This window comes from Balaenoptera borealis (genome assembly GCF_965194805.1).
Source record: "Balaenoptera borealis genome assembly, chromosome: 18".
In the NCBI taxonomy this organism is placed as follows: domain Eukaryota; kingdom Metazoa; phylum Chordata; class Mammalia; order Artiodactyla; family Balaenopteridae; genus Balaenoptera; species Balaenoptera borealis.
The window spans coordinates 59,358,711-59,502,889 of NC_138877.1; positions in this window are offsets into that span (position 1 = coordinate 59,358,711).

Here is a 144,179-nt window from a genome sequence, read left to right on the forward strand (position 1 = left end):
AACACGCCAAGACACATAGTATTCAAATTGAAAAAATTAAAGACAATGAAAAATTATTAAAAGCAAGAAGGGCAAAAGTGACAAAAAACATACAAGGGAGCTCCCATAAGGTTGAGAGCTGATTTCTCAGCAGAAACTCTACAAGCTAGAAGGCAGTGGCACGATACATTTAAAGTAATGAAAGGGAAGAATCTACAACCAAGAATACTCTACCCAGCAAGGATCTCATTCAGATTTGACGGAGAAATAAAAAGCTTTATAAACAAGCAAAAGCTAAGAGAATTCAGCACTACCAAACCAGCTCTCCCACAAATGCTAAAGGAACTTCTGTAAGTGGGAAACACAAGAGAAGAAAAGGACCTACAAAAACAAGCACAAAACAGTTAAGAAAATGTTAATAGGAACATACATATCGATAATTACCTTAAGTGTGAATGGATTAAATGCTCCAATGAAAAGACTCAGGCTCGCTGAAAGGATACAAAAAGAAGACCCATATATATGCTGTCCACAGGAGAGCCACTTCAGACCTAGGGACACATACAGAAAGAAAGTGAGGGGATGGAAAAAGATATTCCATGCAAATGGAAATCAAAAGAAAGCCGGAGTAGCAATACTCATATCAGTAAAATAGACTTTAAATTAAAGAATGTTATAAGAGATAAGGAAGGAAACTACATAATGATCAAGGGATCAATCCAAGAAGATATAACAATTACATATGCACCCAACATAGGAGCACCTCAATACATAAGACAAATGCAAACAGCTATAAAAGAGGAAATTGACATTAATACACTAATAGTGGGGGACTTTAACACCTCATTTACACCACGGGATTGATTATCCAGACAGAAAATAAGGAAACACAAGGTTTAGATGACACAATAGACCAAATAGATTTAACTGATATTTATAGTACATTCCATCTGAAAACAGTAGATTACACTTTCTTCTCAACTGCACCCGGAACATTCTCTAGGATAGATCACATCTTGGGTCACAAATCAAGCCTCGGTAAATTTAAGAAAATGGAAATTATATCAAGCATTTTTTCCGACCACAGCACTATGAGATTATAAAGCAATTACAGGGGAAAAAAACATGAAAAACACAAACACATGGAGGGTAAACAATACATTACTAAGTAACCAAGACATCACTGAAGGAATCAAAGAGGAAATCAAAAAATACCTAGTGACAAATTAAAACAAAAACACGACGATTCAAAACCTAATGGATGCGGCAAAAGCAGTTCTAAGAGGGAAGTTTATAGCAATACAATCCTACCTCAAGAAACAAGAAAAATCTCAAACAATCTAACCTTAGGCCTAAAGGAACGAGAGAAGAACAAACAAACACCAAAGTTAGTAGACGGAAAGAAATAATAAAGATCAGAGCAGAAATAAATGAAATAGAAACAAAGAAAACAATAGCAAAGATCAATAAAACTAAAAGCTCGTTCTTTGAGAAGATAAACAAAATTGATAAACCTTTAGCCAGACTCATCAAGAAAAAGAGGGAGAGGAGTCAAATCAATAAAATTAGAAATGAAAAAGGAGAAGTTACATTGGACACCACAGAAATACAAAGCATCCTAAGAGACTACTACAAGCAACTCTATGCCAATAAAATGGACAACCTGGAAAAAATGGACAAATTCTTAGAAAGGTATAACCTTCCAAGACTGAACCAGGAAAAAATAGAAAATATGAACAGACCAATCACAAGCAATGAAATTGAAACTGTGATTAAAAATCTTCCAACAAACAAATGTCCAGGGCCAGATGACTTCACAGGTGAATTCTGTCAAACATTTAGAGAAGAACTAACACCCATCCTTATCAAACTCTTCCAAAAAATTGCAGAGGAAGGAGCACTTCCAAACTCATTCTACAAGGCCACCATCATGCTCATAGCAAAAGCAGACAGAGATACTACACAAAAAGAAAATTACAGATCAATATCACTGATGAATATAGGTGCAAAAATCCTCAACAAAATACTAGCAAACAGAATACAACAGCACATTAAAAGGATCATACACCATGATCAAGTGGGATTTATCCCAGCGGTGCAGGGATTCTTCAGTATATGCAAATCAATCAATGTGATACACCATATTAACAAATTGAAGAATAAAAACCATATGATCATCTGAATAGATGCGGAAAAAGATATTGACAAATTTCAACACCCATTTATGATAAAAACTCTCCAGAACGTGGGCACAGAGGGAACCTACCTCACCATAATAAAGGCCACGTATGACAAACCCACAACAAACATCATTCTCAATGGTGAAAAACAGGAAGCGTTTCTTCTAACATCAGGAATAAGACAAGGATGTCCACTCTCGCCACTCTTACTCAACATAGTTTTGGAAGTTCTAATCACCCCAATCAGAGAAGAAAAAGAAATAATACAAATTGGAGAAGAAATACAAATAATACAAATAATACAAAAACTGTTTGCAGATGACATGATCCTATACATAGAGAATCCTAAAGATGCCACCAGAAAACTACTAGAGCTAATCAATGAATTTGGTGAAGTTGCAGGATACAAAAGTAATGCACAGAAATCTCTTGCATTCCTATACACTAACAATGAAAGATCAGAAAGAGAAATTAAGGAAACAATCCCATTCAGCATTGCACAAAAAGAATAAAATACCTAGGAATAAACCTACCTAAGGAGGTAAAAGACCTGTACTCAGAAAACTATAAGACACTGATGAAAGAAATCAAAGATGACACAAACAGATGGAGAGATATACCATGTTTTTGGATTAGAAGAGTCAATATTGTGAAAATGACTGTACTACCCAAAGCAATCTACAGATTCAGCACAATCCCTATCAAATTTCCAATGACATTTTTTTACAGAACTAGAACAAAAAATCTTAAAATTTGTGTGGAGACACAAAAGACCCCAAATAGCCAAAGCAAAATTGGGGGAAAAAACGGAACGAGGGGAATCAAGACTCCCTGGCTTCAGACTATACTACAAAGCTACAGTAATCAAGGCAATATGGTACTGGCACAAAAACAGAAATATAGATCAATGGAACAGGATAGAAAGCCCAGATTTAAACCCACGCACCTGTGGTCAACTAATCTATGACAGAGGAGGCAAGGATGTACAATGGAGAAAAGACAGTCTCTTCAATAAGTGGTGCTGGGAAAACTGGGCAGCTACATGTAAAAGAATGAAGTTAGAACACTCCCTAACACCATACACAGAAGTAAACTCAAAATGGATTAAAGACCTAAGTGTAACACCAGCCACTATAAAACTCTTAGAAGAAAACATAGGAAGAACACTCTGACATAAATCACAGCAAGATTTTTTTTACCCACCTCCTAGAGAAATGGAAATAAAAACAAAAGTAAACAAATGGGACCTAATGAAACTTAAAAGCTTTCGCACAGCAAAGGAAACTATAAACAAGACGAAAAGACAACCCTCAAAATGGGAGAAAATATTTGCAAATGAATCAACAGACAAAGGATTAATCTTCAAAATATATAAATGGCTCATGAAGCTCAGTATTACAAAACCAATCAACCCAATGAAAAAATGAGCAGAAGACCTAAATAGACATCTCTCCAAAGAAGCCATACAGATGGCCAAGAAGCACATGAAAAGCTGCTCAACATCACTAATTATTGGAGAAATGCAAATCAAAACTACAGTGAGGTATCACCTCACACCAGTTAGAATGGGCATCATCAGAAAATCTTCAAACAACAAATGCTGGAGATGGTGTGGAGAAAGGGTACCCTCTTGCACTGTTGGTGGGAATGTCAGGTGATACAGCCATTATGGAGAACAGTATGGAGGTTCCTTAAACTAAAAATAGAACTACCATATGACACAGCAATCCCAGTACTGGTCATATACCCTGAGAAAACCATAATTGAAAAAGACTTATGCACCCCGATGTTCATTTCAGCAGTATTTACCATAGCCAGGTCATGGAAGCAACCTAAATGCCCGTCGAGAGACATATGGATAAAGAAGTTGTGGTACATGTATACAATGGAATATTACTCAGCCATAAAAAGGAACAGAACTGGGTCATTAGTAGAGACGTGGATCGACCTAGGGACTGTCATACAGAGTGTCGTAAGTCAGAAAGAGAAAACCAAATATATATTATCACATATATGTGGAATCTAGAAAAATGATACAGATGAACTGGTTTGCAAGGCAGAAATAGAGATATAGATGTAGAGAACAAACATATGGACACTAAGGGGGAAAAGTGGTGGGGGGGGGGTAATGGTGGTGGGATGAATTGGGAGATTGGGATTGACTTGTATACACTATTATGTAAAATAGAGAACTAATAAGAACCTGCTTTATAAAAAATAAATAAAATAAAGAAAAATAATCAATGGGCCCATTAATAAGAATCGAGTTGTATGTTTTGCTTGTGTGTTTGTTTATTGAAGCTGTGGAGGTGCAGGTCTTTGTCCTGGTTTATTATCCTAGTGACATTGGTGGGAAATTCTTTCTCTAGATAGTCTTCACTGCCCTTGCAGACATCTGTGCATCCTTACAACCGGCAGTTCTCTCCAAATGCGTTCTCCCTCCTCCCATAGATATGTGGGAATTAGCTACACTCATATGAGGACATTTCTACCCTTTCAACTCTGGTGCTTTTGCTGTTTGCGTCATAATGAGTGCACAGCCATGCTGTTTCTCCAGGATGTTCCCAGGAGTGCAAGCGGCACTGTCATATTTCAATATACATATTCCCCCAGATTTCTCATTTTGTTCTGGCCTGATACATGTTTTTCCCAGTCTCCTCTCTGCATCCCATAGGCTGGGAGGGATGAAGGGAAGAAGTTTCCACTCTCTTCATTAGGAACATACACCAGTTTCTCACCAGGACATTCCTCTGATTTTCTTCCAGCCTGTGATATACTCCCTGTTTAAGTATGGCATATAAATTATTTACTTGTAGTTCAGTATGTTGGTTTTGATACTGGGAAACCTTTTTTTAAACCAAGCTTCTCTATCATTAAAAAAGTTAAGAATGAGCCCTTTTGTATTCTATCATGTTACGCATTCACTGATGTGTTGAGAGAGAAAAAATACATGCTAACTGAATATGGAAGACGAAAGGAAAAGGACATTCAAAGGAAAATAATCAGTTAATATGGCAAATATTATCCTGCTGAAAATTAGTGCTATGTTATCAGCCAGTGAAGTAATCTGAAAATAATACAGATTAATTTTTTGTGTTGGAATTGTGGTAAGAGTGAAATACAGACTTATATCAAGCTAAATGATTATTTTTAAAATTTTCTAGAGGATGAATTTCAAATCCAAGTTGAATCAAGCTCATCTTTGATAGAAAGTGTCATTTCAAATTGGGAGAATAATGTTTGTGTGCAGTTAGATATGGTTTTTGGCCTGTGTTTTTAACTTGATGTCTCACATTTGGAAATGTGCAATTGAGACTTTTTTTTTTTTAACCTCTTTACAAACTTACTGTGGAAACAAACAGATGTGCCTGGCTTTATATGAAGAATCTTCCTGGAGACAGGGTAGGGGTGTGTAGCATAAAGCCAGAGTAGGAAGAAAATGTGTGATGGGACAGAGAAAGATTTGAGATTTGCATCAGTGTGTGAAATCATAGGAAAGGGAGAACATAGTTGTGTCATTCCAAATGGCACTTCCACTTCACCTCAATTGTGAGAATATTTTTAAATGCTGATTTCATAGATTTCAAGATTATGGTAATTTTATATTTCACTACTTAAAAATGATAATTTGCATTTTTTCAGTGGTTTCTGTTTTGGGCTAATATTATTATATCTAAGTTTGTGACTATGGTGTTGTTACCTACAATGGAAAGCCTAGAGAAGAATATGCAAAAATCTGACATAAATGTCACATATGCACCTGCCACCAGTGATTCTTTCTGCCATATATGCAGTTATTTTCATACATCCATGTCTGTTCATTTATTCTAAACCAGTCTGTCTTTTAGTGTTTGCAAACAGAAAATAGTTTTTAGTCTTCCATCAAATAGTTTAAACCTACTTGATAGTAAAACTTATAATTTTTTTTTAACAATTCACTGGTTTTTTTAAAAAATTTATTTATTTATTTTTGGCTGCATTGGGTGTAGCCCCTGCTCACTGCAATTAGAGAAAGCCTGCACGCAGCAACGAAGACCCAATGCAGCCAAAACTTATAATTGAATGCCATACAAATGTTATTTGTGAGCTTTTTTCTGATAAAAAAACATTTAATGAATTGAATAAATTCAAAAGGATGTCATTTTTTAAGTTAACATAAAAGTATAAAATCATGAGAAAAATATAAAAAGTAAAAGTGTTCTTTATGTTGTATCTGTGTCCATATTCATTTTAACTACCCCTAATATGTTTCCTAATACAATATTTAAATCATTTATCTCTATAAAATGTATTAGACCCTAGAAAGTATTTATAAGAAGATCGCTTATACGTTGGATCTTAGTAAACCATCAGTCTTCTTAAGAATATAACCTCATGTGTGGTCCCCCTCTTGTTTGATTCTAGAATCTCTAAGTGTGGCTTAGAGACTTTCTGCTCACATTATTACTTCTCTGACAGAGTTAGGTGAAGGATTCAGAATAAAGTTAATTGAAGGAATTGGGAAATTATTAATTGCTTAATGTTTTCACAATCTATAGAATTTCTTTAACACCTGTTTTTCTACCTAAGTGTATTTTAATATTTTATAAATTAAAAGAATAAAATCCAAGTCTAACAAAGCTCTTTCTCATACATGTAAAACATCTAATATGTTAGTGTTCTTGTTAACATATCTGAAAAAGAACTTACAACAAAAATTATTGTACATTTGGAATGCTTCTTAACTTCATTTCTTTAAAAAAAATAGTCCTAGAAAAACATGGATTAACTGGGACCAAATTACCATACTGAATATTAAATTATGTGTGTTAGCTTTTGTTGTTATTGTTTTCACTCTTGATTTTTTACTGGGGGTGAGAGATCATGTTTTAAAAAAGTTTAAATTCAGAAATTATACAAAGATAAATTAGAAACTGTCCTTGCCTACAAGTTTTGAAAATAAATGACATAAACACAGCATTTTAGACTTCTGTGCAAATAAGGACAATTGAACACATTCATACACATAATATCTCTATGTATTCATATCTATACTTATTTCTACATCTATCTACCTATGTTTACATACCTACCTATCATTGTTTGTTACCTATGTTTACATACCTACCTATCATTGTTTGTTCTAGGATGGTATTGGAATATCAGTAATGGAATAAAATTATAATGTAATTATAAGGTAAGAGAAGTAGGAGTTGTCAACAAAATATTGGAAAATGAGAAAGCTGAGGTTATCCTTGGTTCTCCATAAAGCAGAGTCTGAGACAAAGGCTTGCATGCAGGTATTATTAGAAAATGTGATCTCAGGAAGTTGATATAAAGGGTAGGTGAGTGAAACATGGAAGGAGGAAAAGCCAAAAGAAAGATGTATTTTGGATTTAGCCACTGCTTACACGTGACTGATACTTGATCCCACCAGAAAAGCCTAAGGAGCATTTTGAAATGCATGTCAAAACTCTCAGCCTGAAGGAGTAAGAGAGCAGAACTTATACATCACAAACTCCATGGTTGGTAACACTTCTGCACCCTGGAGTTGAGCATGCATAGGTGTAGAGTAGTTTCCTGCTGACGTCATACTTTGCAATGATAGAAAATCACCTGAGAAGAAAGCATGAGGTACACAGCAATGATATCAGACGAATATGGCTGGGGTTACCCTCACATGAAGCCTGTGCAACCCTGCATAATATGATGGCTAAGCTGGAGGAAGAGGAGGAACCAAGAGGATTTTAAATCGTTACGTAAGAGGCGTCTACTCACTGAACCACAGAAATCAGCTTTTGCCTGCCATTAAGCTAAATGCTTCATAGAGCCCTTTGTAGATAATTCTCAATAGCAGTTTCTCCAAGGACCTAATAAAAAAGCCCTAAACTACATGCCGCAGTTCCTATTACTGTAGTTGATCCTAGGACTGTAATCCATATCCATTCTCTTCCTTCTTAAATGAACATTTTGATTTTCTTCAACAATATGGCATTTCTAGGTTCTTGCTTCATGGGGTCACTTGGTTCTTTATTCACAGAGTATCTGAGCTCTTAATTACTTCACTTGTGATGCTCCCTAATCACTGATATTGGTCATTCATCATTATCACAGACCTGGAGGACCTTAGAGGCACCCCCATGAATTTCCTGGCTTCCAAACTTACTGCTCCCTTGCTTGCTACAGTTGTGTAAAACTATCCTTCATCCTTCATGGTTATCAGGATCTCTGTGGGCTTAGCAGAGTGCCCTTGTTGTTTGTCCCCCAACCCCACCCCGCTAATCCTCTTCTATGAGAGTCCAGATGACAAGATGTTACTCATAACTTTGTAAGTCTATTGTAATCCTTACAATTCCATTTTCCATTTAATAGTATGTACTCACCACCCCTAATTCAAAACACAGCATATCAGATTGGCAGAGCCAAAAGTTGTGGGGATCAGAAGCACAGATTTCACAGGTGAATCACAGGGAGTGAGCATGAGAGGAGGCCAATATCACTGCCACCCTTATTTCCTGCACTAATGTATTTTAGCTATTTGAAAGACAACACTATATATCAGCTTATATTCAACATCCTGGAGAAGGATAGCCCAATTCACAGGGTGTTTTCCCAAGCTGGAAAATTAACTCAGTCTTGGCAAGGACATACTACTGTTAGGTTGGCAGATTTTGAATGGTGAGAGATATATATATATACATAATATTATTGTATTATACATACAATAATTTATATATAATTTATATATATATATATATATATATATATATATATATAAATCCTAAGTCCCAAGAACTTGTATCCATGTTCATACCTCCTCTGCCCTCTGCCAGGGGCTGAAATCATCTAAATCTTTTTTCCACTGATGTCTGGTGGTTGTTACTGGTTTTTAACTGGGCTCTCAGTTTCTCTCCGCTTGGGTTTCTCCATGTTTCTCCCCCTGTAACTAATCTGGGCTTCCTAATGGCACATGGTTGGGTTCCAAGAGTATGTGTCGTAAGACCAAGTAAGCCAAGCAGAAACTGTAATATTTTTAGGACCTTGCTTTGGACACTGTTACTTCTGTTGCAGTTTATGCATTAGAAATGAGAAAATAAGACTGGACTCTATATTTGAGGACAGGAATTTTACTGAAATATTTGTGGGAGAATTGATACCAAATGTGAGGACTTGTTTTAAAGTCATCAGTCTCTGACCTCTAGCTACACAATAGTTACCTTATTTCCATATGAAAAAATATATTCACCATTTCCGAAGACCCATGATCAAAGAATTATCTGTAAAACAGTAAATACTTTTAGCGCTGTATGACATATGGTCTCCGTTCAGACTACTCACCTCTGCCATTATAGCTTGAAGCGCTCACAGACAACATAAATAAACATCTATGGCTGTGTTCTAATAATGCTTTTTTTACAAAAACATATGGTCCAGAATTGCCCTGCTGCCCATAGTTTGCTGATGTTTGATCTACTGCATCAAACTCATGTTTGAGGTCCAGGATCTGCCCATCTAAGTCAGGTCCTCAGAAGTGGTTCCTTTTGTGAAACTCTGCACATTTAGTTTTTCTCAATCTTAAGACTCAAGACCTAAAAAGACAAGTTCTAATCCTCACAATTCAAATACAGTGGTGGAACAGGAATAGAATAATTGCTACAGCCCCTCCCGTTCAAAAAGGGAAATGGGAGGCACCACCGAGGCACACAGATTGAGAGCCATTCTGAATCCCAGCTGGGCAGGGATTGCCAGCTTAGTTTTGTGAGCCTGTTCCTGTCCTTTACACTGTCTCTGTTCCTTTTCGTCTAAGCTGAAATAACTATAAAAATTTTGTGGATTTCTTATGTATCTATTGGTTATCTGCTCTGTTAGACAAAAGCCATCATTTTTTTTTTCCCCAAAGTAAGAACTTATCTGCCATGGGCTTCCTGCAAGGGTGCTGAAGAACAGCTTTCTTAAGATTTTCAGAAGCCCTAAAATTGGATGAACAGTATGAGGCACATCTTAAGGTCACCTGTCTAATTGAACACTTTACTGAGGCAACTCTTCAGATATTTCTCAGGTCTTTACCAGTGATCTTATATTTACATGTTGAGTTCAGTTTTTGTTCTGAAGCCCTTTTTTATTTGAAAACCTTGAGTAGGCGGGAATGAGAAATAATTTAAATTTCAAACCAGAAATCCCTTTCTATTTTGACTTTGGTTTGAATACTGAAAAGGTCTTTTTTAAACTCCTGTCTCTCCTCCTCAGTTTTACTACGGGCAGCTTGATGAAGCAAGATGGCATCTCCACTGCTCTTCCTGGATGTATGTGAAACACCCAGCACATTATTAACACCTTAACATTAGTATAGTGCATTTGTTACAATCCGTGAACCAATATTGATATGTTATTAATTCAAAGTTATACTGACTTACAACCTAATTTTGGTAGTATAAGGTTCTTCTAGTATATGTTTATGAGATGTTTATATATGTAAGGCAAAACTTTTTAGGTGGTGCATACCTGAACATGCCTGTATTTTACCATCATATTTGTAGTTTTCCTACGTACAGAATTTTAGGTTGGTAATCATTTTTCCTCAGAATTTTGAAAACATTTGCACATTATCTTTTAGATTGTGCATAAGCTTGTTGCCAGTCAGGTCCTTAAACCTTTTAAGTGACCTGTTAGATCCCTAATCTTTTGTAAGTGACCCATATTTTCTTTTCAAATCTTCCTTTTATGGCGAGTTTTCTAAATTTTTTGGAACAGTGTGCCTTGATTTAGAACTCCGTGTGTGTGGGTGCATGCATGTGTGTGGCTTTGCTAGACCTCCAATTATTTCTTTCACTTAGCTTTAAGTAAGTAAGCTTTCTAAGGACACAGGGCAGGAGACAGCATCCCTAGTATCAACATAATTATTACTGTTAAAGCATAAAAGGAAGATTTGAAAGAAATAAGACATTTTTTAAAAGATACAATTCAGATTACACTTTGGCCATCATGTGCCATTGAAGGTTTTGTAAAGTGATATATGTGTTAAGATGTCACTGCTTATATAATCTCTCATATAAATAACATGGAAAAGTCTAGTATTAGATAGATATTATCATAATTTTTAGAAGATATTTTATTGTCTCAAAAAGGTACTCTTTCTTCCTCAATAATGAAAAAATGATTCTTAGGTGCATAGGCATGAAGAACAGGCAGTTTTGACCAGATGATTAAATTCTTTTTGGTGACGTGACAAATAAATCTGATAAGTTTTCTTAAAGGGAAGGGACCTATATCTCTTTTCTCTTACTCCTTCTTGCTGTTTGAAAGGCAAGCATAAAGGCTGAATCTTCAACTCTTATCCTATACCATGGGGTGACCTTGGGAGTAGAAACCAGGGAAAGTGAAGGACCATAAGAGTAAGTAATTTATCCATCTCAACATTGAGTAGATTAGAAGCCTGGATTCACTCCTTCTGTACCTCTTGACCATAAGTAACAAATATCCTTCTGTCATCTTTACAACAGTATTATAGTGAGTGTTTCTATAATTCACACCCGAACTAAGACTTACTAGTGCATAATTTTTTAAATGAGTGTAACCAGAGAAATTATGAGTTTAATAAGTGACTACACACTTGCACCAGTACAGTATAGCTGCCTCCTTCATTTCTGTGTTAAAATCAAAGTTGTAATTTTTTCTTTAATAATTATTCCATACTGTATTTCTTATTTCTAGTGTCTCCTTTACTCCTCTACACTTATTACACACTAAATTTATATACATTGTGTAAATATATATATATTTAATTTTATATATACATTTTCTAATTTCTTGATGCTTTTAAATCATGACATGGGAAATAAAAGTCAAATTTATAATTTGAAAATCTATCTTACTTTTTCAGTGATGAAATATTATTTATTATTTCAGGACTCTCCAGTGTAATATATATTTTCTTTACCATTTAAAAAATAACAGTGAAGTAATAGTGAACCTATTGTCCATTTTCTCTAGGGAGTAATTTTCTGCATTTCGGGAATAGGAGACTTTTAAAAATATACACTTCATAATACTCTCCAGGCTCCAACAAATAAATACCTTATCTAACCTCTGTGCTTGTATGACTGCTGACTTTGACAGTTGTCAACATGACTTTTTATGCATCATCTCTTGCCTTTAGCAGATTCCCTTCCTGTCCAGGAGATCTAAGAAATGTGAGAGTGAGGTAATCACACATACACAGATGCTCTGCTTCATCAAGATGGAAAATGATATTAACAGGACAGCCACTTTCTCCCTTACTGCCCTATGTAAATTTACCAGCATATGTTTAATGGCTTACTATTGAATTCCTTGGTTATAAACCTGAGAGGATAAAAATATAATACAAAAATATATTTTTATAGCTTTGTAATAATGCTTATTGTCTTCTGTCTACTGTGTGTTGAAGAGAAACTCATTTTTTTTTTTTTCCTACAATTCCTATTCACTTATATGCTTAAAAATACCAGAAACCACATTCAGGTTACCAGATAATTTCCATTCCTATTCCCATTACAAGCATTATATGTTAAATTTCCTAAATTATTTTTTCATTATATATTTATTTTGATGTTTAAAATGCTTGACATTTTCTCTCCTGTACTACATTCTTCTGTCTGTTTACAGTTTCATCTAGCTTTCTCTCAAAGCATTTTCCATGTTGAAGATATGTCATTTTCCAAGTGAATAAGATTCCCTCCTTTTATTCTCCCAACATAGGTTGATACATTATGCTTTTGTGATAAGCTTATCTCTTCTCTATTTTAGGGTGTAATCACTCAGTGATTCTAAGAATATTGGTAGCATTTTAGACCCAATTAAATAATCAGTTTGTTTCAAATAGAAGATAAGATAGGGAAATGATAAATGTCTTAGGCTTTATGGTTTTCCAGTAATGGATAATGAGGATTGACCCAAAGTAACATAATTAGATCAGAGACATTTGTTTTTGATGTGATCATGATTTCAGCTTCACCTCCCAACTCCTCTTGAAAGCCTTTGGGCCTCTCAATATGTATAACAGAATCCAGTGCTATTTACCTCACTGTTCACATTCTGCTCATATACTGCTTTTAGCTAATGTAACTAGAAAGATGAGATTAAAGAATAAGTTATAGTGGCCAATACCCATTGCATCCAAGCTTTATCCTTACCAATCATTTATATTTTGACAGGAAAAATGACCAAAGTAAATGAAGTTGCAATTACGTAATACAATACTGTTATCGGAACCATGTTTCAATATCATTTTTCTACAGTGTAGGGTTATGTTCATTAGAGTTAGAAATAAATTTTCTTTGACTATAATTGTTTCAACATGGTAAGTAAAGGTTTTGTATACCACGTGAGAAGTTTTGAAAGCTGCATTTTAGAATAACTTTAAATTTATTAATGTAGCTTTTGGAATCATTATTAAAACCATCAGTATTACAGGATCAGTCACACTGTACACATACTACCAGTAATGTGCATTCTAAACCAAGTAGTCAATCACTTCATTTATATACCATGTGTAAAGTGCTAAATTATGTCCCATAGATTACATTTCTCATTCTGAACAGACTAAAGAATTAAATAAGGCCTATATATAATACAAGGAGACATTTACTTATTCCAAGAAAATAGCAAAAAAAAATTCAGGTATAAGAGAAAAATGTCAACTAATATTTATTAAATGTTTTCTATGTGTCAGGAACAGACGTAAGCAATTTTACATGTTTTAGCTCACTTAGTCTTCTCTACAATCTTAGTGTATATATATATATATATATACACAGACACACACATAAGTATAAAATCTTCTGTACAATTTTAGTATATATATAGTAGTATATATAATATATACTATATATAATAGTATAATACTTATACTATATTAATGTATATAGTATAAGTATATAAAATACATATAGGGTATAAAGTATATATAGAATATATACACATATAGTATATAGTATATATATAATATATAATATATGAATATAATATATATTATATAGTATATATATATATATACGCTAAGATTGTGCATTTACACACACACACACTCTGATTGTTGTCTTTTGAGACGTGATGATATTGAGGCAGAGAGAAGTTAAGTAGCTTCCCCAAAGTTACACAAGTAAAAAGTATTAGTTTATTCTGCCAATCTGGCAGAAAACCAAGTGTGCAAAGGAAAATATAGGGGGATGGGTCTAATGTGGTATGTTGACACAGTATCATAAAATACTTTAAGTGGAAATTTAAATTGTTTTGAATAAGGTAAATAAAAAATAGAGAGTTGTTATAGGTGATACTCTTAACGAATTGCAGTATCCTGGATTGTTGGTCATGGATTAATATTTACGTTATAAAGCTTGACTTTTCAATTACCAGTGGGTCATTCTTTCTCTAACTGTCCTCTTTGGTAAGCCTGAAGTCTCTTCCATAACTATACTATTTTCCTTAACTCTGAAAACCTCCTAATGATAGTCTTATCTGCTTTCTACCAGCTTTTACAAGTGATCATCCACTACCCTGTTAAAAAGAAGATTAATAAGTCCTATGAGATAGGTAAAGCAGTAGAGGGTGATATGATAAGAAAAAAAGATATATCCAGGAAAGATGAGGTATAAAAATGAAAGTTCAGAATTTCAGTGTTGTATGTGATAATGTACACCTAACCAGTTCTGTATGTGCGTATATACCCAGAAATACACATATATATTTATTATTCAAAAGTGTTCTTACTATATAATATACGACATTAAGTGATATAGATTTATACCTTTGAAAATGTTCCATTCCTTTTGTAATTTGATACTTTATATTCTGATTTTAGTTAGATCTTACAAACTTTGTTGCTTCAATACTCTGTTTACCTTTATAAAGTCAGGCTTTTCACCATAATTTGGCATGGAAATTTCAAACTGTTGTTTAATTTCTTCAGTATTTTTACGGTCTTTTCAAATTTAGGTAGAATTTTTCTCACTTCAGTTTAGTCCAAGTGATTTGACCTATTCTGATTAGAACTAGAACTTCCTGCAATTTATTTTTCACAATGCAGGAAGAATGATCTTTTCTATATCCCTTTCTACAAACCTTATCATATCCTTGTCTTAAAATCTTTACTACTGGGCTTCCCTGGTGGCGCAGTGGTTGAGAATCTGCCTGCCAATGCAGGGAACATGGGTTCGAGCCCTGGTCTGGGAAGATCCCACATGCCGCGGAGCAACTAGGCCTGTGAGCCACAATTACTGAGCCTGTGTGTCTGGAGCCTGTGCTCCGCAACAAGAGAGGCCACGATAATTAGAGGCCCACGCACTGCGATGAAGAGTGGCCCCCACTTGCCACAACTAGAGAAAGCCCTCGCACAGAAACGAAGACCCAACTCAGCCATAAATAAATAAATAAATAAATAAACAAACCCAAAGTTTAAAAAAAATCTTTACTACCTTCTTATCACTTTCACTGCTTTCTTAAAATTATCTTTAAATTTAATATGTAATGGTACGACACCTGAGATCTAGAATAGAGTTATGTCTCACTCTAATCTTTATTCAATTGATCCTGAAAAACTTTTATTCTAAGAATGCATTATGCTCTCTTTGCCTCTGGTCTTCGAACAAAGATACTCAGTAACTCTGACAGGATGTAATGTAACATAATAGTTAAACATATTGGGCACCAAAGCAATTTTCTGAACTTACCTAGCCTTCAGTATCCTATTTATAATGACAATATACCTGACATTTTGTGTGGACTAAACTGAAGAAGGTACTCTGTTTGTTATAAAGTAAACAATAAATGCTAGTTTCCATTATTACCAGCTCTTTTTTATTTGCATCCCCCTCCCATCTGATAAGGTTGGGTAGTTGCCAAAATTCTGTATTTCATATATCCTTTTCTCATTGCCTATGAACATAAGAGATTGAGTTTTTTAGTATTTAGCCATTGGCTTATTTCATTAGAGTTTAAGAACTTGAAGGTAGCAACTCTTGTCTTGCCTGTACTTTTATCTATTATGCCTGATATATAAGTACACTAGTAAATATTTGTTAAATTAACAGGTGAACAAATGAACAATTATTAAATAACCTTTTATATTTAGGAGGAAAATACAGAGATACAGAATATTTCCTCTTTTTAATTTTTATTTTATATTGGAGCATAGTTGATTAACAATGTTGTGTTAGTTTCAGGTGTACAGCAAAGTGATTCAGTTATACATATACACGTATCTCTTCTTTTTCAAATTCTTTTCCCACTTAGGTTATTACAGAGTATTGAGCTGCGTTCCCTGTGCTATGCAGTGGGTCCTTGTTGGTTATCTGTTTTAAGCCCAGCAGTGTGTACACGTCAATCCGAAACTCCCAATCTGTCCCCCCTCCAATATTTCCTAAAACTGTGAACCCAGTAAAAGACCTATTTGGAAGTGTTCTAATTAAATACCAAGTCTGGGCAAGATGTAAACCTTCAAAACATAATCTACATGTTTAAATAAGACATATGTGTAATATATTTATTACATTATACCGAAGGACGAAATAGATTGACCACGTAAGGATTTTAGATCAAAAGATTATGACATTGTTTTGGTGGATGAAGTAGGGTTGTTGATGTGACCTAGCATGACATTGCTGTAGCTTTGAGTACACTCTGAAAAATCATGCTTCATTGGTGTTCTGCTATACTTGAAAAGAAGACAATAGTAACCTGACCTAAGATAATGCATTGTTTTCATGAAACCTAAGAATCATATAAAATCTGTGCATATTAATGGCTAAAACCTGTAAAAACAATTTTTCAATTTTATCTAAACTAGCATTGGCCACAACCAATATTTTCATGTGCACAGTTAATAAATTGTCTTAATTTTATGTTTGCTACAACATTATACCATATATGTGTATAATGTACAAATATAGGGAGGGGGATACATTATAAGGAGAAATATTTTGAAAAAGCTTACAATTGTACTTTAGTCCCTTAATTTGTATCATTTCTTTTCAGCTTTTGATCTGTTGTAACATCACCAATAATTACAACATAATTTGTGTTTACTAGATTTAGTGAAGTTTGGGTATCTTCAAATATTTAACATAGTTTAGCAGCACATACACTGAATTACACAAATTCTACATCATGAATAAGAAAAGTGGGACAATTTAAGACAAATATAACGCACAGTATCATTTAACATGCAAGTTAATAGAGGTTAGAGAATTTGTGACCAAATCAACTAATAAGCTCCAGATTTTTGTGGGGAGGTGGAAACAGGAAAAAATATATATATGTATATATTCTGGGATTCCCATCAGAAAATAAGATTATGAAGAAGATTATGACTGAGAAAGAAACACATGACTGATAAAGTGTTATTTCAGCGTGAGTGTTAGAAAATTAGGGGAATGCAGTGTGAAGGCTTTAAGTGGAACACTTTAATTACCATGGAAAACATTGGTATTAGGATATTTAGTACATAAAATTAGAAAGGTAGTTTGGAAACTGGAAAAATGTAGAAAGGGAATTATTCTTACTCTTTGAGACAGTAAATTTTGACATAGTGTTTTGGCCAATATTATGATGTGATGAAAGTGATATTTTGAAAGATTATATAGCAGCAGTTAAAATGATTGATTTTGGTAGGGAATAAACTGGAAGCAAAGGGGTTGATAATAGGATTATTGCATTTGCCTTATGCTGCTAATACTACTGCTACGTGCTTAGAGGCTGCTTAACATCAATTTCAGAATGGAAATTTACTTGTCATAGCATATGCCAGAAGAGTATTGAATAAAGTGAACATGTATATCCCAGTCCCAATTTAGGGTGTCTGTCTTTGAAATAAACAGCCTGAGATGAATTTCTTGAGTTTTTACATGAAATGGATTGAGTACTAACAGACTCTTCAGTGGAATTGCTAACTACTGCAAAACTGAACATAGCAGAGCAGACAAGGGTGTCAACCTTACCTCTATTACATTCTGCACTGCAAAGGGCAGGTGAAGAAAGTATAGACACAGATGCACTTTGAAGGAACAGAATAGTGTTTGTTTATAGGGAAGGTGAAAGAGAAATTTGAGCATAACTAACAATATTGAAGTGAGATTCAAAATAGGTATAAAATTTACTATTGTATACCAGTAGATGTTTAGATGTCAGTAATAGATTGAAAGATTTACAAGAGATTTGTGAAATTTCAGAACACTTGGAATAAATGATTTAGGTAAAGATATTTGATTAATTTATTTTAGGATTTCCATTAAATTTTAGGTCAAAAATATCACATGAAAAGTTATATCATCAATCAAAGCTTAAGAAGCAGTTTTTTTAAATTGACCTCTTTAACAGTTTTATAGGATTAAAAATCTACATGGATAAGAAACTGTCCTCTAAACCTAATTCAGACCATTAGTTATCTCTTGGTAGTTTTAAAATGAGATATGCAAACCGATTAAATTAGACACACAAACCAGTCAGATTATGGACTTTTTACCAGAGGAAGCAACTATAAAATGAGCACAGAAATATGGTTTTTGTGAGAATTCAGAGAATCCTCGTTAAATTATCAGCTCAGTGGCTAGTCTTTGGTTAGTGTTTAAAATAACTGTTAACTCTATTGATATTATTTATTTTGTATACATACATACATACATCATATTTATTTACATAGCAACAGGTATAGAAATAATCACCTTTTGAATTAGTTTGGAATGAGTTTCTCTTTTAAAAGCAATCCTGCCTAGAATATATGTTAATGCTCTTGAATGGATTTACTAGCAGCAAATTCTTACTGACTGTAGAGTTCAGACATGGTGCCTGATAATGAGGATTCTTTCACTTTAGCGTGAGAATGTGGTAGACCATAACATTCCAAAGTATCACAGCCGATGTGACTATTGCTTGTAGTACTTCCATAATTAGTTCACATGCCCACTAAGGCATGGCTTTGGAAGACTTGTAGCCAAATATATGTATATCGGAAGATGGTCACTAGATTTAAAGAAAGTTAAATAAAAGTGGAAATATCAGTTCTAACTAACCTGCCTGGAGAGAGACACGGACAAGCATAGTGATTACATTCCTCAGATGTGAACATCCTGTCTTTTTGTTACTTAGTTCTCTAAGATTTCTAAGACCCAGGCTGAGACTAAAACATGCATGTTGCCAAAAATCAGCCACTGATTTTTCAGCATTTCCTGTGGTTTCACAAGTAAGTCAATGGCCTTTTCAAATACCAGAATGCTAACATCTAAAATGGAGTGTTCATTGACTTGGGAATCTAATTATAAATAGATGTGAATTCTGGAAAAGGGTTGGTTAACAGGCACTTGAAAAGACAGAAAAATTGAGGATAAAGACTTCTTACTCATTAGTCATATCAAGTTTTGGTTTTCCCTTAGCGTCTGTGTGCTGGTTTAGAGAAGATGAGTGAAGAGTCTAGGATATTTGGAAGGCTCACAGTCCTCCAAGGCCAGCGGAAATAAGAGTCAGACGACCTAGTAAATCCATTAATGAAAGGGTTAGTGGAATGGGTATGAATCTGTGTGTTGAGAGCCAAAACAAAATTGGAAATAAGCCCCTGTAATTCTTCTGGAAATTTTATTGCTAAAAAAGCAAGTTTTGTTGAGTATTAAACAGATCATGCTTGACTCTAATCAGAAGGTCAGGAAGGAATCTTGCTTCTTCAGCAAGCTTCAGACCTGAGTTAAAAAAAGTATATTGACACCTGCTTAATATCCACAAGCCCAGTCTGTCTTCAGGTAGGTGGATTTCATGAAACAAAAGAATTGAAATATTCTCCAGACCAAAGAAAAAGTAATTTTATTTAGAGAAAATAGAAGAAAAGGAAAACTATTATAGACTAAGATTGACAAGGAGAATTCATAAAATCCAAAAGGAATTAACTTGACCGATTTAGAATTAATATTTGGTTCAAATAGCTAACATATCAATATTATTAATATATATATATACCAATACTCATTAAGCTTCTTTATTACTAAAACTTACAAAGATGAAAATCCCCTTTATAATAATAACTATATATAGTATATATTGGCTGTTCTTCTAAACAATGAGTTACATTGAATATGCAGTGTGTTGTTAAACCAGTATCCAGCTCAGCATCTCTAGGGAAGTTATGCTTTCATCCAGTGTCTCATATGTGGAGGGTGCTCAGAAAATATTTGTCGTAAGAATGACTTAATTAATCAATGAGCCCCAAACTTGTAAGCCTGTTTCCTACTTAATATATTCTTATTGTATTGGGTTACTTAATATTTTTAAAGAGTAATTCTAACCTGATTTGATGATCCAGAGTCTCCCATCCAGAAAAAGACAATAGGCAATCACTTTACTATTATACAGTTACATTTATTAATTATGAATTGACAAAATTGAACACCCATTTATGATAAAAACCCTCCAGAAAGTAGGCATAGAGGGAAGTTACCTCAACGTAATGAAGGCCATATATGACAAACCCACAGCCAACATCGTTCTCAATGGTGAAAAACTGAAACCATTTCCACTAAGATCAGGAACAGGACAAGGTTGCCCACTTTCAGCACTATTATTCAACATAGTTTTGGAAGTTTTAGCCACAGCAATCAGAGACAAAAAAGAAATAAAAGGAATCCAAATTGTAAAAGAAGAAGTAAAACTGTCACTATTTACAGATGACATGATACTATACATAGAGAATCCTAAAGATGCTACCAGAAAACTACTAGAGCTAATCAATGAATTTGGTAAATTAGCAGGATACAAAATTAATGCACAGAAATCTCTTGCATTTCTATACACTAATGATGAAAAATCTGAAAGATAAATTAAGGAAACATTCCCATTTACCACTGCAACAAAAAGAATAAAATACCTAGGAATAAACCTACCTAAGGAGACAAAAGACCTGTATGCAGAAAACTATAAGACACCGATGAAAGAAATGAAAGATGATACAAACAGATGGACAGATATACCATGTTCTTGGGTTGGAAATATCAACATTGTGAAAATGACTATAGTACCCAAAGCAATCTACAGATTCAGTGCAATCCCTATCAAACTACCAATTGCATTTTTCACAGAACTAGAACAGAAAATTTCACAATTTGTATGGAAACACAAAAGACCCCGAATAGCCAAAGGAATCTTGAGAAAGAAAAACAGAGCTGTAGGAATCAGGCTCCCGGACTTCAGACTATACTACAAAGCTACAGTAATCAAGACAGTATGGTACTGGCACAAAAACAGAAATATAGATCAATGGAACAGGATAGAAAGCCCAGAGATAAACCCACGCACATATGGTCACCTTATCTTTGATACAGGAGGCAAGAATATACAATGGAGAAAAGACAGCCTCTTCAATAAGTGGTGCTGGGAAAACTGGACAGCCACATGTAAAAGAATGAAATTAGAACACTCCCTAACACCATACACAAAAGTAAACTCAAAATGGATTAAAGACCTAAATGTGAGGCCAGACACTATAAAACTCTTAGAGGAAAACATAGGCAGAACACTCTATGACATAAATCACACTAAGATCTTTTTTGACCCACCTCCTAGAGAAATGGAGACTGTTTTCCTTTGTTTCTGCATTTTCTCACTTCTCTGGTTAAACTTATTCTTCGGCTACAGTTTTTCCACAGACGAAAGGCAGGCTGAGGACATGGGGTGGGGGTGGGGGTCAAGGACCACGGGGTCCTACTCCGTTTCATGGCGAGCCATTGAAATTGGTTTTTAACCCCAAACCTATTTTTGGTTCAGCTTTTTCAGACACAGAGTTCCAAAATCCAGAATATTTGATCCTCATACCCTTTACACCAAGTATCTAAAGCCATCACCAAGTTTTGTTGTATTCACTTCATGGTTAAAGTCTATCACCTTTTTTTTACATCTTATATCATCTCTCTCTTGGACTCTTTCTCAGATGGGCTCTTGAGCAATATCTAAGATCCTATTGGCCTCATGTTTGATTCATGTCACAGAGAAAGAGTTCTACACAAGCTTTGACCCACTTCGCACTGAAAAGGTCTCACCTTAGCAGGCGCCACGTTTCTCTGGCTCCTGCCTGGAACTGGAACTTCTCTGATGGTGCAGCTTGGGATGTTACAGGAGCCTTTTTTGACTCATACATGTGTATCCCCAAGTTCAGCAGAGCCTGTGGCCCAGCAAAGCCTTTACCCAGTCAGAATAGAAACAGAATGGTTAAGGCATCTCCATTCCCTCCCTAATGGACCTATTTATAGGATTCCTCAGAAGTTTCTAGAGGATTAGATTAATATTCCCCCACAGAGGTTGCCAACTGAAAACTGTATCTTTGTATTGGCCTTTTCTCCTTCCTTGTTTCACTCTACTCTCACTCCTTCTCTCTGGAGTCACATTCAAGTCAAATAGCCTGTAAGTAAGACCTTAACTCAAACTGAGCCTTTGGAAGGAAACACAGACTAAGAATGTGGTGATAAGAACAGCCCCACTCTGCATAACATAACATTCTGGAAGTGGACCACTTTACCTATCTGATGACAAAAGGACCACATTGTGGTGAAGTGGCGACTAGACCAGGCATACAAAATGATCAAACTTTTCTAGGCTGTCATGAGTGGAGAACTGTGATGAGGCACATGTAAAAGTTGAAGTGTTGGATAACTGGGTAACTAAGTTCCTTAAGTCATGCTGGGCAAGCTAGAAGCTTCCATGGCTGAGTTAAAGAGATTCATGTTTCTTGGAACAGTAAGGATACTGTGGAGAAAACCAAGTCCTGGATTTAATTATAAGAGTGGCAGAGCTCAAAAAATATTGAACTCATAGTTTTTAAAGACACTTTATGCCGAGTCCTCAGGCCCTCTAAGGAAAATAGTATAAGTCAGAGGTCTGTGATTGGGTCATTTAAATAGATGACTGTGAGAATCTTGAACCTCCAGATTCTCATTAATCCCCTGGACTGGGTGGAGGACTTAGCCCCTCTCACTTGTTGGAAGAGAGCGATGCAAGATAAGGCTTGTCTTTGTCAAGCTCCACGTCTGCTTTTGCTTATTGCCTCTTGGACCAATAATTGGAGTCACTTCTCAGCACATACCAACAGGGCAATAGAATTTCTGCTGTAAGGAAAGGCCTTACTTGTAGAATAATTGGAGTTCCTAGTTAATACAAACCAGAAGGAAAACAGAGGAACACATGAGGGAGTAGGTCTTGTTGATATTGGACTTGTGGGCAGAATGAAAGACTTGGCAGGGCGGAATTTATTGGCATGAGAATACATCTTCATGAATTGTGTTTAACTTTCTTACCCAGGACACATGGAACTAGTCATAACACTCTGCTGGGATGATTCTTAAATTGTAAACATAATGATGGCCAACTGTAAATGTGATAATGTGCTGTGATTATCACAGTAGAGTACTGAAAAAGGACTCAGAAGGCTACAGAAATGATGGGATTATAAGAATGGATTTATTGCGTAAGGGTGAAGAATGCCTCCTACTTTGGTGTGACGTACCCTTCACTAAAGCTTTAAGAGATATACCAGTGATGGGGCCTTGGAATTTTTGATTGAGTCAATGTTTGATATAATATGTAGGCTTGGATAGATTTTAGAAGATGCTTCCATCTAGCTAGATTTCCTGCAATTCATGGAAATTATATTCTTTTAAAATGCCAGAGGCCATATTATGACACTTCAGGATTCTATTACTATTGATATAATGAACAGGAGATCTGGAGTGGCAAAAAAGTTACCTTAATCTTTGGGTTTCCCATGGGCAAAATAGTGTGATAGATTCAAGACTGACCCAGGTTGACACTCCTCCTAATGAGAGGTAGCATCTAAACCTCCTCCCTTGTATCTGGGTGGCCTGTCTCTCTCTTTGACCAACAGAATATGGTAGATGTGTCACTGCTCAAGTTTCCTGGTCTAGGTCTTAAGAGACTGGCAGCTTCAACCGTCCTACTTCTTGAAAAATTTGCTATAGAAATATGTGTTTGAGGGGAGGTGGTGGTGGTGGTGCCTTAGCTGTCATATAAGAAACCTGATATGAGAAGTTCAGACCATGTAGAAAAGGCAGGAAATGAAATGCCATGTGGGGAGAGAGAGAGAGACAGAGAGACAGAGACAGAAACGACAGTGAGCCATATTGACTAGAAATGTGAATAAAAACCATCTTGGCTGCCAACTTTTCAAGCCCAGATGGCACATGGATCAGACACAATCAGCCAGCTGAGCTTTTCCTGAATTTCTGACCCACAATATTGTGAGCAAAATTAAACATTTGTTTTAAGCCAGTAAGTTTTGGACTAATTTGTTAAACAGAAATAGATAATTAGAACATATGAGTGGACACAAATACAGTTTAACTTTGTACTTTTAGTTGTATTTTACTGTAAATGTGTTTACTTTCCTGAAAATATCAAGAGGTGGCAAGCAAAAGTACAAGATGTCAGATGCTACAACGGAAAATTCTCATCTCTCACCAGTTTCTAGGTCTAAGCCAGTTCACAGACTGAAGAGGATGCTCTGTCCTCTTGAAAAACGTCTCTACAGTATCACCTCAATAATATGAAATTAATATTTCTCCAGTCTTTTTCTAAGCAACCCATAGGCATTTACCAGGGAACTGTGCATTGAAGGAAGAGAAATTATAAAGCCACGTGAAGGCTTTTAAATATAGGATCTGAAATGTCAGGGGATCCAAATGACATCATGGTTCTTCCATAAGGGAGAGGGCTTATTTGGCAAGGTGAAAATTTGTCTATCTGTCTACCTATCTACATATCTCTCTGCGTGTCTGTCTGTCCGTCCGTCCATCCATCCATCCATCCTGTGAAGTCCTAAAAGAAGTTTACCTTGCCTGAGGCCTGTGGATTTGTGGACCCACACTACTGTTATTTCTTTAGTTCTAGAGTACATAATTGGGATAGATATGCATGATATCTAATGGAACTCCCATATTTGTTTCCTGACTGGAGTTAAGACCCATCATGTTAGGAAGGGCTAATAGGTAATCCCTTAACCTGATCCCCAAACCACCCAAGAAGTAAATCAGAAGTTATAAGCCATATCCCAGGGAAAATTCAGAAATTAGAAAGGACCTCCATGAAAAACTTAAAGAGTTCAGGGGTGTCGGTGCCTGCCATTTCCCCATTCAACTCTCCTGTGTGTCCCTGAAAGAAATCAGCAACACATGGATTGTGGTGAATCACACTAGGTAAGTACATTTTATACCACGAAATCATAACCCTACTCATAGGTGCTAGGGTAGATGTGGTATTTTTGTTGGTAATAATGGAAAACATGTTATGGGCTGCTGCTCTGGCAATTGTCTTTTCAGTTCCCTCCACAAGAAGGATCAAATGCAGTTCACATTTACTCTCCATGTTTCAGTAGGCATATGGACTACAGGAAACTAAGTTATCTGAACTTGGTAGTCTTTACTATATTGATGACATTTTGCTAATTGGACTGGGCAAACATTCATGATGCCCTTTCAGTTAGATTCTTATACCCAAGAATATGTGATTCTACACCACACCTCCAGAATCTTGAGGACTTAGACCATGGAGTGAATATAGTATTGGCTCCTCTTGCACCTTTTCACAGATTACCCACTCATGGAGTGTGTGTTCCTTGTTCCTACTCAAGTAGGCCCTGCCCAGCCTCAGTCCCTGGTTCCTAAAGGAGGTACACCACTGGCCAGTGTGGGCTCTTCTTGCCAGTGGGTGAGAGGTAAATAGAAGATTTATTGATTCTGATATCCTTGGAAAGCTGGAAGTAAGTCATGAACTCAAAGAGATTCTCTAGAATGTCTTTTGATGTTTTGTGCCTGGTGATAATTGTGAATAGAGTATTGCAGTAACCCTAGCCCAATAAAGGTAAGCCCACAAAGGGCTCATACCTTATAGAGATAAAAATCTCTGGAACTGTAGCAGGCAAGAATCCCAGTCCAGTGTAAGTACAGGCTGAGGGTGAAGAAAATCTAGAATTAAAGATGTAGGAGGGAGCTGATAAATAGTAGTTATGACAAACTTTTGTTTTCTATCAAAGGAACACCTGCACACTCTAAATAATGGCTCTTATTTTCCATGGATTAATAATCCATCCTGTTTTCCCTGTTTACATGGTGTGATGGAAACTAAGCACAGACTGTAATTGTTTCATCTATCCTGGAGCATCCCCCAAAACCTGGAAAATTAATTTAATTGAAATTCTGAGTTATATTCATTTTTGCTAATATTATATAGAAGTTACATACAACACCAGAAAGCAAAGAATATAATTTCTATTTAATTTTAGCATAGTGTATTCAGAGGGATAAAGTTTAGTATATGCTAGTAATTATCACTAAATTCTTGTACTAAAACAGACTTGGGTAATTTGTACTTTGTTTCTCAATTAATTATTGAATATTCACTTGTGTTATTTTTCCTCTGTCATTTGCATTTTGCATGAAATAACATTTCTTTGGTGTTTTGTGATTAACGGCATTTTATGCTACAATATTCATGTTTTAAAGATGTATAGTCTCTTTATTTAATATATGTAATTTAAAATTTATTTTATCATTCACTATTCTATTAAAAACTACCACTATCTTTCAATCTTTTTGAACTATTGAATGTTTAATATTTTTCACATGTATGCTCTCATCTTACTTTAGATTTTACTAGAACAAGTTGCTCATAAAAAGCTTGTCTAGGAAATAATTGAATGTACAATGAGCTTTCTGATTTTCCAGTTCACTGACTTAATCCTTACTCCCTCCTTCGGTGGTAAAAACATTAAAATCTTACATTAGAAATACAAAGATACAGTGTCATAAATTATTATAAAAATAAATCACTGCAGTTTTGTGAGTAAATTCTAATTGCTTACTGGCAGACCCTTGAAAAGTCTTTGGGTATACATTGTTCTTTTGCTTCTCGAGGAGCATATGATTATTTTGTGAAAGAATTCTGTACATGATTTTTTTTAAATACACCAGGAGTCTAGTTGAAATTAAGCATATCCCTGACCTTAGGCAAGTCATCAAACACACTGTAATAAGAGTATGCTTTATACACTCTGTCAGAAATGTGTTGGAGAGTCAAGGTAATAATGTAGAAAAACATTTTCATCATTATGTAAGAATGTATTTGAAACAATAAATAGCAAAGCTCTGCAAAATTTAGCAAACTTAGCTGCTTCAGTGTGAATAGGGAAAATTTTTCTACATGGGAAAGTCCTGGGCTTGGAGTGGGAAGAGCCTCAGTTCACTTGAATGACCCTGGGAGATAGATGTCTTTAAGTCTTTGAACCATAATTTCTTACTCAGAAGCAAAATGCAGAGGCAAAATACACATTTAGAAGAGCAGTAGTTGAGAAACTATATGTAAAAATCTATATAAACAATGAATTTCTACATTACTGTAGCCATCAGTAGATTCAGGTTTTGTGAGCCTTGAAGCTTATACAATATAAAATAAAGGATACATATTATGAATAATATTGGATAGACAAATTAATATTTATTTAGAATGAGGAGAAATCATCATAAATTACAAAGCTAATAAAACTGGAAATTGCCTCAAATACTGCAAAATCCAGAAAAAAAGACCATTATGCTCTTTATAATTTACTTTTTGACATCTCTATAATATTTTCCCTATATATTATTTAGGTGAGTACTCCTTAATCACCTCTTTTTATAAAAATAATTTAAAATATTTTCTATGGAGATAATAGTTTTGGATAGATCTTCTTTGCATCTACATATTTCATTGCTTCCTGCTGTAAACAACATTCAAAGAGTGAACACATCCTCTGTGCCTAGGCTTACATCATGATGCCAGGAAGGGTGTCACAGTAACCCTAGAATGAGAACAAAAAGAAAGGTTCATAAACGTATAGCAGAGTGAGCACAGGTACTGTTAGAAGGGAATGAAGTCAGAACCATCAGTGTGGGGTTATGTCTCTTTCGTTCATCATTATATTTCTAGTTCCTAGCGTAGTTCCTCACCCATGAAAGGTGCTCAGTAAGTAATTGTTGAATAAATTTAGAAGTTCATGAATAAATATATCTGGAATGATTCCATTTTGATTCGTAGAACTCATTTCCACACTGAGGGTTCTAGCAGTATCTTAACTATAAGTAGACGGGACTGTCGCCATTTGAACATCTCACAAGACTCCCTACTCCCCTTGACCATATCTTTATTCCAAAAATACCTGCATCCACACTTACGCTGTAGACTCTAGACTAAGTCTGATGGAGGCGGAGGGGCAAAGTAATAACAAACACCATCTTAACTTTGAAATTTTACACAGGCACTATAAAAAGCAAAGTGAACACATTGCTAAAGCCCTTTGAAGGAACCTATTGAATGAGGAGCTGTGAATCTTTAGCTTCATGGTCAACTCATCTCTGAATGTATGCTCTTATGAAAAAGGCGATTCTTCTCAAGTAGAATGCCAGAAATCTTTTATGAAAGTAAACAAGCAATGGTATTTGGGGAAACCCTTACTTTCTTCGTTCACTTTTAGTAGATAGTACCCCCCCACCAAACCGCACCCCCCCACCCTCCCTCACCCTCCCCCACCCCCGGCAATGTGTGGGCATGACTGATGGCTTCCAGAATTAGTAACATTATATTAATTTAATAGACTCGGCACTGTGTTTGCCCTGGTGAAAATTCTTCACGAAATCTACATAGTCACAACCAGCTCCAGACTGCCTTTCTTTGTTAGACTTTCTGGAACTAGATACATTTTTTTTTTTTTTTATTGTTTTACATATTGAACTTTTCCCAATGTTTGATGACCTCCATTCACTGCAGAGATTGTGTCAATTCATTTTTATATCCTCAATTCCTAGCATATTCTTTGACCAAGTATAATCTTTTTGTTTTTAAATTAATTACTTTATTTATTTTTGGCTGCGTGGGGTCTTTGTTGCTGCTCGCAGGCTTTCTCTAGTTGGCAGTGAGCAGGGGCTACTCTTTGTTGCGGTGCGTGGGCTTCTCATTGCAGTGGCTTTTCTTGTTGCCGAGCATGGGCTCTATGTGTGCAGGCTTTAGTAGTTGTGTCACGTGGGCTCAGTAGTTGTGGCTCGTGGGCTCTAGAGTGCAGGCTCAGTAGTTGTGGCCCATGAGCTTAGTTGTTCCGTGGCATGTGGGATCTTCCTGGACCAGGGCTTGAACCCGTGTCCCCTACATTGGCAGGCGGATTCTTAACCACTGTGCCACCAGGGAAGCCCACCAAGTATAATCTTAATAAACATTTGTAGAATTAATTAATAATAAAAACAAACCAAAAAAAACCCCCCAAAACATATAAATTTGAGTGTTTTAAAGTAACTTTAAAATTAATTTTATTTTGCACCACTTTTCTGTTGTCTTGAAAATGTTGATATTTAACTCACATGCACTGAGTACTACTGTTGGCTACTCAAAATACTGTGTTTTCTATGTAATTCAACAGAGATTTATTAGGCTAGTTACTTAAGTTTATAAATATGAATAATTGTCGTCAAATTCCCTGCCCTCAAAGATCTTATAATCACCATGAAGAGCCAGATGTATTAAAATCTCATCTACGGAGCTTGGGTTAGACTCCAAAAGAACAACATATAATGTAGTCATTTGTGTTTTTGGTGAAGCGTAATTGGTGTTTGATGGTTTTATCAGGGGAAATTTACTAAGGGCATGAAAGCTGAGGTCTCTTACAGGATTAGAATAACTAGATTACCAATAACTAGAGATAAGAACACCTCCACTCCCCCCCCCACACACACAGATATGTCAGAGAATGAGGAACATGAAGACTAATTAGTGTAAGTGGAAAGAAACTGGTGTCAGAAATGGTGTCTATTTTAAAAAGCAAGGAATTTAGTATTTTCTAAGCAAAACATAAAAGTTAGGGAGTAGCTAGGTCCAGCTCATGGATTTTTTTTGTATACTGATACCAAAAAATTTGAGTTCAAGCCATGAGGGAAGTAGTCACTCTTGGGATATGAAGGAGGAGTGTAGTATAATCACATTTACACTTACTCTTACACTTATTCTTACTCTAGAATAGACTGTTCTAGTAGCATTAAGAAGATCTACAATACATAAATCTCAAAGAAAAGTTCTAGTTAGGAAAGTATATATAAAGGGTACAGGAACATAAAAGAGGCTGGCAATCTAAACATTTTCATTAATTCTCACAATACCCTCTTGAAACTTAAAAAAAAAAAGTGTCCTCATTTTGCATATGAACATATTTAGGTTCAAAAAGATTTCATTGTTTTACTTGATTCACTTATCCCAGGCATACATGCATAATTGTCAATTCAACTGTCTTTTTCCAGGAAGTTATAATAACATGTCTCCAGCAGTGAATATGAGTCTTCAACCAGGGTTGATTCCAGATTTTCTGCTAGGTTAGATGCTAGCTTCCTATAGCTAAGAATTTCTAAGCTGCTGTGAGAAGGGCGTGCAGCCTTATGTGCTTCAGATGACTCAACTCATAGGTTTCAAATGGGGCAGTATAAATTGTGAGAGATTCCCCAATTCAAGAAATGTCAGTACCTGACATCTTGATAAGTTTTTACTGTATATTGAATAAGTGATAGAATGCTTATTGTCCTTTCCTCATTAGCTTACTCCCTTTTAAATGATTGTTTGCAAGGACACTTTGTTCCTAATCATGAAAATGTTCTTAACTTCATGCAAGTGCAAACCACTAAGTCACAATTTTAAGAAGCAACAAGAGAAAAAAATAAATTTAACTTTGAAGCTTTCCTGAGTAAAATGTTCTAGTTTTCCTGTTCTCCCATCAAACCTCTTCTGCCTTCATCACAAACTGGTTAAACCACTACAGTATTTTGATCACACCAACAGGATCTCTGGTTGCATATGTCAATGTCCTCTTTCTCTGATTATCCAGTGGAGAGTTTAGGAACTGTTTCAGAGGTGAAAGTTTAAAGACCATATTACAGTTTAGTCTCCCTTTTTTAGGAGAGAAAAATCAATTATTCTATACATTTAGCTACTTTGAACAGAAAAGACATTAAAAACTCAGAAGGGCATAATAATATTTAAGTGCATCTCTTCAAATGCGGATGACCCATGGAAAAATGTATAAATAAAATTCTAATTGTATATACTAAATTGTGGCCGTTGCTTGTTTATATGTTGTAATTTATTTGTTTTAGGCTATGATTAGATTTGGAAGCTCCCCTGTTCAACTGTTAAATAAATAAGTCACATGATGAATTCATTTTAAATCACTTTCAGGGAGAGTGATGATTAAATCTATGCTAAGAGGCAGAAAGGATTTAGAAGCTCTGTGAAGATTAGAAATTAGAAATAGAACATATAGATCCTGCTTGGAACATTAACTTTATCTAATTATACTTCTCTTAGAATGTGGTCCAATTTCAACCTTCACTTTTTTCCCACTCCAGACAAATCAATTCATGATTTCTTATTCTCATTTGGGTCCTCTGCTTAAAATCGCACAAGGTCAGAATCACAGTATTGGCAGAACTGTGTTCCTTTTTGGAGGCAGTGGGGGTGAATCTGCTGCCAGCCTCATTTAGTTGGCTGGCCAAATTTGGTTCCTTGCAGATGTAGGAGTGAGGTCTCCACTTCCTTGCAGGCTATTAGCCAAGGCCCTCTCTGCTCCTCAAGGCCACCTGCATCCCTTCTTGTGTGTGCTTTGTGTGGTTGCCTCCCTCAGATTTTGAATCTCCTCCTGCCACATCTTATTTAAATACAGTTGAAAAACCTTCTCTGCTTTTAAGAGTTCATGTAAATTAGATTTGGCCCATTGAGATAATACAGGATAATTTCCCTGTTTTGAAATCCTTAACCTCAATTATATCTGCAAAGCCCTTTTTATCATGTAACGTAACATATTTATAGGTTCCAGGGATTAGGGTGTGGGTGTCTTTGGGAATCATTCTGCCTTCCATAATTAGTGATAGGATGAATAGCAGTGTATCTGTTAACCAGTTTATGAAACAGATCATTTCTCTTAACTTTAAAGTATCATCTATCTCATTTATCTCCAGCTTCAGAAGTAACCATTATTCTTAATTTTGTGTTTACCATTCTTAACAATAATGGAATTTCTATTTATTGAAGAATGCATATTTTCAGCTTTAGTGGATGACGGGAAATGGAAGATGTTTCCAAAGTGATTGTATAAATGTACACAACAACAAAAAACACTGTATGTGCATTTCCACTGTGCCACATCCTCATCAAAAATCAGTACTTAAACATTTTTAAACATATGTAGAGATCTTAGGACATGTGTAATGTAAATATTGTGAAGATTGAGCCCCTTTTTATTTGAGTATTGGATATTCAAATTTTTTCTTCAGATAAATGCCGATTTTTCTACCAGTTTACTGACTTTTTCTTATTTATTTCTAAAAATCCTTTATGTGGTCCGGTCACATATATTTTAGATGCTCTGTCTCAGTTTATGATATGCTTTAAACTTCCTTTAATGTTCATGAAGAACAAAAAAGTAGGAATGACAGGTGTGATGGGAATAGAGTAAAAGGGATGCACAGAGGGAGATTCTCTGAGACTATCTTGTATATTGATATGATTTTAGAATCATCTTAACATGTCACAGTCAAAAAATATTTTAATGAAATGAAAAGGATGAGGAAAAACAAAAATGGATTAAAAAAATAATTACTTCTTTCATCCCACTTCCACAAAGATATTCTTTATATATTCTTCTAACTATATAATTTTGCCTTAAATATTTAGAAGTTTAATCTTTCTAGATTCCATCTTTTTGTTATAGGAGGTATCTAGTTGTATGTCTCTTCATGAAGGGAGCCAGTTGTCTAAGTTCACCTCCTAAAGAAATGCTTCTCCCCTATTGACTTGCTTTATTTGAGGCTATTCCAAAGCTGTCTCTCCTCTCCAGTGCTATTTGTGTGTTCTTGTGACAATAACGTGCAGTTTTGTTACTTTGCCTTTGAAGTGCAGGCAGTCCTCACGTTGCCTGGTTCTGATTTGCATGAATTTTAGTTGCCATGGTTTAGTTAAATAATACCAGTCCTCCAACAACACAGTTCAAAACTTAGTTGCCAGAATAAGTTAACTGTGAGTAATTGCATAAAGCACAAATTTCACTGTGAGCTTTTCATTTCACTTAGCACTGTGTAAATAAGAGGTGCACATCATGATCAGAGACCAATTCTATCACTTCTTTCAAAGTCTGTTGGTGATTGGTCAGTGTGCCTCCGTTATTCAGAAGGAATTGTCCCACAAAAATTAGAGTGCAGAAAAGAAATGAAAAGTGATAATGCTGGATGTGAACCAAATGTAAGTGGAATTATAGAAGAAATAATGATCATGATAATGTTGACACTGTTGCTGTTGGAGAGACTCTAGATATAAAACCAGAGGGACTTGGTGACTGTGAATTTTTTGGCATAAATGAAAAAAGTGGTTTTGATGAATAGGATGAAGATGTTCCAGAGGAAGTGATGCCAGCTAAAATGTTCACATTAAAGGAATTCACAGAGGTATTTCAAGACCTTGGAAGCACAAAGGATAAAATGTTGGAAGTGATCAGTGCTTAGAAAGGAAGCATAGAAAAGATGCTCACTCCATATGATAATTTATGTGATGGAAGAAGATAGGCAAACGTTCAAACTACTCTTGATAAAATTTTTACAAATAAATAGAATATAATTCTCAGTCTCTAATATTTTACTTTACAGTGCACTGAGCCTTCATTTTACTAGTCTTTTTCCTTTCCCTATGCATTTATAACTAACACTAGGAGAATTTAATATTTTGAGAAAAGATATTTTTAAAGATCATCCTGCAACAATAGTAATTTTTCTAACTGATCGTTTAGACTGTTTTGCACGATTTTGGCCTGCAGTGTCCTTTATTTGTGTGTGTGTGGTGGGGTGTCATGTGAGTGCGTGAGGACTGCCTGCCTCTCTTAATATTTGGTAGAGAAGATTCCTCACTTCTGTTTTCTTTTTTATGAGTATGACTAGTTTTCATAATCTTTAATTTCTCCATTTGAATTTTAATTAGAGTTCTTCAACTTTTTGAAAAACCTCATTGGATTAGAATTAGGATTGCATTAACTCTGTAGCTTAATTTATGAAGAATAGACATCTTTATAATATTAACTCATCTTATTCAAATCATCTTCTATATCCTTTGTCATTATTCATTGAATATAAGATGCTATTGATTGGAAGATACAGCATTATTGTATGGACAATTAAGAAAAAAGAAAAATAATACTGTTAATTAAATTACACTGTAATGTTTCCATACCTCATTATTATAAGACATTCCAAATTTGAAGATGTTATAAACTGGGGAAATTTAGAACAGATAGAATAACTTCAGAGTTTTATAGCTTTCTCCTTAAGAGATGTTATAAATTCTTAATTATATTTATTCTGTGATAGCATAGGCTCTTGTGAATGATATTTTTAGTAAGTTTTCTAGTTATTGTTGGTTTGAAAAATACTACTAATTTTTGTGTCTGATTTTAAATTTGGCAAATATGTGAAAGTCTCTTATTCTAATAGTTTATATTTTGATTATATAGTGATTTTTTAGATAGATTATATAATCCGTAAATAATGACATTTATGCAATTCTTACCTTCATATTTCTTCATTTTTCTCCCCTTTATAGTGTTGACCAGAAGTCAACTACTATTTTATATATAGTAGTTTGTATCTGCTAATCCCAACCTCCTAATTTATCCCTCCCCCCTATTTTTCCCCTTTGGTAACCGTAAGTTTGTTTTCTAAGTCTGTGAGTCTGTTTCGTAAATAAGTTCATCTGTACCATTTTTTAGATTCCACATATAAATGATATTATATGATATTTGTCTTTCTCTGACTTACTTCACTTAGTATGATAATCTCTAGGTCCATCCAGGTTGCTACAAATAGCATTATTTCACTAATATTTATAATACTAAAAATATGGGCAAAAGTCTCCTGAGTATCCACAACATTTGTAAGAAGTTAAGTATATCACAATATATCTGCTTAACAATGAAACTATTAAGAGCTATGATTACATAAATTTAATAACATGGAAAATGGTGGTGAAAAATAGAGAATATCAAGACATATATACTCTGATCTCAGCTATATAAAAATATAAGTTAAAAATGAAATTGATGAGACTTCCCTGGTGGCACAGTGGCTAGGAATCCACCTGCCAATGCAGGGGACACAAGTTCGATCCCTGGTCCGGGAAGATCACACATGCCACAGAGCAACTAAGCCCGTGCGCCAAAACTACTGAGCCTGAGCTCTAGAGCCCACGAGCCACAACTACTGAGCCCACGTACTGCAACTACTGAAGCCCGCGTGCCTAGAGCCCGTGCTCCACAACAAGAGGAGCCACCGCAATGAGAAGCTTGTGCACTGCAGCAAAGAGTAGCCCCTGCTCGCCACAGCTAGAGAAAGCCTGCGTGCAGCAACGAAAACCCAACACAGCCAACCAAGAATCTGTTATAGCTTCTTTATGAGTATCAAGATATCTTTTTCAATCTAGATAAATGATCTATGCAGACAACTTTGATCTCCACAGGAGCCTATCTTGTGATTTTTACTTGGAGCATAACCAAGGTTTGAAACAAGAGTGAGCAAGCAAAGAAATCTTAATTCTTGATCATAGTGCCCTGTTTTTATTTAGATATTTATATATGTATAATTATAATTTGATTAAATGACTACTATAATTGTTATACATAGCCCCAGATATTATTAATTACATCTGTTAACATGTCTACATATGTTAATTATGTTATATTTCATAACATGAAGTGGCATTAAAACAGGCTAGTTTCTTTAATCACCTAGACTTTCTAAAATGAGGACCTCCAAGAGTAGTTTAAAAATGAAATTCACTGAATTTCAACAACAGTAACATGCTGTTTAGTACAACATATTAATGCATGAAACTAAAGGAGCAAAACATAAATAACATCCCGTATTCTTTTGCCTTAAACACATATTTCTGTTTTTGCTGTCTGAATCACAGAACTCCACTGAAATCCATTTATTGTTGAATGCCTTCTAAACATAAATTCCCATTCGAGCATACTTATCATATCACTGTTTGCTTTTAGACAAATTAAACAATGGAATTTTTATAAAGCTTTTATAAAGGTACTAGTGCCAATTATTGATACATAGGCTGTCTTTTTATTGTATGCTTTGCTATTTTTATGAAGATGCAGCTGAATGAGGAAATTACAGTTCCATAACTTATTAGCAGTGGGGTTATATTGCTTAAAATCTGTCAAATTTGCATTCTCCACAATATCTATTAAATAATCATTGCCTAGACTATTGTTAACAATTATAGTCAGTTAAAAAAAAAATGAAGTGCTACTCAATTGCAAGAACAGTTATCAACCTTAAGATTTATTAGTTGAATATCTTGAATACTGTAAATCATGTTCAAATATCCTTAACAATTAAATATTTTGACTTACTAAGTTTAAACAGAGAAAATATAGCCAATACCATCAAGTTAAAAGTGAATGTTTTTGAAGGCTAAGTTAGGGCATAACATAAATTATCTGTGCATATATTGAATAACTTCCAAAAATGATTTCACATCACTGCTAGCTTAATTGAGGAGGTTTCTATTAGCCTAAGAAACACTGAGTACTATAATAAAGTCTTCATCTCATTCCATTCAGAATGATGAATATGCCTAAAAACATAAAAAATAATACACTAATGAAAGTCACAGGGTTTGTGATATTTTTAGATGGTTGAGTCATTTACATATTCACCAAAGTTATATGCCCTTCCAAGTATGGGTACACTGATCATATGTTTTTTTATTCACCAGCATTTAATTATCTTCTCACAGACCTCTCAAAATCTGGAACTTGATGGATGACGTTATTGTCACTTTGAATTACATGTTATCTTCTTATTTGCTATAAACCTTTTCCATCTTTAGTGATTAAACAAGCAAATCATTGATTGAAACTACCAAATAGTGTCAAAGCCTTTGAATAATGTTCTACTTTATGATAGATATGGTGGATGGATAGATAGATAGGCAGATATACAGTTTGACTAAAGCCTCAAAAAATGGCAATATTAGAAAACACTATAAATATTATATATTATATATTAACTTGGAATAGGGAAGTCTAATGAAAATGGGTTAAAATTTAATGCTGATTAATTTTTCTCCATTAAAATATTTAAAACATTGAAAAACAAAACACACGATTAAGCTAAAAGCTATGCACTGGTCTAGGAAAAAGTGTTTTTAACATGTATACATTAGGATTAAGTAAACTTGAGAGTGACAGAATATAAAACTAATAGATGTATAAACAAAATAGAAACTTATTTCTCCTTCATATACTTAAAGTCCAGAGGAAATCAGTCCATAATTGGTTTGGCTGCTCAGAGCTTTATTTGGGACCTAGCTACTTCTACATTCATTGTTGCTCTGATTTCCCCTTACTTCAGAACATGTATCATGGTACAGCAATCATGCCAATATTTCAGCCAGCAGGAAAGAGGATGTGACACAGGACACACCTCTTCCCTTTGAGCACTGTTTCAGATGTCCCACCCTACACTTCCCCTTATAAATCACTGGACAGAATTTAGTATGACCATACCTAGCTGACTAAGAAATGCCAAAGTTATATCTACAGCTGGAAAGAGTTATATTAAAACAAGGGCAGAAAACGACATCAAAATTACTAGTAAAATTCAGTTTTTTAACATATTGACAATAGTTTTATTTTCTTTCACACTATATGTATCATTTGCATGTGCAATATATTTTTCAAGAGATTTTTTTATTAAGAAGAAAATCAGGTGGCTCTATAAGAACTATATTTAAGCTCCTTTAAAAAAATGTTTTCTACCTATTTCTCTTTTCCTTTCTAGAAGATATTTACTCCCAATATAAGTTCATTCTACTCCATAGAAATAATATAAGTAATAAAAATTTATTTGATTCTAATATTTGACAACTTTATTTACATTAGCTGTACTAATAGTCACTGTTAAGGAATTAGTATTTTGGCCAAGAAAAAATGAATATATTGCAACCCAAAAAAAAGTAAGCAGTCATTATAAAGTGAGTAGTTATATTTGGAGGATTATACAGATATTTGACAAACCTGTCCCTTAATAGATTTAAGAAATAAAACATATTTTGCTTTTACTGGAAGCAAATAAGGCATTAACATGTAGAGGATATTAAACTGAAGGTAATCTTCTTCTTTTCTTAAATGGCGTAATTCAATTAACCAAATTATTAAGAGCTTATTTGGCTCTGCTTGCTTAATGCCCCAATCACTTCAGTTTATGTTTTCACCTCCCTGGACTTACTGGAAGACCTCTATTTCCCTCTATTTCTTTATAGAAATAGCTTGACATGTAAAATGGGTTAAATTTTATATTAAAGGTTTTATATTTTGTATCATAAATTTTAAAATCTTTACATTTATTTCCACATTTTCCTATATATAGGTATATTATTCCTTTAAATATATATAAATACTTGACTATATATTATTGTGTTTAGTGTAATGCAGTATGTATTTTATTATAAAATGATAGGCATTAGGTAGTATAGGGAATTTCTATAAGTCAAATTCTATATATTCTGTATTATAGTTCTCTTAATATACATTTTTTAAAGATGTGAAAGTCTTTTTATAACATGTGGAGTCAAGATGATCAAATACTTATGTTAACAGAAAACAAGATTACCTTTGCAAGCTTGGATGTGAAGAATTGCCACAGAGGGTAATAGTATTAATCAAAAAGTATCAAGAGGCAGATTATTGTGCAGCTAGTGAAGTTTAAGCATTAGATTTGCTCACACACAGTTTCCTTCCAAGGTCCTAGTAAGGGCCCTAGGACTATGTTCAATGGATGTTGTCAGTGCAAAGGTTATTCAAGATTTGTACTGCTCCAGAATACTTGAAATGTCCTCAAATGTTAATTCTCCTCTATGAAAATAAAAAACCAAATAACTTGAAAATAATTTATCCTAACTTGAAAAGAAGCCTATAGACTTACATGGAACATTAGCAAAATTAATTAAAAAGTTCAAATATATTTTTTAACCATCAACAATAAAAAACAATTGATCAAACTTGCTAGAGAAGAAACTAAATTACCATTCAATTACCTCTATAGAAAATGCAAGGAGAGTGAGTTCCAAAGATTTAAGAAAAATGATAGTAGTATGAGGGACAGTTAATTCATAAGCATATCTTCCCCTACATTTTACAGATTTTGTGTATTTTCCATTTTCAAAATGTACAGAGTATTAGAAGTTTTCCCTTATAGTAATCTAAGTAAATATTACACTGATGTTTTTTTATCTTTCTTATTTTAATATATTCCTTTCTTAAAATCATGCCAAATTTGTTTAGCCTTCGAGTCCCTCAAAACTTGGGTCCACCTTCAGTGTGCTCAAATTCGATGAATGCAATTTGAAGTAACCTTGATCCAAAATTTTCTTTCCCCCTTCCTTGAACTAAAAAACTTACATTTAGAAAGAATATCAATCATCCATTAGAATTCCAGGCTGGATATAACACCTAGGTATTCATGGGATCAATTTGGCTTCTCCTATAATAAGCTAATTTATGAATTCTCCCACTCCATCTTATGCCTTCTCTTTCTAGTTTAACCTAGAAACTAGAATGACTGGCAACCTCGACAGCTTGGCAGTGCTGTTTTCCAGATCCCACTGACCGTAGCTGAAGCATGAAAAGTTATAGTAAACTCATTTGGAGAGCATCCAAGGAGAGCACTGATGGGGAAACTAATAGCTATGTATGCACATGTTTGGATGGATCCATTACACTTAAAATTACTTTTGCAGTGTATCATATCTTTGAAGACATGGTCTGTGGATATTCATTTTAGTATTTGCAGCAAATCTGCTCAGAACATAGTACAAAAAAATAAGTAATAAATGCTTGTGTCTTGATGAATAGATGAAGAATGAAGGAAAAGATGGGTGGTGGACAGGGAAATTTTTAAATTTGTATGTGTTCAGGATTTGTTTTGGAAATACCTTTTATAGAAATTAAACTAGAACTTCTTTATACAGATATAATATAAACATTCTCTTGCCTTCAGATATATTTCATATATTTCATTCTACCATAGTTAAATCTCAGTTTGTATTTTTTCTTTAGATTAACATCTATTCTTGTCACGTACCTACATTTTTTTAATATGAGAGTTGCACTGTGATTATGACAAAATATTCTCCGTGGCAGAAGAGAACCTGGAGGAGTATATTCTTTATTTTCCTTAACATATTTCCTTTTTATGATCGATACTTTCTACCTTCTCTATGTTATATTTTATCTTTTTAGTGTTTCCTAGGGAATGGGAAGATACGTGGAATATCCTGGCAGTGCTTGAACTCTTTTATGTAGCTTTTCTAGAGAAGCTCAGGATTTATTACTCAGCATGAATATGTAGTTATTAATTCAGTCATGTTAACAAAACTTTATTAAATGCCTACTCTGTGACGGTCAAGGTGTAGCTGCCACACACATTGTGAAACCAAACAGAAGCAGTCATGTAGAGATAAGCAGTTTAAAAGAAAACATAAAAATGAATTTATCCTTATAAGTTTGACAACCCTACAAAGGAAAGAGGCAGGGTAATGTAAGGGGAATAATAATGGTGACTTACCTTAGAATGTATGAATAGGAGAGTCACACAATATTTTTTTATTTTTAAAAATAAAATTTTGGGGACTTCCCTGGTGGTCCAGTGGTTAAGACTTCGCCTTCCAATGCAGGGGTTGTGGGTTTGATCCCTGGTCGGGGAGCTAAGATCCCACATGCCTCGTGGCCAAAAAAACCTAAACATAAAACAGAAGCAATATTGTAGCAAATTCAATAAAGACTTTAAAAATGGCCCACATCAAAAAAAAAATCTTAAAAAAAAAGATACTTCTAAATAAAAAAATAATAAAATAAAATTCTTTTTTTAGATAATTTATTGCACAGTGTAAGAAAAATAGAAATATGAATCAGGAGAAAAAGAAGAGAATAGTAACCCTGGAAACATTCATCATTAAAAGGAAGGTAGAGATGAAGGTGCCTTTAAATACGGAAATTAAATCAGCCTAAAGTCTTGCCTAAAACTACATTTCCACCACTCATATCTCATCATTCCCAATGCTCCAGCTGAGCCACTGCTTCAACCATAGTATATATATTAGTTATCTATTACTCTGTAACAAATGACCCCAACAATTAGAAACTTAAAAAAAATTTTAGTATCTCACATTTTCTATGAGTCAGAGATTTGGATATGGCTTAGCTGGGTAACTCTGGCTTAGCTTCTCCCACCAGGTTGCAGTCAAGGTGTTGTCCAAGGCTATGGTCTCAACTGAAGTATTGACTGAGGGAGGTTCCACTCCAAGCTTAATCATGGATGGTTGGAAGGCTTTAATTCCTTGATGGCTGTTGACCAGGGGCCTTACTTTGTTGGTCACTCAGTAGGGCTGCTCACAATATGGTGTCTGACTTCCCTCAGAGTGAGAGTAAAAAAGGCAAATAAGAAGAAAACCAGGGATTTTTTTGTAGTCTAATCTCAGAGCTAACATCTTACAACTTTTACTGTCTTTTATATTTAGAAGCAAATTACTAGGTTCAGCCCACACTCGAGAGTCAGGGTTATACAAGGGTATGAATAACAGGGGATGGGACTCATTGGGGGCCGTATTTAGCAGCTGCTCTACAACACCGTGATACAGCTTTTTTTTTTTTTTTTTTAATATTAGGGTGAACGGTTTTCTCAGTTTGACTGTGACTGCCCCAGTTTTGGCAATAAAATCCCAATCCTGGGAAATTTCTAAATCCTAGGCCATTGAAGACAGTTGGCTAGCCTACATACACTTTAAAAACACAGGATTTTATAGAGAGACCTCTACCTACATTGTCTCAATAGCCTTTTTTTCTACTAGCATAATACTACTCAAACTCCAAGACTCTGCTTAAATATTGTTTCCTCAGAGAATCCTCTCTGTCTCTAATTCAGGGTTAATGGTTCCTTCCCAACTCCAGAAAACGGTTTTTGTAACACTGTTTAAATACTCGTTTCACTCTGCTTGTATCAAGACTTGCTGTGCCCTTTCCTCTCCCTCCACCAAGACTAGGATCGCGGGAAGGTGGTTGATTCCCTTTTGTGTTTATGGTATCCACCTCAGTAGTTAGTAATTTTGCAGGCAGAATCTACATTTTATGGGAGAGAAAATACGACCTCAGTAAGGTGAAGGAAAATGTTGAAATTCATTTAGCCAATAAACGAGGAAAGAAAACCTTCAGTTGCACTGGTGTCTACCACATACCTTGATAATGAGTTATGTGACAAGTTTATATTTAAAATCCTTCCATTGTAGGCAATGACCTATCCAAAATTGTATTATAACCATAAAAATGTCTGTATATTTTTGGGCACCAAGAAACATAATAACTGAAGAATAATTAAAATAATTTCTTTTTTGTCAGAAAATATAGACATCTTACAGTTAATATTGCTGTCACACTCTGTATTTGTAGAACTCACACTATTAGGATGACACTGATAGAGCATCCTGAGCTTTCTGCGTAAACACTGGTGGATTAAAAATATAGGTGCTACAGGATTAGGTAAAATAGTTTGTAAAACTGCATTATCTAATCCAACAAACAGGAGCCACCAGGAGTTTCACTTTTCTCCCAGGTTGTCATATATTATTTGGATTTTTGAGCAACTGTTTACCTACTTAATGCTGAGCCTGGAGTAAGGAGTGTAGCTGAAATATTAAGAATGATCTTCAGTGTTTATGGATGGATGACAAGGATTCAGTAACGCCAAAGCATTATGGCTGAAGAGAGGAGACAGTTTCCCAGAGTGAATGGACTTTGGAGGTAGAGGAACGGGATTCCTGCCTTTGCTTCTTCCTCCAATTAAATTTAATAATTCAGGAGTATATTAAGAAGGGCTAGGAATTTGGAGGTGACTTAGAGGTCAACTTTGTATTAAAGTTATCTTGGCCTACTTACCTTACTGTTGCTTGACCTGACATGTGACACACAATTTTGGTTGCCTATCCCATGGCTATATTGCTAATTTTTTTTTATGTGGATGACAGTAAATAAACCATGATTAATTTAAACTAATATGGTATTCATATTTCCTTTTGCCAGATATTACATTGGGCTGTTCATGTAACTTATATTGGAACAATGATACTTCTAAGAAAGATTTTGTCCCCTTGATTAATAAACTAGGTGATTAAAAACCAATAATGTGATATTTAAAGCTATGACTGTAGTCTTCCAAATCATGCACAGGGACATCAGTAATACACTGCGTTTAAGAAAGAGTGGAAAAATGGGAAGATGTGGACCCATGAATTCTTCAGTAAATCAAATGAATTAGTGCCTACCTTCTAAATCCAAATACCTCTAGCATCTTCATAAGTGTTCTCTTTATGTTTTCAAACTGCAGGTATTTGGATATTCTGTTCTAGCAACTGAGTGCATTCTAACTGAATAAAATAATTCTCTAGTGAAATCATTAGAGAGGTACATAGCAAAAACATTTGAATAAAATTGAAAATTAATTTAATTATATAACCATATTTTTGAAGATCAGTCAACTTAAAAAAACAGTCCACCTTGCTAGTAATGTAACATTTACAGTCTAAATAAATATAATTTTTAATGGCAAAAACAAAGCCAAGATAGGTTAATCCTAAGAAATCTCCTGTATCCTAAATAAGCCTGTATTTTGTACACACACACACACACACACACACAATATCTCTTGTGTATGTTTTCCTACTAATATTTTAATGTAGCTAAAAGTGTAGTACAAAATATTTAACAAATAGAGGCTTACTGGCCTGATTTTGGGTAAAGAACATTACCAGATGTTGTTTACATTAATGATTTTAGGTGATAATGGAGTAAGATTAGAGTAATTTTCTCTTTGTCATCTCATCAACAATACAAATGACACTATCAAACTATATTTATGTATATTTTTTCCTAAATAGTCTCACTTTATTGTTAGTGAGATCAACAGAATAGGAAATCAAAACAGCACATTCACTCACTAATTTTCGCTGTGAATAATCGTTGAAACTGTTAGTGAGACCCCTTGTGCTTTTCCAGCTATCTCTAACTTGAACTTGTTCAGCAAATTTTGTCTGCCTTAGTAGCCATGGCAACTTCAGGATAAATATTGATTGCTGGCCTTCCAGCTGTTAAATACCTCTAAGTCTCCTCTAAGTCCATAGTATATCTCTACAGAGACACAGGGATGCAAAACAATGGAAACTTTTCATCTAGATCCAAGGAAAGGAAGTAAAATGTCAAGAACAATCTAGTTTATTATAAAATTAAATAGAAGTTGCAGTGCAAATATTAAGAAAACTTTTTTACTCCTGAGGTGGTAGAACAAATGGCAAATTTCATAGCAATTATATGAAGCTTTTACATAAACAGATCATTAACACACTTGTTTAGCTGCTCGAGGGACTGTTGAAGAAAGGTATAAAAAAGGGTAGTTCAAGACCAATATTTTCTCAAAAATTTCATTGCCCTTTTAGGTATGTATTTGTGATATATGGTTTTATGTAATGTCCTCTTAATTGAGGCTAAAAGTATAGCATGTACAAACTTTTTAAAATCATATACTTGTCACTAGAAACTTACTGACTGCTCTTCAGACAGTGCTGATACCTACAGATTACCCGTGTTAACTCAGAGCTCCATGTCTGTGGCATCTAATTGCCTGTTGTTGATATGTTGGGCAGGCAGACTGCTGTGCCCATCTTGCATATGCTGATAGTGCCCTTTGATTTTTTAGAATACTCAAATGTGTACCATTAAAGACTGTTAAAATGAATATAAGCCCTCTGGCATACTGTATTTTCCACAGATGACCACAGTAATATCTCCCATACCATATACTCTTCTAACAATGTAACCTTGACATTCCTCCCAAGTGTTCTGTCCCTTGGATCTCAGGGACTATATGTCTCAGGCAACAGCGTGTGGTAGAAGTAACACTATGTGGTTTCTGAGGCTAAGTCATCAACATAGCATACACTTTTTGCTCCACTGGAACACTTGCTTTTGGAACTCAGCTGTGACCATTTTGCAAGGAAGCCCAAACTAACCCATGCAAAAATATCAAATGGAGGAGCCACATTTCAGCTGATAGCTGGTAGTGGTTCCACTGCCTGTCGTCATCAATTGCCAGACATGTGAATTAAGATGTATACAGATGATACCAGTCCCTATCTGTTAAGTTCCATCAGACTTAGTGTTTTTCTACTGAGGCCCAAGACATCAATGAATAGACCAAGTCATCACTGCTCTGTTCTTGAATTTCTAAGCCTCAGAGTCCCCGAGCACAATGAAATGATTGTGTTATGCCTCCAAATATGGGTAGATTAGTATGCAACGTTAGTAACTAGATAAGGCACCAGCTACTCATCTCCTTATTTGTACTGACTATGTCTTCAGGTAGTAAATTCCTAATTATGTTTGCTAAATTTGTTAAAAAAATGTTTTATGATATCAAGCCCATCTTTATTCAAGAGAAGATCATTGAATAAATATATTATTTTCACTCAAAAAGTTTTATCAGTTGAATTATGATCAAAGAAGCATCTAAGCAGCACAGAAGTTTTCACTAAAAGCATTAGCAAGACTTGCCCCTGTCAAAAGTTAAATAGAATTTATCACTTGGAGATACAGATTGGAGAAACTGATTTTAACATTGTCAGTAGTTATTTTCTTTCCTCCACATAAAATATTATGAAAAATTTCCCTTTGCAATAGGTAAATATTGATTCAGAAAATGTCAATAATTTATATCCTGGGAATTTGAAATTGAAAACCAGGATCTCTACCAGGCTTTGTTGTGTGTTGCAAATCAGAGGTAACATAATGTTGGAAAATGCATGAAGAAAGAGACAGGAGAAAGAGACAGACAAAGACAGAGGCACACAGGCTATGGTGGCATTTTTTTTTTTCCTAATGGATTTTCTGTTTCTGGTTCTAGTCGTCTTAGAGGTGCAACTGCATATCTTGATACCCCTGTGTCCCTGCAAAACCCAGTTGTCATCTGAGGTTACTTGAAGATAATATATCAGTTAGAACGCCTTTTGACTTGAGAACAAGTTACAGTGTCAGTTCTGTTGGTTTAAATGAAAGGAAGGCTGTAAGATTACATAACAAGAAATGTGGAGACAGAGTCATCCAGCAGCTTCGCTGTAGAGAAACCAGAATATTTCCATGTTCTGATACGTTAGTCACAGTTTAAGATTTATCCTACCACCAGTCCCTCTTGTGGTTGTAGGATGCTTCAAAGTGCATATTACATTATTCATTCTACATATTTCTTCATTCAGTACAAGTAGTACCATCTCCTCTGTACTCCTTCTTCAATTCTTTTTGCTCTCACTTGACTCTTCAGAGCCCTCTAATTCTTTATTTCCCCAACACTGGCAAATCCCAACATCTGCATATTATACTATGATCTGATTAAAAAAAGGACATTCTTCTGTGCCTCTCATCTTTTTGCAGGACAGAATCACTGGTAGTGACTGGGTTTCATCATTTCTTTTTCTCACAAGTTTCTACATATGGAAGCGAGCAATAACCAGATTTATCTTAAGAATAATTTCACTTTTATAATATTTTCAGAAGACACAGATATAGTCAGTTTTCATTTTGAATACTATTTCTTTTCCTTGGTTTCACTTCATTTTGTTTTTTTCTAGCTAGTTCAGGGTCTATAGTTTATCAATAGTAAGAGACCCATTAATAAAAGTATAGGAAATATTCCATAAGAATAATTTCTTAGTAAACATAGTTCGTATTCTAAAGCACAATTTATTTTTAACTGAATAGGCAATTAGCTATGTCAAATATAAATGACTGAATCATACAGAAGTTACATAGAAAAAAAAGCACATCACTCCAAATAACATTGCCCAAAATTAAACACTATGGACATGTGTTGCTTTCAAGATTTTGTTTAAAATTTCTGTTTTGACCCTACCCATACACAGATTATAACATATCTGGCATATAGTTTTGTCTTATGATGTATTTTCTTAGTCTTATGCACAGAAAAATTTCCCCGTGTCATTGAATATTTTTAAAAATATCCGTGAAATATTTTTAAATGAATGTAGTATTAAAAAATACATGTATCATTTTCATGCTTTTGTTTTTTAGATTATTTATCCTTTTAGTATTAAAATGCTACTGTTATGTATTGATTAACTTTTTTACATTAATATCCACATTTTTTATTAATACTATATCTTTAAATTTATTCTTGTAATGGAGCTACTGGGACAAATAGTATAAAATTTCTTAAGGTTGTCACATAAATGAATATAATTATTAAAAATGTAATCTAAAAAATTTCCTGGGCCACTGATAATATGCCTAAAAATGATTTCTTATGAATTTTCATTTATTTATCATTTCATTCCATCAGTTACATAGTAAATCCTAATAAATATTATATAGCATCAGCTACTGTAAATTGCATATTGCCCTATAGTCTACAGAACACAATGTAGCTTTCAGTACTTTAATATTTTTTCACTTTTCATTTGTAAAATGGATGCATAATTTTTCAGTATAAGCACACATTTTTTTCCTTTGCTTTGTCATTTGTAAGCAGGGGAAGTTTACATAAAACCAGTAATCATAAGATCTCTTTACCATTATGAGAAAAGAAAAAGCAACTCTAGTTAAGAACAGTTTTAAAATGGAAGGTTAACTCCATGGAAATATACTTTGATATAATAACTTCCATCTTGACAATCACAGAGGTATCCTTTCATGTGTGAAATTCAGATGGAAAACTCAAGCTGAATTTTTTGGACATCAGTAAAAGATATTTCTAATTAATAAAATAGTAAATTCTTTAAAACATAGCCGCTTAAATATTTTTTATTGCTTATGTACAATTTATTTTGGAAAAATTTAATAGCAATTTATAGAAACCATTCATCGACCAACTTCTTATGACACGTGCATTCCTCAAAGAAATAGATTTACATCAGTTTGAATATAACAATATGATCATTTAAAGGACATTTGTTTGATATGTGTTTATATTTTCAATTTAAGAATAGTGATTTTAGTTCACCGGAAGAGAAAGATAAATTCAAATCATCCAAATTTTTCTTCTCTTAACCCAAAATAGTATTTTCTTCAGTATTTTCCCACAGAAAAAAACCTTAAATACTGAAATATCAAATAACCAATTTAGATTTTAGTTGAGTCAGCATAAAATTCTGTATAATAAAACATCAGAGATGTTTACAAATACTTCTAATATATGCCTTTGCTTTCAAAGGTTTTGTATGTGTGAGGCAAAAATCCTCCCTAGAGGATTCTTGGCACCAAATATTGTAGCCCCAGAGAGAATTTCTGTTTCTCCCTATCTAAAAGTATTGATTGGAAGCTTGAGTAACAGAACCTGACTCTTCAAAACACACCCTGGATTTTTTGAGGTTTTTGTTTTAGGGTATATTTTGGAAAGGACCTACAGATCTGTGTGTGTTATTGAAAATACTGCATTATCTTCTTGTTAAAGGACACTGCGTGTCCCTCTTCATTTAGCAGGACCAGCCTTAACTAAGATTTTCTTGACTGCATTCAGCCATGCTATGAACACCTTATCTGCAGCCTTATCTTTTCTTGAAACTCTTTTTATAAATGTGTTTAGGCAATTTCTAAAATTTTCTCATGCAAAAAGATATCTACTTAGTTATGGACATATTGGCTACAATTCTTTTTTTTTTTTAATTTATTTATTTTTATTTTTGTCTGCATTGGCTCTTTGTTGCTGCGTGCAGGCTTTTCTCTAGTTGCGGCGAGCGTGGTCTACTCTTCGTTACGGTGCGCAGGCTTTTCATTGGGTGGCTTCTCTTGTTGCGGAGCACGGGCTCTAGGCGCACGGGCTTCAGTAGTTGTGGCTCGCAGGCTCTAGAGAGCAGGTTCAGTAGTTGTGGTGCACGGGCTTTGTTGCTCCGAGGCATGTGGGATCTTCCCGGACCAGAGCTCGAACCCATGTCCCCTTCATTGGCAGGTGGATTCTATACCACTGCGCCACCTGGGAAGCCCGGCTATGATTCTTAACTGTTACCAGTGTAGAAGGTGCCCTTCTGGAGTAAAGAAATCTGTTTATGAGTAAAGCAACGTGAGCTTTCCTGACTCTCTGCAGCAAGGGAGAATGCCACACATCATTCTGAGAAGAAATCTTGTTAGGAAAAGTGAGTGCAAGGATTTAATTGTGTGTCAGTTAGGCCTGGATGTTATTACTGTGGGATATCAGAGTTGAGTCTTCATATTGGTTGATTATTTAAGGGAAGAGAGATTCTTGGTGAAGAAGAAAGCATTATGTGAGTCACCTGACATACTTCAGCCATTATTGCATAAATGATGAGGATGAGAGTTCTGGTCCTTGGGAACTATCTTAAGAGATAATTGAGAAAAAGAGAATTTTGGTTTTATAATAATTTATATTAAATCACTCATTCTCACTCTATTTAGATAAGTTGGTAATTCTTTTATCTCTGAAGTTACCTCTTAGTTTCTAGTAAGTGAATAGGAAATGCATAGACTTGTCCTTAGTTCTTTGGAAATCATAAATATGCATAACACATATGCACAGCGTGTGATAGACAGGCCTTGTGACAATAGTGAATACTTAAAACTACGTCCTGAGTACAAGGCTCTGTTCTAAGCATTTTAAAAGGATTAGCTAAGTTAATTCTACAGTGATCCTGTGAGTGGGTATTATTAGAATCCTCATCTTACAGATGAGTAAACTGAGGTACAGGGATTTTAAGAAAGTTGCTCACATTCACACATGTCCTGAGTTCCTGAGCCACGCTTCAAACCCAGTCAGTCTAGCTCTAGAGTGTGTGGTTCATAAAACACAGTAGGGAAAGGAAAACAGGGATAGAAACAGAGAAACAGATCATAAGTTAAGGTCAGTAAAAAGGACATGGGTAGAAAAGTCAAGAGCCCATGAGACCAGATTTGATTGGGGAATTTGGGGATATTAGCTAGAGGTAGGAGAAAAATGTTGGTTACTGATGCAATTATTGTTTATATTGATTTAAAGAGAGATGAGGAGAAAAATGAGTTATAAATGACCTTTCACTTTGGCATTTTGGAAAGGCTTCAGTAAAGATTTAAATTGACTTCATTACTTTGGTTTTGGACTTATATTTCTTTGAAAGTTACATTGTATTTGGGGCTGACCTCAAGTCAAGAGAGGAAGAGTTGACTGAAGGTGGAACTTTGAAGGGGTGGTTCTTGGATTTTTTACCTATGATTCAGTACCTACACCACCTAAATTATTTCAACGCAGTAAGCTAACCCCCTGTAGCCAGGAGAAATCCTGGTAATAATTTCAGGAACCAGTGGTACAAGCTTTTGGGGACTTGAAACAGTCATATGGGACAGTTACTACTAACATGATTTTACAAATATGGCAGCTTTTAAGTGAAGTTATGGTGTGACGCTGTGTTATGTCAAGTGGACCATGAACTGTGGGTATCAGCATCACCTGGGAGCTTGTTAGGTATGTAGATTATCTGACTTCACTCCAGGCCCGTGGGATCAGAATCTCTGAGAATGGAGTCCAGGATTCTGTATCTTAACAAGGCAATTCCTGTGCACAGCAGAGTTTGAGATTCACTGGTATGAGGATTGCCTGTTGTTCAGACATAGGCCATGATGGCACTTAGATTACCACCAAAATGCCAGGATAAAATGTTGGTGATTACTTGGAAATCTTAAATACCAAGTATTTTAAAAAATGCATTGTTTGAGATGGGTTATCTACAGAGAATGAAAATATGCAACAGTATGTGAGTTTTCTCTACCACAAAATGTTAAATTCAAACTTATATTCTAACCAAAGGCTATGAACTCCCAATTGCATTTGATTTTTCTGAACCTGTTAAGTATCATGAAGATGAAAACTGTGATGAGGACAGCTCCACCAACTTGGTGAACCCAGAACTTGCTTAGTGGCAGACGAAAAAAAGTCTTTAGCCCTGTTTTTGTTTTTGTTTTTGTTTTAACAAAATGATTTGAATCATATAGTAATATCTACTGGTAGCTCTCTTATTCTTTTCTGTGTATATAAAACCTTTTAACCAGCGACCAAAGCTCAAACAAAGAACTTCCTTTGATACTTCTCTGGGGTTCACTTTGCATTCCATACTGTGCCCCTTGTAATGCCCCCCCCCCCCCCCGCCCGCCCGCCTTGTTCCTTTGTTTGCTTTCCTCTCTGCCTTTGATGATGTTTCCTTTCTGTTTGGAATGCCATTCAAGCTTTATCTCTACCACAATTCCTTTTCTTATCTCCTCTGCCCCACCCAGTACCCCAACACACCCCAGGATGGATTGGGTGCCTACTCTGTACGCTCATACATGAGCCTTCACATAGCAATTGTTGGGGGATATTTTCTGTGTGTGACTTTTCTACCCTGCTGAACTCTAAGAGCCTTGAGGGTGAATGCTGTCTTATTCACTTTTGTAAATTCAACTCAGGTCCAGCGCCTGCAATTCAGTGGGCACTCATTATAAATTTGATAAACTCAACTAATCAGATCACACAGTCATGAACCTGAAAATCAACAAACACATGTTTCTTGGTGGCCTCAACAGATATAAATGTGACATGGATTCTGAACTAAAAGCCAAACACTTTTTCATAGAAAAGTCCCTCAGGTTGTATACAGTCTTATTTTGGACACCATTAAAAAAAAAAAAAAAAAAGTGCTTGCTTATTTGATTTCCTAGCACACAGAAAATTAAAAGCAGCAATTTGGAGGCAGTAAAAGGGTGATGCTAGAGGCAAACATAGGAACAAAAAGAAGTTATAGCTGCTGACTCGAGGTTATACAAAGGTGATACCAAATGTACACATGAAGCACTTTTTTCAAAATTAAATTATGAATATCAACCACTAGTATGTTCTTTGACTAGGGATAAATTAAATTACAAATCAATTCTTTTAAAAAGATAACTATAAAAGTTCATTTGTTTGGATACTCCCCATGTATTTTTAAATCACCCCCATATTAACTGAAAAATCACAAAGAAGTAGGAAAGAAATATTTTGAACTAAATAATAATAAAAATGTGGCATGGTAGAGATGTTGTCTATATATAACAGGGCATATTTTTTTATTTTATTTTTTTATTCTATTTTCTAAAATAGAACAAAGCCAGTTCTCTTTTAGAAAAGGTAACAAAATAAATCAAAAGAAATGAGTAATAATAAAGAAAAGGTCAAAGATCAATGGAATAGGTAAGGTACTTACAATTGAGAAAACGAAGAAAACCTAGCTCATGGTGTTGCATCAGGTACAGATCTCAAAATTCTATGTATTCAGTAAAACCATTTCATAAAAAATATCTTTCACTTATTCATTTAGTAGTTATTATCTCCTCTGCACCAGTGAATAAGAGTTCTTACTTTAAGGAACTTACACTGTTAAAGAAAAAAAAAAATTGAAAATAAACAATTAAAAAGCAAATATGTAACTATCAGACAAATATAAAAGTCAGATAAGCAAGAAAACATACCAGCTAACAATGAGTTTTTTATAGGAAATGTGGCCAAAGTATCTGTGAACACGCCTAAGTCAAGTAAGAATAGAGGAGTGAAAATTGAATTTGTAGATCCACAGTATCCTCCCTTTATGGAGTAGATGGAAAAGGCACGTATAGTCAGGGAACGAAGACACTATCTAAATAGAAGAAATTCCACTCTCTAGATCAGAAATGCGAGATCAAGGGGAATTCTTGTCTTCTTACACATGGAGAGTACTGGGGAATATTCTAAGAAAGGGAGAGAAATTGTTATGCAGCAGAGAGATGTAGTGAAGTCCTTGAGAAGGTGAAAAGAGAGGAATACGAGGACAGGACTTTCATTTTAAGCAGCATGGTTTAAAAATTCTGAAAGTTGGCTTCCTTATTTTTCTTTCCTTTTATTTGCCTCTCAGCAAACTAAATTGAATGTTTCTGCTGATGTCTGGATACAAATTTATTGAATACACTGGTTAAGAAGGTTATAAATAGGTCAGAATAATGGAGAATATATGTTTGGATCTAAATAATTTAATACCTAGACTTCTGAGGTTTGGCATATGGGTAACAAGAAATTTGTTCATGATCTACTTGAAATATCAAATGATGGGACAAGTTCTTCAACCAAGATTTTTTTTAAAACTTTCAGGAGAGAAAAAAAAAAAAAAAGAGGGAAGACATTTGCAAGAGGGAGCGCCCTCTCCTGATACACTTATTTCTCTACAGTTTTCCCTACCCCAGCCCCACTCTACAACTTGGCCATGTGGATATGAATAGTACTAGTTTGTGTTGAGTGTGGAAAAGACAGGAAGGTATAGCACCTAAATTTAGGACCATAGAAACTGCTTGTGCAAACTTTTCTCTGTGAGTTAATAATGGATTGGAGCGTTAACTTATTACATTACTTAGGGGTGTGTCCTCTGACCAGTACAATCCTTATAGACACTTTAATAATACATGCTACCCTAGCTTAAGATATAGAGATACAGTGAGGGGTCTCAGTTGCCTTAGAACATAATTTCATATTACTGGAAGAGAAATTCCAAATGCATTAACTAACATCATGTCAGAGGTCCTTTACAGTCTGAACCCATGTTTTCCTACTCCTTATATTCTTAAAACCCTAGAGTATGTCCTCAAAAAGTGGTTTATATGATTGGGAGTTTTAAGATCTCAACTTTCAAATATGCAGTTTTCTCAAAGTAAAATGTATATATTTAAAAATGTATTGCCTAAGAAAATAAGTCCACAGTTTCCCATTTCTCCCTCTACAAAAATCCTTTTTCTAACATTGCAGAGAATGACATGCCTCTCATGTGTTTTTAATATTTTTTATCATTAAGGAGACAGTTATATGCTGATTTGCCATTGTCAGTCTGGATTATGCTTGTTTTTCTTGCTTACTTATTAGTATTGCCCACATTTATTCTCAGTTTGGATGATAAAGTATATGGTCACCCTAACTATGGTGCATTGCCCCAGAGGGTAAATAACTGAGGCACCCTCATATATAAATAGAAGTATTAAGGTTTATATTACAAAAGTGAATGACACTAATGACTACATAATAAATCCTCTTGTTTAGGTTTCCCATTATTTATTTTTAACACAATGGAAGGAAAACCTAATAGAGTTGTCAGATGATAGATTATTAAAAATAATTTTGAAGATAGATAGCTATGTAATCTTTGGCATATCTCTATTAAGAAGTTCAAAGAACTGAGAAACCTTGCTTTAATGAAACAGCTTTCATTACCATCTATTTATGTGAACATATTTTCTCAACACATACCTGAAAAAAGAAAAGGAAAGAAATATAGGAATAAAATTGATGCTGAAGACTATCTCATTCTAGTAATAAGTAATAATCACTCATGTACATGTGACAAAAGAAAAAAAAAGCCCTATCAATCTCACTAAGGCTTTTATTTTTAAAAACTTAAAATTATTATAATAAATATTTAACAAAGCCTGTAACATAAATATATTGTTTTAATTTGTCATGTACTACTGATAATTATAATAATTCCACTGAACTTTTTAAAACAGACTCTTGTGATCATAGAAAATTGAGTTAAATTTTACTTTATATAAAAATTATATTGAATGTCTTTTTTTGTTTGTTTTTTTGTTTTTTTTTTACATGGTAACTAATAAAGGACTTTAAAGCATAAATGTGTATTGCTTGAGGATACCAGTCTATGAAAGAAATGGACAGGATTTGTTTGGTGAAGGAGTAAAAAAGGGTGATAGATTAATGCCTAACTATGAAAGAGTTTATGTTTTTGTTTTTTTAAGTGGAAGATAGTGGTGTCAGCTTTATAAGGATTTAGATTTGATTACATATATTTATAATATTTTTAAAAAATAGTTATTTGTTCATCTCTGGTTGCATTGGGTCTTCGTTGCTGCACGTGGGCTTTCTCTGGTTGTGGCCAGCGGGGGCTGCTCTTCGTTGCCGTGCGCGGGCTTCTCAGTGCCGTGGCTTCTCTTGTTGCGGAGCACGGGCTCTATGTGTGCAGGCTTCAGCAGTTGTGGCATGCAGGCTCAGTAGTTGTGGCTCACGGGCTCTAGAGCGCAGACTCAGCAGTTGTGGCTTAGTTGCTCCGCGGCATGTGGGACCTTCCCAGACCAGGGCTTGAACCCGTGTTCACTGCACTGGCAGGCGGATTCTTAACCACTGTGCCACCAGGGAAGCCCCTGATTACATATGTTTCAGTGAGTGATATAATTTAATTTTAAAATGTTTATATTGAAAGGATACAAGAAAGTTCTCGATATTAACTTAAAAGTGACCAAGATGGCATATGGTTTTACAAAATTTTGGGGGGGGTGATATGGGACCAAAAAGGCATGAAGACCACTGATAGTGAATTTCACCCACTTCCCTGAGTATGCTGTGATCTCCCAGAGTGGGCTGCATGTCGTTCTGTACTTGTCTGGGCAAATTCCTCTCTAAAACTCACTCACAGGGTGATTTCCTGTTCATTCTCTACGATTCAAATCAAACAAGATTTCTCTAGGAAGTCTGCTCCAGTATTTCTTTGTTTTAAGGTAGAACTGCATTTGAACTTCCCTGGTGGTCCAGTGGTTTAAAACTCCGCACTTCCACTGTGGTCAGGGAAGTTCCGCATGCAGCGCGGTGCGGCAAAAAAAAAAAAAAAAAAGTAGAACTACATTGATTCATATGCTATAACATCATCACACTTTACTATAATTATTTGCTTACATATATTATTGGTATTAGATTGAGAATCCTGAGGGAAGTGTTTACTAGGTCTGTATAATCTCAATATCTTGTATAACACACCCCCTGGAACATGAGTTGCTGAGTAAATGAAATCTGATGAAAATACTGTAGAAAGAAGTTACAGATAGGTTTGTGTTTCAGAGAATCACATGCATTTTAAGCTGCTGTTTTTCTTCAAGTCTATAGACGTTAAAACCTTGTCTAAAACTGAGAAGGAAGAAATTTGCTAAAGTGATCTCTTAAATCACAATTGTTTATTTTGCACTCATCAAATTTTACCTAAATGATTATTCTATAAAGCACAATATTTTAAAACAAAGGTTATATAATATATTCTTGGATTGACTAAAGGGAATTTAAAATTTCTTCTAGCATGGCATATCGGAATTAATTTTTTTATTATTGATGATTTTATAAGTATCTTCAGCTTCACAGGTTGTATTAATGACATAATGCAAACATATAGGATTATTGTTGGTGTCAAATTTTGGAAGACATCACTTTTTCACATGTGAGTTGTACTATTTTTTTTAATTATTTCCTGTATTCTTGAGCAGTGACAAGTCCAAAACACATTTGAGTTGATTATATTTATTATTAATCACTTCGTTTTTGTTATTCTTACTTTTGTGCTGTATTTTAATTTTAATATCTTTTCACTGTCAATAGTGAATGACAAATCAGCATGAATATCAATTTTAATGTACGTGATATATCACTAGTTTTCATAAACTGTCTAATAATCAAAGTGATTATTCATTATTTTAATTCAAAAGTCACACATTTTTCTTAATAAATTTCTGCTTTTATTAAAGTCTGAAAAATGTTAGAATTTGCTTCTCAATAAAAAAATCTAGTATTTTGTCATATTTATCAGATTTTTAAAGTAATCTCATTAATTCTATCTGAAATTTCTCTTTTTTTTTAAGTACATAAATTTAATGTTAGTAAAAGAAGATACACTTTCTATACTTATATGTTAGGAGATTTTAATTTTTCCTCACTTGTTTTATTGACATAGGAAGACATTTTTCACATTTGCTATAAAACTTGCATAGTTCCAACTCAGCTATCTCTCAGCTAGATCCCAAAAAGTCCGTCTGTCTCTCCATTTCACTAGGTCCTAGGGGAATTGTGGTGGAAGGGAAGGCAGAGGACAGGGTAAGTCCTTGAATGGCTATACTTCCTTAGTTTCATGATACATCTGCTGCTGACCAGCGTGTACTTCTTATTTGTATTATCCCCTATGAGTATACCATGAACTATTAGCAGATGAACTTAAGATTTTTCTTAAACTCATGTATACATGAATTCACCATAAGAACATTGTTTAAGAGCCGTCCTGGATTAGGATTGCTAGCTAGCACAGTAAGAAAACATGGAATTTCTACAAGATGCATGCACCATGCTTAAATTAAGAATGATTGTGTTTTCACTGTTTTACCCAACCATAGTCTCTCATAACTCGATAGTGTTAAGTATCCATCTGCCATTCTAAGGGGAAATACTTCCAGAATATATGTGGAGGTCTCACCTGCTAGAAATTTTCACTGGTCAGATTTCAAGAAGCCATGTTGACAAAAGTTATGCTTTTCTGTTCTTTCTAACTCCGTATTCATTAAACTTATTGATGAAAACATGCTGAACATATGTATCAAATCAGTTTACACTGTCACATTGTTATGCACTCCACAAAGTAATTTAATCTGAATAAAAATCGGGGACAGTACAAGAAGATCCAAGAGATGAGTAGGTTGTATTTGGGAAAATGTATTAGAGCTCAAAAAAATACATTAAGGAAATCTGCCTTTTGAGTGGACGAGTTCAGCAGTGGTGAAGGATGGTGGTTAACCATGCACATTTTATACTTTAATTCCTTTTTAACTCTCTGGCTGGAGTTGGAGGTTCAGTCCATGTCTCTGAAAGAGAAAGTATCTCACCTGAATGAAGAATATTAAAGAACTTGAAGTACACTATTATCTAACCCACCAAAAATGGGTATTCTCAATGAAATTGCTATTTTTGGACTCAAAAAAAAAAAAAAAGAAAACCTCAGCAAAAAAGTGTTTTGAGGTTTTTTTTCACATTTGAAAATATTTTTCTTACAAATGTCAATTAGAAATTGAAGCAAATATCAGTGCAAGTCTTAGTTTAAGTTCATGTGAAAATTTAAGCTGTTGGTCAAATACCAACAAAATTTATAAAGAATTCTATTAAAAGTAATCGTTTATTATACATTATGTAGTCAGAAAGAATTAAGGAACGAGTATCCTGTCTTTGAGGGCCTTATCTAGTTGATGAAAGAAAATATGTTCTTATGATACATAAATTTTTATAATATAAAATACTATAGCACTCCAGGTTTAATTACTGCTAGACATCTTTCATAGTATCAGGCATTGATCATTAGACTACTAAGTGTAATGCTACTTTGATTATTTATGAAAGTGGCATATTCATTAATAAATAACGTTTTTAATTTGTGCTGATGAAAGCTGCTATTACAGTTATTTTCATATATTCATTAATGAACTACTGGCAAACCATTTTAATTCTTGAAAAATAAAGCTTCAAAATGTTCCCAGCCTGTGATTTCCAACTTAAAATTGTGTAACTGAAGCAAACAGTAGTCAGCAATACAATACGTATATTCATTGTTTATCTAAAATTCAAATTTAACTGGTATTTTTTAATTTTGCTTGTTAAATCTTGCAACATTATTTAGTTTCTGTTAAATGAATTAGTAAATGTGTATATTTTTCACAAAACCGTATTCACTGTCCCTGTCTTTTCAAATTAATGATATAGAGATATTTACATATATATATATAATTTTATTAATTATTTAACTATTGAATAGCATACCATAACATTTACATAACTCTGTTTATTTATTAAGGATTTCTCTACTAAAAGCCACTTAAATATTATAAATTATTGCAGATATTATACCACCACACAGTGAGAAAGATCTAAAAGTATATTCTTGCTCATGTTCCTTTGGATATATGGCAAATATCTCTCCAAAGTAAATATTAGAAGGCAAAGTTTAGAGTAAAAATTCAGACCTATTTCATTTGAATAAATACTGACTTACTCTTCATAATGTTTAACAAAGATATAAACAATTACAGATTCACTCTATTATCATTGTGGACTTTGACAGTAAAAAACAATAATTTATTTTAATTTGCATCCTTTTGATCCATGACATTGATTATCTTTTCAGGTTTTAATTAGTCATCTACATTTTATTCAACTCTGTTATATTGTATTTAACTTTTTATTTATTGGTAATTTTTAATATGTTAGATAACAATGCTCATTGTAAATACAGCAGATATTTTCTTCCGATCTGCCTCTTGCCATGTAATTTTGTGGTATCTTTTGCTTCATAGGAGTTTAAAACATTAATGTCATCAAATTTAGCAGTACTTCAAGAATTTTGAATGATATTTTGAAATAGAAGGTACCTGTGGTAGGCTGAATAATGATGTCCAAAGACTTCCATGCCCTAATCCCTAAAACCTATAAATATGTTACCTTAAATGGCAAATGGGACTTCACAGATGTGATTAAGTCAAGGATCTTGAGGTGTGAAATTTATTATCCTGGGTTATATGGGTGGATCTGATGTGATCACAATGGTTTTTATAAGAGAGAAGACATTATGAAACTTTTCAGAGAAAGATCTGAAGATGCTACACTGCTGGTTTTGAAGACAAGGAATGCAGCGCTAGAAGTTAGAAAAAGCAAGGAAAGACATTCTTTCCTAGAGCCTCTGGTGGGAGGGCAGCTCTGCAGGCACCTTGATTTCAGATCAATAAAACCTGTTTTGGACGTTCACCTCCAGTACAGAATGAGAATAAATTTGCATTGTTCTCAGGCACCAAATTTGTGGTAATTCATTACATCTGCAATAGAAAACTAATACAACACCTATTTGAAATTTATAAAATTGTCCTATATTTTTAACAGTTCTATAGTTGTTTTTTTTAATCAATTTAAACTAGCTGTCAGTTTTGTAACCGATATATTTTGTAGCCTACATTTTCACAATTATTATTATTAATTACTTCATAATTGCTCCATTATTAATTTTTGAAAATGGCTTTCCTTCTCTAAATTAACTTTCCACTGTTTAATTAACATATAGTCATCAGGTTGTTTCCAAATTCTCTTTGCTATGCCTTGGGTCTATTTATACATCATTGTCATAATAGCACCTCTTATAAAAATGTATATCTTTTCATACTGTTTGTTTTCTGGTAAGACAAAAATCCCCTCGTTTTTCTTTGACATATGCTCTTAGTCTTGTGTACTTATTACAGAAAAAAAAAAAAGAATATTTTTGTTCCATTATTTAAAAATCGCTATTACAGTAGTAAACGTATTTTTTAACTTCCCCTTTTAAAGGAATGATGTTTGTCCTTTTTAACTTTGAAATGACCATCAATCCTTCAAATACTTCCTCTTCTTTTTCACTGTTTGTGGAACTCCTGTTCCTAATCATTAGAGCCCTGGATGTAACTCAGTCCTATGAATTTTAATTTATTTTTCAGTTTCTTAATTTTTATACTACTTTCTTAAAGACTTGATAAAAATCAATTTATTGTCTTAAAAATTTGGATTTTTCAGAACATGTGTTTGTGGCAACATCGGATGGAGCTGGGCTCACGGTTTCCAGTGTGCGCCCTAACCAGGCTGAGGGCACAGGTGGCACACATGGGTCTCCCCTCGAAAGAGGCAGCCTCAAGGTAAGTCTTTTCCTTGATTTGCCTCTTCCAAATACATTTAAGAGTTTCTGAACACAGATAATTCCCTTAATTGACTTACATGTGGGTATACATGAACTTTTATATTTGTAGCATATACTTTAGTACATCTTTTTCTTTCTTTTTGTGAACTATTTGTGTGAGTATAAATTCCAGCAGGTTCTCAATCTGAAGTTTTTAAACCGGGATTAATATGTCATAAAATAAAACACCCATGAAATTTTGGAATTATTCTTACTTAGGTATGATTGTATAATATGGTATTTAAAAATTTTTCAGCTTTATTAAGTGACATTTTTGGTTTTAATAATGTGTGACTTGTTTAATTTTGAAGCCACATTAGCCTAACTTTACAAAATAAATTAATGAGTTAAATAAGTCATGTTGACCCAGTGGATTTTAGGATTTGAACTTGTAGTGCCTTGCCATTTTCTTCTAGGTTTATTTCCTGTTCTGCCTCTATTTTGTTTGACCTCATTATTGTAAATTACAATTTAATAGGCAATAATCCATATACTATATAATCACAAATGTATTGGGATACAGGTATTTGCACTATTAGCTTAACTTTTAAATATGTACCTTATAAATTAATGCATGCATTTATACATTATGTTATATATTTTTCTCAAACTTCCTAAGGTTATGTATATATATTTTTATCTTTTCAAAGAGCCAACTTAAGTTTTAATTAATAACACTACAATTTTGATTAGCAGCAAATACCTTAATTTCTCATCATATCTTTGCAAATTTGTTACTTCCATTTTTTTAGTTTGTTTTATTTTGTTGGTCTTTTCATAGATTCCTGATATTAAAATTTTGTCCATTTCTTTCTAAGAAATCTACTTAAAGCTGTAATATTTTATTTGTAAACTACTTAGGCCATAACCCACAAGGTATTTTTTTAGTCACCTTTACTTGTCTATCATTTTCTGTTATAATGATCAAATAGGGAAGTAGGAAAAATAGTGAATTAAACCCCATATATGCATGACACAAAGATTCAAAAATTAATTTTTCTTTGTTTGCTTTACTTGTCCTTTTTTTTCTGTAATGAATTTTAAACATATCCCCATAGGTCACACCTTGACCCATATATGCTTCAATATGTGTTTTTCAGGTCGTAGATAATTTTTTACCATATAACCATGATGCTGTTGTTCTGTTATCACATTTTTTTCTCATTTTCTCTGAACTGTTATCTAGAGTGGATTTATTTTAGTAAGGATTTAAACAAGGTCCACGTACCACATTTAGTTGTTAGATGTTCTACGTCTAATTTTTTTCTTAATGTGGAGACCTGTTAAATTTCCCTTTAGAACATACCACATTGTGTTTCTGCTTGTTCTCTGATTGTCATTTAACTTGTTTCTCTCTTCTCTGTATTTGCTAAAATTTGAAGTTAATTCTAGATATTTGCTTTACAAATTTGACATGAACACTTCAAAGATATTCCTCTGAGATTCATATTGCTCTATATCAGGAAACAGAATATTTGTTGTCCATTTTTAGAGAATCTGAGATTCTACTAGTGGTTCAGGAGATGACAGCCTTATGTTTCCATTTTGAAGTTCTCCATGAAGTATTCACTCAATAATTTTATTCCTTATTATTTCTTGAAAAAATTATTTCATGAGGAATTACCAAATGTTGTTTTTCAAATTTTATCACTTTCTTCATATTTTGGCTTCTGTATACACATACATATCTGATCAGGTTCCTTTGAATTTACTTCTTACTTCTGAAAAAAAAAAAGTGTATTTTTTCCAGTTCTTTTATGATATGTCAGCTCCCATTTCATGTCCTCCTGCCTGTCTAGCTGCAAAATATCAGAATTTGTTTATATTCTGATTTGTGTCCTTCCAAAGCTTGGACAGTTCTTTGAATTTCTTTTATAGAACTTTAAATCATTAGGTTTCTGTTTCCATTTGCTTTGTGGTCACATTCTTTTGGAATCTAGTCATTTTCTATTGGAATTTTATTAGGTACATTTTCTATTTTGTCTTCTATAAAATTTTTCGGTTTTGATTTTTATCTATTTTTTTCCCATATCTAAATGAGATGTGTCCTGAACTATAAGGAAAAGGTTCACTCCAAGTATTTTAAATCTACTTTCTATATATATTTTATTTCTGTCTTTTCTATTTTTATTTCTGTTTTTATCATTCAAAAATCAAACATAAAAAATTTTAACAGTTCACAGGTATATTTGATTAGTTTATTGTTATTTTCTATTTATATTGCATTAATACATTGAGGTCATTGGATATTACACCTAGCTAATTGATCTTATTTGGAATTTCTTGAGATATTCTCTGTAGTCTGACCATATTATCTAGTGTGTAAATATGTATATATTTCAAGATATGATCATAGGCGTCATACTTAAAACAGAATCCTGTTTATGCCATTTCATCCTCTTGCACATATTTGCCAATGGAAATACTGGGAACAATTATTCTTATTCATTTGAAGATGACCACTCTTACTCTTTGCAGACTTTTTGGATTTACATTTTGTTTTTGGTGTTTTGAACATCGTGGTTTGGCCTCCTCTCTGTTGAAAAAGGGGATTGTGGGAAAGCTGGCTAAGTCTTTTTTGCTCCATAAAGGGAGGCATCAGATTCCACTGCTTGACTAGGCATTTTCTCATATCTCTAGCCTGACTCTCTGTGATGCTCAGTCTTGAAGGGACAGTACCAAGGACTCTTGGCAAGGACATTCATCTAGCCTACTACTTGTCACCTATAAATGAGAGAGTTTTTATCCCCTCTGAAGTGAAGAATACAGATTCAAGAAATACTCCAAATTCATTGTTTTGGGTATATATTAATATTTCATGTATTTCAGATATTTGCCTTCTGAAACTCAAAGCTCTGTTTCCTTTTTGGGGATACTTTATCAGTTTCTTTATTTTTTTTTCAAATTATTCAGTAGAAAAGAGGTAACTCTACACACAAAGTAAAGAACTGATCATTTCTAATGCTTGTTTGGCAGTTGAAAGGTTTGTTAACAGTGGCTTAAACCATATATGTCCAAAATATTTGGATGTAGTATTGTCTACTGTATTGGTCTAATGGTGAGAATGCGTCCTTTCTCCCAACTAATGGTTATAAAATCTAAAATCTAAAATATCAACCATAGTAAAGGGTTACATCTTTATTTACCCAATTATATTATAGTCTCAGGAACTTAAAGTTGACATTCAGTAATTTTGTAAATCTCCATTTGTGTTGGGAATCAAGATGATGTAAATTGCAGAGCTGTGTTGGTGTACTGATGAGTAGAGAAAGCCAGTCTACAGAGAGAAGAATGAAGGAGACCTACAAACTGTTGTAGAGATGAGAAGTCATGTGGCTCCAGGGGGAGAGAGAGAGAGACTGATGATGTGGAAGCTTTGATCCTTGATGGATTTCCTCATCTCAGTTCTCAGCACTCAGGAGGTCTGAATGTACTGCCTGCCCTTGAGTTCAATGAAATACCACTGGATCCTTTACTTGCATTCTTTTAATAAATGTCTTTCTTTTTTCTTCTTTTAATCTATTTTTCTGGCTTAAGGCATTTAAAATTCAGTTCTCTAATGAGCCAAGATTAACTTTGACTAACATGAATATTATTTTTACCTTACATTGTAGAGATTAATTTAAGAAGTTGTGTGTAACACCCTGCACAGGTACAAGAAACAAATGATAACTTAGGTAAAAATAGCAGATTTTTCAGGCCCTTGCTATATCAGCTTTATTTTTAGCTTTACGTGTTTAATTGTGTTCCTAATTCCTACTGAGTCAAATTGATTAGATGATTAACAGTTCCTCAAATCGTTTGCTACCGATGGCACGGTAATCTGTTACTATTGGAAGAAAAACAAACAAACAAAAAACCCTGGGGGTGAATTTTCTGAATCAAATAAATATTATTGTAGCACTTTTATAATGCCAGCATGTGTTCTAATATTTTAATCACTTTTGCTGTCAAAATAAATTGAAATGGAAATACTGTCTCTAAGGACATAAAGATGTATTTCATTTTATTTAAAGTTTACAATTCCATATTTTATACTAAACAAACACTAATTACATGTTCAAAAAAATAAACCTCTGAATACTTATTACAGTTGTATAATATAAATCTGCTAAGAAACATAAGTGGTATTAGAAGATTTAAAATATGGACCCATTTTTAATACATTAGCACATTAATTTGTATCATATGTATGAATATACAATACTATATTATTAATTTGTTCATATATATAAGGATGTCAAATATTGTGGAGGGTGCAGTATTTCTGAATTATTCAGAGCAAAGCACAGATATTATGGTCTGTCATAGCTTCAAACTGTGATTCTGCTGGTTACTAGTTCATGATTCTGGGCAAGACTTAAATCCTCTAAGTCTCAGTTTTTACATTGAGTTCTTGGAGTAATTATGTTAGTTTTATAATATAATGTTTTTCAACATGTAGCACAGTGCCTGGCATAAAGTATATAATTGGTAACTGATTCTTGTTATAAAACAGGAAAAAAATAAGTGCAAAAATTAAGTTATACATAAATGATGATAATTGCCTCCTTAGGTATAAGGTCTCACGTGGGATTTCTCTAAGGTTTCCTCTTCTGACTCAATAATATAAGTTTACCTCACGCTTGGGGAAGCCACAGATTCATGAGGGAAGATGTCTCTCAGATCTTCTGCCCTGAGCCCCATCTTTGGCATACTGCTCCCAATCACTTGGGGAAGATCCTAGGAAAATATTGCCTAGTTGTCACATTTTGGCTGGAGAACCTCAGGATTCTGTCATACATACACAGAGTCATTACAAGTTCAACTATGTGTTTTCTGTTTTTTTATTATACCCGATTGATTGATTCTCTCATTGCCCTCTCAGTGTGAAGAGAAGTCATCAGTCTGTTCTCTCATATGAGGCTTCTCACTCCTGCCACTTAGTTCTCCAAGGCTTCTTATTGATCGTCAGCTCTCTGAGAAAAAAACAATGCTTCTCTAACTTGTCAAACATGGTTTGGTTTTTAGAATGGGACTGATGACCTCTTGTGACTGCCTCTATCCTACTCTTTCTGTATTGTTGACTTAAAGAAAAACACACAACGTAAGAGCTGTGAGTTTAAGTTTTATTCCGGGTCTTACTGAGGATGATAGCCTGAAAGACAGCCACTCAGGTAGCTTTGAGGAGGTGCTCCGAAGAGGTAGGGGAGAGGCCAATTTATATATGATTATTTTTTTTTTTTTGCTAAGAAATGCATGCAGTCAAGGATACATCTTAGATCACTGCTAATCACAAAGAACAGATGTCTCAAGTTAATGATTTTAGTGCTTTTCTACGTATGGGAAGATGCAAGAATCTGAGATCATTGAAATTCTTCCTGAGATGTGCATCTAACTATCTAAGGGCCTGTTGGTCCAAAGTACAGAGTGCCTCATCCTGTTTTTCATCCTGACTTCCTCTTAGGTTGCACTGTCAGTGGGCAACTGCAGTGGGTTATGAGTCAACCCTTATAGAACTGGGTGGTGAGGAACGCTCCTTTGTTCTTTGTTCGCAGTATCTTCACCGTAGAAATTTCCTAATTAATTCAAGGTAATTTTTGGTGAAAATAGTCAGCCCATGAACCTCCAGTAATAATGATCTCTGTGTATAATGTTGTCCTGGAAGAGCATAGAAGTTGATGAGAGAATTTGAGTTCAAGTTTCAGATCTGATGTTCACTAGCTGTGTCACACTAACTGCTGCTTCTGTGTGTTTAGCAAGGGACCCGTGCCCTGTAAATAATTCCTTGCCTTGTATACACCAAAAAAGGGAAATATTTTGATAGAGGAATGAAGCTATTAGGCAAATTATTATACTCCCTGAATCCCAACTTCTTTACCAATGAAGCAGATATAAGAATTTTAACTTTATAAAATTAAAGTGTATTAAGAAATAGCAGTAATTTGTGTTACAATCTTCGCATATTAAGTAAGGCTATGTTTTTCTTTGCTCTACAGCTGTGAGAGGTTTGAGAAGATATTTTGGAACTAAAAATTATTTTTAAAAAAAGCTTCAATGGTTGAGAATACTGGTGTCTAGGAAAATAGTCTTATTGGTGACAGAATGATTAGATCATTTTTGTCTGTAGTTTTAGGCAGGATAAAAAGACCCTCTCAGCACTTTCCAACTATAAAACAGATGGTCTAGTTAAGACCTGCCAGATGGAGGATATGTGACAGATTAGAAGGTACAAGAACTTGCTGTTGCCTGACTTCACTACCAAGTATATCCTTCCTCTTTCCTTCCTCAGTCAAGACATAATTTTAATAAGTTTTCATTTGTTTTGTTTTGTTCTTAAGAATCCACTCTACTCCATGTGGCCATAATCCTCCAGGGAAGTAGAACTCAGTCCATGAAATAAAATCCTTTTGGTCTAAGATGTGTGTGCTGGTTCCATTACTCTCATCATGAATTGGTGTAGGAGTGGAACTATAATATAATTCTCACCTGTAATATGAAAAGAACACAATTGGCAAACTTCTAAAATGCTTTTTGTCACTGATAAGAAGACCCAAGCACTTTGGAGGAGTGTTCTCTCCCTGACTCCCTCTCCTTCCATAAACATTGACCTGAAACAACAGCAGCCATCTTTAGAACATGACAGCAGCAAAACTTCTGACAGAGTAGATTGAAAGAAACTGAGACTTTAATACTATCATTGATAGTTAAGAACTCTGATAACACTTACCTTTGAACTTCTTGCTGTGTTAGAGAAAATACTTCCTTACCTTTAAAATTCAGTTGAGATAGTTTTATGTTACATGCACCTGAAAGCATTCCAACAAATATAAGGATGAGTGCATTATGATCCGTGAAGTCCCATTGGCTGTGTGGCAATTGGTTAGTGAGTTCAATGTGATAATTTAAAATAGGAAGTGTAAACATTGATGCCATTGCTGTATAAACAATGAGATTCTTTAGTAGGGAACCATATTGTCAAAAGTAAAATTATTTAGCACATATCCTCCTGAGTTGGATATAATCTACTGGAGATATTAGAGATCAGTGATCATTCTTAGTTTTGTATATACATCAAGTACATAGCACAAACTAAGCGTTCAAAAATATTTGCCAAATAATAATAAAAGAATAATCCCTATGAAATAATCACTTTGAACAAATATTTTATATTGGCTATACAAAGAACTAGAAAAGGTATAGTTAATAATTGATGGTAGAAAAAGCAATATTTATTGAAACATTGCTGAATTACTTGCTGTAGTCGAAATAGGATGCTAGAGGACACAAAGTGATGGAATGCAATGATGAATAGTTGACTAGTGATATTAGATGTATGAGGAAAGGACAAATCTGGAAAAATATATATAGCCTTTCCTTAAGTCTTATTTAACATCTCAAGTGACAGACTCATATATTAAAATTATAAGTCTTTAAGCAAAATTTTGATTTTACTAAATTTTATATATTTGAAATAAAAATGAAATTGAAAAAAATGGAAATCTGATTCTATAAGGTAAAGCCTGAAATTAGTGGGACTAATCATTGGAAAAGTCCAAATCTTCTTTTTATCTTGTCTTGTCCTATTTTTCTTTCTCTCTACTTTCTTTACTAGTTATTCTCTCATTACCCAAGATTCCCTATTTTATGATCATTTCTGACATGTCCTCATAAGGCAATTCTCAGTGTTTTAGACTAATCTTTCTAGTTTACTCTTCAAACTATACTTGTTCCTAGCAAACTAGTTTTGTTGGAGAGAGTTCATAAACTATTTCTCCTTGGAGTGGAGTTGAAAAATATATTACCTAAAGGCAGAATGTAAGACATTCTTTGGAGATATTTAGGAGGTCCTAAAATTGTACAATAATTAGACCTGTGGGTATGTTTGATATAAGCCAATAGGAGAAATGGAGAATCCGTTTAGTCGTTCAGATCAGGAGAATCAACTCCAGAGATCAATTGAATAACAAAACTCCTAAGGAACAGTCCTCAACTCACTCTATAGATAGAGGACTATTTTATTTTTCTAGAAGACTTGATCTGAGAAAATTAATTATTAAATATAAGGAGATAAAATAAAAACGATAGGGAAAATAAACTTTCCCTGCTATGAACAATTCTAAGAAATGGCAGTCCTCTAACTAATGAACAAAGGTTATACTCAGGAAATATTGAGAGAGAGAGAGAGAGAGAGAGAGAGTGTGTGTGTGTGTGTGTGTGTGTGTGTGTGTGTGTGTGGTGAGTTGGGTGCATTTCCTAAAGCTAAATGTAGCCTGTATATTTATATAATATTAAGTGATCAATGCAGGATATTACCCATTATTGAAAACTATATTTGGATATTTTTGGAATGCAAAATGTGTGCACCCTACTGGCTTGAACAATTTAATGCAAATTCAACAAATTCTCTCATGATTAGTTACTTATGCATTCAAGAATTTGGATCCAGAAGAATATCTACATGTGGTCTTCTATTTTTAAAATGATTTGGGGGATTTGTGCAGTAAAAAAAAAAAGAAATGTTAATATTCTATTTTCTTTTAGTTTTATTTCTCTTTGTATTTGAACCCTGATACATTTGAAAAGCAACAGCTGGGGAGTGACAAGCAATCTTAGAAATTGTGGATTCTTTCACAAAACCGTATCTAAACTCATTTATAATGTTCCTTCTATTTTCTAGAATTAGTAATTGATTTATGCATGTTAACTTATTTTGAGAACTTATATATATATATGTATATATATATATATAATGTATGTGTGCATGTGTGTAATTTTTAAGTTATTCAAATACATTGCAAATATCCTTGATTATATTCAATTTTATTAAATATAAAAAGCACTCTCACATTTGCAATGCTTTTAGAAATATCGGGCTATAGAATATATGACAATACATGAAAGTCTGAAAATTAAACTGATCTATTTTCCTAATGTTTTTAAATGTGTTTCCCAATAAATACCATAATAAGGTTTTTAGGGGAGCAAAATTTGCCACCTCAAAATATTATTTTGGCATGCACATTATTTCAAGCTGAAAACAATCAAGGCCCAAAAGACTCAGGAAAAAAAAAATGTGACCTCTCCCTTAACTGCCTAAAAGAATGTAGATAGAGAACCTGTTCCAGGAAGGGAACTATCACGATAGATAACTGTAGTATGAACTAGGTGTGTAGATAGGGTGGAACCTGGCAAAGTCTGTTCCTTTCTGTGCCCCATGGTCTCCACCTAGCCCAGCAAACATTTGTTTACCACTCATTTGCTTTTTCACCTCCATGTGTATTGTCTTCCTTCCACTTGACGTCCCAAACCACTACCTCCAATATCCTCTTTTCTCCTTAGCTGAAGGTGGTACTTAAAATGAGTATTTTGGCCATTTTGGCGAGTTACTCAGTTTTCCTGGGTCTCTCCCATGTATATATGTTATTAAACTTCTGTTTAATTTTATCCTGTTCATGTGTCTCATGTCAACTTAATTCTTAGACCAGCCAGAAGAATGTAGGAGGGTAGAGGAAAATCTCTTCCTCCCCGACAGGTTTATATATTTCATTTTCTTAGTAATTTCTCAATTATTTCCCACATAGAATGGCAATAATTTAGTTGGTTAAAGTAAGGCATATTAAAACTCTGATAACCTTGAACAGTGCTATCCAAGAGAGTTTTCCTCAATTGATGGAAACTTAATAACTGCACTGTCCATTGCGGTAGTCACTAACCATGCGCAGCTATTGAGTGCTTGATATATGGCTAGTGTGACTGGGGGAGAACGTTTTGTTTTATTTTAATTAATTTAAATATAAATTTAACTAGCCACAATGGCTAGCATCTACTGTGTTGCACAGTTATATCGGGAGTAATATATGTATCTTCAAAGTCGTTTTTGTCATTTCAAAATAGATTGCACAGAGGGGAAAGCTTTTTCTGCTATTGTCAGTTAAAAAAAAATAATTCCATGCAATGCATGACCTAATGAAGTGTAGGTATAAAGTAGAAATGGAGAATAGTGGTATATAAGATTAGGTGACTATAGCTTCTAGAAATGTTTTGTCTTCACAGTGATCTATTTTAAAGACTTTGCATGGCTTTTTGGGGGGGAAGGACCGTGTTTGGCATTTGTTCCCCACTCTGCCCTTTCTCTCCCCATTTCCTGCCCTGGATAGATTCCCATGTTCATAATCGCAAATCTGGCCTCTACTACAATCTCTTTTAATTGAGCTTACCCTCCGTTAAAGAAAGGGCCTTTATTTTAAAGGTGTATTTATTTGAATTTAATATGAATAAAAATGACTTTTATACTCTGTGAGAAGTTGATATAAAAAGATACACAGTTCTCTAAAGCTCAAATTATTAATTTGTTAAATAAAAACATTTATTATGTGTTTCTTTTAAAGGGGACAGTTAGACAAACACCTGCTTTACCTATAAAGTCAAACATAGCTGTAAATCTCTGAGAAAATTTACTTTTAGATAATTTAAAAATCAATAAAATTCTTGCCATATTGTATAGCTTCGAAAAAGGCATTGACCTAAAAAAATATTTCATGTCACAGCAAATTTTTGTGCATCAAAGAACACAAATAGAAAGTGAAAAGACAACTTATAAAATAAGAAAATGTATTTTCAAGGAATACATCTGATGAATCTAGTATCTAGAATATGTAACTATACATTAAATATATAAAATATTAATATATGTATTACATATAAATGTGTATTAAGTATATAAAAATATATTGTTCAGTATTACGTGAACAATATAGAGACAAATAACCCACTTAAAAATGGATAAAGGCATAGACGTTTCTTCAAATAATATACAAATGGCCAATAAGCACATGGAAAAATGGTCCACATTATTAGTCGTTAGAGACACACAAATCAAAACCACAATCTAATACATTTTAACAGTTGCTCCAGTTTCTTAAATATAACATAAATTGAAATAAAAGGAGAGTAATTTGCAGTTAAGTAATATGGGTTCCATTTACTTCTTAAATTTGTGTCCTGACTAGCTTAGGAGACATAACAAAGTCATCATGTACTTACACCTACAAGTAGTCTAACTATAAATGTGATAGGAATGCTATAAGGTAAAATTTCAAGCCACTGGCATCATTAACAAAATAACACATTTTCTTGACACAATGAAAAAATATTAGTATAATTTTGAACAAAGCAAAGTGCTATATTTCTTCATTTGATGTAGTAGTTGAATTTGTTGCATATTTTGTAATTATTAAGCTCTGCAAAAATAATTTTATTATATAGATTTAAATGTTGCTTAGAAAAGTATTTTTAGAAATACTTTCATAAAAGTATTTTTATGAAAACATATTTTTCATCTACATGAATATCCAGTAGAATATGTGAATGTTCTGGAGAATTAGGGAAAACATTTCAGGTTTTGGTGGCAAGAGAGGAATTGGAGTGATTTCTACTCTCCCAAAGTGTACAAATTCAAAAGTGATTTATACAGTGCACCTCAAATAACATTTATTGTGCTATCTCCAAGCCACTAGAGGCAAATAGCAGTACCAATGAATAAGGTAGAATACAACAATAACGATTTCTAAAATACTGCCTTCCCCAGTGGTTGGACCCTTTAAAAACCCATTGCTTTAGACACATTTCTGTAGCAGTTACATCCGTGTCTTTTATCTAACACATTCTTTCTCTGTTACAACTTATTTTAAAAATGGTGGCAACTACAGTCATTTTCCAAAGTTACATGTTTAAGAATGTGGACATGATAAACTGAGGAGGTGTCAAAAAACTGTTTTTGAGACCAAAGCAGACCAAACCCCTCCAAGCTCTGAAAGAGACTGACAGGTGGAGGAGTCGTCGGAAATTAGGAAGACGTTCCAAGGAGGAAGAAAGGAGTGCTTCCTTCTCCCTGCAAGAATAATAAGAAAAGTTCAAGACCATTTTAAAAGCTTCCACTTGAATCCACTGAAATTTGTAGAAAATAGTGGGATGGTGGTCAGCATACCAAAGAAAAATTTTCTGTAGCTTCTAGAAGTAAAAGTCTATTTGTGGCAATAGAGAGCTGCCTCTGGGAAAGTAAATGGCTTTCACTGACATTTCCAGATGTTTATTGTTCATCTCAATCACTGAAATACAAGCTTATTAAGGCCTGAGATCTTCTCTCTTTAGTTCACTGCTACAGCTCTACCATCTAAAGCATTGCTTAGAAAATAGCAAGTTGACAATAAATATTTTGAATTACCAAATGAATGAATTAATGATATGTAGGATAGAACAAGTGATGATACCCTGTGTGGATGGATGTAGCATTTGTCATTCATCAGGATAGAGAACACAGGAAAAATAGTATATTCAGAGGGATGGAGTTAAAAAGATGGGTATAGCATTGGGAATGTTAAGTTTTAGGTCTGTTTGATATCCAAATGTAGATGCCCTATAGGCATTTGGATATATACATCTAGATTTCATAAGAGCCATTTGGGCTATAGATTTAAAAAAGAAAAAAAAAAAAACTAGGTGTCAAAATAACTGAAACCAACTGTTGAGCATATAATGCCATACGCCATCATAGTACACAGACCAGGTTTTCAGGCAATATTTATAGCAGGTGTGAGATTTTCTTATTGCCCGTTGCATCCTGGGGCAGGGAAGATATACTAGCAGAGCTGGATGTCAAATTTTGGACTGGGCGCTTGTAGAAGGCATGATTGAGGAACCACCAACTTTTCTTATGGCATGACCAAGGGCCAGGGTTTATACCCAGTGTTAACTGTTACAGCAGTATAAATTGTCAGAGTGTTTGAAGATAATCTAACAAGAGGGAACAAAGATTTGGGGTAGCAACAGAACTTTTTTTGGTTTTGTTATTAAGATGTCAGTAAAAATAGTGTATCTCTATACTCATGGAAATCATCCTGTCAAATGCAAATTAATGATTATTTAGAAGAGGGAGGAAATTTTTATTTGTAGGCAAGAGAGGATGGGATCTGGCACAATAATCAAGGAATTGGCTTTAGCAATGTGTTTGGATAATTCATCTTTGGTAAAGAGTAGAAAGGCATACTATATGGGTGCAAAATCTGCTGCAATCAAGATCTGTTGATTCTGTTCCTAGAATTTAATGACTTCTTTTCAGTCCCTCATAATATCCTGTGATAATCTAATCCCTATTTTATCCCTCCCTTCCCATCAATACCATTCACACATTCACTGAATATTCATTTAAGGTTGAACTTTATGCTGCTTCCCTGTTTGCTCTGTTGCCTCTTATCCTTTGATGATGCTCTGCCATCCTAGAGCTCTCCTTCAGCTGTCAATTCAAGCTTGATAACATGTATGTCCTTCAAATACTGTCCACTTAAAGAGCATTTGCTTTTTTTCCCCCTGTGATTCCAGGCCCTAACTCCCAAAATCTCCTTTGAGTGTTTCTATATATGACCTCACATTGACCCCTCACTTATCGCTGTCAAAGTGCTTATTACACTGTATAGTAATGCATCTATTACCTAGAAGTATGTGTCACTAACTGCATATTAATACACCTATTATCTAATTGTATGCTTCACTAGACTATAAGCTTCTTAAGGACAGTGCTTCACAACCTGCCATATCTTAGGAGCGCAATAAACTTCCATGAATGAATACTCAAGTTCCTATTTTCCAGCTCCTGGGGCAGAGTCCTTTCAAAGATTTATAAAAGAGTTAATATAAAAAGAAAATTATTTTTTATCAGTTTATAACCTAAGTACTGAGATGTAAAAATTGCGTTATAAGGAACCAGCTATGTTACAGTATGTTGTAATTCTGATTTTTGGAAATACGATTTTTTTAAAAAACCAAATAATGGTGGCCAATAGTAGTCCCAGGAATAGTCAAAGTAATTATAGAGCACTGAAACTTTATTCAGGTGTACACTGGAGCATGACCACCAACAAAGAATGAATAATATTGAATGTCACAACAAATTGCCCCAACACAGGAGCTACAGAGAGGTCATTCAGATCACAAAACTCATTGATCTCCTTTGGCATTTAGCACAACTGGGAATAATGCACCAGGACTTTGGTGGTGTCTAGGCTGTGTTCTGTCTGAATTTCAAAGGCAATCTCTTGGACATGATAACAGTGATAAAGGTGTTGTATACCACTTAGTAAACAAAATGGTATGTCCGTTATTATCTGTGAGCTTTTAAATATCTCCTTTGGGATTCTCCAAAGGGATTTGATTTCATTCAGACTGAATACTTTTCACGCACAGATCGCATAAATAAAGGCATGCCCGCAAAATATTTGAAAAAAGAATCAGTGAGAGTTATGTCAAGTAACATTCTTGTTAAATTGACTCTAAAGACTTAAAATCTATATTTTCTTAAAGTCAGATCTTGACACAAGATCAGAAATATCAGGCTGATTTTTAATTGTCAAATGTCGCAGACAAAAATCATAATAGTTGATAAATAATGACATTTCCAAGTTAGAGAAACTGTTTATATACTTACTTTTATCTATATAGCAGGAGTATATCATCAAATCTTAATATTTTGCCATGTGTGCTTCAGATTATCTTTTAGGAATTAAATATTACAGATGCGATTCACGCCCATGCATTCCTCTCTTCTATTCTGTTCTCTTGTTCCTTCCTTAAAGATATTGACTTTTGTTTTTACTGTAACCCACAAAAGTATTTTTATACAGTCACCAAATGTCTTTGTATCCATAAAAAGTTATAAAAAAGTGTTGTATTTTTGTTTTAAATATTTTATAAATTATATCAGTCTGCATCTTGCTTTTTCTTAGTTAAATTTTGTGCTTTTGAGATATCTTCATATTGATATATTTAATTCTAATTTATTCATTGTAATAGTCATATAGTATTCAAGTTTACAATTATACTCCAGTTTGCTTTACCATTCTTTATGGATGAGTAGTTGTTTTCTTTTTCTAAATATCTTATGCTACTGAATGCTTCAGTGAACATTCCTGTACATACTTCCTAACGCACACCTACCTGCACCGTCTTCACTAAGGCATTTAGGTGAAAGTAGAATTGCAAAGTTCTGGGTGGACCTTGTACATTTTCAAATGTTATCTATTGCCAAATTTCTTTCTAAAGTGGTTGTATTAGTTTGTACATGTTCCAGCAGTGAAAATATATTTCTGTTTTTGCAAATACTTGCTGCAATTTTGCTTTATCAGTCTTTTTAAATTTTGCCAATAGGATAGGTATGATATTTTATACCACTACAAGTTTTGAAGTCAAATATAAATTTTCCTCAATATTACCAAATATACAGAAAAGTTAACAGAGCATAGTACACAGCTTGATGAGTTTTCGTAACTCAAAACACACTTGTAACCAGCACCCAGGTCAAAACAAAGAATATTGACACATTGCCTGGTCCCCAGAGGCCCCCCATGTTCACCTTTCTAGTCACTGCCTCTTCCCAGGAGTACCTGATATCCTGATTTCTAACATCCTAGATTAATTTTGCCTGGTTTGGAATAATTTCTTATTGGAAGCAAACAGCATGCACCATTTTGTGTCTGGCTTCTTTTATTTAGCATCATGGTTGTGAATCCCTTCCATATGGCTGTATTTATGCATTCTCATATTTTGTTGAATGACTGTGAAACAGTTTGTTTATACATTCTACTGTGAGTGGATATTTAAATGATTTACTGCTGTATAAAATCCTAAAAGTTGGTGCCTTAAAACAACTGTTTTATTATGTGTTATAATCTGTGCCTAGACTCAGTGCACCTGAGTCTTCTGCACTACTGAATGATGCTTTGGCTGCAGTCATGCGCAGAGATCAGCAGACCGATAGTCAATGCTGTGGGAGCCCTTCTGGCACTGTCAGCCAGACTGCCTCTATTTCCCACTCCGTTCCTTCTTCATATGGTATGGTTCCAAGAGAAGCATCCCAAGATCAAGTTTTCCAGATGCAAATAAGCAGATTCTTCCTATCATTTTAAGGCCTGCGATCAGAAGTCTCTGAATATCGTTTCTGTCACAATCTCTTCATCAGATTGTTACAGCATAATCTTAGATCCTGGGGCTTGTACAGGGAAGGAAAGAATTTGGGAAAAATTAGATAGCTTTGTTCACCCTCTTGTCACAATAATTCATTTCCATGTGAAAAATACGTTCCCTCCTTCCCTCTCTTCTAATTATGTCATTGTTGAAAAGTTCAAGATTTCATCATTGAAATAAGGTCAAGGTATAGATGGGCTCATTGTGTTTAACATCTTAGGTGCATTTGTTTGGTCTCAAAAACTTGTGAACTCAAAAGCATCCAACATATAATGTTGAGAAAAGAACAGGATAACTGCAACAAATACCTGCGTTTAAAGGGTTGCAGGTTGGGGAGACACTGTTTCATAGTAGTTCAGGTATCCAGCCAGCCATGTTTCATCAATACCCATGCTTTCTAGAAAGGATTTTCTTCAACTCTTGGCTCTGACCTCTGAGTCTTTCTTCCTTTTCCTCACGAATACTGTTAGAAGTTAAGTAGCCTTCTCACTGCTAAATGCCTATGCTAAGTTGAGAACTGAGAGGCCCCCATCCCATTTTATTCCCTGTAACTCTCCAGCACCAACCCTTATATAAATAAGGATGAAAATCAGGTTTATGTGGAAAAAACCCTTAGCATTCTTAGAATACTTCGTGTCTAACAAGAAGATTGAAGAGGCATGTTTTAAGATTCTCTGAATTTTTTTTTTTTTTTGCTGAAATTGTCTATGAAATAACACCGTCAATATTTATGAGGTATTTAAAAAATCTTGAGACTATTCTTTTTTTTTTTTTTTTTTTTAGTGGTAGCACCCTGAGTTTCATCTTTTTCTTAAAAGACATTTCTTTTTTAAAAAACATATTTTAACTGGAAAGACTCTAATATCCTTAATAGTTCTAAATTCTTCTAAAACATTTACATTCCTTCTTATTTTGTGTCTCTTTTCTCATATATTATCTTAAGACAGTTAGAAAAAGCCAATTAGCACCTTGCAGGTTGAAGATGTTAAGATATCTAAATATCTCTGAAACTATTTAGTCACAATGACAAGTTCATTATACAAACTTTATTTTCCATGTTATTGTAGGTAACGGTGTTGTCAAACTTCCACCTTTTCGCAGCATGGGTCATTTTTTCCTCAGCTTTTATTAACACTTTTTTGTTGTGCTTCCTACCTTCAGGTGCCATATTTTCAAGGTCCTTCAAGCCTCGGAACATTGCCCAGTTTTATTTATATATTGTTTTAGATGAAATGTTTTAGATACTTGTTTTAGGTGAGATTAGCATAAATGGAAATTCACCATTTTAACCATTCTAATGTGTGTTAGTGCAACTATCTAATTTGATAATATTTCCATCACCCCCAAAAGACACCCCATATCTCCCAGTTCCTCTCTCACCGCATCCCAAGGTAACCATTAATTTACTTTCCATCTTTATGGGTATGAAGTGGGGTAAAGGGGTATTAAAATGTATTTTTTTGGAGAAACTTTGGGTCTGATTGAGCTTATTATCATTGTTGGGAAGTCAGAAGCATAGAGGGCCTACTAGGCCCATCTAAATGCACAAGATGAACAGTGAAAGTAACTCACACTCATGGTCGAGATGGAGTAGTCAGTAATGTTACAAGTAAATCACAGAAGCTAAGGGGGACTACTGAAAACTAAAATAAAATAAAACAGCAGTGGGTAAATTTATCTATTAAGAGAACAAATAACAGTAGGATTTAAGAGGAATCGTCTTCTGTCACAGTGACGATACGCGTGGAATGTATTGGGCAGAATCAAACTTCTGTGCATTCAAGTAAATATGTCACCCATGAGCATGAAATGTTTCAGAATCATGATTAGGAAAAGGAAAGTTTCTGGTTCTTAGGTTTGAAGGATTTTTTAAAAATTCATTTTGTTAAGGTGAGACTCCATGAAAATTAGAAAATGTTTAACATTGAACATTCTGTATTCTTTATCCTTTAGCATCACTGGGTGTTTGTTCCTGCTCAGTTTTTGGGACTTATTTGAACTAGCTAAATCAGTGTCTGATGATCAAAAATCGTTTATTCTAACCAGAGTTGTTTATGGATAGTAATAGTATAATGTAGTATCACTTGCTGAAAATACTTGTATGCTAGTAGATATTTTAATGTCTGAAATGATGTATACATCTAATGCATGGATGTCAAGATCCGTGAAAGGGGATAGATACTTTGAGAGATTTTGTCACTCCTCAAGTTCTACTATGTATCTGATTACTCTGTCACCATAGAACAGATATAATCCCTGCATTGTTGAAAAATTGACTTTGTTATTAATCATATCCATTCCAAAATGAAGTTGTAAAGTGGTGACTGATTTAGAGGAATATATTGATCAAACTGTAAATTTTGTAGATGTGGAAACTGTTGCCAAGGGAAATTAAATGTCACGTGGTCAAGGTCACAGTGAAAGAGGACATAAACCCAAGTTTTCTGATTCATGGTATAATGCTGTATCAAATTGCCTATATTCCTTCCCTGGACATATCAGGACCAATTCTTAGTCCATCCTCCCCATTTGGCTGCCAAAGTGCTCATTAACCACACTTTCTCTGTTCCTATCTATACCATTTTTAAGTTTCCCATAAATGCTACTTTTACCTTTACCTGACCTTTCCCAACATGATATAGAATCTGATGACTGAGGTTTTAATCCTAGTAGTCAACTCACTGGGATTGCAGATACATAATATAACTTTTACAAAAGTTTGTTTGGCCAGTTGTAAAATGATGATACTAAATACATCTTCCTCCCAGGGTTGTTGTGAGGACAAAACAAAATGTATTGGGAAGTGTTCTGTAAATTGTAAACAAATACAGTTGTGGGTTTTGGTCCTTTTCTTTAGTCTAGAAAATCATAGATGCATTCTTATTGTACTTTAGCCATACTGTTTGTTGTGAACATCATAACCTTACTGCAGTAAAAAGTTAATTTACTCAAAGGTGAAAAACACTAATGATGAATAGAAAATACTCAAATATTGACTTATTAGTCTTTCTTACAAATACTGTATTGCCTAGAAAATAACCTTTTAAAAATAATTTTGAACATATGTGTGGAATTCATTTAAATTGAATACTACTTACAATCACAGGTGGAAAAAATATCAAGTTCAGGACCATAGCAGCAGTGTGCTCCTTGTAATCAAGCAAGTGTTGAATTTGTGAATAATTCTGAGATTTTTTTTTTACTGACCTCTTGAAGAAGTACAACAGGATAAAAAATATATGAAAACCAGTTCAAGGAAACGCATCCCCTGCCTTGCTTAAATCGATTAAGCCAAGTTATGTTTAAAATATGTGAATAAATGAAATAAATATTTTCTTGCAAGTCCTACCACTAGAACTCCTTGCCTTCTAATATGTAGATCTCAAAGAATGTGGTGATTCTACCTATGGTGAAAAAACAGAAGATAGGAGATAGATTTGTTTGGATTTTTATGAAATTCATACTTGTTAAATAATCATTTCTTTATAAAGTAATGTATGTACTTGTTGAAAAATCACAGCATAAATAAATATGAAATCTATGTAAAATGAAGACCTAAATGTGAAAGATAAAGGAAAGAGAAAAAAGTGTAGAGTAAAAATGTGTGAATTGGAATGGGAAAAAAATGTTAACAAGTACTTCAGAAGCAAAAGCATAATGTAGAGAGAGAGAAAGATAAAGAAAGACTTTTAAAGTATCAAAACTAAGGTTTTCACTTCATGAAGACACTTGTGAAAAATAGTCATTAGATAGCTGAGTAAGATAATTGCAGCAGCCAAACATGACACCGGATCATATCTAGAAAAGTAAGGAATGTCTGCAAATCAACAAAACAATGAAAAACAGAAGAATAATAGGCACATTTTATGCATAAACATGTTACATAATGAAACGATGAATAGTTAATAAATGCAGAAAGGAATGGTCAGTTTCATTTGTAATCAGAGAAATACAAATCAAAGCGATAATTATGTCCCACATTATATCCATTACGTAGAAAAAAATTGAAAAGTTACCTCCAAAAGTGTTAATGTAAATATGAGAAAGTGACAAACTTTTTGCACTGCTTCTAGAATCAAAATCTCCAGCTATTCAGGAGCACATAGTAGTAGTACTTTGTGAAATTAAATGGTGTTTATATCTCATGATGTAACATTTAATTGATGGGATATACACGTTTACTAATTGTCTATCTCAAAATAAATAAATACTTAACAAACTTAATGTTTTAAAACAACGACAACATAAGGTAGATTGTGAAGGGTTCACGGGGGTCAGTTTATAAACTCTTCCACTGAACATTACCTGAGGTGGCTAAAAGGCTGCAGACTGGAATCATCTGAGGGCTCATTCTCTGAGAATGAGCTGGCTCTCCACTGGAAAATTAGCTATACCTACAAGCAGGAGCCTCTTATTGTGACCAGAGTTTTCTCCCAACATGGTGGCTGCTGTCTACGAGTATCCCACAAGAGAGAGCAAGGTGGAAGCAGCACTGCCTTTCTAACCTAGCCTCAGAAGTCAAGCCCTGCCCCTCCACAGCATTCAGTTCATCAGGAGCACATCATACGTGACTCGTATGCACATATGTACAAATAACATGTTCTTTAAAGTATTTTTTCATTGAAACGGAATCACTCTGCAACTTATTTTTTTTTAATGTGATGATATGCCATTGACAGTTATACAAATATTTTATATATATTTAGCTTTTATAAAATTATTAGCAAGTATTAAAAACAAGCAGGCAGTCTTACTATAATTTTAATTTTTGAAAAAGAGCTAACTGAAACTTATTTTCATCTCAATTAGCAATTTTTTACAGTATTGAATATAAGCATTAGTAATATGGTTTGTAGCCACTTGAATTTGTTCTTATATAAATTGCTCTTTAAGGAAAGGTGATTGTGTCTTTTTTTTTCTTTTTGAACCATTTATAAGGGCTTTTTCCTAATATGTTAATATAAAATGCTAAAATGCTAATAATTTTTTATGCTTACATATGTGCTTTTATTTTTATAGATTCTTGACATTCTGTGCTACCTGAAGACAAAAAAATTTTAATTGGTGTCTAGAAATAGACACAAAAACCAGCCAGGCCAAGGCCAACATTAAAAAAAAACAAAAAAAATACCACATGATTTTTTCTTAATTTATATATTTTTCATATATAATATGTGTGTGTGTGTATATATATATATTTATATGTATTAGCGCTGCCCTTTTAAAATTTCTATTTTCCTCAGTCTCTTTTAGAGTCTGTTGATGGCAATTAAATTTCAAATTTAGATGTGACTTGCAATATAAAAATATGGGACTGAGATGATATTAGAATAGAAATAGGAATTATATAAAAATCCTAACTTGTGAACCTAATGCTGAAATTAATACAGTATTGGGTTGATTTTCCTTGGGATTGAATGTGAGTTTGATATCCATAATAGAAGGATCATTGTATTATGCTGTTTTGGAGCTTATTAGGTCACACAGAGATGGAGACTTCTAACCCCTTGCAAAAAATGATATGCTGCCTAATATCTGCTAGGATAATGATTAATTGAGGTTCGCGCTGTGAGACTTTGCAGGGCCTGCCTCAGTTTTCAAACAAGGTCCTGCTCTTTTCCGGGAAGCTTCCAGCCAATGACTGAACAAAGAGGTTAAGCAAGGGCCTAGCCCTCTGTGTACGGTGAGACACTCCTCTGACCGGCAGCCTTTGCTCTGGAGCGCCCAGCTGCACTGGCAGAGACTCTTGGGTTGGTATGATAGTCTAATGCCTTCATCTGGCCTGGCCTGTTCTTTTCTGTTTTCTTGAAAATTGTTACTCCCTGTAAAGCTTTTGCAATTCTGCTCCATTTTAGTATCTACTTCACTGGGGATACATTTGGCAGAATTTTTTATTTATGTTAAGTCTGGGATTTGGAAGGATGGTACGTATGGTTATTCAACAGTGAAAGGAACAGAGAATAATATATGTATAATGTATATTTCTACATGTAATACATATTATTTAAATGTACATTGAAATATATAAAACTTATATAAATATATTTGCATAATTATTTTATAAATATATTTATATAATATAAAATTGAAATTTATAAAATATATATTACATATTTATTTGTGTGTTTGTGTGTGTATATGTGTATGTGTTTAAAGGGCTGATAAAAATCCAACTTCACAACTACTTTGGGAAAAATCTTTTTTTAAAACCTTTGTATTTAATATTACTGTAATTAAAGGGCCAACCACTATAACACAAATCAAAAAGGGAAAGCTCATTGTTCTCTGTCCCATCTAACTCCCAGCAGGCAGGGTATTGGCATAGGACCTAGGCTTAGAAAATTCAGTGTTTCTGGAGAGCGTAAAATTGAATTTGGAGTAGGTGACACATAGAAAGAAATTATTAGAATTCATTAAAAGCAACTATAACAGTGTTGCATGGCAAGTGCAATAGTATGTGGCATTAGGTATTTCCAGCTGTGATGTCCACCAGTATCTTCTAGTTAAAACATGATTGTTGGACTTCTTTCTCTTCTTCCTCAGAAGTCATCTTGATTCTTACCCATTTTCTAGCTCCTGCTCCCATGATCCCATGTATCCTGATTCTCTTCCATTAATTCAATATTAGTTTCTGTTGCATGCACACAAGACATTGGATTTATACAAATTTGAACATTAACAGTATTCCCCCATTATCAAATTCCCATAGAGTAATGTAAGTTTAAACACTGTATCCTCCTTTCCTGGTACAATAAGGTATATGGGAGTTAAATTCAAAAGGCTTTAATCCTGAAGCTTTGTTTCATCAGTGACTGCAGCCTGAATTGTCTACTAAGGAAATGAGGCAGTTTAGTTAAAACCTCAAAATTGAAGTTCTTTAGTACCAAGACTCTCAACAGCCCCAACCTTTAAGTTCCAAATCAAAACTATCAAAGCATCACTCCACACCTATGATATTGAGAAAACTCAAGGAAGAATGACTAGAGCCGTTGTCTCAAACAAAATGATGTTTTCAGAACCAGGGCATAGAACAATACAGAAAGATGCTACTTTTATAAGAGTTGATAGTGGAGACTCAATGAAATCTCTGGCAAAAGCAGTAAATAGAGGACTCCTGCGAGTTGGGAAAATGTGGCCTCAAGAGTCTATGACAGGACTTCCCTGGGTGGTGCAGTGGTTAAGAATCCACCTGCTAATGCAGGGGACATGGGTTCGAGCCCTGGTCTGGGAAGATCCCACATGCCGCGGAGCAACTGAGCCCGTGAGCCACAACTACTGAGCCTGCGCTCTAGAGCCCGTGAGCCACAACTACTGAGCCTGCGTGCCACAACTACTGAAGCCCGCATGCCTCAACTACTGAAGCCTGCATGCCTAGAGCCTGTGCTCCGCAACAAAAGAAACTACCGCAATGAGAATCCTGACCACCGCAACGAAGAGTAGGCCCCGGTCGCCACAACTAGAGAAAGCCCGTGCACAGCAACAAAGACCCAACACAGCCAAAAATAATAAATTTATAAAAAAAAAAAGTCTATGACAGTTTACTCAAGCCTGGGAAATTTAACTTACTGGGAGGTTGCAGTCAGTAAGTTAAGTGTGGAAGTTCACTTAATCATGTAAAGTGATTTAAAATCCTTCTGTGCATAGCAGTTCTCGTCATTTGATATACTTATGTTTCCTTAAAAGTTTTAGAAATGCGCAGTGATGAACTCTGCTCTTATTTGCCACTTTGCATATTTATAACTTCTAAATTTCCACTTATATTTGAGCCTTTTGTTTTAGGCACTTCAATGCTAAATTGAGTGTGAATTCTGTCAGGTGACATTTTCTTTTCTCGCTTCACTATGCAGAGTAAATTGCATCTGTAGCAGCCAACTCTCCATTCACAAAGTGCTTTTATTACATATCTCAAATCTTGTATTTTCTTCTGTTTTTCTCCTTCCTCAGAGACCCAGTGCATTTTTAACCCTGTGCTACAGTATCTGCTCCCGTGAATTTTTGGAGTGGAGTTTCCTAGGTATGTAGTATTTATCTGATAGGGAAGGCCTCCCTTGAGCATTTGCATTTGATTCAGCATGAGACTTCTTCGTGCGTTCTTGAAATGAAGCTGCTATCGATGATGCCTGCAGAACCTGGGCTCCCAAGGACCTAGTGAGAATCGCCACTTCTGCCAGATGGTCTTCCCTGATACTTTGCCTTTCCGCAGATTTGATCATCCCAAGCCTTTAGAAACCTTCGGTGATTCAGGGTTTCAAAGAGTAGAAAGAGTCCCTTCTGCCATACATTTTCTGTGGTTGTAGAACACGCCTGCTGTGTTCCATTTTTCCTTTACCCTTTGTAGTTAGGCATGAGTTTTAAAAATTTGTATCTCATCTTTTTTTTTTAATTTATTTATTTTATTTTTTGGCTGCGTTGGGTCTTCATTGCTGCACGCAGGCTTTCTCTAGTTGCGGCGAGCAGGGGCTACTCTTCGTTGCAGTGAGCGGGCTTCTCATTGTGGTGGCTTCTTTTATTGCGGAGCACAGGCTCTAGGTGCGCGGGCTTCAGCAGTTGTGGCATGCAGGCTCCGTAGTTGTGGCTCATGGGCTTAGTTGCTCCGTGGCATGTGGGATCTTCCCGGACCAGGGCTCGAACCCATGTCCCCTGCATTGGCAGGCAGATTCTTAACCACTGCACCACCAGGGAAGCCCTGTATCTCCTAAGTTGGTCACATTTTTGTTTGCCTTGTTTGTTGGATTGAATTGCAGTACCTTTACTACTCTTCCCTTCAGATTGTTTTGTGGTCCAGAGATTTATTTATTTTATTTAAACTAAGCAATTTTGTTTTCCTATCCTACGGGGCTTGGATTGGATTTAACCTATTTTTTCCTCTATTCTGTACCTTAGTGTTTCTCTTGCTTCCTGTAATTCTCTAACATATTCTAAGCAGGAGCTCTAGGGACAGAAGGAATAACTATATCACCATCTAGCAGTAACTGTGTCACCTTGTAACTGATACAATAAAGTCAGAAATATTGTACATACATTTTCCTGGTATTTCATCCCAATTAGTCTTCCTCTTTTTTTCCTGTAATCATCTAATGTTTTAAATGTTATTATTATGGACTGTTATTATGGATTATACATCAGAAGCTTTCAGAGTGTTCTTTTCAATAATTTCCTGGAATCCAGACCATCTTTGAGAAAATCAATCAAACTTTTTTTTCTATGAATTATTGCCTCTCTTCTTCTGTTAGGTGTACTCAGGTATTAATCACTGTTTTTAACCCAATAAAAAGAAAAATTTTCCTCTTTTCAAGTCTCATTTCCTGAACATATAAATTAGCATTGTTGTTACATGCAAAAATGTAATTACTATTGATGGAAACATACTTTTTAAAAATTTTAGAGCAATCCGTTTTTGTGTCTAGCCTCATCTTATAGCTTAACATATCTGAAATAAATTTTAAATGTATTTTCTGATAACAATGCTTTTAATATCTCAAATACATATAGTTAGATTCTTCTTGTTTATTATTTTATTTATCTGTCAGTAAGTAAGACTTCTATTCCATGTTTTTTGCGTCTGTGTTTTTTTATTGTGACCATATATGACCTTAAAAAAATGTTTGGGGTCATGTTTTAAGTGACTGTCTTCTGATGGATTTTGCATTACTTCTACTAGGTACCTGAAAGCAATAACAATTCTGGACCAAATTAAGTTAAACCATCTGTTTCTAGCTCTAGTGATTAAAAGTTATGATGAATTCTGGATTTATATTTCCATGGGAATTCAACTTGTGCTAACAGTTATCAGGGAATGGGGAGAATTGCTTTTGTTTTTATTTTTACCCAAAGCCAAGTCTGACACCAGCAGTTCCGTAGCAGCTGCTTCTCTTCCTCTTCCTCCTCCTCCTCCATCCCCTCCTCCCCCCTCCCCGTCCTTATCCTCCCCTTCCCCTCCCCCTCCCCATCCTTATCCTCCTGTTACTACTAGTTTACCCATAGAAAGTGTCATTTTTGTGTCCCTGGCTATTTAAAGAGCATCTCTAATTCAAAGTCCATTAATGATCAGGTTTTTGACTTATCTCTTGATTGCTGCATGGAACTAATACAACTAAAATTCTAGGCTTTGGGGCACTGGTAGTTAATGTTACGGCAGGTTCGGCTTCAGGGTTAAGTAACCTCTCTGTGTACATGTATTCTCTTTATTTTTCAAGATTCCTCTTTATAGCTATTTCAGGCATTTATAGTAGCTATTTCAGATGTATTTCCCATGTACTTAAATTGTTTATTAACTTACTACAGAAAATTATTAGTAGATAAAATGTGTTATTTAATTTGACTAATATAAGAGGATAATATGGGCTTAATTGTTTTTAAAAAAGTATATGGAGGTGATTAAATGCTTTGTAGACTTCAGATTTCTGTAAGCAGATAAGAGGAAAGAAGTGATTCTTAGAAATAATGACAATATACTGCAGGGATATAGGAATTAAATCGTTAAAGGTAAGCTGCAAAGAGATTAGTATGACTTGATTGAGTTTGTTCCTGGGTTGTGGATAAAATCTTGGAAAATTATGAAGTAGACAATAGCTAAAGGGCTTTGAAAGTCAAGTAGGGGAGTATGGAACCAATTAGCTAAGCAAAAGGTAGCCGTGGGCTAGATGGGAATATTGTTTTATAAGGCAGGTGGAAAATATGGGTGCATTAGAGTAACTTTGCAGGAAATGTTAAGAACATGGGCTTTTAACTGGCAATAACAGTGGAATGAAATTTTAATGGAAGTGAGCTTTTCTTTATTGAGATGAACTTCACATACTATAAAGTTCACCATTTTAACCGTTTTAAAGTGTACAATTCATTAGTTTTTAATGTATTCACAAAGTTGTAGAACCATCACTACTAAATAGTTAAGAGCATTTTCCAGAGCAAATTCCAGAGAAGTCCCACACCATACCTATTAGCAGTCAGTGCCCATTGCCTCCTCCCCTGAAGCCCCTGCCAACCACTAATCTACTTTCTCTGTGTGTAAGATGTGCCCGTTCCTACCTGTCATCTAAATGGAATCATCATACAGTATGTGGCCTTTTGTGTCTGGTTTCTTGCCCATAGTATAGTATTTTCAAGATTCATTCATGGTGTAGCATGTATTAGTACTTTGTTCCTTTTTATAGCTGAATAGTGTTCCATTTTTAATTTATCCATTCATCATTTGATGAACATTTGAGTTGCTTCTACTTTTATCACTATTATGAATAATGTTGCTATAAATATTTATTCACTAGTGTTTGTGTGAACATGGTTTCAGTTCTCATAGGTTGTATATATAAAATTGGAATTTCTGGGTCACATGGTAACTCTGTGTTTAACTTTTGAGGAACTGCCAAACTGTTTTATAAAGTCAGTGCACCATTTTACATTCCCACCAGAAATGTATGATAGTTTCAATTTTTCTACATCCTCACCAACACTTGTTCGTTTCATTGTTATTATTCATTATTATTATTGTTGTTATGCTAGTGGGTGTGAGCTGGTATCTCATTGTGGTTTTGATTTGTATCTCCTCATGTTCAATGAATTAGAACATCTTTTCAAATTCCTGTTGGTCAATTATATATTTTTAGAGAAGTGTTTATTTAAGTGAATTATTTAATTGGATTATTTATCTTTTTATTGTTGACTTGCAGGAGTTCTTTATATATTCTTATATTCTAAATACAGGACCCTTATCACTTAGATAAATTGTAAATATTTCTCCTTAATTTCATTCAACTTTCTAAGGGCATTTTATTAAAAAAAAGGTTTTAAGAAGGTCTTTCAACTTCTTGCTAGTGTCTTTCAATGTACAGTTTTTTTTTCTTCCCTGCTTGTAACTTTGGTATCATATTTAAGAAACTGTTACCTAATCCTAGGTCATGAAGATTAAATCTGCATTTGCATCTAGGAACTTTATAGTTTTTGCACTTACATTTAGTTCTTTGATAAATTTGAGTTAATTTTTCTATTTGTGTGAGGTACAGATCCAACTTCAGGAGTTTGCATGTGGAATTCTAGGTATCCAAGTAACATTTGTTGAAAAGACTGTTCTTTCTCCAACTGAATGTCACCTTTGTTAAAAATCAATTCACTATTGGAATACAGGTTTACTTTTGTACTCTCAATTATATTCCATTGATCTGTATGTCTGTCCTTATGCCACTACAGTACTATTTTGATTACTATAGCATTGTAGTATATTCTGAAATTGAGAAGTGTGAGTCCACCAACTTTATTCTGTTTTTTTCAAGATGATTGGGATATTTTGGGTCCCTTGCAATTTCATATGAATTTGAGGAGCAGCTTGGTCACTTTTGTAAAAAAAGACAACTGGAATTTTGATAGAGATTGCATTGAATCTGTTTATCACTTTGAGGAGTATTGACATTTTAACAATATTAAGTCTTCCAATTTATGAACATGAAGGCTCTTTGCATTTATTTAGATCTTATTAATACTTCTCAACAATATTTTGTAGGTTCAGTGTGCAAGTCATACACTTGCTTGGTTCATTCCTAAGCGATGTTTTATTTTTGATGCTATTGCAAATGAAATAGTTTGCTTTCATTTTTGATTGTTCAGTGCTCATGTATAGACATAAACTGATTTTTGTATACTGATGATATATGTTGAAAATTTTCTGAATTTTTTAGTTCTAATAGTCTTTTTGTGGATTCTTTGGGGATATATATCATAATCATGTCATCTGCAGGTAGAAATGGTTTTACTTCTTTTCCAACGCGGATACCTTTATTTCTTTTTCTTATCTGATTGCTTTGGCTAGAACTTGCACTATAGTGGTAAACAGCAGTGGCACAAGTGAGCTTACTTTTCTTGTTCCTTCTTAGGGGGAAAGCTTACATTCTTCTACTATTGAGTATGATATTAATTATGGATTTTCTATCATGTTGAGGAAGTTTCCTTCTGTTCCTTGTTTGGTCACTTTTGGGTGGTGCCTGCATATTGTACAGAGCCATATGTAATAGCCACAGGCTTCCCATTGATAACTTTGAGTAAGACAGCTTTTTGTGTAGCTAAAGGCAATTCATAATGATAGATACAAATGCAAACATGAATGAAAGACTTTCCCAGAAACTAGTGAATTAGTGTGTTGGTCTTTCATAGGGAATAGGATGGAACAATGCAGTATACACTATAAATGATAAAGGCAAAAATCTGGTTAGTAATCACAAGATTACATTAAATAGCACATAACAAAGTTCAAAGAAGCCAATTTTAAACAAAAGATTTTCAGTGAAGATCAGTAAAATCATATTTTTATTTGTTATATGATATTCTTCATATAATGAGTGATTTGAGAAAATTTAGTCCATGGTGCATGGGATTTATTTTTGCATATGTATTTTATATATTGTGCTTGTATTCAACATATTATTTTATAACTTTGCTATTTTATTATTTTGCCTAGTCTACCTCTGTCCATACTATGAATGAGGGCGATATATTAAGTGAGATGGACTACAATGAAAATTGTTTTGGAAATAACATTATAATTGATTATAGTTACATTCCCTTAACATAATGTTTGTATGCAGCTGCTGAGTATAATAGCAAGTTGGACAGATTCCTTGTCATCCCACACATTTCAATCCTTTTAGAAAATAAATGGCAATGATATTTTCTGTTCCTTAGAAACAGAAAATAGCAATGCTGCATCTCAAATAACAATTTTCTTTAATCAACATTGCAACGTGAGGGGAAAAAAGCTGGCAAAAAGATCAATGAATAACATCCAGTTAGAGAAAATTGAAGTCCACAAATAATCTGTTCAATGAGTGTCCTTGAGTAAATTTACTTTACAAGTATTTGTAGGACAGAAATAGAATTGATATTTCAGAATTATCATATAATTCTGGCATTTAAAATATAGCTGCACATTACTTCTGGCTTGAAATGAGCAGCTGCAATTGGGAGCATTTGAAAGCTATTTACAAGAACTCTGAGTTCTTTATGCAGTCATTTTTCTATAGCCAGACCCTACACGAGGACTCCCAGGAAAAGTGAGAGGCTTTCTATAAAGTCACCATGGTCATAGTTTTTAACATACTGATCTTCTTTCATATGGATGTGTTTGCTATATAGCCACTATGGGTAAAACATGCTGTAAAGAAATATAAAATATTTACTGATATATCATCATTTATCTTTTTCTACCTCTTTCTTTCTACTGTGCCTTCTCACAAACTACCCCATCCACATTTGCATATTTGATGAATGTGTGAATGAATGAATGGAAGATATGAATAGTATATTTAAGAACATGAGTATTATTTAATTCTTCTGAATATATTTAAATTTCAATGGGACACAAAATACTTGGCTTCATGAAAAAAGTGGCCAGTTGTGTTTACCAGTCATCATATAGAGTGAGGAATTATATTAGGAACATAAGTCTCTTGCCCTCTCCATAGTCCTTCAATCAAATGCATAAGCAGCTACTCTGTTGAGAGATGCTATCTGTCCATGTGTACCAGATTATTTCCTCATTTCCATCTTCATGATTTTGTTGAATGTATAAGTATAAACTACAGTGTCTAGAATTTTCTCTCTTAATTTAAATTATCTTTATCTTCAAATTAAGAAACATAATTATTAACGTAAAACACAAATATTGAATGGAAAATGATAACATTTTGTTTACTGAAGAGAGGAGAAATAAGCCTTTTAATAAGGACCTAGACCATATAAGAAAGTTTTACTATGGCATAGAAATATCATTACTATTACTAGGGATGGGTAATATTTTATTCCTTCTTTAAAGCTGATTATATAACTTTTAAATTTATTTTTTCCAAAATATTTGAAGTACAATCAGAGTTTTAGAATTGTAGGATTATATATTGCTCTATCTTATATCTTTTTTGCTTAATTAAGGCATTCAGGTAAACATCTAATATGTATTTATTACTATTGGTAAGTTTCCTTAATTGGCCTGAAATATTTATTTGATTAATGACTGATTATACACATACGCACGCATAATTTCAAATAGTTTAAAATTTTATTGCTCTCTTACACACCATCAGTGCCATGGTTTAAGACTGTCAGTTTAGGAATACTTGAACTATGTTTCCCAGTGTTCTCTTTTGTATATGATTCCAGGTTGGGTTTGGTCATGAGTGAAATCTGCATGATACAGCAGCAGTCAGGAGGCTCTACTAACTAAAGCTGGTTAGAGTCTGTGAGGAATAGGTACAGAGTACAGAGCGGCCTGCCAACTTTTCGCTTCAGCACATCATGTTCTCATTCCTAACTGCAGGTCTTGCTGACCAGCAATGATTCAGGCCTACCACTAGATGTTCTGTAGCAAACTCACCAAGGGAGGAGCAACAGAGAACCAACAGACTCCACAGACTTCTACAATAGCCTTCTTCACATTTCCATTCCAGCAGCTCCATGCTGATAAAGACTTTCCTCTGATCCTTTTCAGAACTTTACTTCCCTAGCACATCCCTCAATTGCATGAGATGCAATTTCAATTAAAAAAAAAAATCTCATTTCATTTGTTATTCCATGAAACTCATAGTGTTCTGCTTCCCTGATCAAACTCTAGCAGACAGAACCAAGAAATAAAGTGTAGGTCTGTTAACAATTTGGCTAACATCTATTGAATTTCATACACTGAGTGTGTCTGTTGAGGGAGAAGAAGAGGTAGAGGAGTGAGTTATGCCTCCTAGAGCGAATATCTCAGAAGAGTGAATTTCGTTTTTACAACTCAGTAAAATTCTAAAAAATCCAGTCTGAGATTATCTGAAAGTTTCTACAAGATCTAATTTTAGAATATTTAAATATTAAATACATCTATAGACCAGCGTGTAGATCTGAACATGATCTAATGATCTAATGCCAATACAGTGCCTATTCTTGGTTAATCAGTAGAGTGGCTAGTTCAACTCTGGCCTGTGCAGCAAGTTGATAGAAAAGCCCAGGAAGGCACCAACGTCTAAAGACTTCTCTGAAAGCTTCCCGCAAAAGCTCAGGCAACAAGCTATTTCAGTATATATTTTCAGCTTTGTGGATCATACAGTTTCTTTTTTAACTACTCAGTTTTGCCTTTGTAGCATGGAAAACGGCCATATGCCATACCTAAACTGATGGCCTTGGCCAGATGTGGCTTACACAAACCCCTGCTCTAAATGATCATTGGAGAGATTCAAACTTTTTAGTCTTAAAGCCAATATTATAGATTTTTCGTGAGTTTCAATTGTCTAACCATCTGGTGACAATTAAATACCTTAAAAGACTGTAGAGGCCAACAGAATGACCACATTTATAGAAAATGTAAAATAAACTAGGCTTTATTCTATGACTAATTATTATTGATAATGTGATGGCTAATGCCTGAAATTATGCCTTCGATTAGAATGGACACCTTAGAGGTGAAGAAAAAGGAAATGCATGAGCAAAATCTATTACTCTTACATTAATCAACCAGAGACCAAAATTAACTTTAAAAATCTGAAGTTTTCCCACAATGTATATTCAGCTAAGAAGACATAAAACACAAACTTCCAAATTAAGAAGTATATTCAGTGGTTACTGGCATCCCAAGGAAAAACAAATCAGTCACTACAGTTTTATGATTCAGTTCACCTGTTATTTGAATAAAACTTTCTGAAACTTATTTCAGCTAAAAATGCCAGGACAGTGTAGTGATTTCATTTCATTTATAGCAATGCACTATTTATTGGCTTTACTTGCATGCATTGCTCTAAGTTTATTTTTGGTACTTGCAGCTGTTGACTTTTCTTTTGTAAGACTTAGTTTTTTAGAGTAGTTGTAGGTTCACAGCAGAATTGAGGGGATGGGACAGAGTTTTCCCATATGCTTGCTGCCCCCACACGTGTGCAGCCTCCCCATTATCAACATGCCCTACCAGTGTGCATTAGTTACAACTGATGACCCTATGCTGACACATCATAAGCACCCAAAGTTTAGAGTTTGCATTTTCATTCACTCTTGGTGTTACATAGTTGACTTTTAAAGTTTGAAGTTTTCGTTTGAGATTCTGATTTGCTTTCCATTACGTTTGAATCGTATTAACTTCTTGGAATAGCCATTTGTCTAAGCTTTTTAAGTGTTAAATAACATAGAATGTCTACTCTTCTAACTTATGTAGCAACCATATTGCAAATAACACTTTTAGGAGGAATTTAAAAGAGACTTTAGAGATTATGTATTTCAGGTTCTTGCATAATTTAAGAAATCTTTTTTTAAAATACAACTTTAAGAAATAGCTATCTAGACTTCACTTGTAATAGTTTACATATAGATAATTCTCTGTCTTTATTAGTGAGAGAGAGTGAGCAAGGGCCCTACTTTTTATATTATATTTTTCTGAGCTTCCTATTATTTCTACTTATTTTCCTAGGTCTATTCTTTAGAATAATATAATAATCTTATCCTATTTTTACAACTATCTATCTGTCTATCTGTCTATCTCTGTCATATCGTCTTTCAGTCTATGTATCATCTACTGTAATTCCCATGACTAAAGATTCATTTCATGATTTTTACCATCCTAGTTCTTTTTTTTCTTTGATATTTTGTATCTTTGGAAATGAGCATTTATAAAACCTTATGTATGTGAACAAACCTCTACCTCTTTTCCTGAATGTTTTGAATGAATATTCTTTAGAGATATATACCTAGAATGAAATTAAACTGTCTAAGATATAAAAAGAATACTTGGTGTCATTTCTAGTAGTTTTGTCAATCACCTGTGTCTTCCATAAGAACATGATTTAATTTTTGATATTATTACTTTCTTAAACTCCTTAGCTTGTTTATGGCTAATACCCATGCAAGGTCCTTAATCTTGACGAAGATATCTAATTGTAAAACTTAGGTTAAGAAGCTAAGAAGTTGTTTTATACTTCTGATCAGTGATCACAGACAAGGAATTGCAGAAAAAATTTTGGCTGCTTTTTTTTTTTTTTTTAAATAAACCCGGAGGTTTCATGAATCCCCTACACTGCCAAGGTCCTTACAAGTCTTCTGTTATTTCTAGACTTATTTTATTTTTTTATAGTAATTGCCTTGCCATGTCTGCACTTGAATGTCACATAGTTGCCTTTTTTGTAATGCAGTTATTCCCACATTTTTAAGGATCATTGGAAAATTGCTGGAATCACATGAATAAACTGCACTTATTGAAGAGTTATGTATGTTACCTGCTATGGACTCAATGTTTGTATCCTCCAAACCCTACTCCCACAGTGTGATAGTATAAGGAGGTGTGGTCTTTGTGAGATAATTAGGATTAGATGAAGTCATGAGGATGGAGCTCTCATAAATGGGATTAGTGCCCTTGTAAGAGTCAGGAATGAGCTTGCTTTCTCTCTTTGCTCCTGGCCATACTTGAGGATAAGTAGGTAGTCTGTAACCCAGGAGAATTCTCAGCAGAATCTGATCATGCTTGGCACGTTGATTTCAGACTTTTAGCCTCCAGAACTGTAAAAAATAATTTCTGTCATTTATAATCCACCCAATTTATGATATTTTGTTATAGCAGCCCAAGCTCACCGTGGCAGTATCCTAGACTATATCATAGATTCACCGTGCTTTACAATGTTTGTGATCTTATTTCTATTAGCAGTTTGATAGCTTATGGTAAACTTTTGTAATATGCAATTTCTGAGGACACAATACATGTGAAATTAATGAAAATAGGTGTTCCTGGTAAAGTATGTAGACCCTAAGCAATGTATGTTTTTGATATTTTTACATTTGTTATTTGATGGAGGAACATCGAAACACTGCTATCATTGCCAATCACAAATAATTGAGTGTATTTTCCTCTTTTATTCAGTATCTTTATATAAACACTTTTCAATAATTTATTGAATGAGAGCGTACTCTTAAGAGTATGTCAGTCATCAGGCAAAAAGGTTAAAAATGTTTTGTTTTTTCTTTTTTGATATTCTAAGTTAAACTTATTCCTCTTGTGATCATTATGTTTACTTTTGCATTTGTCTATTCTCATATTAAATTGGTCTTGATCAATTTTTATTTTTAAAACTTTGGGGGGTTGTTTCTGAAATAATTTAACCTAATATTTAGAAATGCTGCCTTAAGTCGTTAATTTGTCAAAGAAGACTTTCACGTCTGCCAAACTTTCTTGAATCTAAATAATTGTTCAGGGAATATCTATATCATCCAACATATTGCTGAAGGATGTCCACCTGCCAAAGACTGAAGTGAAGTAACATATTCTGGGAAACTTTGAAAAGAGAAAGAGCTTCGAAAATTTGTAAATGTATTTTACCATTTAGAGATACTTGGCACCTGTCATTTTTGTGTTATTTCCTTTCTTGTAGAAAAGAAGAAATTCCTTTCGTGTTTGACAGCTTCCTCAAGGTCAGTGGAGTGGTTCTTTTTACAGTACAACTTCACATATTTTGATTTCCGAGGGTAAAAAAAAAAACAAATTCAAGCCTCAGTGTGTGTACCCAGAGATTTGGTGTTAGATAGTCTGATACTGTTTCTGAGAGCTCCTTTACTCTGCTGGTCCTGAACATGGTTTACCAACGACAGTGGTACCAGTAAACAGAGCTGGGGTAAAGGGAATTTGAACAAGTCTTGAAATTAATAGAATTTGCTCCAGCTAGACCTGGCAACAGTAGAGAATGGATATAGGCGTTTAGGTTGAGATCAAATCTAATGGTGAGGCCTGACCATTCAAAATCACCTAGGCCTGTGAAGTTATTAAAAAAAATTCTAGGATGAGGTCTAGCCTATGGATTTTTGAATGTTTGAATGTTCAAGGTGGGAGGAAATCATAATTCATGAACTATTTTCAGACCTGAAAATTATAGGACTTAAAATATACAAATATATGTATATGGAAGGGAAGGAATTTCACTTGATGGGAAATTCTGAACAGCTATTTTATGGTTTAATCTTAATTCACATATATACAAAGCATGTATTTAGTTATATTAAAGTAAAATAAGAGTGTCAGTAGCCTAAATTTTGCATTTACATTTTTATTATTCCTTAGTTATGATGAAATTAGGTTAATAGGCTTTGTTCTGTTCCCTCTCAAATGACATACCTGTAACAATGTAGGATCAAGATGAGTAAACTATGTGAATAGTGAATATTCATTTTTCGGTGTTTTTTCATTATTAGGTTAAAAAAAGAACATAATTCTCCACTAAGTGGGATGTAATTGTCATTCACTAAAGTTATCATGCTCAAAATCCTTTACATACTGAATAATGGTATCTCTCTGGTACTTTTGACCCATCAGAGAATCTTCAATGGCCTCAAGATACATTTTCAAATTATCAAAACATGATATATTTTAGTTTCTGTAAACATTAAATGAATAGCCACACACACAAAAAAACCAAAAACAAACAAACAAGAAAAAACTTTGTGGGAGTAAATGCAGAGAAATAGGTACAAAGAGAAGCAACAACTTAAAAATGATAATATTATTAGATTGGATATCTCAGTTGTTTTATCTGGGTAGCTTACACATCATCTTTATCTCTTAATGTCTCTTGAAAGCTTATTACTGCAAACATCATAAAAATATAAATAACCCTAGAAAATTCCAATAGCAGAAGCAGACATGTTAGGTATGGAATTGTTTTTGTTCTTCAAAAGTCCATGATTAAGGACTTACCCAGTGTTGTGCTGTAACTAGCTCAGATCAGCTCAGCATAGCCAATTATGCTCCTCTTTTCCAAACCACATATTCGGTGATGTCAGGTTGTGTCTTGAAAGTGGCCGTTGTGGGAGTATATATACCTCAGAAACTGGCAAATGTGAAAAAGCTTTTTTTTTTTTCCTTAATTTCTTTGTGTTAGCTATTAAACATTTCTAGCACACCAGTGGGGATCAATGTGATAAAAACATTAACATTCTGTAGAATCAGTTAAGTATTTGTCTTACTTGTTGTTGCTACATATGGGCTAAGAATATAAAGTTGCTTTCAATTGAGTATGTAAAGCTGTCTATTAAAAGAGAAAACATGAAGCTTACCAACTGGTCTAAAGTTTAGTGTCAATAAGTAGATACTTTTAAAGTACTGCTTAAATTTTCCTCATGGAAAGGTAAGTGTATACTTTAAGAAAACAAATGTAAATAGATGTGAATTAGTTCCTTCAAAAAAGTCTCTTTGGGGAAAACAGTTCATCAAATCTCAGTTTAATTCCTTTAACTTGAATGTTATTTAATGAAAGTGTATTCTTTGGAGTGTACATTTTTTTTTTGATACTCTATTAGACTCATAGGTTAATAAAGTTTTTAATGGTATAAACTGCAGTGCCAAAAGGATAAAAAGTATATTGAAACTTGTGGAGGAGGGTCAAATTTGGGAACAAGTCAAAATAAACTCAGTCTACATTATGTTTCTTTTTCTCTCAATATTTAGTTATTTATATTATTAGAAGAGCCATGATTATTCTGTTTCAATTTAATGCTTGACTATTTCCGCTTAAAATTTTGCTATTGTTACCAAAATAGTCTTCAATTTTTAATTATTGAAGTAGTATTTCTAATTTTTCTAACTTAAATTTTGTTTATCTTTCAATCTAAACACATGGTTTTCTGATTAAATTAAACCTACATCTTCAGTGATATATAGGTCACATGCAACTATGGAATGAATTGCCTATTTTAAACTTAATGATCTAAAACATACTTTATACTTTCTCTAAGAGTGTTGGATCCTTCTAAATAAACTTTTTTAAAAAATTGCTGCCAGTATTGTGATTGTGTATACATGACTATTTCATACAAATCCTGTACTGAATTAACAATAAATATATAAGTAGTTTTAACTTTTTGCTTATATTTTGACAAACTTAGATTCTACCCTACTAGGAAAAAAAAAAAAAAAGAATAAACACAAGTCAGGAAAAATTAATTAAAATCTATGGAGTGAAGAGCAGTCTTCACTGACCAGGAAGGGAGTTGGGATAACTCTGGAGAAGGAGGTAGAATAAGGGTAATGATGGTTTCCATTGAAGAGTAGTGGATTTTGACCTGGATTAAATGAAAGATCCAAAACATAAATAGTTCTCTCACCTTGGGACTAGGATACTTCCCCAAAAGCATGAACCCTTTTTAAATTTAAGTAGGGTGGAAAATTAATGTAAATCTTTCAGATAAAATCCTAGATTTCCTAAGTCTTCTGAGAAGGCATTATGAAGTACCTCCTAAAAATGGATTGTCTTAGAATTGAGAGGATAGAGCATTTGCCTAATAGCATTGTAGCAAGCATCAGTGATAATGGGAAGACAGTATTAAGGAGCAGCAATTGTTAGCTGCTTTCTTGATTTGCCCGGAATTTATGATCTAAAGGTCCGTTTTCACATGTATTCACTATTGTTGTTTTCTAAATGCTGTATTAATAATGTATTTATTTTAGATTGTGCTAGCTAGAGATAAGCAAACTTTTAATAAGCCCACATAAGAAGGAGCATTCGTCCGCAGCACTCCTGGCTAATTTCCCTCAACCTTGGCTTTCTTTTCCTGGCCTCACAGTCTGTTCAGTCCCTCCCAGCTTTGCCCTGTACATTAGCAGCACTTTTATCTGAAGCTGTCCACCCAGACCTTCAAAGATTATTCCAAACTAGTCAGCCTTATCTATAGGGAGGGGCAGGGAGTGGCCTGGAGCACCGATATGTTTTTCAAAGGGCTCTCTGAACATGGTGATAGTACTAGCCTGTAGTGAGAGGAAGGAGTCTTGTTGAACGTGCTCCAGTTAAATGCTGCAGACTTCCCCCAGGAACAGCTGCTTTCTGTTGGGGATTTAGTAAGGTTTGGTAACTTTAGTCCTCAGGCTAACACTGGATTTTTCAGACATGCCAGAAGAGAGTATATCCAAAGGAAGATATTCTTTCCTGTCCTGTCAGGTTTCAGAAATTCACTGCCAGCACCAAGTTAGTTTGTCCTCAGACAGGCTTTCTTACTAAATGATCCTAGGAAAAGAGAAAGTGGGAGCTTTTGTGTCAGCCTCAAGAGAACCAGTCATTGGTTCTCTGACCTAGCCATCCTCTTTGACTCAATAGATGACTCAGTAGTGAGGGGCTCTGAGTAAATTCATTCATAATTACAGTTTACAGTACTGACTTCAAAATACTTACACATACTTAGAGTTTCTAATGCAAATAAATAACAATAATTGCTCCTAGAATTTATTAGGTTTCCACAGAACTTAGTGGTTTTCCACCAACACAGTTGTAAATGATTTGAAAATGTATTTTAAATATGTGACTGTGTCTTTTCATTTGCTCAGGATCGCTAGTTGCAGGGAGAGCTAGTTTTGATCAAGCGGTTCACCCTCTCCTTTTCTTTGGGCAACTGGAGGCCACTTCACTTATAAATTGCTAATTTTATTCATCTTAAAATCCAGCTGAAGTCAAACACAACCTGTTAACATTATGTAATGGCACTAATAGAAGTTGCAAGCCAAATTTTATTCCTAATTATATAATTTGATGATGTCCTTATTAAATCAAGAATTTGCAACCATAAAGAATTCAGGTAAGAAATATCAGAGTTCCAGTAATAATGTCAGAACCTTAAAAAAGCAAATGTTTAAAATATTTTAATTCATAAAAGAATGTTTTTAAGATACGTTTTAATCTGAAGTTAAAAAATGCTTAAAAAGTCGTTCTGTTTTTAAAATACCAGTATACAATTTTTATTTGTTATGTTGAAATCAAATATTTCATTTAATTGTACTAAAAAATGTAGCTGAAGGTTTTTTGTTTTGTTTGTTTTGTCTTAGGGGGGTAGGGGGTGGTAGTGCTTGAAACAACAGTTATCGTCTATCTTGGTTTTTGTTTCTTAAACTTGGGTGTTGTTTCGGTCCCAGACTGTTGCTAGTGGTGCTCTCTGGGCGAGGTCAGTGTTGCTTGTATGGAGTCCCCACAGATACTTCTCCCACTGTGATCAGTGCCGTGACTGGACTGGCCCTTGTGGTTCTTATGATTGCAGGATGTACTTTAGCAAAAACCATCAGGAGTTGTGAGGAACAAGATTTATTACCCTTCAAGTCCTGGAGGGTACTTGGCATGCCTGAGGGCCACACAGTGAGGTTGAGGGCAGAGAGAGAGAGAGAGAGACTGTGAACCTGGGGCTCGGCCTTTATTACAGTGTATCTGTGGTTTTGCAGGTTTACTCTTTATTGGCTAATTTAAAGAATGGGAATTAAGGTGTGGGAAGGGAGAAATGGGGTCACTCAAGAGGTCAGTTATCTAGGTTACCCAGGGCCTTCTGAAGAGGGAACTTCATGGGTGGAGGCGGCCTAATTCCTTATCTCCTTGTTTTGCTAGTAGCTATGTCATAGAGCTGGATATTTGTTTATTCAAGTTGGATGTAATTTGAAAAGGATGCCTTGGCAATCAAAAGCTTAATATCTGGCACTTACACTATATTGGATGGTGATAACTAGGGACAGGTATTCTCTATTCCATGTGGGTGTACACTGCTGACATAAGGGACTGAAATTTTTAAGATGGCTTCTTTACTCATGTGTCTGACTCAGTTGAAATGACTAGAACAGTTCAGGGCTGGTCAGGTGTCTCTTTGTCTCTCTCCACATGGCCTCTCTATATGGCTAGCTTGAGCTTCCCTACAATATGATGGTTTCACAATTTCTTGCATGTTGCATGCTTCCTTCTTCAGAGCACAAAGGCAGATACTAGCAAGCATTCTCAACACTTGGTCTTAGAAGTCCCGGAATGCCACTTCCTTTTGATTATTTTGGTCATAGTAGTCTCAGGGGTAGCTTAAATTCAAAATGAAATTAAAATAGACTTTACCTCTTGACTAGAGACTGTCAAGGTAACACTGCAAAAGAGCATATGGAATGGGAATTATAGTGTCATTTTAGGAAACATGATCTGCCGAACTCTTTAAACTAGATTTCTATGGAAGATGAGAATTCAATCTAGGAGAACTGAGAGTTAAGGAGATAAATATGACTCACTGACAAAACCTGCATTGTTGAGAAAAAAATTCAGAGTGCAGTATAGCGTTTATCATTAAGATTTCTCTAAGGTACATACCCATCTTTTCTTAGATTCATATCTGTATTGTGGCGTAAGAGGGTCAAATAAAAGTGAAATTACAATATTTTAATAGTACTGCTTCATTAAAAAACCCTTAAGGCATACAATCACAAGTAGTACTGCTTTGGTATTCTTGTGGAAAAATATTAAGACCAAAGGACAGGACAGGGGTCTCTCTATCCTCTGGAAGAATGCAGTGCAACTTCTATAATTCAGGAATACCTGATAGCACAGCTCCCATTTAGGCAACACCAAGACTCTGACTGGCATCTGGTAGAGATGGATAATTTAGTAGACATGGTGAATGACACTCAGCATCCACAAGCTTTATACTGTGATATAGCTTCCTATACTGTATAGGCTAGATTACATTTCCCACACTCTGGGAAATTTGGGAGGTGAATCAGGTTTCACCAAATATAAACAATTCCATTAGACCTGGAAGGCAGAAGTGAGACAGAGGCCATCTTGCTACTCCTTTATTTATTTATTCGTTTGTTTGTTTGTCTAATTTTTAAAAATTTTCCTGCTCATTGGCAGGCGTAAAGATATTGGAGGTTTTGCAGCAGCCTCCCAGTGTACAATCACTGGCTTTGTTGATGTTGAAAGTCTTTTGAGTTGGCATAGACGGTGTCTGTCTGATCCATGGATCATACCTAGACAATATGTAATTGAAGTTGAGTTCCAGTAATCTTCCCTGATTCCCACCTTCCTGAATAGGTTAGTCTAGAATCCCCTCATCTAGCTCTTCTAATAATGTTGTTAGTACCTAATCCCTCAATACTAAATTATTTTCTGCTTAGAATAGCTGAAGTGGTTTCTCCTTCCTGTAGCCAAATCTTGCCCGAGACAGCCAGTATCTGGTAGATGTCAATAGGGGAGTTCTCTTAACTGGAGGTGCAGTACCATGCAAAAGCAGCATGGCACCCAGCAGGGGTAACTGTCCTCATGGAGTGAAACAAAAATTGTCAAGGAAAACCACTGGAGCCTTTGTAAACTAACTGACCAGATTTACTCTTGAGTACTTGTGAGATATCTCAAGGAAATTTTCACAATTTTTAAGAGACTACACGGGTTACACAACTATCAGTGTATAAAGGTTCTGTCTTTTTTTTTTTTTTTTTAGTAAATTTATTTATTTTTGGCTGCATTGGGTCTTCGTTGCTGCGCGCGGGCTTTTCTCCAGTTGTGGCGAGTGGGGGCTACTCTTCGTTGTGGTGTGCAGGCTTGTCATTGCGGTGGCTTCTCGTTGTGGAGTACGGGCTCTAGGCGCGTGGGCTTAGTAGTTGTGGCTCGTAGGCTTAGTTGCTCCGCGGCATGTGGGTTCTTCCTGGACCAGGGCTCAAACCCGTGTCCCCTGCATTGCCAGGCGGATTCTTAACCACTGCGCCACCAGGGAAGCCCCGGTTCTGTCTTTTTTGAATAAGTGCTCTTGGAATAATTCCATCTGAGAAGTGGATGGAAGGGAGTTGCATTTGGGCTTGGTACTGTAATTTTTTTAACAACTTTATTGAAGTGTTCCTGACACATAATAAACTGCATATACTTAAAATATTGTTTCAATAAATTTTTACATAAGTATATACACTGAAATCATCACTCATTTCAGAATAATTAATATATCCATCATCCACAGCAGTTTCCTCAGGACCCTTTGGAAACTCCTCCTCATGCCCCTCTGTTCCCACTCCTTCTCCTTCGTCTCGAGCACCAATATTGGCAACAGCTGATCTGCTTTCACTATAGATTAGTTTGCATTTTTTAGAATTTATATAATTGATATCATACAGTACCTACTTTTTTTTTTCCTGCTTCCACTTGGCATAATTATTTCGAAATTTATCTTTGCTGTTGTCTATATTAATAGTTCATTCATTTTTATTGGTGAGTAGCATTCCATTGTATGGATATACTACAGTTCGTTTGTTCGTTCACCAGTTGACAACCACTTGGTTATTTCCAGGATGGGGCTACTATAAATAAAGCTACTATGAATATTCATGTACAAGTCCTTATATGTATATACCTTTTCATTTATCTTGGATAATTACCTAGTAGTGGAATGGCTAGATAATGCAGTAGGTATTTGCATTTCTATTCACAACCTGAGTTTTACCAAATTATATTCCCACTAAAATTTTCACTTTTACAAATACATAAAGTGAAATCCAACTAATAGTAATCTAACATGTTTGCCATTTATGTGTTCATACACATATATAGTACACATACATGTATGTCTTTATAATTAATATCTATACAAAATTTTGTATATATTTTAGCAATATTAGTATATAGTTTATTATTTGTTTGCATGTTAGTAAAGAGAAAAAATAATTATAATCTGTTTCCAGACTTTGTTTCATTATGTATTCTCATCAAACATTGCCAGATAAAGAATTCATGTTATTTTCTATAGTGGATTTATCATTTGGGATTTAGATATTTAATACACAATTTTGAGTGATTATAACTTAAGGCTTAGTTCACAGTAATGTATGAGACATAGGGACCATGGTATCATTGTGTTCACCTTATTAATACATCTGCTTAGATACCCACAATGTGAAATGGCTTCAGTGATGGAAAACATACATTACTGGAAGCAGAATGGACAAATATACATAAATAAGATACAGGCTAGGGAACAAAGAGTTAGTACTATTTGAAATAGAAACTTTTTCTTCTTTATTGTTCATTTTTACTTTCTTCTCTTTGTAGACACTTTTAATTATTTTAGGTAGAGATAAAAACATATGACACTTTTATAATTTTTTTCAAATCTCTGAAATTTGTTCACATAATTTAGTACCACCAGAATGTCATTATATTTCAATTTTAGTCTCTTTACTTGTTGCCATGTGGTTTGATTTTTTTTTAAATAAAAATAAGAGTGGAAGCAAGAATAGATGGAAGAAAAAAAGTAAGGAAAGAAATTTAAAGAAAAACTGGTAAGCATTGCTCCTTATATCTAAAATAACCACACAGTGTTCATTATTCTTAGTGAAAAAATATAAATATTTTTTCATAACAAAAGCAATAGTACTCCAAAAAATCCAATTGTATGAGTTATTACATTTAACCTTGATCATAACAGAAAGTATTCTGGCTTTCAACATGATTTCTCATAGAGGATTTGCTTACTAAATCCAAATCAATAGTGTAACAGTACACTTACTTTATTGATTGATTGTACAGTTATGCTAAAAGAACATGCATTCCTCTTCTTAGAGTCACTCTATTGTGGTCTCCTTATTATATATACCCCTGCAGAATGAGCCTGAAAGCACAGCGCACTTTAGCAGTCTGCTATTTTGTAGTATAAGGCAGACGGTGACAACAAGACCTCTTTCCTCATCCTCATTATAGAAATAAGAGGCTCTGAGAACTTAACCCACATTTCTGAAGTTCAGGTCTCTCATTTGTAGAAATAGTAATACCTCCATTTGTCTACATCACAAAGATAATCAGAAAATAAAATCAAATGAGATCACTGAAGTGAAAGTACTTGGTTAACTTCAAAGCACTTTAGAAATATACTATGATTTAGGGACAACATCAGGGTTTATGTATGGTTTTCTGCTTTAGGAAAGGCTAGAGTAAGGTTACAATTCAATTTTTAGAATTGAATTATGTGTACAGACAGAGATACAGACTGGCATTCTCAGTACATCTCTTATATTAGCTCTTTATTATAGTTGTCAGTTTTATCTTGATGGTTGGTAATAAATATAATTTTTAAAGTAATACAATATGAAGAAACTTTGTTGTTACCAGGAATTAGCCTCAGCCATTTCAGCTTGCATTGTGCTTGCCATAACTCTGGTTTGGGGCTTTGGGTAGTGTCATATAATCACAAATACTCCAAATATAAGGAATATTGTCTTCCTACATAAAAATTAAGATGGTTTTGTAAAAAGAGTATTGTATTTTATAACAAATGCACAGAAGAAGAAAATTTTAAAGTTGAATTATCTGGAGATTGTTGAAAAGAGGTCATGGATGAAATATCTTAAACATTAAGAAAAATCAACACTAACTTTTCACCTTTCCATCAGGTTATGAAACTAAATAGGTTTTTACTTACATTTGAACAATCAGAGTATGTCAAGTTCGTAATCTTGACATATTGGGCAAAATGTTTGCATTTTGCTCAGTTCTCCTCTGTTCTTCTGAGGGACCAAGTACCTAGAAATGTCTCTTGATTTCCTGTGTTTCTAATGACATGGTAAACTAGACCTGTTGAAAATCCTACAATAAAATAATACCTATAAGTGCTGATGAAATATGTTTTAATAATTTCCTTAAAAGCATAGCTGAACTCAAAAGAAAGTAACACATCCCAGGAGTTAAATGAGAGAGATTGGAAGAGAGAGCGAGAGGTATTGAGAGAGAGACAGAGAGGGAAGGCAGGAAGGAAGTTAGGAAGGAAGGAAGAACAGGCAGGCAGTGAGCTTTCCTTATCTGAAATAAATAGGCTTTAGATAATGATTCAAACAGGGGTAGAATAACAGGCCTGTGGCCATGTGATATGGAGAGTACAATCTGGGATGCCTTTTAAACCCAAGGTTTTCAAAGGCTTACAACTTTATTGAAATGATAGACCATGGGAAAAATGATCTTGCAAAGAAAAGAAGACTGAATTCTAATGGAGCCGGCTAATATTGGGGAAATGAACAAGAATTCTTATGTAAGTGAATAACAAGAACTTTACCCTTAGGTGGACCTGAGATTGGTTTAATATTACCTTAATATTCTAGAACACCCCAAATCAAGAAAAAAATAAATAAAAATAATAGTACAAGTGCTAAATGTGTCTGGGAGGCAAGCAAGCAGCAAATGCAGTGCCTCTCAAGAGAGCTACACCACCAAGTGAGATCACACGCGGATCCCCTCTGCCCGTGGACACGCCAAATCTACAGCTACACATGGAACAGTTTCCTCTCAAATGGACCTGAAAATTAGCTCCTCCATAATAGAGGATAAAAGGACCACAATGAGGAGAGGCAGAGACTTGATCTCACTATCACAATAGGGAGGGATCTCACAATTACAGAGCTTCTCCGTCAGGAGCAAGGAGTTCATGCCCCACATCAGGCACACGAGCACTTGAGCCCTGAAAGTGGAAAGACAATCCCCCAAAACATCTGGCTTTGAAAACTAACAGGACTTACGTCCGGGAGACCCAAAGCACTTTAAGGAACAGAAATTCTGCTCTTAAAGGGCTCAAACCACAGACACATTCACCCAGGGACCCAGCACAAAAGCAGCAGATTGAAGAGCACCTAGACTGTATGTGAAAAAGATTGATTTGCTAACTTTAAAGCCTCTGCTGGTGGGGGAGGGGCCTGCTGGGACTCTCACTGGGGACAGAGGCACTGGCAGACGCCACTTCAGTGTTCTCGCTCTGCTCTGCTGGCACTGGCGGGAGCATGCAGCCACAGCGCTCTCCGGCTAGCCTGCTGAAGCCTCCAGTGCAATGTCTACTGTTTGTGGACAGCATGCTTTTGTATATGGAAAACCCTGGAGTCTTCACCAAAAAACTTCTAGAACTAATATATTAATTCAGAAAAGTTGCAGGGTCCAATATTTATATACAAAAATCTGTTGCATTTCTATGCACTAACGGTGAACTATCAGAAATAAAAATTAAGAAAACAATCCAGTTTATGATTGCATTTCACAAAGATTAAAATTCCTAGGAATAAATTTAACCAAGGAGGTAAAAGATCTGTACACTGAAAGCTGTGAAAACATTGAAGAAAGACATTGAAGAAGACACAGATAAATGGAAAGGTAGTTCATGCTCATGGATTGGAGAATTAATACAGTTTTGCAGAAAATGGTGGATATAAAATATTGAACATCCATGACATTTAAAACCCAAATAGGTAATTGAAGTAGAAGACTTCAAAGATCCTTGAAATACTTACAAGTAGTGTAAAGATACCGATAATTTTAGCCTTTTAAGTAACTACAGCATTGTAAGTTTTAAGGGTAATCAGTAAAATTTTAAAAATTAAATGCATAACTTCTAAGACTGTAATGCAGGAAAACAATGTATAAAAATTAATAGATATGAAAGACATTGGGAAAAAATCATAGAAAATCCAGATAAACAGAAAGCATATAATAAACTTGAAAATACTTTCAAATATTTCAATAATCTAATTGTAAAAAGCTCTCCAAATAAAAAACTAAAAAGACTAAAAGTTTTAAAAAAATGACTATTGGTTATTTATATGAGACCACTCAAATCATTAAAAATATTCCTATGCAAATACTAAACATACATGAAAAACCTCATGTAGGCATATTAATATTAGGAGAAATGAAAGTTTACTGTAAAAATCTGAATTAAGAATAAAGAGTGTATAGCATGAAAATATATCTTTAATCTACCAGGAAAGTATAAAGAATCTAAGGTGTTATTCATTTAATATTATAACTTGCATTATGAAAAAACAGAACTACAAATGAAATTTTTAAATGTAATTGTGAATTTTTATTTTTCTGTACTTTTTTTTTTGGCCATGCCACGTGGCATATGGGACCTTAGTTCCCTGACCAGGGATCAAACTCGTGCCTCCTGCAGTGGAAGTGCGGAGTCTTAACCACTGGACTGCCAGGGAAGTCTTTCTGTACTTTCTTGATAGACTCTAAAATATCAGAAATGTGTAAAGAATAAGTCTTATTATATCGAGTTATGGAAGGATTTCTTAATCAGATGGAACATATAAAAAAAGTTACTAATAAATTTAATAAAATTGATAATGTCTGTATAATAGTCACTGTATATATGTTGATTTACGAATCATATTTAACAAAAGATTAGTATTAATATATTTTTTTTATTTACAAGCTTATAAATAAAAGTCAAGCCAGTATCACCAAATCTGTCCCTTAGTGCCAGCAGTATTCTATAGCTGTAAGAACAGTCACAGGAATAAAAGGAATTTAAGAGAAAATAAACTGTCATCCTTAGATTATATGATGGTCTACTTAGAAAACCAAAAAGTCTAAAGAGAATTATAGAGTAAAGAAGTTTAGCAATGTTGGTAAATATTAGATTGTCACAAATTCAATTTCCTTGAATCAGCAATAAAAAGTCTTTGGAAATAACAATGAAAACATAAGGCATCTAAGAATAAATGTAATAAAGGTGTGCATCACTTTTATGTAAAAGTAAATTTTTATTGAATAGTTATAGTCGAACTAAAAAAAAGGGAGAGATGCAGATTTATGAACATAAAGATGCCATATGAAATGTGATAATCTACAAATTTGATGTCTTTTTCCATGAAAAATCCCAACTAGTTCACGTTTATGTGTGTGCTTGTGCACAGTCATATGTGAGTGTGAAACTAGACAAGCATTATGTAAGTACATGCTGCTGTTTTCAATTTGGTTCTTCAGAAGCAGCCTATAAAATAAGTATGCTTGTACAAGTGATTTTTAAAGGAAGTGTGCCAAGAAGAAACTAGTGAGAGAGTGAGGAAAGCAGGACAGGAACAAGGAGGGAGCCCGGCAAGGATGTGATTTCAGACAAATTACCATAATGAATAGATTTAGGCCGGTTCCATAGGAAAACTCTGGAGTAAACTAACTCAGAGTTGTCCCTTTCTAAGACAGTGGACCTGATCTTTCATAACTCTGCACTAGTGAGTTCTTGGTTAGGGGTTGCTTCTGGTTTCCTGTTTATGGACAAAACTAGGTCCCAGGGGCACAAAGATACTTGGACTCAAAGTCCACCCAAACTGAGGGGATATATAAAATGGTTTAAAAAGGAGCCCAAACATTGTGTACACTATTTGTCAAAACAATTTTTAAGAAGAACAAGAGGGAGGGCTTTTCTTGCCAGTGATCAAGAATTATAAAATATTGCAATTAATATGCAATATTTGTGTAAGAGAAGAAAAATAGACTAGAGGGCCAGAAGTAAATCAATGAATATTTGATAACTTGATAAGTGAAAAAGATGGCTTTGCAAAATCAGGGGGAACACAGTCGAGTAAATGGTATTGAGACATAGATAAAAATAAAATTATATTTCTCTTTCTTATTTATTTATTAAATTACTACACATAATTATAAAATAAAATATAGAGCTTGATTGAGGAAAATATTTTTTAAACAAGACCCCAAAAACAAAACCATGAATTAGGAGAACTCATGGTTTGAAGACATTGAATTAGGAAAATATTTCTTAGACAAGACCCCAAAAGCAAACCCATACAAAAATGCTGATAACTTAAACTACACTATTTCTTCTTTTAATTTTCTGAGGCTTAAATAGATAATTGGTAGAAAGACAAGCCAGAAGTAAAAGTGGAGAAGAGCTTTGCAATATAACCAAAGAAAGATTAATTTCAGAATATATAAAGTACTATCATAAATCAGTGAGAAAAACATAAAGCAATAGAGAAATCAATGGAGAAATTTTATGTATAGATAATTCATAGAAGAAAAAGCCAAATAGCTAAAAATCATGAAAATTAACGCTTAATCTCACTGGTGATCAGAAGAAGACAATACCTCTTCTCTCCTCAAAAAAGAAAAAAATAAAGGTAAAAATTGTGAACTCATTATTTTGACTGACTACCAAAAGTTGGTAAAGATATGAAAATAAAACAGATTTTCTTATCTGTGCTGAAGAAAGTTTAAACTGTTTGAATAATACAGCATATGAAATATGAAACAATGTTTCATATTTCAGGCAATATGACATAGTAAAGTTGAAAATGAATATATCTATGATGCAATGGTACCAATTCTAGTAGCATAGTACTTCTATAGTATAGTACTTCCATAGCATAGTACTTCTTAGTATACTTTCAAATATTATCACTAGCCATATGTGACTATTTAAATTTATATTTATTGAAATTAAAGATTCAGTTACTCTGTCACACTAGCTATATTTTAAGTGCTCAGTCGTTACATATGGGTAGTGGATACTCTTTTGGACAACACTGATATAGAACATTTCATCATCAAAGAAAATTCTGTTCGTCAGCATTGCCCTATGTTATACATATGTACAATGATATTAAGAAGGAATATTTATTATAGCATTATGTCAGCAAGTAATTGGAAGCAAATACTATCAGCAGGAAAATAAATTTACTAATTTATGGTGTATCTATACAATGAAATATATAACAATGCAAGTAAATATATAGAACTACATTTATCAACATGGATAAATCACCTAAAGTTATTGATTACAGTAAATATCATAATGTTTTTGACATTAATTTGGTGAAATTCTCAGTCATTATTGTTTCAAGTATTTCTTCTCTTTCCTTCTTCTCCTTCTGGTATTTCCATCACCCGTAGTTGTCCCACAGTCCTTGGATCCTCTGTTCTGTTTTTTTTTCAGTGTTTGTTCTCTTTGCCTTTCAGTTTTTATAGGGATATCCTTAACCCGGAAATTCTTTCCTCAACTGTGTCCAGTCTACTCATAAGCCCATCAAAGGCATTGTTCATTTCTCTTACAGTGAGGTTTTTTTTTATCTCTAGCATTTCTTTTTGGTTCTTTCTTAAGAGTTTCTGCATCTCTGCTTACATTGCCCATCTGTTTTTGTGCTCTGTCTACTTTATTCATTAGAGCCTTAACATATTAATCATAGTTGTTTTAAATACCCAATCTGATCATTCCTACATCTCTGCCACATTTGCTTCTGATGCTTGCTCTGTGTCTTCAATTTTTTTTTTTTTTTTTTCTTTTTGGTATACTTATAATTGTTTTCTTGATAGCTGGATTTGAAATGTGCCAGGTAAAAAGAACTGCTGTAATAGACCTTGAGTAATGTGATGAAATGGAGGTTGGGGGGGGGGGGAAGCATTGGATTAGGTCTGTCTTTTAGTGAGCCTATACCTCTGAATTGTGAACTTTACACATGCTTTTCAGGGTTTTTGTTTGTTTGTTTTTCTTCCTGCTTAGGTGTCACAGGATGACTAGGGTGGGCTAGAGTTGGATATTTCCTTTCCCCCAGGTCAATTAGGCTCTGCTAACACCCCAGCAGGTTAGGGTCTGGTTAACTAGTTTCCCCTGAGGGCAGACTGTATTAAGAACAGGGTGCTCTGGTGTATTTCAGTAGGGTTACTTTTCTTCTCCCCCTGTGGGAAGCTTGAGGGGATTTTTCTCCTTTATTACCATGGGAACCTGGCTGAGCTCCTGGAGGTAAATCTCACAAAATTGTGATATCCCCCTATGATTAGGTCCCCCTGGAGTTTTTAACCCTCAGCCTTGTCCACACTGAACCTCCAGCAATTTGTCAATTATAGTTCAGGTTTTCTCCCAGCACTGGTTTCTTAGGAGGTTTAGGCTCATGAGCCTCTGCTCTAACAAATTGTTCTTCTCTGTATTTGCCTGTCTCTCCCATCTTGGGGGCAGCAGTTTGCCCTGTGTCTGTCCCTTTGTTATGGATCCATAAAGAGTTGTTGATTTTGTAAATCTGTTCAGCTTTTAACTTGCTAGGAGAGAGTGGTGGCTTCCAAACTCTATATGAGGAATCTGACAATAAGTGGCATAATGCAAAGGACATTATTACATTTAAATAAAAGTTAAAAATATGCAGAATACCACATCATGTTTATGGATATAATGCGTGAAATAAATGTATAAAGACACGCATGGAAATGAAAAACACCAAATTTAGGAAACTGATTAGCTCTGGTAGGAGTAGGGTGTATAAATGGGGAATGAAATTGATTAGGGCCACACAAGGATGTTTAACTCTGTATATACTGATATTTGTATCTAACTTAAGCTAAGTAGTGGACAAATGAGTGTTTGTTATACTGTTCTCTTTTTTATATATCTGAAATATAATAAATTTTAATTTTAAAACTTCCCATTGTGTACCTTCTACTTGTAGGTTACATCTAAGAATAAACTAAAAATCCTGGTAATAAGTTCTTTAACTACTTTTCCAACACTTGTCTTCTAAATTCTGTGTTAAACATTCTGAAATTAACAGTTCTCTGTTTGTTTGTTTAATTTTTAATGAATGGAAGAAACGTTTAATTTATTGTGCGTTTTTTGTGACCCTAAATGCAAGTGTTGAAATTGCATCATTACGTGCCCCGTTTTTCAGGGTTAAGGGTGCTTCTTCAGCCTATAAATTATTTTTTGTATCTGAAATCCATTATTATCATCTCAGAGAGTATTTGCTTGCACATTTGGTAAGTGTTTCTTCAAGGACTAATAAAATACTTGGAAAACATAGGGTCTAGTATAAGGCCTTCTTCTGTGTTCATACAAGTCCATTATTCATATTATCCATATTATTTAGTATTCTTGTGAAGCCAGACAGAAAAATGTATAACCAAATTGTTTTATCAAGTAAACTCTAATCATGACTACTGAAAACTTCATTACTTTTTACTTAAAAGTAACATTTCCGACTATTAAGAGAAATAATAAAAATGATTAAGTGCATAAAAATTTGAAAGTTCTTTCAAGTAATTTCTTTGAAAATATTATAATTGCCTCTTGGTCTCTGACCTTTGACTTGAATAACAAACAATTTTTGTTTAGATCATGCATGATCAATCATGTGGTTATAGAAATGTGCCTTCCAATGTGCAGAGAAAGAACATTCAATTCTGATTGTTTCTAATTTGATTTTCGTGACATCTAATCATCTCAAAAACAAATATCTGTGCATCCATCAGTCCTTATTTAACTGAACTTCACAAGGCAATCTACTAAAACACAAGGGAGTTAAAGGAAAACTATAAGAGGGAAAACCATTTATTAATTCATTCATTTACTATATATTGTTCATTTATTATTTACAGACTAATATATAACAGTATTTATTGTGTACTAAGCACTAGGAAAATAAATTTTTATATTAAAGCCTCCATTTTTTAAAGCAACCCTATTAATAGGTTATATTATCTTCATTTTGCCAAGAGAACATGGAGAAATAAAAATCTAACATTACTGAGTGCTTAATTTATGCCAGACAATGTTTTAATTGCTTAAATGTGTTAATTTTCACAACAATGATATAGGTAGGAATTAATATCATTCCTAATTTATATATGAAGTCATATTGCAAAGATACATTAAGAAACTGGTCCAAGGTCACACAATTTAGAGATTCAGGATTCAATCCTAGGCAATCTGGCTTCAACACTTCTTCTCTTGAACATTATGTTAAAGCTGTTTCTATATAAGAGAGCCAGGACTCAATCTCAGAAACCCTAGCTGCCAAAACCCATTCTTTAAATGTTACACTGTACTACCAACAATCTGTTTCCTGAAATGACAGATTAGGTTGTTTTTGACCAGCACTTACACTAGAAAATCTGGACAAGATATTTTTAAAAACGTATTCAAATGTTTTGGGAACCTGCCAAGGCAGTGAGGAATTACAGGGTTTGAATAAGGAGAGAAGAGAAACCAAAAGAGCCAGGAACTTGGGCCCTTTAATTCTTTTTTTTTTTTTTTTTAAACATCTTTATTGTAGTATAATTGCTTTACAATAGTGTGTTACTTTCTGCTTTATAACAAAGTGAATCAGCTATACATATACGTATATCCCCATATCTCCTCCCTCTTGCATCTCCCTCCCATCCTCCCTATCCCACCCCTCTAGGTGGTCACAAAGCACCAAGCTGATTTCCCTGTGCTATGCAGCTGACTCCCACTAGCTATATTACATTTGGTAGTATATATAAGTCCATGCCACTCTCTCTTTTGGTCCCCAGCTTACCGTTCCCCCTCCCCATGTCCTCAAGTCCATTCTCTACGTCTGCATCTTTATTCCTGTCCTGCCCCTAGGTTCTTCAGAACCATTTTTTTTTTTAAATTCCATATATATGTGTTAGCATACAGTATTTGTTTTTCTCTTTCTGGCTTACTTCACTCTGTATGGCAGACTCTAGGTCCATCCACCTCACTACAAATAACTCAATTTCGTTTCTTTTTATGGCTGAGTAATATTCCATTGTATATATGTGCCACATCTTCTTTATCCATTCATCTGTCGATGGGCACATAGGTTGCCTCCATGTCCTGGCTATTGTAAATAGAGCTGCAATGAACATTGGGGTACATGACTCTTTTTGAATTATGGTTTTCTCAGGGTATATGCCCAGTAGTGGGACTGCTGGGTCGTATGGTAGTTCTATTTTTAGTTTTTTAGGGAACCTCCATACTGTTCTCCATAGGGGCTGGATCAATTTACATGCCCACCAACAGTGCAAGAGGGTTCCCTTTTCTCCACACCTTCTCCAGGATTTATTATTTGTAGATTATTTGATGATGGCCATTCTGACCGGTGTGAGGTGATACCTCATTGTAATTTTGACTTGCATTTCTCTGATGATTAGTGATGTTGAACATTCTTTCATGTGTTTGTTGGCGATCTGTGTATTGTCTTTGGAAAAATGTCTGTTTAGGTCTTCTGCCCATTTTTGGATTGGGTTGTTTGTTTTTTTGATATTGAGCTGCATGAGCTGTTCATATATTTTGGAGATTAATCCTTTGTCCGTTGATTCATTTACAAATATTTTCTCCCATTCTGAGGGTTGTCTTTTCGTCTTGTTTATGGTTTCCTTTACTGTGTGAAAGCTTTGAAGTTTCATTAGATCCCATTTGTTTATTTTTGGTTTTATTTCCATTTCTCTAGGAGCTGGGTCAAAAGGATCTTGCTGTGATTTATGTCATAGAGTGTTCTGCCTATGTTTTCCTCTAAGAGTTTTATAGTGTCTGGCCTTACATTAAGGTTTTTAATACATTTTGAGTTTATTTTTGTGTATGGTGTTAGAGAGTGTTCTAATTTCATTCTTTTACATGTAGCTGTCCAGTTTTCCCAGCACCACTTATTGAAGAGGCTGTCTTTTCTCCACTGTATATTCTTGCCTCCTTTATCAAAGATAAGGTGACCATATGTGCATGGGTTTATCTCTGGGCTTTCTATTCTGTTCCATTGATCTATATTTCTGTTTTTGTGCTAGTACCATACTGTCTTGATTACTGTAGCTTTGTAGTATAGTCTAAAGTCCAGGAGCCTGATTCCTGCAGCTCCGTTTTTCTTTCTCAAGATTGCTTTGGCTCTTCGGGGTCTTTTGTGTTTCCACACAAATTGTGAAATTTTTTGTTCTAGTTCTGTGAAAAATGCCATTCGTAGTTTGGTAAGGATTGAATTGAATCTATAGATTGCTTTGGGTAGTATAGTCATTTTCACAATGTTGATTCTTCCAATCCAAGAACATGGTATATCTCTCCGTCTGCTTGTATCATCTTTCATTTCTTTCATCAGTGTCTTATAGTTTTCTGCGTACAGGTCTTTTGTCTCCCTAGGTAGGTTTCTTCCTAGGTATTTTGTTCTTTTTGTTGCAGTGGTAAATGGAGGTGTTTCCTTAATTTCTCTTTCATCATTAGTGTATAGGAATGCAAGAGATTTCTGTGCATTTATTTTGTATCCTGCTACTTTACCAAATTCATTGATTAGCTCTAGTAGTTTTCTGGTGGCATCTTTAGGATTTTCTATATATAGTATCATGCCATCTACAAACACTGACAGTTTTACTTCTTTTCCAATTTGGATTCCTTTTATTTCTTTTTCTTTTCTGATAGCTGTGGCTATAATTTCCAAAACTATGTTGAATAATTGTGGTGAGAGTGGACAACCTTGTCTTGTTCCTGATTTTAGTGGAAATGGTTTCAGTTTCTCACCATTGAGAACAATGTTGGCTGTGGGTTTGTCATACATGGCCTTTATTATGTTGAGGTATGTTCCCTCTATGCCTACTTTCTGGAGAGTTTTTATCATAAATGGTTGTTGAATTTTGTGAAAAGCTTTTTCTACATCTATTGAGATGATCATATGGTTTTTCTCCTTCAATTTGTTAATATGGTTTATCATATTGATTGATTTGCGTATATTGAAGAATCCTTGCATTCCTGGGTTAAACCCCACTTGATCATGGTGTATGATCCTTTTAATGTGCTGTTGGATTCTGTTTGTTAGTATTTTATTGAGGATTTTTGCATCTGTGTTGATCAGTGATATTGGCCCTGTAGTTTCTTTGTCTGGTTTTGGTATCAGGGTGACGGTTGACTTGTAGAATGAGTTTGGGAGTGTTCCTCCCTGGGCCCTTTAATTCTTGAGGTATGTGAAGATTCAAAAATATGGTGGCAAAGAGAGGCTACACAAAACTGGCATACACATTGGACAGAGGAAGAAACTGCAGGCCAATACTTTCAGTTAGGATACAATTAGGAACCTTAAAAGTAAACCTTAGGAAAAAAGGTTAACCATAATTTGGTCTGCTTTGAATTACCTCAGTACCTTATTAGGTTCATGTTATCTGCTAGCTGCCTAACGAAAGCAAAACTAAATCCTTTCTTAAAGTAAGATCAGTGTAATAGAACATAGGACGTGGTAAAGGTCTAACATAGGTGTAATTCAAATCCCATATAAAAGAAAGATAATAGGGTAGAAGAGATAATTAAGCTGTTAATCACTGAGTATTTTCTAAAACTAACTAAAGACTTCAAGTTAACGGTTGAAGAAGATCTGAGGATCCCAACCATGATAAATGCAACTAGAACTACACCTAGGTCCATCACATAAAAACTGATAACAGAAAAAATGTAAATCTTTTTTTTAAAACTTTGTATTTTATATTGGAGTATAGTTGATTAATAATGTTGTGGTAGTTACAGGTGTACAGCAAAGTGATTCAGTAATAACATATATGTGTATCTATTCTTTTTCAAATTCTTTTCCCATTTAGGTTGTTACATAATAACCTAAATGGGAAAAGTTCCCTGTGCAGAGTTCCCTGTGCTGTACAGTAGCTCCTTGTTGGTTATCCAAGAAAAAATGTAAATCTTAAATAAGCTGGAGGAGGTGTAAAATAACCCATGTTATCTTCAAAGGAACCAAAATAACACTGATAACTAACTTTTTTTTTTTTTAAATAAATTTATTTATTTATTTTTGGCTGTGTTGGGTCTTCGTTTCTGTGCGAGGGCTTTCTCTAGTTGTGGTGAGCAGGTGCCACTCTTCATCGCGGTGTGCGGGCCTCTCACTATCGTGGCCTCTCTTGTTGCGGAGCACAGGCTCCAGACGCGCAGGCTCAGTAGCTGTGGCGCACGGGCTTAGTTGCTCCGCGGCATGTGGGATCTTCCCGGACCAGGGCTCGAACCCGTGTCCCCTGCATTGGCAGGCAGATTCTCAACCACTGCACCACCAGGGAAGCCCTGATAACTAACTTTTTAATGGAAATAATGGAAGCCAGAGGTCAATGTCTATTTATAAAATGCTAAAAGTTACTAACTGCCAACCTAGAAGTCTATATCCAGTTGAAATACCCTTTGACAAATAGCCTACTTAAAAGTCATTTTTAGACAAAAACTTAGGTAATTTTGTTACAAGCAAACCTTTATAAAAGTAAATAATAAAGGATCTTCAGGCACAAAGAGTAGACTTCTCTGCAGATGTTACTGATTTGGAAAATGTAGGACCTTACGATGAGGATTGGGAACATCTCAGTGTTGTATTGGGAAATCTTGTGCTGATTTCCAAATAACACAGCCTTTGTAGACTCGGTAACTGAATATGAGCTAGAAGTTGACTATTCCTACCCTTCAGTCCCACTCAAGTGTGGCCCTAAAAGGTAAAACAGAGGTGAGAGAAGAATAGCTCCCAATTGACAGAGATTTGGGTAGTACGGTTGTTAGTCATTTATACACATACACACACACACACACACACACACACACACACACACACACACAGGGAGGGAGGGAGAGAGTCAGTGGCAGTGGTTTGGTCAGGTGGTTGTGAGGAAAAAAATTGGAAGATCAGAGAGAAAGTCATCTGGAGAAGAGGCATGAGGTTGAAACTTTTGAAGTATGTATAAGTGTGAACATCTTTTAATCCCATTTTAACACCCAACAAACAGCGTTCCCCATCAACAACCAAGTAGATAGAATGACTCAATCAGTTGATGTCAGCCAGCCTCTAGTCAGAGTTGGCACAATGAGTGCATGAGCCTGCCACTCAAATCCTGCACCATACCTTGAGGAAATAAACCATCCAACTGGTAGCAAGTTGATGAACAGAAGAATGATTCATCTTGATGAGTTTTCAAGTTGCCTTTCCTTCAGAACCTCATATAGCAACGTTAAGTGAGGTTACAGTGTTTAATTCACCCAAACAGGATACTTGTGTGTCCTGGCACATAGTTTTCGGCAAAGGTGATGTAGTGAGCACACGATGATGGGATTCAGTGATCTTATCACATATAACAGTAACCAGAAAACACCAGCGTGATAGTAATAGAACAGTGTATGAGTTCCAGCTCAGAGATAATGGCCTGCAGGACATCCTGAGTCAGTGGGCCATCATACCTTCAGGATTCAGGAAGACCATTATAACAATGATCATTTGGTTCTTTGTCCCAATAGACAGAATATATGGGTCCAAAAGTCAATATATAGGAGTGTTCCTACTTACCTTTATTCCCAGGTATTCACTTTGGAAATTTGGGGTTTATTCCCCACAAATCTATGCTCTGTGCATATAGAAGTTCTGATTTCCAAAAAGATATTGCCTCTACCAAGGGAGAGAAGCAAGGGACCAGTAAGTAAGGAAAGAATAATCTTCCTATCTGGAGGAGGTAGGGTAGCTGTCATACCATGAGAGCAGGGAACAAAATTTTGGCATCCGGTGACACACTGTGGAGATTCTTGATATGCTGTTGCCCCATTCTAACTGTTAATTGCCAAATACAGTAGCATTGGCTTGAGAAGTTCATGGTGATTAGAGACTCAGATCCCTCAGATCATCCCACCGGGTAAGCCTCTGTTAGAGGTGATACCTGTAGAGGTGATACCTGAGGATGATGGGAATCTGTCTAGAATGGGTATTAAAAGAAGGAAATAAGTATTAATTGCTGTTCTAAGACCAGCTGCTGTGATAACAGCTATAGGATATATCAAAAACCTTTCTTGTGTGCGTTTCCTTAGGAAAAGAGACCAAACAAACCTGGAGGAGCTATTCCCAGATGAAAAAACTTTAATACAAAGTAACCAGATCTTCCTGAGAAACGGGGTAGATGTTGTGACGTGCTGCCCAGACCCACCGAGTTCATTTGAGACAGGCCCTCGTTCTCTAACTGCCAGGAGCTTTGGCTGTTGATGGCTTACTGTTGAGTCTCTTGCTGAGGACTTCCTTCAGTCAGAAGGAGCTATCTCACTGAACATTATACTTTTGCCCTAGTTGATGCAGGAGGGGAGATGCAGGGCCTCTCTCAATTCAGACATTTCTTAAATACCGTCCCAAGTGCTTTGAAACTACCTCATAGTTCAGATTTCCTCTGTTTCCCAATTATGTTTGTCTTGCACCCTCACAGGTGTTATACCCAAGAGCTCTCCCAAATAAATCTGCTTGCAAATATCAGTTGCAGAGCCTGTGTTCCAAAGAGTCTGACCTGCGCTATTGTGAATAATAAAGCCACATAGTTTAATCCATAATGTAAAGTTGGAGCTAAGGAAATAATTAGTATCAAGTAAACAAATGGTAAATAATCTGATAAAATACAAATATGTTTGAGACAGAATAAATCCAGAGAGTAGGAACATCAGCACCTCTGATCTTCAGGTGCTTGGGAGTCAGTTCATACCCAGTGTGAACTCGGGAGAGAGCAGTTTGGAGAGATAATGAAATGTTCACTTTGGGGTATAATTTTAGTTGCTTTGATATCTCTCAGAAGACCGGTGGTATGTAGACGAGGACTGCAAGTGTGATATTAGAAGGAATTATTTCAGGGGACTGTTACTCTAAAAAGAGAAGGGAGTATGTCCAAAGCAGAGGAATGCAGACCTTTAGAGGGGACCAAAGGAATGAGGGTCTGCTAAGGAGACAGACTAAAAATAACCAGTGGGTAGAATAAATTTCCAGGGAGGTCAGTTTACGCCTAAAGACTGATAAAGCTTTTAAGAATGAAGATATTTCCAGAATAATTCTAAGTGGTAAAATAAGATACAAATTGAGGATATTCTACAGAGTTTAGCATCACATTTTCTTAGTAATTTTAGTAATTTTTAGAAAAATTATTGTTTTGTGATGGAACTGGGAGAAGAGATTGAATGGGATGATGCAGATAATCCTTGGTAAAAACTTTAAAGAATTTTTAGGGCTTCCCTGGTGGCGCAGTGGTTAAGAATCTGCCTGCCAATGCAGGGGACACGGGTTCGAGCCCTGGTCTGGGAAGATCCCACATGCCGCGAAGCAAATAAGCCCATGAGTCACAACTACTGAGCCTGCGCGTCTGGAGCCTGTGCTCCACAACGGGAGCGGCCGCGACAGTGAGAGGCCCGTGCACCGCGATGAAGAGTGGCCCCCACTTGCCGCAACTAGAGAAAGCCCTCGCATGGAAACGAAGACCCAACACAGCCAAAAAGTAATTAATTAATTAATTTTTTTAAAAAAAGAATTTTTAAACATGGTTTAGCACTGATGGGGGAAAATAAAGTAGAGAGGGAAGTTTGGGAGGCTTGGGAAAGAAGAGATAATCCACAGTGAGGTCTTCAGAGGAGGCAGGAAAGGTGATGTTCACAGCAGATGATTAGCCTTAAAAATTAGGAGACATGCTTCCTGAACGTAACAGTAGTGACAAGGAAATTGTGTGGTTGAATTTGTAGATACAGTAGTTTTATTAAATATGATTTCATTGTATGTCTGAGTTTACGTAGATAAATCATTTAAGGTGTGAACATTATTAAGAATTCCTAATACTGTGTAGTGTTCCATTATGTAAATAAACTTGAGACCATAAAATAGCTTTGAAGAGATTATTAAGTTAGCGTTGAGTTCAATTCCAAATTGAGAATCCATTTTGAGAATGTATTGTTTTTCATTTCAGAATTGCTTTGGGTTTATTACCACTAAAAAAACGAACAAGAAAAAATTCTTCTATAAGAGGTGAAAAACCAACACTCTAAGAATTTTATGCTATGTATTACAAGCCTTGTACAGTACCAGAGGTACAAAAGAGGAATAATATACAGGCCCAATAATGAAAACTAAACAAGAGGTTCTACTCTACATGAAAAATGTAAAAGTGAAATACAAACTCTAAGAGGTTATAGAATTGTTACAATGATGTATAAAGAAATTCAAAATGTCTTTTAAAATAACTTCTATAAATGAATGTGAGAGAATGTTAAGATTAAGATGCTAATGTCTTGGTGCTGTATATTGTACATTGGAATAAGAAATGTTAATATTTAGTGTCTATGTAGTTTTCTTTCAACATGACTTCAGCAGATTAAAATATTTTAAGAACTCTTTGACTTTACTTAATAACTTATAAATCAGTTTATTAAAAGTAAATTCAAAGAGTGATAAAAGCATGGTTTTTCAAATCTTAGTACTAGGAATTCATAATAAAACATGGAGTTAAATATATTTTTTAATTTACTTAATTTGCATGTAATAGATTTTCTGTTCTGCAACATTGAAAGCTTCTTTAGCAATTGATCAAAATTTGCTTATCTTTCAAAACAAGTGGTAATGATTTTTAAAGAATTCCTCCATTTAATTTGTTCTCTAATTTATTCATCTTTGTATATTAAGGAAAAGGCCCTACCCTAATGCTGGAGAGAGAGGTAGACAAAGCAGATACGCAGTTTTTAAACTGTAAAAACACAAGTGAATAAATACAACAACAGTGCAATTTCAGGTAAATAAGGTAAGAAGAGAGAGGGCGATAGATGTGGAGGACAGTCTGGAAAGGTCCTCCTGAGGCAGTGACATATGAGTAGAGACCTGAGTGGTCAGTAGGGAAGTGTCCTGTGGAGCGCTAGACTTTCAGGAAAGGAACAGTGAGTTGAGATGAGTTTGGCAAATTCTAAGACCAGCAAGAAGACCAATGTAGCTGGCACCAAGGGAGCAAAGGCGAGAGGGAGCAGATGAGGCCAGAGAAATAAGCAAGAGCCAGAAGAAGGTACAGAGAGCTGTGAGAGAGAAGAAGAGAAGAACAGTCCTTTTCTGTGTGATAAAAAGTCATCTTTCTCTTTGTAGTTTGCATCACTTAAAAAACAGATATTTTCATTAAGTTTTTTGTTTTGCCTACTAGCTAGAGTACTAAATGAAAATGATTTATCAAAATAACTTCACAGTGAATATTTATCCAATATTATTTTCATACATTTAAAAAAATGTTTTTATGAACTCAATATATCCTAATATAAAGTTAACTATATAATATTCAAAACAATTAAAATAAAAGGAAAAATCGTTGGAGCAGACAATTTTTCTAAACATTCCCATATCCCATAGGATTCAGCTGTTTTGTTTTCCTTGGGAATATTAAGAACGTTTGGATAATCTTAGATTTGCATTGTAATTCTTGATTGTTTGCAAGTTTCTTTTTTAAATCTTTTTTTCATTTCTAATACCTTACTGGTCTTTTTTGAAAATTTATTTATTTTATTTTTTTTGGCTGCGTTGGGTCTTCATTGCTGCGCACAGGTTTTCTCTAGTTGTGGTTAGCGGGGGCTACTCTTTGTTGCGGTGCTCAGGCTTCTCATTGTGGTGGCTTCTCTTGTTGCAGAGCACGGGCTCTAGGCGCACGGGCTTCAGTAGTTGTGGCTCGTGGGCTTGGTAGTTGTGGCTCATGGGCTTAGTTGCTCTGCAGCATGTGGGATCTTCCCTGACCAGGGCTCCAACCCATGCATTGGGGTTGCATTGGCAGGTGGATTCTTAACCACTGCACCACCAGGGAAGCCCTGTTTGCAAGTTTTACATATGTCTTTTAATTTGGTTGAATAATGCACCCCCCACACACCTGAAAATTCATGTCCACCTGGAAACTATGAACATGACCCTATTTGAAAACAGGGTCTTTACGGATGTCATCGAGTTAAGATAAGGTCATACTGGATTAGAGTGAGCCCTAAATCCAATATGACTGGTACCCTTTTAAGAAGGAAATTTGGACACAGACACAGAGAGAAGGTGGGCATGTGAACATGGAGGAAGAAATTGAAATGGTGCATCTACAAACTAAGGAACATTAAGGATTGCTAGTATCCACCAGAAGCTAGGAAGAAGCAAGGAAATATTCTTTCTTGAAGTCTTCCGGGGGCATTGCCTTGACAATACCTTGATTTCAGATTTCCAGTCTCCTGTACTGTGAGGAATAAATTTTCTCTTGTTTTCAGTCACCTAGTTTGTGACTTTGTTACCACTGACCTAGAATGCAAATACAGTCTTTATACAAAGAAGAATTTGAAAATACCCATGTTTTTGTTTTTCCTGATATAATTTTGCATTTCCCATCCTTCAACAGCTTCTGGGTTTAACATGAGGAATAGAATTGTTTGGAGAATTTTTGTTTCTTTGTTTGTTTTTAACATAGCCTATAGACAATCTTTTCCTTCAAAAGTTGCTAAAACCATTATCTGTAGAATTGACTTGATATACCCATACTCTCTGATATCTCAAGTATATCACCCATTTTCCCTTGCCTCTCAATTATCCCTTGTCAAGTCCCTCTAATTTCATTATGCAAGCGTGATAGAATTATTACATACATATGTATCCTACCTTGGGAAGCATATAAGCTCTTAGAATCATTTACATAATAGAACAATTTAAAACATTTCATATATCTATTCTCCCCTTCATCCGTCTCTTTTTTCCTCTCTCTCTCTCTCTCTCAGGCCTGAAGAAAGTAGGTAGAGAATCCCATGTTCCTTTCCATCTATTAATTCATGCACATATAGAAGGACACTAGGTGATCCGAGCCAAGGTGTGCAAAAGGTGTAATTCTTTTGAAAACTGGTTTCAGTAACCTCATTATGGCTAATTTTCCAGAGGTTATAAAATGCTTGATTTGCCAAGTGAAGTTATCCCAGCTTTTAATAATTTGTGATAAATAAAATGTGTGTTATCACCAGTCTTCCAGAGTAATTTCTCTCTTCCCAGTTGTCCTTACTTTACGTTTCTTCTTCCCAAGATGCTGTGGTTGCAGAGCAAACTCATATCAGTTTACGTCCATGGAGCCCAACGAGGCTATGTCGTTCAAGCATAGCAGAGAGCAGAGCTAGTGCCGGGGCCTGCAGGCCACCAGCTTTTCACCAGTCCTACACTTGGCCACATTCTTTGCACAAAATTAGAATGTTTATGATCCAACTGGCTACCTACTTAGCTTTTCTTATTTTATTACCGCTATGATTTGCAAGGTAGAATGTCATTCCAAGGCTGAGGTTTCTCTGAGAACCTTGCAGACTACCAGTCCGTCACTCCAGTCAAGTACCACACAGCTCTCTTTTCTGGAGATTCTCCAAAACCCAGCTTAGTATTTCCACCCCTTTCTTGCCTTGATTTTAATCCACAAGCAGGGATCCAGGATATGCACATGAACTCTTGTCTTACCCTCCCCTCTCCTCTGTCATCATTTCTACTTCCTTCTGGAAAGAATCACCCTAACTCCAAAGAGCTCTCCTTTACTCAGCATGATTCAGCCGCTTCTGCCACCAGGGCCCTTTGGACGCCTTGTGTCTGGCAATCAGTAGGCAAGAAGAGCAGTCATTATAATGGCTGTGCAATTTGACACTGACCAGCAGGCCAAGGTAGGGCTGCTTTACATAGTAGAAGCCGGTGGAATACCTGTGAGCTCAAGTGATCCTCTTGCACACCTCGTGGCAAGCCCCTGCCGTAACATGGCATCAAGTCACAACGTAACATTGGGTGGCCCTGGGCAGCAGCCCTGGACTCAGAGGAGTATGAGTAACCTTCTGGGATGAAGGTTTGTGTCGTACTACCCAGTAAGCCACCAAGACCCACCTTGCTGAGAGCTGAGCCTGAGGGGCGTTCAGGATGGATGGAAAAGGTCGGAGATGAGCACCAGCTGTGGCCCTGAAACTGACTGAGGTGGCGAGGGCTGCAGTTCTTCCCACTGTTCTCTTTCTTAGGAGTTTTCCCTCAGAAAGAAAAGCCCGTGGGAATTGTACAGGAGCTGACATATGGGCTTGAGTGAAGTAGATCTGTGCAGCACAGAGATAACTGTGGTGGTTCTGAGAACTGCCTCACTTTGATCATTGACCAAAGACCCCAGCTGCTGTGCTCTGAAATCTACCACCAGTGATGGAGTGCAGAAGGGATACTAAGGCAGGCCCATTCCTGGGAAATCTGAGAATCCTTTGCCAGCCCACTCAAGGCTCAAGGGTCCCATGGAGACTTTGCTGAATCTTCCTTATACTGCAAGGCAGTCTATGATGCTTCCACCCAATTTTCTCTTCCTCTCTCCTTCACCTGTGGTCAGATTTGGATCATGGCCTTACAGCTCTCTCAGCCCTTTTGAGCTCCATCCCTACTTCCTTTCACACAGGCATTTCCTCTTTTTAAAGTCTTTGCCTATTTGATTCTGTCTTGGCATCTGCCCCCTGGCGGACCAGGATTAACAAAGTCATCCAATCTGCTGTTCCCAGGATCTGGTTTCTGGATGACTCTTTCTTGAACGTTGTTTTCTCTGGCCTTATTTAGGATGGAATTTCTCCAAGTTTCTCTTTCTGGGTCTCATGCATTCTTAGACCACTTGCTGTTGGTGTGAGTCTGGAGTCCAAGAATTGCTTCAGAGCTTTAAACATTCTTGATTTGGTATTTCTTTGACAATGTGGTTTCCTTAAATATTTAGTAGGTTTGTGACCTACTTGTTTTATATCATTCTTCTAGATATATATGTGAAAGGGCCATTTTTTAAATCTCTCATAGGATAACAGTTTTAAAAAGATAATACAAAGTCAATTACTAGAAAAATTTGAAAAATGTATTGGATGTTGAAGCAATGTCAAAATGTTATGACATTTTATAAACACTCTCAATTTCTATAAGCAAACTGGTAAACATTTCAGGAGTCTACACCAGTCTATGGACCACATTTACAGAAACAATCCTTTAGATCAATTTTGTAAGATGAAAACTACTCAGAGAAGTGTTCTAGAAATGGATTTTTGATTCATAGAATTCCTGTTTTCATGCTGATCCTAAGTTAAAGGTCTGTGAATTGGGGTGTTTGAAATTATACCCTTGACTGGGGAGGCAACTGGATAGAATGCCTTTCAGCAGCATTTCACCAGTAGGTGTGTTTGCATTTTTTTGTGTGTAAAGAGGGCAAGCATTGAAGAAGCTAATGTGATCAGACTTGATTTTTACCTCAATAACATTTTTTTTCTTTTCTCATTTCCCTGTGTATGCTGGTACCTTCATTATCAGGTTAGAAAATTTGTTTTGTTTTACCTTATATAGAATGTTAGATTGTCAAATTTACAACATTTTTATTGAAGTCTAGTCAACAGGCTTTGTAAGAAAAACCATGCTTCCTCTAATTTTTGTCTTCAAGTATCCTTTACATATAGTGATATATTAAATGCCCCAAGAAATACCTAATGTAATACAGTATTTTCATATATTTAGTTAGTCATTACCAAGCCCCCTAATACTACACAATCAGTAAATAAGAAGCAAACACCAGATCATAGTTTAAGCAGCAGTTTCCCAACAGCATTAGTCCTCTACGTACATGACAAGGCATCTGCTTAGCTTGGCATGGTGAGGTCCTCACTACCCTCTGCCCTATCTCCTCCATTCTGTCTGACCAAGATGACCTTACCGTTCCCCTCTGTCTTAGTCAATTATCCAGGCTGCTGTTTCAAAAATACTATAGACTGGGTGGCTTATAAACCACAGAAATTTATTTCCCATGGTCTGGAGTCTGAGAAGTCTAAGATCAAGGTACTGGCGCTTTTAGTGTCTGGTGAGAATCTGCTTACTGGTTTATAGATAGCCGTCTTTTTGTCGTAACCTGTCATGTCAGAAAGGGACAAGGGAGTCCTCTGTGATCTCCTTTATAAGGCACAAATTCCATTCATGAGAACTCTGCCCTCGTGATCTAATCACCTCCCAAAGGCCCCACCTCCTAATACCATCACGTTGGAGAATTAAGTTTTAAGATAGGAGTCTTGAGAGACACAAGTATTCAGTCTGTAGTACTTGATTCAACTTTCGCCAGGTTTCTTCCTGACTCTAGGTCCATGACCTCTCTTTTCTTAGAGCATTTCTTTAGAAAACTTGTAACTGTAAATTCTTTCTGAGCCCCTTTGAGATCTTTTTTAAAAACTTCTTGTCAGTTTTCCAAGCCAGGCATGTCTTTCTCATGGACTGGGAGCCATCTCTTTGAAGTGTAATCATCAAGGGAGATAGTACCCCGAACTCCCAGGTTCTGGGAGAGGGTAGGACCCTAATTTCAGTGGGAGCCTTGACCCCAGTTGTAAAACTACCTCCTATTATGAAGATACAAAAAGCGTTCTTTTCCTTTGAATACGTACAGCCAATTAGCAAATGCAGATGGTCTATAATTTCCCCACCTCAGCTCTTAAAACTCTCCAGCCCTTTATTTCAGCAGAGTTGAGCTCAGACTGAATTCTGGCCTCAATCCCCTATTGCAGTAGCCTTGAATAAGGTCTCCCTTGCCTATTTAATGACGTACAACACAATTTTTGTTTCGACAAGCTTATTCCATTGTATGTTCATTGTGGTACCATTTCTTCCTGTTCCCGAATTCTTCATTAGTCAAAAATCTCTCCTCTGTAGCAACATAATAGTGAAATCAAAGTGGCCCGAACAAGTGAGGGTGTGTATTCTCACTTACTCTAAAGTCCAGAAAAGGAGTGGTATTCAGCTTGATCCCACAGTTTAATGATATAATCAAAGAGCACAGGTGTTTGTGAGTCTCAGTATACGTTCCACAATGTTGGATCAATGCTGAAATTCTTTAATCTCTTGGTTATAGGATGGCTGCCAATAAAAAATGAGGCTAAATGCTTCCCTTTTAAAGAGAGAAGGAGGGAGGGAGCGAGAGAGGGAGAAATTTTCATATATCTGACTTAAAAGTTGAGAACAATTACTACCAAGACTTCCAGCAACTTTCTGATTATAATTTTTGCTTATATTTCATCAGAATTCAATCATATTCATGAAGCAAACACTGGCAGCCACATTAACGCTGTTAAGAGTAAATGGTTAGCTTTCGACAGTACTGTCCACTACAACATGATATACCTAGAGTTCTTAGAAAAATTCAGTTTTTAAATTTAAGTAAATTGAAGTATAAAATTCTAATTTTTTAAAAACCCAAAACTACCTACGGTTTTTAAATACCAATCTTTTTCTCTGATGTTAACTCAATTTTGAAACACAATTATCTGAATAATAACTGCTAACACTCTTAACACTTTTAGTTGAAGTTCTTCACTTTTATCATTTTGCTGGAAATACTTACTTTGTGTTATATTTGCTGGGCTTTTAACATAATTTGATAACTGCATAAGAAAATTTTTCTTCTTATAATATGAATGCTTTCCACCATTCTTTTTCAAGCACAAAATTAATTCAAATTATTGTCATAATCATAACCTTTAATATCATTGCTGAAAAGTAAGATGGATATTTAACATTGAATTCAGTGTCATAAGTCAAGTAATATGGGAAAAAATTGAGGACAGATAAAATCTTAACAATATACCTTGCAATCATATCATCATGAAAATATGTATATTCAAATTGGAATATTAAAGTTAGGTTAAAACTCAGCTTGTATTGTGAATAATTCTTTGTTACATTAAAGCCATTAAAGCAAATGGCATGCAGTAGCCTTGTTATTTTGAGTTTTATTTTTGTTCCTGTTTGTCATTGGATAATTGTAAATCTGTGGCTTGAGACTCAGAGGAGATACACTTTCACTCTTAGCTGTATGGCTTCTTTTATAGCCTCAAGTCATGAGGATTCCAGAGAGGCAGTATAAGAATGATTCATATGAACACATGGGTTACATCATGTGCATTAAAATGCTATAATACTGGTCTCGTACTTCTTTTAAATTTGGAAAAAAATGTTCTTTTTCAGTATGTTAAATATGGCTTTACTGAGTACAGACTTGTTCTTTTCAAAATCTATTCTTAGAATTTCTCAACAAATCATCTCATCAATTTTTTAACCTATTGGAAGGATTTGAGCTGGTTTAGGCATTATTGATCTTTGAAAAGTCGCTGGTGAGTCTTAATTCACCAGCCGACTTGTGGGTTAGATTCCAGTGGGTATAAAAGAAATTTGTAGATTAAATAGGTGAAAGATAATGCAGGTGGTGTTCGTGCAATCTTACTGAGTTACAACTACAAGGTGATCTCCATGTCCTACTCCTCCGCCATCTTGAAGGTCCTCCTGCAGTTTCTTTTTATCCATTCACCTGCTGATGAGCTTTTGAGTTGTTTCCAGAGTTTTGCTATTATAAAAAAGTTGTTATGAACATTGAAGCACAAATCTTTGTGGGTATTCATTTTCATTTATCTTATATAATTACCTGCAAGAGGAATTAATTTTATAAGAAACTGCAAAACAGTTCTTCAGAGTGGTATTTCCCATCTTTTGTATTTTTACCTTTGCATGTGTATATATATATATATATATATATATATTCATATATATATGAAAACTACTATTTATCTACCTATTTATCTGTGAAAAGTACTGTCCAATAAAGCTCACAGTTGGTATGATATAGAATATACTAATAAATACTGTACATGGATATTTACATGGAAATATTATACTTTACATACTAATTTATAATCACTGTTATTTCTTCAATTTATGCAATGTTTGTCTATCCCTGTGTAGTAAAATGTTTTACAAGATTATTCTGATGAATTTTAATGGATTAACATTATTTGTTTAATCAGTAACTTTTTAAATTGATTCTTTTTTATTATAAGAATCCTACAAAGTATTTTTATACTTAATCTTGATGTGCATTTCTAATTAAGTCCTCCAGATAAATTTCTAAATATAACATTATCGTTCAAATAAAATGAATACTCTTTTAAAAGAGTTACAAATTGTGCTGTAGGAACCACAGGCCCCATTCCATTTTCACAAGAAGTAGTTAAGGCAGTCATGCATGGAGTGGCTCTTTAACCCACCCTGTTGTCTAGAATTTGAAAAGGAACTATATTTTTGAAAACCCTACAAGATATTTGTTTTATTTTATGATTATTTAGCTAAATAAAAGCCTAAAATAAAAAAAATTTAATATGTACACTTCTGACCTCATATTCTTCCTTCACTCAGCTTTATTTTCTATATAGGTTGTTAATTTTTAGCCATTTGAATTTAAGTTGACCTCATAAAACAGAATTATCTCCCATATATGTCTTGAATATTTTTATCCAGTTTAATTGTTTCCTTTTTTTTTGTTCACTATATGGAAATTTAAATGCCTACATTTAAAAATTTCATTAATAATTTATATCAATTATTTTTCCCATTTAAATGTTCATTTATTTTATGTTTATTCGTATATGATATAAATAAATCGTTTCATCATCTTTATTCAAAGAATCAATCTGTAGTATAATAGAAAGTTTTATTGATAATAAATAAATTCACATACTTTATGCAGGATATTTTAGTCTATTCTTATGAGCATTTTATTTTTATTTCAGAACCATACTGCCTAAAATGTATTTTTATGTTTAGAAGTACATGCTTCTCACCATATTTTTTTTTCCAAAATTGTGTTGACTATTTTCAAATATTTGTTATATAATGTATGTTAATCTATAATTTTCATGAGTCACAGATTTGATTAACTAATTAAGGAAGATGTTAAAACCAGTCTCAAGAACATTTATGGAGTTAGGTATTTTTAGACCATTTAATAATAGAGTTTTAGGAAAAGAATGTGAGAGGAGATGCAAAACTGATTAAATAAAAAAAGAGCAATAAGCGATGACCTTTGGAGTTTTCTTTCTCACTGGTCAGAAATCATTGATGTCTACAACAGATAAATATCTGCCTCTTAACCTCTGCGTGTACTGAGCTGTAAGATAGCTCAGGACATAGAAAATCAATTAAAGGTACAAGCCAGTATAGCATTGAAGGGAAAAAAACAGCAATGACTTTAGTCTATGCCCAGGTTCCTCTAATTATTCTGATAGTCCACTCCTGTGTGATCATAATTAATCTCCAAAGATTATTCATAATCACAGAGAGCTGTCCTCATTAGGTTTGGTCTATTTCTTTTCATAAGTATAGCAAAAGTATTAATCATGACTGTTAAAAGATAAACTGAAGCATATTACAAAAATTAAGAGTTTATTTGAGCAAAAATTAAATCAGGCAGCACCAAGCTGGAAGTGGGTAGAAGGACTCCACAGACAGGAGCTTGGGGCAAGACTTTTACAGAGAAGTAGAAGCAAAGCCGGAAATAATTTGATTGGCTATAGCTTAAGTGGTTGCACTATTTGGGGAAGCCTCCTTGGCTATTTGTGATTGGTTGTCCTTAGGTTTCGATTTCTTAACCTTGAGGCATTATAGTCTTATGTTTTGGTTTCCTCACATAGACTACTAAGACATTAAAGCCCCCTCAGTCTAATGGCCATGTTCTTTAATTATTTTAATACTATATAATTTTTTTAACATATATTATTGAGCAAACTAAGACCAGATAACTCCTGTTTGTCAGTATTCACATGGTATCTTAGGATCGATTTTTCATAGATTCTGTGATTACCACTTCTATTCTGACACTAGAAGAATAAGCTCAAGACACTTCCTCCATCAGATTTTACCTCTGTCTCCTATAAGTGTGGGTAAATTCATCTCTTATTGAGGTTTCAAAAATCTGCTAAGGTCCCTGGTCTGCCAGTGGTTTTTCCAATGAACCTGAATCCCTAGAAGCCAGATACTGACCAGTTTTCTCGAGAGGGCTTTGTGTAGGGCACTGGTTCCACAAAAAAAAGCAAAGTCAATTTGTGTTCCTTAATAGTCTCCTTGCCAGAACTGACTAAATGAGAATTATTCTCAAATATGGCACCCCAGGTAGGAAAAGATTAAAAAACAACAACAATTAGGATTTACTCTGGAAACTAGGAAAAGACGTGCATGAATTTAAGCAGCCCATGAAGTGTATACTTCTATGAAAATGTATTTTATTGGCTATCTCAGGTGAGTCCATGTTGGCAACTTGAAGATGATGCACAAAACTGTTAAAGTATAATTTTCAAAAAAGGTAAAATTATGACTGTAATGCAAATATAAAATGAACACATGTCAAAGATAGTGTTGGGCTTCCCTGGTGGCGCAGTGGTTGAGAATCTGCCTGCCAGTTCATGGGACACGGGTTCGAGCCCTGGTCTGGGAAGATCCCACATGCCACAGAGCAGCTGGGCCTGTGAGCCACAATTACTGAGCCTGCGCGTCTGGAGCCTGTGCTCCGCAACAAGAGAGGCCGCGATGGTGAGAGGCCCGCGCACCGTGATGAAGAGTGGTCTCCACTTGCCGCAACTAGAGAAAGCCCTCGCACAGAAACGAAGACTCAACACAGTCATAAATAAATAAATAAATAAATAAAAGAACGTGAATTTCTTTAAAAAAAAAAAAAAGATAGTGTTAACGTACCTGAAATCCTTTCTTTGTTCCTGCAAACTTTTCTTTGAATATCCTCAATCTGGTGTATCTTCTTCACCAGGGATTTCAACTATTCCCCAAAGAAAGGGGGAAAAAAACTCTTTAGTTGGTTTGTTTTGCAAAGGTGACTTTCTCAGACATTGACCAGGTGGTAAAAGAGATCTTACTGTCTGTTTCTAAACCGAAAAGAAAGGTGGTTGCTTGGCCCACTGTTTCTGCTGTTAACACCAATTCAGTCTCCCATACAACACATAAAGCTTTATTAATTTCCACACTAGTTACTTAAAAAGGAATACATATCGCAAAGTGAGGATTAATTTTATTTTTTAATTTTTATTTTATTATTATTTTTCTGGAGATAATTCATTCTAGTTTTATGTGCACGCACAGAACACATATTCTTCCTGTTACTGGGAATTTTCACACTGTTTCTTAAAACATAATAGCACTAGCATTACTGTGATAAGGTACCCCTGACTCCTTCCACAACAGGAAATAATTCTGTCTTAGCCTAACACTGTAGGTGATACCAGCCCTAGTTAAATTTTTTTTGGATACCTCAGACTGGTCCCAGGGCTATCACTGTTAAGCCAATTTAGAGGAAAATAACATTTCTTCAGTAATAGGGAAGTTACAAAATGTCTCAGTTCTCCTTAAGTTTATAGTTAGTGCTGTGAACATTCTGTATGATAAGGAGAAATATCTCACAGGATTTTGTGGATAGAAATAACAAGACATGTGAAAATTCTCTGCCAAATAGTCCATGTCCTGCATCATTTTTCAATGAATTATCCGTTGAAGTTTCATTTTAGGTTGCATTCTTCCCATTAGTTTCATTCTTCATCCTGAAAGGAAAAAAAAAAGAAAACGGAGAGACAGAGTGTTCTCTGAGAATTCGTATACCCTTAGCATATCACTTGAACATAGGAGCAGGAAAAAAAAAAAGTCAAGGATTTTATTTGAATACAATGATTTATCTGCTCAGTGCTGAAGGACATGAATACATTACGGTATCTTTTGCATTTGACTTTTATTTCTTTCTTAGCAAGTAGATGGTTTCAGAGACTGCTTAAAAACAATTCTAAAATGGTATGATGAAGCATTTATTTCTCTCAATAGCATAGACTTTCATATGAATAATTGAGCTATACATGGAATCTCAGACTACTCCGTAGTTTAAAATTTATACTAATGGTATAATGACTTTTGCATTTCCAAAGTTCACTGTATGGCTCTATAAACTTGCATGTGTTAATATACTTCAGTATTTATGTTTGATAATTTTTCATACTAAATTGATGTTAACTATAATCGTGAAATAAACATGGGCAGGGGTTCAGGAATTAATTTTTTGAAGTTAATAAAATCACATATAATTAACTAGAGAAGTTAAATCTGAGGTATTACTTTTTCTGCTGCTTTTATGCTTGTAAAATTTTACATTGCTTTCTTTGTTTACATGTAGAATTTTCTTTTTTATGCTATGTACAGTTTTCTATATTTTAAATAACCAAATAATTTTCACATATATGTGATAACAAGAAAATTATTTATTTTAGCTTCTTGGTTGGGGAATGTGCAATTTAACATCATAGTTTATAACTGCCTTATCTTTTTAATGGATTTGATATTTTAAGTGCTTTAGATATTCCTGAGGCTGAGGCTGAGGCAGCGTAATATTCTACCATCCATGAAGGGGAAAATCACTGTAAATTTTAAGGATAAAATAATATAATAATTAGAGAATAGTAGAGACATGGTTTCCATTTCCTCTCATCTGAATTCCTGGCTGAACAGTTTAAGAGAAGCTTCCCCCTCTATTTTTATTTTCCTGATACTTAGCACAGTCTTTGCCATATAGAAATCTTATCATTTATGATGTGATGGATTTTGAGAAACCATCTTATTATATTCTGAGTTTTAAAGCTTAAGGATTATAAATTTATACATTAGTGTTACTACTTATAATTCAGGAAAATATTTCAGAAAATATTCAGTTATTGGGATATTCACTAGGGATTCTAGACAGATGAGTGTATGGACAGTTGGTTAAGTGACACCTTGCAAGTTAAACAAAAATTTTAAAATGAATAAAATTTGCACTCCTTGGCATGCTAAATGAGGTAATTCCAGAGATTCCACTTGGATGTAGTTGTAGCTTAAGAAGCTGAAAGTTTCCCACGTATCTATCCTATATTCAGACATATTTGCCTTATGCTCTGTGAAGGCAAGGACCACTTAAATTTTTGTTCACCACTGTTAGTGTGCCTGCACCAGGAATCTTTTCATAATGCTCTTCTTTTTCATTTTCCCGGCCACATCTGTTTCCAATTCTAATACAACACTTATCACCACATTAAATTATAAAGTGTCTTACTTGTAATTATTTGAAGCAAAAGTCTTTTTTCTTAATTTGCGTATGTTTTTATAGTGCCTAGTTGTGTCTCAGGTCACTTGGGAAATATTCAGTACGTTAGTGTTTAACGGTTTGTAACTCTCTGCTTAACCAGCAGCAGTGGTCTTGGGTTTGGATTCAAAATCAAACTTCTGAGACAAGATAGTCTTCACCCAACGCTGTTACCTTGAAGCATGAACATCAAGAATATAGTAGAGATCATGTGATCCTTGGCCACAGATTGCAATCTCAGTTTCTTTGCACTGGGAATGTGGGTGTTCACAAGTGATGAGACTGAGTGGGTGCAGACCACTGTTCAGGAAAAATATGTTCCATGACATTTGTTAAAACAGTAAGGTAGACTTTATTCAGGACCATTGTAATAGGTATAGGGACCACTGCAATGGAATTTTACAGTTGGGGAGAGAGATTGAGGTCAACCCTGAATGCCCACAGCATGGGCAAGTGGGAATTTATAAGCAAAGATGTGAGTAGGGGGTCAGTGAATGGAAAAGTACTAAGAGGAAACATCAGGAGTAAGGGGGATTAGGGCTAAATCAGCTTCACAGAATTCTTGCTGAAGACAGGCCAGGGTCAGGGATCAGACATCACCTGGGGGATGGTGGATGAGAAACCTGATGAGATGTTGAGGGTGATCAGATACAGAGGGTGGGAGGGGTCTGGTTAAACTGTTTTAGCAGAGTTCTTGCTAAAACTAGATTTTACAAGGAAGTACACAGATGGACCTAGAAGGGTTAGCAGATTGATCAAACAAAGAATTTTTGTCAACACCTCAGTTCAGGGAAGCTTTCACGATCTCATCTAGTTTGATAACTTACTAATTACTTAAGCCCCTCAAGGGTATAGTTCCCATTATATGGTGTAGTTATATCAGATTAATCCTGCTGAATCATTTGTCAATAAATAATCTCAAAAAGAAGTAGAGTTGTTTGTTCTGGTACATGGGGAATATGGCCAAGTAATCGTTTCTCTTAGATCTAGCAGTGTAATCAAGTATACATTTCTTGATCTAGTGTTGCAAGGAGGATTCTACTTAAAGTCACATTTTCATGCTTACCTGAGCCAAGAACTTACATGAGAAAAGGCAGCAGAATCCCTGGTAACTCTTTTCTTCCACTCACTAAATTAGACCTTTTTTTTTTTTTAATGTAACCATTTAAATGAATATATTTGAAAGTATGTTTTTAAATTTACTTTTTCAATATACCCTTCTACTTATCCTCACAAACTACTTTTTTAAAACTGAATTTATAATAATCCATCTAGAAGTAGATATTTTAAATGCATATTTATATATATTTATTTTACAAAATTTCATATTTTTCTACATATATGTTCCATGAAAAAAGTTATTGGTTAAGATTCTTAAGGATCCTTCTCAAGAAATTTATATGTTTATCCAAAAAGATCAAAATTTAAAAGCAAATAAGACCTACTAGGCTCCACTGAAATTCATGGAGGAAAAATTGTTATGTACAACATATTGATAGATATCTTAACTTCACTACCATTATAATTACTCTTGAATAAGTTCTTGTTTGTACATGTTGGTTCTGGGATCTTGTTTCACTAGTGCTAGAAATGACCAAAGATGAATTTTTAAGTTGTAAGAACAACATGTGACTAAATTGTCTCTGTATAATTTATTTTTGAATAAATAATGATTCAATATCAATTTTAATAGCAGAAGGATCCGGAAATAAATATGAGTATACTAAAAGTGGTAGAGACTAAAGGAAAATACTTATATGTACCTATGTTTTCATACATACAACAATCATCTTTTTAAAATTGTACACATCTAAAATAGTTGCCCTGATTCTGATCATCACCCACTTAATACAAATAGTTCAAAAGTCCAAACATCAGTTATTAAAAGCCTGTAACCAAACGGCATTAACCGGGAATCCATATGTACATAGTCCCTTAAGTATTTAAGTACTGTATAACAAATAATTAAGAATAAGATGAATAAATTTGGCTCAACTCAATTAACATGGTCAAATTGGTGCGACTGATCATTTCTTCCGTTGAATTGCTTTTTATTTGTTTTAATATGCAGAGACAGTCTTACTGAAATACACCTTTAAAAAATACCTCATTATTAAACATTTCTATTGTGATAATGAAAAAAAACAGCTTTCACAAGTGCATTAAAATATCTTAATATTATTAATTGTGCTCATAATTTAACTGGTATCCCTCAGTCCCACACTTTACTTTGTATAATTGAATACTAGCATGGGGGTTCTAAAACCTACATTTCCGGGCACCTTTAGTAGCTGGCTTTCAGTTAGTAATCCTAGTTGGAGAATCATAGGTCAGACCCTAAGGTTCTGGTGCAAATCCAGCTTTCTGCAGAAAATGATTCTCCGTTTGAAGAAAAAAAAGTATATTGTGACTTGCTTCTTGGCCCTGCTAAGGATTAAATAACTGGTGATAAGACCCCAAGTCAGTTGTGACCTCAGCTGTCAATAATCAAGTAGGGGTTCACAAAGTTATAAAGATGGGCTTGTACACAATATACCACCATCATTTGGAAGTACGATATGCAAGATTTGGCTGAATCAGATCCTGAATTCTTGAGTAAGTTAGGAGAGTATGTGGCTCAGAATTCCAAGACACACACTTCAACTGTTTTGCTCCATCTACCTCCATCCATATGTATTGTCTCATTGACTAGGACCAGTTCACCAAATGAGAAAAGAAAAAAAAAAAAAAAATGGCTGTATTTTCAGATGGTTATTTGCATTATGTTCCCACCAAGCAGAAGTACATGCTGAAGCACCACAGTCCCCTCATAGAGCTCCATCCCACTAGGCAAAAGGTCAAGGAGCATATATGGTTATCCACCGTGCCTTGTTCTTTGATGGGGATGTAGCCAGAGGACTAAGTTGATAACTGATTCATAACCAGTAACACAGAACCAAACTGTGTGATAGGATAGTCAGAAAAAGATTGGAAGATTATTTAAAAGGAAGTTGAGAAAGAGAAATATAGATGAACCTTAAGTAATGGTATGGAGTGTAAGGATACCTGTATCTAAAATGAGTACTCACCACAGGAGTCCATTACAAAGCATGATCTAGATAATTTGTCAGTGACTGCATTTGTAGCTACTCTTCAAGCTGTGATCTCTTTATTGGAACAATTAACAGAGAAAGGCATTTAATATTCAGCTACTAATGTGGAGAGCTGGAAAATACTCCCCTCTTGCTTTTTTTTCCTATATGTTGATTACCCAGGACCATCAGAAGGAGGTACTTTCAAATTGCAGACCAACTGTCCAACTTCACTGTCTTAAATCAAAGCTCTGTTGATACTGTCTCTTCCATAATTATTACTCATGAAACTTAATTGTTTCCACATCACGTAGAACATCGTAGTGGTCCACTACCTCGCTGGCATGCAGATTAGACCTGGTGAGCTGGATGTATGAATAGCAAGTATCTTAGTTGCCCATGCATAGGGGAAAACCACTCTACTGATGCAAAGAAAAACAGACTTTATACTCCTTATTTCAAAAGGAGAGAAGTCCATATAGGAAACTGGTGACCAAGATACTAGAAAGACTAGGTCAACAGAAGAGTAAGGGGAACGGAACTGGAGTAGCAAAATGGGAGGAGGGAAAAAAAAAATCTTTTTGGCCCTGCCTCCTACCATTGTTGCTTTGTGTCTAGGTGGATGTGGTGTGTTTATCTTGGTCCCCAGTGACCAGGGCAGAGCAGCCCAATTTCAGTGGTTCTGGGCTTTGATGGAGTTGCCCCTTTTAGGCAGGTCGAGAATTAAATGCAGCATCATCTTCCACTGCAGAGTAGGTGTTGCCTCATGTATGCCAGCCCTGGGGCATTAGCTCTTCTGATTTCTGGGTTTCCCTTCTTCCTGTCTGTTTCTCTAGGAGCCCAGTCTCTTGCTGCCCTACACATTTTTCTAATGATGTTGCCATGGATTTGCTGTTCCCATTCTCTGTGATTAAAATACCTAGACTGCTTTCTGTTTTTCTTACCCAGATTTTCCTGAAACATTAATAATTAAATTACTGAGCTAATAATGATATATAACTTTAGTGGGAACTTAACTACTCATCCCAAGCTCTGCTCTTTCACTGCTTTGCAAATAGGCCAATATGCCATGAGAAGCAGCATTAAGCTAAACTCCTCTTCACAGGCCCTACCTAGCTCAGCAAGATATCCATGCTGCAGCATGAATTCTTACAATTTGTTGTAGTAACTTTTTGAAAAATCTAGGTTGTACTTAGCTGGAAATATAAATATGCTGAATCCGATGGGATATTAGCATCCACCCCAAAGGGGAAAAAAAAAATCTTTGCTTTAAAAAGTAACTTGAATTGGTGATATGTATTCTGCAGTGCTATTAGTTTCTTAGCTTTATAAGACATTGTTCTTAACTGAGTCTTATGATTAGATTTATAGCCCTAGTTTACACTGATTCAGAAATAGTCACCTTTTCCAATTTTGTTATCTTTTCTGTGAGTGTAATTTTATCATGTAAGACTAAACAGGATGAAATGATTATTTAAACTAGAACTTTAGTAGCCCTGAACTGTAATTAACAATAAGCAATGATCAAACATACAGGTTTCCTTCTATGATAACAATGGTGATACAGGCAGTATATACCCTTGATAAGAGAGAACGAGGAGAAAAAACTGCTGCTATAAGCACAGTTGTAACCTTTAATTTATGTAGAAAAGACTAAGGGGTAAATCATCTTATCCTTCATAATGTGCTTATTATATACACTCTTCTCACTAATTTTGTTATACATTCCTATCCTTGAGATTCTAACATGCGACAGGAAAACAAGATGGAAATATATTCCAGAAGAGCAGATGTTATTGATTTAGAATCATTCATTTGAAAATGTTAAAATGTCAAGTTTTTAAGTTTTTAATTATATTTTATTGTTATTTGATTTCATAGGCATACAAATCCAATCAGGGCAAAATTAATATGTGCATCTCCCATATAGAGACTTCATCTCTATATAGGAGAAAATGATATTTGAATTCAAACTACTGTTCGATATAATTGTTTTTCCAAGTCTGCACATGTCCTGCCAAGCCTTTTTCATAAAAAGTAGAAAGTTCTGCTTCGGTGGGGTGGTAGCAACTGCTGGATGATAATTAAGTACATTTGTTCTTGTTTCTGGTTACAATGCTGGATGATAGCCCCCAGCTTCCCTGCAGTTAAGTGTGGCCATGAGATTGGGTAATGGGATATGGGTGGAAGTGATATGCGCTCCTTTTAGCCTGAGTCTAGGACTCAGTTCTCCCTGTACTTTCCCTTCTGTAGAGCTCTGAGATAGAAGAATCCTGTGACCCTAAATCACCTCCTCCCAAACAGCAACAGCCCCTTCAGTTTGAATGCATGAGAAATAAAGTTCTATTATGTCAAGCCATTGAGAGGTTTTGCTTTATTTATTTTATATTTGCTAAAGGCACTCTAAACAATAAAAGGGATCAGACAATGTGTACTTAACCCATTAAAAAAAAGCATAGTCAAAAAGTACAGTAATTGCTTTTGCTGAATTTTTGGTAAGTTTTATTTAAAGTGGCATTTTAAAGTTTGTTGTTCTTAATTAAAACTTTTACAAGTAATTTGAAAGTCTGTGATACAAAGTGACCTGTAATTACTCTGGGTCACTAATTTAAATCCTGAACCTTCAAAGGTGGTGAGTAAGCCAGATTTAGCTGATTACTCAGCCTGGCTGTCCAGCTAGCATCTTGCATCCCAGAACTGGTTTTATTGTTCTCCCGTATCTAGTAACACTCAAGAAATATCAAACCTTATGTTGTCATTCAACTATGACCCAGTAAAAAAAAGTTGCTTATAATGTTAAAGAAAAGACCTTTTAATTCACAAAAAAATATTCTTTCCTATTAAGAAAATACCTACTCCAAAGGGACTTCATGGAATCATTCTGCATATAAAGTACTCCCTATATATTTAAAAAATCCTATTATATTTTACTTTGCATATTTTTGTTCATGAATTTTAAAATCTATTATTATTTTAGTACTAATGAACTTCATAATATTGACAGGTCTTTAAATTACACTACAAAAAGTTATGTTTTAAAGAGTTTCTCAAGGAGATAATACTCTAAAAACTGATTTGGACTAAGTGCTTTGCTAAAACAGAATGCACAAAAGTAATGAAAACATTTTTTATGATAGGTGGCTATTCATATACATTTTGATTATTCTGGGTAAGAGTTGAGGGATACAAAAACACATTTGATGTAATCTTGTAGCTTTTCAGGGCAGAATAGCACATTTGACCTTATATTCTGAAGAATGATACTTATTTGTTATAAGATCTTAGAGTTAACTGAATTTGATTTTATTGAGTGTATCTTTTTATTTAATTTAATATTTTGCTTTTTAAATAAAAAGCATTTAAGCATAGGATAACTCCACTGAGAAATAATAACTGACATGACTTCAAATGCAAATAATAGACCACCGCTGGGAAAAATTTTCATAGAGGTCACGCACCATTTATCTATTGTCTTTCACTGGGGTCAGAACCTTCATGGTTTATTTTCAACAAATGCTGGGAACTCAATTTTAAATAAAGTACTCAGAAATCAGCTTCTTGTGATATGTTAAATGTTTTGACTTTCAATGATACTTAGCATTTCAGTTGATGTCAGAATGTTAAAAAGGGAATGTTGAATCACAATTCAAAAGAATCTGATTAAACTTGAAGTGAGAGTCCCAGCAGATGAAGCAGTATTTGCTAAGGAAAAAGTCACTGTATGGGATGCAGAATGGGTTTCATATGTAGGTTAAATGGACAAGAACCCACCCGAGTAATCATTTTTACTACCTAGTTTGGTTTAGTTACATAAAATTATTTTGATAATATGCTGATGGTTTGTTTAACAGAACTCAGTAGTTTATTGTTTTTTACTTACACAGTCGTATTTCTTTAAACCTGCTGTTGAATTATCAAAGGTACAACTAGATACAAAGGAGAATTGGGAAAGAAATAAAAATCATATCTGAAGATTCAAGACAGAGGTGATTTTTTTATTAACTTATTTTATGATTCAGAAAAGAATGAAATAATTTTCCTAAAAACAACAACAACAAAAAACAAATTAGCGGGCCCTTCACATAGCTGTGATCTCATCAAAATTGAGTCAAATTATCATACCCACAAATTCATGGATGGATCTCCTGAGTATGTTTTAACCAACTAAATCTGGATAGCCTTAAGAATATTGCTCATGATTATTAGAACAAAGGCATAAACAGAAAATCAATATAAGTTAATTTAAAGAAGAGGCACAGCTTATATAAGCAGTTGCTGCTGAAAGTTTACCATTTTCAATTTCAAAGGCACACTGAGGTATAGATACTACTGAAGAAGAAAAAAAGAGAGGCTCCATGTCTTTTCCATATTGAGAAATATATTCAAGTAAAGAGAAAGCACAAGGTGAATACTCTGTAATTTTTACAAAGACATAGGGAAAACAATTTTCCAAACTTTTCTTTTGTACAGTAAATCAATTAAGAAAGACATCTTAAAAATGATATCAGGGAAGTAGTTACAGAGCAAAATTATGAGGTAATGGATGTTCCCATTTCTCCTTTTGGAGGATATTACTAGGGAATATAGTAATTATTTTAAAAAGAACATTGCAATAACTCCACTCAGGTTCATAAAGTTTTTGTATGCAGTACATGAAGCAAATTACAAACACATAAATACATGTTTTTGTCACAGTCGACCTGTAACATTTAGAATATTCCGAGAAGCTTTGTCAACAATAAAAATGTTTGGGAGAATAAACCAAAGAATCAATCATGCTGTGTTTAAAGTGCCATTCTGGAAAATCCACTCATAACCCTTTACAGTAATTCTGATACAATCTATAAACACGCAATATAATTTGGTTAAACAATAAAGGGGTGGGCCCTTTCTATGGAATGACTATTACTTAGAGTATCTGATAGCAGAGCCCTCAAGGGTCACCAGGAAGCGTTCTGGTTTTTGTTCTGTTTCTGTCCAGACAGAATTACTGTTAGTACTTTCTTACATTTTGTTTCTTTTTCTCCCATATTTTATTAGAGTTGGTTTTAAACATGTCTGAACTTAAGTAGTGAGACAAAATCTTAAAGAAAAAAATTCCTCTGATAAATCTCAAACTAATGTAACTGGTGTCTTAGGTTGTACAAAGATGTTAGAAAATATTTTTCCTTGGACAGTCTGAAACTCAGATTGGTAAATTTCTGGTTTAAGAAGGTTGGGCAACAAAGAAATTTAATTCTTTATCTTTTAAAACTTTTCATTATGGAAAATTTCAAAGATATTAG